Source organism: Bos taurus, chromosome 13 (genome assembly GCF_002263795.3).
Source record: "Bos taurus isolate L1 Dominette 01449 registration number 42190680 breed Hereford chromosome 13, ARS-UCD2.0, whole genome shotgun sequence".
Taxonomy (NCBI): domain Eukaryota; kingdom Metazoa; phylum Chordata; class Mammalia; order Artiodactyla; family Bovidae; genus Bos; species Bos taurus.
The window spans coordinates 17,504,844-17,632,926 of NC_037340.1; the positions used below are offsets into that span (position 1 = coordinate 17,504,844).

General features: G+C 46.8%; 2 protein-coding genes, 1 long non-coding RNA gene and 1 other non-coding gene across 10 annotated transcripts; 2 read left to right on the forward strand and 2 right to left on the reverse strand.

Moving 5' to 3' along the window:
• The first annotated feature begins 13,534 nt into the window (after nt 1-13,534).
• Nucleotides 13,535-62,153, forward strand: IL15RA (interleukin 15 receptor subunit alpha). Of its 6 annotated transcripts, none has more exons than XM_005214144.5 (7): nt 13,535-13,789; nt 33,504-33,698; nt 35,457-35,549; nt 38,368-38,559; nt 39,128-39,160; nt 47,235-47,307; nt 49,407-52,563. In XM_005214144.5, exons 1-7 carry the CDS (start codon nt 13,696-13,698, stop codon nt 49,588-49,590), a joined length of 864 nt encoding a protein of 287 aa, XP_005214201.1. In that variant the 5' UTR covers nt 13,535-13,695; the 3' UTR covers nt 49,591-52,563. The 6 variants fall into 6 exon arrangements, with proteins under 6 accessions (XP_005214201.1, XP_002692113.2, XP_024856685.1 ...); XM_002692067.6 differs by having other exon boundaries at nt 47,238-47,307; XM_025000917.2 differs by lacking the exons at nt 47,235-47,307; nt 49,407-52,563 and adding an exon at nt 55,853-62,153.
• On the reverse strand, nt 28,113-28,185 carry TRNAG-CCC (transfer RNA glycine (anticodon CCC)). Its single transcript has one exon. It is a non-coding gene; the product is annotated as a tRNA-Gly (tRNA).
• On the reverse strand, nt 60,380-99,649 carry FBH1 (F-box DNA helicase 1). 2 transcript variants are annotated; one of them, XM_010811096.4, is made up of 22 exons: nt 99,506-99,649; nt 96,458-96,558; nt 89,550-89,702; nt 88,638-89,239; nt 85,225-85,355; nt 84,983-85,118; nt 82,765-82,955; nt 82,237-82,329; nt 81,426-81,520; nt 80,502-80,670; nt 79,643-79,865; nt 78,898-78,985; nt 78,729-78,815; nt 77,793-77,929; nt 70,856-70,955; nt 70,646-70,767; nt 70,150-70,225; nt 69,363-69,560; nt 68,754-68,879; nt 66,498-66,604; nt 63,205-63,336; nt 62,259-62,721 (listed from the first exon to the last, which is right to left on the reverse strand). In XM_010811096.4, exons 2-22 carry the CDS (start codon nt 96,522-96,524, stop codon nt 62,551-62,553), a joined length of 3,204 nt encoding a protein of 1,067 aa, XP_010809398.1. In that variant the 5' UTR covers nt 96,525-96,558; nt 99,506-99,649; the 3' UTR covers nt 62,259-62,550.
• Nucleotides 99,650-109,710: 10,061 nt separating this feature from the next.
• Nucleotides 109,711-111,162, forward strand: LOC112449257 (uncharacterized). The gene is made up of 2 exons (XR_003037725.2): nt 109,711-109,786; nt 110,920-111,162. It is a non-coding gene; the product is annotated as an uncharacterized lncRNA (long non-coding RNA).
• The last annotated feature ends 16,921 nt before the right edge of the window (nt 111,163-128,083 follow it).

The window sequence follows — 128,083 nt, forward strand, 5'->3', positions numbered from 1 at the left end:
GCTAGGTGGCCTTCGGGAAGTCCAAGGAAGAGTTTGGAAGGCCGATGAAGAAAGAGAAGCCATAATCCTTCCTTTCAGCTTCTTGTGGCCTCTCCGTCAGTGAGGGGTGGCTGTGGGCTCCAACAGCCTTTGGCAGCCCCGGTACAGTCAGCAGTGGTTGACTGCCATTACAGGCTCCAAAACAGTTCTGCAATTACAGCAGCACTTATTTCAACCGCAGCAACAGTTTCCGTCAGAATCAGCCGAAAGTCTGCTTATGTAATCCCACCTCTTCCCTGTGTTCCTGATGGCTTCCCTGGAGTGGCTCAGACCTTGAATCTGCCTGCAATGTGGGAGACCTGGGTTCAATACCTGGGTCAGGAAGATCCCCTGGAGAAGGGAATGGCAACCCACCCCAGTATTCTTGCCTGGAGAATTCCATGAAAGAGGAACCTGGTGGGCTACAGTCCACGGGGTCGCAAAGAGTCAGACATGACGGACTAAGTGACTAACATTTTGCTTCCTGAAATAAAAACCTCTCCTACTTTGCTCCTTTAGTTTATTTAATGCAACCAGATCCTTGTATTAAATAAGCTCTGCTTAGGTTTCCATTTCAGGCTAAGATGGGGAAATAGGAACTGAATTTACCCTCATGCCTGAAACAACCAAAAATGGGAGACAACAAAATGAGATAACAAGATTTTTTAAAGACTTTTTAAAAAAAATGTGGACCATTTAAAAGTGTTTATTGAATTTGTTATGATACCGCATCTCTTGTTTATCTTTTTTGTCCCTGAGGCATGTGGGATCTTAGCTTCCCAACCAGGGACCGAACCTACACCCACTTCTCTGGAAGGCAAAGTCTTAACCACTGGACCACCAGGGAAGCCCAACAATGGTTTTCAAGACGTCGGATGTGCTGCAGTGAAGGATACCGATCCCTGAGGGGTGAGAAACAGACAGGAGAGCCTACGCTGGCCCAGCTTACGAGTTACATTTCAGGCCAGGCATGGGGAGGAGATGCAGCTGAGTGTCCAGAGAGAGCCCAGGCCTCATGGTTCACAGGGAAGAGGACCCAGGAGAGAGCAGCACTGAGAGGACTCGGAGACCAGCAGGTTCTGGAGAGACTGCGCCACGGCCCTTCCTCTCACGGGAGTGCCAGCCATCGGCTGTGTGTGAGGGACTGCTCAGGCCAGGAAAAGGGCCCCCTGAGGAAGTGGGGCGGCAACACTCAGCACACGAGAGGTCACGGACAGTGCCCGCTCCCACCAGCCTGAGACCCGGGAGGTCGTGGACAGTGCCCGGTCCCACCAGTTGGAGACCTGGGAGGTCGTGGACAGTGCCCGGTCCCACCAGTTGGAGACCTGGGAGGTCGTGGACAATGCCCGGTCCCACCAGCCTGGAGACCTGGGAGGTCATGGACAATGCCCGCTCCCACTAGCCAGCCTAAAGCTCTCTGGATTCCGTAACTCATGAGGCACTGGGTAGAGTGCTCAGAGGGGCCACACCTCAGCATTGGGGAATAACAACCTCCAGGCTACAAGCTGTGTAAATCCTTCCTGACACACCTTAAAAGCGAGATCCAAAAGGATCAAAGCGTATCCATGCATTTCACTGCACTCTGGAACTAAGCTCGAGATTGTTTACAGGAATGCAGAAAAACATCCAGCAGCCAACTAGATAAAATCCACAAACCAGTCAGGATGTACGGGCCATGCAAGCAAGCAGGAGTACATGACTCACAATGAGTAAAGGTCAATCGATCAAAACCAAAGCCGGTGACCCATTAGAACGTTAACAGTAACTGCATTCCATCTGTTTAAAAAAGAAAAAGGAGGACTTCCCTGGTGGTCCACTGGCTAGGAATCTGCCTGCCAATGCAGGGGACACGGGTTCGATCCCTGATCCGGGAAGATTCCACATGGCGTGGAGCAAATAAAGCCTGTGTGCCTGGAGCCTGCACTTGGCAACAGGAGAAGCCGCTGCAATGAGAAGCCCGCGCACCCAACTAGAGTAGCTCCCTCTCGCTGCACGCAACTAGAGAAAAGCCCAACCACAGCAGCAAACACCCAGCACAGTCAAAATTAATTAACTAATTTTAAAAGATTTTTTTAAAAGCTAGAGGAAAGATTATATATGTTAAGTGGAGACATGGAAGATGGGCAGGGAGGGGCAGAGTAAGGGTTAAAAGGGCTTTTGTGTGACTGTGGGTTTACAGGTGCGGACATATCAAAACCTATCCAACCGTATGCTTCAAATATTAACCCCCTCCAATAACATGCTTTCTGAAAAATTCACCTCTGTTTGAAGTTCCTGGTGGGGTGGCAGGGTTTGGGAGGTTCGAGGGGAGACTGGCGTCTGAATGAAATGTCTTCTGGCCTCACCAGCCTGCAGGTTCAGATGAAGCCAGGCTACTGGGGATAAACCATAATGCCTTGTTCTTGCTCCATCTGCTAGAGCTGGACTTCAACCCCGCACACACCCACGGCATATGCGCACACACACGCTGACACGCACACACCGTTTCCCTCAGACACCTTTGGGGATCCCCAGGATCTGGCTGTCAGGACTGCATTTACACTAAAACAAGTTCTGTGCACCCTGGAATCTCACCTGGAGTCTCTGTGAACCCCAAGTTCTCAGCTCACACCTAAATAGCTTTTCAGGTTCTCATCCACAGCCAGGGGGCCAGACCACTGGGACAGCCTCAGACAGGCACCAGCCTGTCCTCTCTTCCCCCGTGGGCTTGTCCCCGGGGCCCACTCCTCCAAAACTGCAAATAGACTCCTGCTTACTGTCCCTAGAGGTGCAGCAGGCATGCCCCGAGAGGGGTGGATTTCACTGGTGAACTCAAGGGCACGGGACATCCAGTCTACAGAGATCAGGACCACGGTGCTAAAACCTCTTCTAGGGCCTCTGGAGTTTCAGCTTCCTGTGTATTCATTTTACAAATATGGAGCACCACTCTCTAGGGAAAACCAGACAGACAGCTTCATAGCCGGTATGCAAGGATCCTACATAAAGGAGGACGTTTTGACTGTGTTAGAAATGAAAGGACTAGTCTGTGTTCTGCACCCCTGCAACCACCAACGCTGGGACTCATGAAAACAAAGTCACCAGATGCTAATCTGGTTCAAGGAAACTCCACCAACTGCGTGGGACAAAAAAGGAGGGGGATCTCGGGACAACCGGGAGAGCGTGTTTCCTTCCCTATGCCCATTGCCTCCCCAGCCCGTGGGGAAGAGGAGAGGGCAGGGGAGGGGCGAGCTCAGAGCCCACCGTCCCCTGCTCTGGGGCGGGTGGGAGGTTCTGACACAGGCACTGTTAAACTGAGACTCAGGAGAGACCTGGGCAACTGCGGAGGGACAGGGGACGGCAAAGACCCTGGTGATCTTTTCATGATGCATAACATGTATCAAACATCTTTAGGGTACGTAATTTTTATATGTCAAAGAACATCAACAAAGCTGTTAAAAAAAAAAAAAACAAAAAGAGCCTAGGGGAGTCTGACTGTTTTGGGATGGGCAGCCAGGACACTAATCTTGCGCTCCTAGAAGTGGGAAAGCCGGGGAGCTGTCAGAGATGGCCCAAGTTCTGAGCTCCCCTCGGGGCAAATGAGGCCCGAACAGAATCCAAACGTTCCCAGGTGCCCGGTGCACCGCAGGCAGGGACTGCACACTCTCCAGGCCTCAGCGAGGAAGGAGCCTGGGTGCAGGCAGGGAGCTGAGGCTCAGGATGTCAGCGGATCTCCTGCAGGGCACGCCCGGAACTGCTGGGACTGGAACAGGAAACCCTCCCTCAGCACTTGGAGACACTGGGGCAGAAATCGATGAGAGACATCCCCCGTCCAAGGAAGAGAGGGATGAAACTCAGACCCAGTTAATAATTGACCTGCAAGCTGACTGAAGTGGATGGAGGGACAGCGTGGAGTGGGTGAGGTGGAATGGAATGTACCTGGCAGGTCAGAGGTTTAGTCAGAAATTATTGTCACACATTTCAGAATGGATGGAGCCTCAGTGAAGAGAAATACAGTGTGTTTTTTCTTTCATAATGTCTGTGTTCCTAAAATAATATTTCATTTTGATACTTAAATTGTATATGCAAGATGTTAAAAAAGAAATTATTGTCACAACTCTAGAATGCTTCTGCCACCTAGGTCCTGTGAGGGCAGATGTCTGCTCACTTAGTAGGAAATCAGATGGCATTTCTGCTCCCCAACACTACACCTGCAGGGTTGGCAGGCTTTTCCTTCCCTCTTCTCCCATGGTTCCTCTCCCTAGAGATGTCTCAGTCATATTATAGTGACAAACCATGTGCTTGGATCCTTAGAGACAAGGATATTGGAGAATAAATAAACTGCAAGTCCAGTTTTGTTTTTTCTGTTTGTTTGTTTGTTTTTCCTGCCACACTGAATGTCTTGTAACACCTTACTTCCCCAAACAGGGATTGAACCTGTGCCCCTGCGATGGGAGTGTGGAGCTCTAACCAGCGGACCACGAGCTACGTCCTTTCTTTCTGCTTCTTAGCCATGTCCCTCCATCCTCTTCTGGTTCACACAGTACCTGGTGTGAAGTCTTCAGAATGCAGTATATTCCTTATGGATCATTTCATTATTTCATTCTGGATGACTTTAAGGTTTTCCCTATATCACTGATTTTAAGCAGTTTGACAATGACATGCTATTTGTTTTTACTGGTATTTATCTTGATCGGGGTGCTTTCAGCTTCCTATTCTGGAGTTTGTTGTTTTTCATGCACTTTGGGAAAATTTCAGCTTTTATCTCTTCTTCCATCTTCCTCTCTTTCATCCTTCAAGGGCTCAGTAACATGCATGTAAGACTATCTTGTACTGTCCTGTGGCTCCAGGATGTTGTTATTTCTTGTCCTTCCTTTTCACACCCTATGTTTCAGTGTGGATCATTTCTATTGACCTTTCCTCAAGCTCATGGTTCTTTCCTCTGCTAATAAGCCTATTGAGGAATTCTTCATATCTCACATCATGGTTTCATTAGTCTGCTAAGGCAGGCCTTATCTCCAAATGCAGTCACCTTGGGGGGTTAGGGCTACAACAGATGAATCTGGGGGGAATTTAATCCGTAAAAATGATGTTCATTTTCAGAATTTTGATTTAACCGTTTTCTAATGTTCACTTTTCCAACTACGCCCTTTTAATACATTAGTCACAGTTATTTTTAAAGTTTTTGATAGTTCCCACATCTGCATCACCTCTGTGTCTGGTTCTGTTGACTGTTTTATCTCATGTTATCTTGTTTTTTGGGTGGGGGATAGCTTGTTATTTGGATTGAATGTTAAATTTTCTGTGTACAAGAATAGTAGAGACTGAAGCAAAGAATATTTACACCCATAAATGGGCATGGATGTTCTTCTATCAGGCAATTACAGCAACGTATTGCACTTGTCTTTACCTCTTTAAATAATTTTATTGAGGTATAATTTACATACCAAAAAATCCACTCAATTTTAAAGTACAATTAAATGACTTTAGTAAATTTACTGAGTCGTTGCACTTCATTTTTATTGTGTTTTGCAGATAAACATCTTTCACAAACTGAAGGTTTGTGGCTACCCTACATAATCTGAGATTGGTCACAGACATAAGATTTTAAAATGTGTGAACTGAACTTATTCCAATAAAGTAATATTTCTAATTTTTAGCATGGTGGAGGAAGCTGAGTGGTTGAATAAAAAGATTACTATATATTAGATGTTGCAAAGCCTATAAATGGATTTTCTTGGGCTTGCATGGTGTCTTGATTTTTTTATAAAACAATAATCACTGTTAGCAAGCCAGGAGTTATCACACAAGGACCCAAATGTTGGACACACACAAAGCCTGCAAGGGCTTTCAGCTCACTTCCTCTCATGCCCCGAGCCCTGCTGTCTGGCCATTGTGGGCATTTATTTGGGTTTGAGATCCTGGGGTAAGTCATGAGTTTGCATTTTTAAAACCCTAAGGTTCTGTCGCTTTCTTCCTTGGTTTTATCCTGAGTTATTCAGGAATGAACCAAAAAACAATGGAGAGAGCAGGAGGCTCATGAAGCTGGTCCTCGTCTTCAAGCCTCCTCACTGGGAGATGAGACAAGGGAGGAAGAGGAGACAGGATGAGGGGCAGAGAGGAGGGGCAGGTGTATTTCTGAAGATTAAGGAAGAAGCCTCAGGGCAACTGGCCACGTTGGGCCCTTGGGTGGATGAAGGATAGGAGGGGATTCTCATGGTGTAACTGAAAATGAAACACAAAGGCAGTTCAGCTCGGGCTGGTTTGCTTCACGAGTTCGGCATCTTAGTTGGCTGTAATCTTGCTGTAGGAGGTGATGGCGGAAGCAGGAAGATTGGTCCCAGCTGTTGGGACTTCACCCAGGGTGGGGTTTCTATTCTCACCATCTGTTCATGGGGCCTCACTGTCCATCTTCTTGAGACTTTGGTGTGATGAGAGGGAAAAAAAAAAAAAAAAACTTTTGAGAAAAACAACTTTGTCTTTCTTTCTGAGTTGCTGCTGAGACATTGTATGCTGTGATAATCCTTCTCACACCCAGAGTCTGGACATCTGGATAAAGACTCAAATGGAGGATACCACTCCAAGTTCCCTCTTCAGTATTCTCGGGGCAGCTTTTAAAGTTACTGCTTACAGGGAAGCCTGTGAAAAATTAGTGACCTCCGCCCAAGGACTTCATGAGTAATAGATGTTTGCTCCCCTCCTCTCTACCTCTGGCTCACTGTGGCCTGGGATGGAGAATTGTCTTTCCTGGAGTCAGCTGGAGTCAGTTGTGCCCCACTCCTTGCTTTTGGGATCTGTAAGTGATGATAAATCCTTGCCTCTGCCTCCTTTGTGTGGATACATTGAGACTTTGCCTTCAATCAAGAGGACCCCATGGGTTTTACTTCCCCAAAGCTGGAGCTGGGATGCTGAGAAAGCTCCCCGCCGACACCACGAGGGTGGCGGGTGCTGCCTCCTTCAGCAGATCACTGCCTGCCTGTTCTTCTTCTGTTACACCCTCTGGGCTCCTCCGGCCATCTGGCCCCCACCTCGGCAGATGGCTCGACTTAGTGTCATAGATAATATTTCTCCCAACCCCTTTCCCACCCCTAACTTGTACTTAACATTTCTAGCTGATAACTTTCTTTACAATCATCTAGGGAAAAGGTCAGTTTTCATTCCAATCCCAAAGAAAGGCAATGCCAAAGAATGCTCAAACTACCACACAATTGCACTCATCTCACATGCTAGTAAAGTAATGCTCAAAATTCTCCAACCCAGGCTTCAGCAATACATGAACTGTGAACTTCCAGATGTTCAAGCTGGTTTTAGAAAAGGCAGAGGAACCGGAGATCAAATTGCCAACATCTGATGGATCATGGAAAAAGCAAGAGAGTTCCAGAAAAACATCTACTTCTGCTTTATTGACTATGCCAAAGCCTTTGACTGTATGGATCACAATAAACTGTGGAAAATTCTGAAAGAGGGGAATAGCAGACCACCTGACCTTCCTCTTGAGAAACCTATATGCAGGCCAGGAAGCAACAGTTAGAACTGGACATGGAACAACAGACTGGTTCCAAATAGGAAAAGGAATACGTCAAGGCTGTATATTGTCACCCTGCTTATTTAACTTATATGCAGAGTACATCATGAGAAATGCTGGGCTGGAAGAAGCACAAGCTGGAATCAAGATTGCCGGGAGAAGTATCAATAACCTCAGATATGCAGATAACACCACCCTTATGGCAGAAAGTGAAGAGGAACTAAAAAGCCTCTTGATGAAAGTGAAAGGGAAGAGTGAAAAAGCTGGCTTAAAGCTCAACATTCAGAAGATGAAGATCATGGCATCTGGTCCCATCACTTCATGGGAAATAGATGGGGAAACAGTGGAAACAGTATCCGACTTTATTGTTTTGGGCTCCAAAATCACTGCAGATGGTGACTGCAGCCATGGAATTAAAAGATGCTTACTCCTTGGAAGAAAAGTTATGACCAATCTAGATAGCATATTGAAAAGCAGAGACATTACTTTGCCAACAAAGGTCCATCTAGTCAAGGCTATGGTTTTTCCAGTGGTCATGTGTGGATGTGAGAGTTGGACTGTGAAGAAAGCTGAGTGCCGAAGAATTGATGGTTTTGAACTGTGGTGCTGGAGAAGACTCCTGAGAGTCCCTTGGACTGCAAGGAGATCCAACCAGTCCATTCTGAAGGAGATCAGCCCTGGGTGTTCTTTGGAGGGAATGATGCTAAAGCTGAAGCTCCAGTACTTTGGCCACCTCATGCGAAGAGTTGACTCATTGGAAAAGACTCTGATGCTGGGAGGGATTGGGGGCAGGAGGAGAGGGGACGACAGAGGATGAGATGGCTGGATGGCATCACTGACTCGATGGACGTGAGTCTGAGTGAACTCCAGGAGTTGGTGATGGACAGGGAGGCCTGGCGTGCTGCGATTCATGGGGTCGCAAAGAGTCGGACACGATTGAGCGACTGAACTGAACTGAACTGAGGGTAGTTTACAAAGGACAATGCATCACATATTACACATTATATGTCATATATGTAACACTTATCGAGTATTTGTTATATGTGGGGCACACAAAATGGTTTTATTAATTCATCTGATTTTCACGGCCACCCTATGGTGTGGATCTTATTATTACCACATGTGCAGAACTGGAGAGAATGTGGTTCAAAGTCAGTTAAAAAGCAAAAGTTCCAAGACAAATCAAACAAAAATGAACACACAGATACAGAGAACAGAATAGGGGTTACCAGAGGGGAAGGGGCAGTGGAGGGTAAAATGGATACAGGGGATCAGCTGTATGGTGATGGAGGGAAAGTAAATTTTTGGTGGTGAGCACTCTGCAGGGTAGACAGAAGTAAAAATAAAACATTTTACAAATGAAACTTGCTATAAGTCTTGTCACCTCAGTATAAAGATCCAAAACAATGTTGAGTCAAAAGAAAAAAAAATGAAACTGCAAAGAGTTGTTAAACACACTCTCCTCTGACACATTTAAATCTTTAAAATTCAGAGTCCATCACTCCATCTTTCAACTACAAAAGTGATTCGAGTATGGCTATGAGACTACAAATGAATATAATTGTGATATCAAGAAATGGATTGGGGGACTTCTCTAGCAGTCCAGTGGTTAAGAATCTGACCTCCAATGCAGGAGGCTTAGGTTTGATCCCTGGTCCAGGAACTAAAATCCCACACTCCAGGGGCAACTAAGCCCCAGCATCGCCACTGGAGAGGAGCCTGTGTGCCGCAGCGAGGATTCTGTGAGCTGCAGCAGCGATCTGATGCAGCCAAAACGAAAATGAAGCAAGTAGATGAAAGGAATGGGTTGGTCACTTGGAGATTTCTGCTACTGAAGACTCATCACAGGGAAGAAACTGAGGGGTGATTTTCCCTGAGGGTGAATAGGCTTTTGTGTTCCAGAATCCAGGCTCTCCCAGGGATGCAGTTTACAGACTGTGTGATGTTTACTTGTCTGATTGATGGCTGGGTACCAGGGAGGTGGACCCACATAGGACTCTTCTGGATAAGGACCTCAGCTAATTGAGAGCATCTGCTGAGACTGCCCGTGAGGCTGTGCAAAACGGTGTATCGAGGGGAATGGAGGTGGAATCCCTAGAAGGGGTCAGAGAGGCCTGCTGAAACCAGAGGCTGGAGCCTGGGTCTGGACAACAACTATCCAGAAATAATCAAGAAGTCAGAGGTGGCAGGCCTCCTCTCTAGTTTTCCTGAAAAAAACCCATGGGAAGGGAAGAGAGCCATTGCTTTGGGAAGGGTGCGGGGGTGGGGGAGGCGGGAGTCGTATCGGATTTTTGTTGATCTTGGCAAATGGAAGCTTGGGGCCAGATATGAAGACTTACAAAAATAGAAAATGTGGTGTTTTTTATATTCTGAAGATTGAGAAGCAGTTCCTTCCTCGCACAGCCAGCACTCGTCTGTCTGCTCTTCAGCAAGGCTCCTCTGGGCGTGGACTTGTTTTCTCTTGGTCCCTGTATCGCAGTTTGCTGCCTTGGTTTCCCTGGGCTGTCTACTGCTACATGCCCGTACACTGATCCCTACAGATTTCCCTCGCCTTAGCTCCTGAGTCAGCATCTCCCAAAGTCAAGGATGCTATCCCTTGGTGAGCAGTGGAATGATCACCCCCAGTCTGGGGACCAGTTGTGCCTGGTCCTTAAATGGCCCCCACGTCTTTGTGCTGTCCTTCAAGAATCTGAGTGTGTCCACGTGACCCAACAATTCTGCTCCTAGGCACACACCCAAGGGGACTGAAGACATAGATTCACCCAAAGGCTTGTACATGAATGTTCTCAGCAGCATTGTTCCTAACAGCCAAAAGGTAGAAACAGCTCAAATATCCATGTGCTGGCTTATGAATAAACAAAATGTGGAATATCTAGTTAATGGAATATTATGTAGCCAAAAAAATGAATAAAGTACTGATACACCCTACAACACGGATGAACCTTGAAAAAATTATGCTGAGTGAAAGATACCAGACACAGAAGGACATACTGTATGATTCCATTTATGTGAAAGATTCAGAACAGGCATATCCGTAGGAAAAGAAAGATGTGAGGTTAGCAGGGACTAAGGAGAGGGGGAACTAGGAGTAACTCCGATAAGCACTGGGTTTCTTTCTGGGATGATGGAAGTGTTCCGGAATTCACTATTGGTGATGGTTATACAATGTCATGGAGAAGGCAATGGCAACCCACTCCAGTACTCTTGCCTGGAGAATCCCATAGACAGAGGAGCCTGGTGGGCTACAGTCCACAGGGTCACACAGACTCAGACACACCTGGAATGTCTTAGCACGCATGCATACAATGTCATGAATAAAAACAAATGAATTATACACAATAAAGTGGTGAATTTACTGTTATGTGAATTACAGTTTACTTTAAAAGTTTAACATTCTTGGGACTTTCCTGGTGGTCCAGTGGCTAAAACTCTGAGCTCCCAATGCAGGGGCTCCAGGTTCAACCCCTGGTCAGGGAACTATTAATAGATCCCACATGTCACAATAAAGGTCGAAGATCCTGCATACTGCAACTAAGACCTGGTGCAGCCAAATAAACAATTTTTTTAAATTAAGATTCTAAAGCAAGAAGGAGGCAGAGGAGGAGGAGGGTGGGAAATAATCCATTAGCCTTGATCCACGGCCTCCTCCTCTGGGTGACCCAATGTGACCCATTACCCTTCTGTCCTGAGGGTCCACTGTCTACTCCTCCAGAGGAAGGGCTATGGCTGAAGACCCTGCTACCAGGAATCACCTTTCCTGTTCCCACAGCTGTGTCCTCAACCCTAGCTGCGCTCTGGGTGGCGGCTGATAACCGAGTTCCCCAGCCCTGTAAAGGCCTCTGATTTGAAGGCCCTGGGACAAACTCCTACATGAGTCACCCTCAAGGTGTGGATACCGCAGGGACCCAGCTGCTCACTCCCTTTGGCCTGAAAAATAGGTCTTGGACTTTGTTCTCAGAAGTAAAGATACCATAGGGGCTTCCCTGCTGATTCAGTGGGTAAGAATCCACCTGCCAACGCAGGGACACCGGTTCAATCACACGCCCCATGTGAGCCGCATGGGAGCCACAACTACTGAGCCCTAGATCTGGAGCCTGGGGGCAGAAAATATGAAGCCCCCACAATGAGAAGCCTGCACGCTGGAACTAAAGAGACGCCCCCGCTCACCATCCCTAGAGAAAGCCCATTCAGCAGTGAAGACTTGGTGCAGCCAAACATTAAATAAATACATAAAACAAATTGAAAAAATAAAAAAACACCCTCTTGTTTAGGTGGAAATGTGTCATCCTAGAAACATATGCTGAAGTCCTAACTCCCAGTGACTCAGCATGTCACCACTTTGGAAACAGGATCTCTAAGAGGTCATCAAGAGAAAACGAGGTCATTAGGATTAGGGTGCTTCCTAATCCATTACATCTGGTGTCTATAGAAGAGGGAGAAATTTGAACAGAGACAGGCATAGAGGGAAGGCAAGTTAGTAACTGGGAGTAACTGCAGTGATGCACTGACAAACCCAGGAACTCCAGAAGCTAGAAGACGTGGGTAGGACGGTCCCCCAGCGTCTTCCCAGAGAGCTGGGCCCCCAGGAACACTTGGATCTGAGACTCCTGACCTCCAGAACATCAGAGAATCACTTTCTGCTGTAATCAAGCACCTAGTTCTTGAAACTTTGTTAAGGCAGCCCTAGCAAACTAACACAGACCCAAAAGCACAGGGCGTCTGGGTGTGGATGGCGGAGCCTCACACGTTTTAAAAAAGAAACCGTCAGTATTGCTCACTAAAAGTGACAAAGTACTGACACACAGCAACTTGAATGGATCTCAAGGGACAAGAGTGGACCTCTAGTGGTTACAAACTGTACGATTCCACTTATATACCATCCTTCAAATGACAAGGTCACAAAGATGGAGGACAACTCGACGATGGCCAGGGCTCCATGAGAGGGTGCTGGGGACGAGTGCTCTCCGTCTTGACAGTGGGGGGCACAGACATCTTCACACATGACAAGACTGCCTAGAACTGAGCACACACCCTCCCCTGAGTCATGGAAAACGGACCAAACCTGAGCAAGGGCTGCGGTTGGCATTCGTGACAGTTTGCTGTGTGCCGAGTTATTCGGGATCTTAACACTTGGAGAATGGAGGGAGGCCCAGGCCAAAGATGCCGCGTCGGCCTCATTTCACTTCCCAAACTGGGGGTTTTCGATTGTGCATCGGGAGCTTTCTCATAGCGCACCTGCTTCTCAGGACTGTCCAGCTTACCTGGAGATCCCAGGAAAGCAAGCTGCCTGCCCAGCAGCAGGATGGTAGGCGAGGCGAATTCCTCTAACGGAGGAATAAGGCACAGAGGGGAACCACGGTTGGTCCTCTCTCCCGAGCCCCCTTTAAATAGCTGAAATGTTCTTGGGGAAGAAAGATGCAGCAAGACTAAGAAGCGCCAGTGCCAGTGCCAGGAGTCGGGGAACGTTGGGTCAGGCAGCTCCGGGTGCGCGCCAGGTCTGGGCCTGGACGCACAGGGCAGGTGACCAAGCCAGCCACGCCGGGCGACAGCCCAGTTGTCACCCAGCGTCACAGGCCCGGACTGGCAGGGCGTGGGGCCGCTCGTTCGCAGGCAGCCCAAGGTCCAGGCCTTCTAAGTCAGAGCAACAGACGCACACAAGCCAGGGGAGGTGACCGAGTGGAGTGGAAGCCAGGTGTGACGCCCACCGGCCGTGTTTACGGGAACGAGTCGGTTTCTCCCATTCCCTCTGCGCGGGGACACGCGACGGAATAAACCGCTGGGGACACCAGGGGCTGGAGGGCACAGCCGGCGAGGACTCCGGGCCTCCGCGGGGCACAGTCCGGGCCTCCGCGGGGCACATTCCGGGTTCCCGTCCGGGCGCGGCCGGAGGCGCTGCGGGGACTCGGCGGCGGCGCGGGGGTCACGGCGCCGCCGGGTTTTTTCCAGGGGAGGGGGCGGGGATGCTGAGTCACGGAACTGTCACCGCTTCTCACCTCTCTCCTGCCCTCGGGGGCTAAAGCAAAAGCGAAAGCGAATGCGGCTCGCGGGGCGGCCGGTCTGGAGCTGCGGCCCGCCGCCTCCCCCAGGCCGTGGGCATCTGAGCGCGCCGGCGGCGGGGCGTCCCGGCCGGGGCGAGCCCGGGAGGCGGCCGGCGGGGGCGCGGCCGAAGTCTGGCCATGTCCGGGCGGCTCCGGGGCCGCGGGGCCGGCGCCCTCCCCGCGCTGGGGCTGCTGCTGCTACTACTGCTGCTCGGATCTTCGGCCACGCCGGGTAGGGCGCGCGCGCCTGGCGGGCGGGCAGGGAGGCGGGCGGCCGGGCGCGGGGCGGCCCCCAGCACGAGGTGCGCCCCGCGCGCCGGGGACACGTGGAGGGACGCGGGGACCACGGGCTGCGGGCCCCACTCGCCTGGCCACTCAAGGCAGGCAGCGAGTCGCCGGGCTTTTCATTCTACGTTTTCCCCAATTTCCGAGGCAAAGGGAAGAAGCCGGGGTGTGCTGCACGAGCTACAGTTGGGAGCTTTACAGCGATTTCGAGAAATGGGTGAGCCCCGCGAGGAAAGCAGGGAGAGCGTTCAACAGCCGGCAGTCCTCGCGGGGGTCCCTCCCCTCGACCAAAGCAGGTTATACGGGTGGGCGGCGGTACGACGGGGTACGGACCGCGTGCGTCCCAGAGGAGAGCAAACGTGTCAGGCAGGTTGCACACCCGGGGGGCCTGGCAATAGCTGGGAAGTCTCAGCGTTAGGAAACCCTGAGGGCGCGCGGAGGTAGGGGCCGCAGTCCGGACGGCGCGCTCCCAGACAAACCGGGAAAAATGAAGTGGAAGGATGGCTGGGTGTGTGTGTTCAGGAGGAATTTTAGACACACAGCTGTCAACTCACTGGGCAGACTCAAATGAGTGTCGTTCTGGTGGGTTTTCGTCCCAGGAGCTAGACAAGAGGGAGGAGAAAGTAGGGATGTATCCGCGTTTATCCGCGTTGGCACGCCTTAATCATTTCGCAGTCACGGAGCTGCGAGGGTCTGATGAAAGCTACAAACCCTCTCCTCTGAAAAACACACGAATGCACGACTTAACAAAACCTGCATATAGTTTTGGGGTTAAGGGGCCCCCAAAGGCCATCCATGGACTCTCCAGAGGAGAGTAATCCCGCGATCTGTCTGTGCACGTGTGTGTGTTTAAGGCAACACTTCTCATAACATATCCAGTCGGGTCAGTCGGCCGTTCCTCTACTGGAGGATCCATCCGCATTGGCCGCCGGCTGGCCTGCTGAGAATCCCCTAGCTCTTCTGGCTTTCCTGAGGTTTTTTTTTTTCCCTGAGACGATGTTTGGATTTCCCCCCATATCTGAGAATCCGAGTTATGAGGGTGATGTCAATTCCTCCCACCTGCCTAGCCAATGTCCCGCATGACCCAGGGGAGAACAATGTGGGGCAAGTCTACTGGACGATATGAAAGTGAAATGCAGCCTTAGTCAGAACCCAGCAAAACCGAGAGCAGTGTACCTCCCAGGGCAGAGCAGGCTGCAGGCAAACTCCCTGAAGCTCTTCAGCTCCAGCAGCTCTTTGACTTCACAGAGGCACGGCTTCCATCTCTTAGCTCCAGATGGTTCTTAGTTTTTCCTAAACAGCTCTCTTGGGGGGCGGTTGACAGATAATAAACAGTGCACATATAAATTAAACAATTTGATAAGTTTAGAGGTAAACGTAAAGTCAGGAAACCATCACCACCACCACGAAAGTAAATATAATCATCACTCTCAGAAACTTCCCCATGTCCTGTGTTCCTTTCATGTATAATAATTATCCTGAGAATTCTCCAGCTTGTAACTTGTATCAAGCAGTCCATTCTTCTTTATTACTGAGAATTGTTCTAATGCACGGATGTTGTAGTTTTTTTATCCATCCACTTTGTTGCTGAACGTTTTGGGAGTTTCTGGTTTTGACTATTAAATATAAAACTATTATGAACATTTCCATATAGGTTTTTGTGTGGACAGAGGTTTTCATTTCACTTGGGTAGAGAAAATGGCTGGGAGTGAATGGCTGGATAACATGACATGTGTATGCTTACTGTTTAAAGTAACAGCCAATCTGTTTTCTAAAGTAATTGTACTCATTTACATTCCCACCAGCAGTGGGCAAGAGTTCCACTTCCTCTCCATCCTTGTTGGCACTTGGTATGGCCAGTCTTTTTTTGTTAACTTTTAATTTTTTTCCAGTTTTATTGAGGTATATGTAATTGATATATAATATTGTGCAAGTTTAAGCTGTACAAAGGGCTTCCCAGATGGCACAGTGATAAACAACCCACCTGCCAATGCAGGAGATGCCAGAAACACAGGTTTGATCGCTGGGTCAGAAAGATCCCCTGGAGGAGGGCATGGCTACCCATGTTCTCCAACGTTCTTGCCTGGAGAATCCCATGGACAGAGGAGCCTGGTAGGCTACAGTGCATGAGGTCACAGAATCAGAACAACTGAGCAACTGACCGCACACACAAGGTGTACAAAGTGATGATTTGATATGTGTATATATTGTGAAATGCTTGCCGCAATAAGATTAACACATTCATCATCAGCTCCCATAGTTATCAAAAGAAAACAATTATGTGTGTGTGATCAGTCTTTCTCTTTAATCATCCCCATTCTAGTAGATGTGTAGTTGTCTTTCATAGTTTTAATTTGCATTTTCCTAATAATTAATAATATTGAGCATCTCTTCTTGTGCTTCCTTGCCATCAATCTGTCTTCTTTTGGTAAAGTGTCTAATTAAGCATTCTGCCCTTTAAAAAATTGAGTTATTGAATTATTATTGAGTTTTGAGAGTTCTTTATATTTTCTGGGTATAAGTCCTTAATTGGATATATGATTTGCAAAAAAAAATTTTCAGAGTCTGGGACTTCTCTTTTCATTTTCATAACAGTGTTTGATGAAGAGAAGACATTTTTAATTTTGATGAAGTTCAGCTCATTAATTTGTTCTTTTGTATTGTGCTTTTAGTGTCATATCTAAGAAATATTTGCTTAAGTCAAGGTTACAAAGGTTTTCTTCTATGTTTACTTCTAGAAGTTTTATAGTTTAACTTTTATTGATGTCTGTGATTCATTTTGAATTAATTTTTCATATAATATGAAATATGGGTTGAAAATTTTGTATTTGTTTGGTTTTCCAAGCAAATGTGGCTATCCAATTTTTCCAGCACCATTTGTTGAAAAGATGATCTCTGCTGAATTGCTCTTACACCTGTATTCAGCATCAGCTGTTTGTATATATTGGTTGCTATAGACAAAACATCACTACATGAAAATCAATTATATTTCTATACATTAGCAATGAGTAATTGGAAACTGAATTTTTTAAATAACAATATCATTTGCAATAGCATCAGAAAGTTAGGGATAACTCTGACCAAAAAAAAAAAAAAAAATGAGAAAGACTGTACACTAAAACCCACAAAGCACTGCTGAGAGAAATTAAAGAAGATCTAAACAAATGGAGGTGTGTCATGTTCACGGACTGGACAAATTAATGCTGCTAAAGTATCAGTTCTCCAGATAAAATTTTTATCAGATAAAAATTCCAGCAGGCTTTCTTATAGAAAATGATAGACTGGTTGCAAAATTGAGACAGGAAATGCAAAAGACCTAGCACAATCAAACAGCTTTGAAAGACAACTGAGCTGGGGGATCAGCACTTCTGACTTTAAGACTTACAAAGTTGCAGTAATCAGGACAGCGTGCATGCTAAGTGCTTCATTTGTGTTCGACTCTTTGTGACTCCTTGGAATGAAGCACGCCAGCCTCCTCTGTCCATGGGATTTTCCAGGCAAGAATACTGGAGTGGACGGCCATGCCCTCCTCCAGGGATCAAACCCAGGTCTGCATTGGCGGGCGGGTTCTTTACCACTAATGCCACCTGGGTAGCCTCCAGGACATGTTCTCCTGGTGTAAAAATGGATGAATAGCTAAGAGAACAAAGGGTACCTGATGTTTTTAAGTGAACTGAGAAGGGAAGTGGACACAGATGATTAGATTTGCTACTTGGCAGTGTGATCCTGGTTGGGAGTTATACAGAGCAGCTCCTTCCTTACAACTAGCTGGGTAAATGATAGTTTCAGATCTGTTCCCGCTAGTTTTCAGTGCTAATAGACAAAGCGAGTTGCTGTCATCTGTTCTGATTCAGGAGGCCTGATCTGGAGGGGAACGCATCATCTTGGCCAGGCAGCTTCTTAAAGACCCTTGTAACCCGTGAGGCTTCAGGTGATTTGCCCAAAGCAGCTGGAGACAATGATGATTTGTTTGAAGCTGAATATCCCTGCTCACCAGCTTGGGTTTTGTTATGCAGGGTGCTGGTGTGCCTAAGGGTGGTTGTACAGCTTGTGTCTTTAAACATTTTTTAAATTAATAAGCCATTTTTCAGACATCTGGGGAGTTTTGCTAAAACTTTTGTCAAATCATTTTTATCTCATTTTTGCTTTGTGCTGCTACTGATGGCAAAAAAGTGATACAAACTTAAATGTACAAAATATGGGATTTGTTGAAATCAACCTGAATGCCCCACAGTGGAGGACTGCATAAATATAATGGGGTTGCTTTCAAACAGTACGCACTGTATGATTCAGCCTTTACTAGAGATCTAGAGTCGAGAGATGATAGATTGTGTGTGTATGCGTCTGTGTCTGTGTAGTTTTCTGCCTTTTCTTGTCTTTCCAATGTAATTTGCATTGCTTTTGTAATAAAAGGAAAAAATAAAACTACAAAAGAAGTAACACAAAAAAGAGCTAGAATTTTGGAGTTTTTTCTAATTCATCTTTAGTTAATTATAACCAATCTTGTTTGGCAATGTTTTGGTGGCTTTGTAAATTTTGCAGATTGCTCAAAATCGGGCTCTATAAAGTCACTGCATATAACTGCATTATATACATATATTTTACAATCCTTTATGACTTGTTTAAATAATTCCTTATTGTTAGAGTTGTTGGTAGGCTTCTGTTACCTGCCAAAGGATGGATATTCAGGTTGTTTCAAAATCTCTGATATTCTAAACAGCATAGAATAAAATAAGTTGGATGAAAATTAGCTATATAGAACAAATAAGGCAAGGGGAAAGCCCTCGAAGTCTTTTTTAAATGGCATAAACATTTGAGGATATTCTTTTGCAATAAAATCATCACTCTAGCTAACTTGTATTGGGCTAGATCACTTCTACCAAACTGATTTTACCCAATAGCACATAACTAAGTAAATACATGTATAAAGTCCCCTAGTACATTCTCTTGGAGTCATATCCATGTTACTTATTAAACATGATTGATGTTATTTGAATGTTTCTACTTGGAAAGATGATTTTCTCCTGCACAGTGGGAAGGTAATTAAGGGCTGGGTCCAGGGGGATATTACTGGAGCTGTATGGTGGAAGAGTTGGACCTCTCTAGTGGCTCAGATGGTAGAGAATCCACCTGCAGTGTGGGAGACCCAGATGTGATCCTTGGGTCAGGAAGATCCCCTGGAAGAGAATATAGCAACCCAATCCAGCATTCTTGCCTGGGAAATCCCATGGAGAGAGGAGCCTGGCAGGCTACAGTCCACAGGGTCACAAAGAGTTGGGCAAAACTAAAGTGACTTAGCATGCATGCACGTGGTGTACGGGTTACTCTTGTCAAGAGTGTGGAGAATAAACTGTAGGCAAGAGAGTCTGGAGGCAGGAAGCTAAGCTGGAGACTTTTGCAATAGTTCCAGTAAGTGGTGATGAAACCCTGAACCAAGGCGGTGTTGGTAAGGTGGAAGGTGGGGGGGCAGATTTCCTCCTGAGTCCTTCGAGTATAGAATGTATTTCATTCTTTTGTTCGTCCTTCAACCTACAGCCACTCAAGTCTCCCAAGCTTTCAGAAGTCATAATTTAAGGATTTGAATGATGATGAGTCTACCTACCACACAAAAGGTAGACTGGGAGGCTTAGTTAACGAGCCTGAGAGAGCTGATGAGTTAAAGGCATGACCTGGGTGTAGCGGGTACTTACACTGAGTGCCAAGAGGAAAATGTGTGTTGGCTTGGCTGGTGCTTCAGCCAGAATAAAGAGGGAGAATGGATTACTGAAAACACAGAAAGGCTTTTATGCATTGGCTACATCAGTGTCACAATGAGCACAAGGGCAGCGATCATATCCTATATGTCTTGGTATCCCACCAGTCAGCGTGCTATAGGCGTTTCAACAGCAGAATATGAGGCAGGAAATGCTGAAATGGATTCTGACTTTTCTTACAGAATGGGAGGAGCCTGCTACTCTTGAGCTCTGGATTCGAGAGTAGGCCAGGATTACTTACTCATGTTAGAAAAAAGTCTGATTCACAGGTTCTGGGAAGTAGAAAGAGGTGTGGCCCTACACAAATATTTTGGTGACTTCATTTAAACAATCGTTAGGACTTGTTATGTATATTTTTTGCCTACTTAAGAATTTTGAAAATCCAAGAATCTTACATTTTCTCCCATTTCCATTACTTCATCCATTCCATCTATAGATTAGTAAGCTGAAAACTAACTTCAGAAAACACCCATCACATACTGGGCTTAGCTCCTGTAATAAGAGTACCTGAGAACTATATTCAGAAGCTTTCAGTGTTGTAAACAAGGTGAGATTTGCTTCACTAACTATCTAGAGGACAATGTTATGAGAAGAGAAATTATAATTGAAGTATCAAAAGGTGTGACTAAGGCCTCTGAGATGAAGATTATTGACACAATCCAATGTGTTACCTCCATTGCACTTGTGAAAGTCTAGCTTCGTAAAGTGAGTTACTGACCAATATGTGGTTGATTGGCTGCGCAGGTGGCTCAGTGGTAAAGAATCTGCCTGCAATGTAGGAGACACAGGTTCCATCCCTGGGTTGGGAAGATCCCCTGGAGATGGGAATGGCAACCTACTCCAGTATTCTTGCCTGGGAAATCCCATGGACACAGGAGCTTGGCGGGCTATAGTCCATGGGGTTGCAAAGCGTTTGACACAACTGAGAGGCTAAGCATGCACACACACACACACACACACATACACACACACACACAGTTCACAGTGGAAAGTAGACTTCCTTTTTCAGTAAAATGACAGAGTAGACATTCTGAAAAATTCTGCTGGAAACAAAACACCCAGAAATGATGAATAATAGATAGAAAACATCTATTAAAATCCATAGCCAATAAAATATGTAATCAGCTGTTTAAAGTAAAAATAATAATAATGTATTGTGGTATTTATAAGTAGAAGCAAAACATTTGAGAGAATAGCAAAAGGCTGGATGGAGAGAAATGAAAGTATATTGTTCAAGGTTCTTATACTACACATGTGAAGTAGTATGATTTCACCTGTGGGTGAGCTGTGATGAGGCAAAGACATATACTACAGATCTGAAAGCAAACACTGCAATAACACAACAGAGTGTTACATTTAGTAAGACAACACAGTAAATGAAATGGAATCATGAAATTTCTATGGAACCACCTGCATAGAAAATCCCATGGAATCTACAAAAATGCTAATGGAATGAGTGAGCAAAGTTGCAGAGCACACAATCAATTTACAAACATCAATATACAAAATACTAGCAACAATTAAAAACTGAAATAAACATAATGTCATTTGGGTTGTAGTAAAAATATGAAGTACTTAGGGATATATTGACAAAAGATGTACAAAATTGATACACTGAAAACTAGAAAAAATTTCTGAGATAAATTACTGAAGACTTAAATAAATCAAGAAAGACTGTGTTTATGGGTATTGAGAAGACTCAGTACTATTAAGATGTCAGTTCTTCACCAACTTGATCTATAAATTTAATGCAATTCCAATCAAACTTTCAGCAGGCTTATTTTTTTCCAGTTAGAAATTGATATACTGATTGAATAACCCAGTAAAGGACCAAAGTCAGCTTTGAAAATGATTAACAAAGTCAGAGGATTTACACTACCTGACTTCAACAATAAAGCTACAATAATCAAGACAGCAAGGTATTGCATGTCTAGATGAACAAATAGACAAATATATCATTGGAACAGAATGTCAAGTCCCTAAATAACCCCACGTATACTTGGTCCTGGGTACAGATCCTATACCAACACCACTGGAGGCCCACCACTGCTGCTGCTGGAGACGCTTTTACATGCACAAACCCGTTAAAGATAACGAGGGAGCGTTTGGCTGCCACGAAAGGAAAAGGCAAGATGACTGAAAGCTGCAAGCCTGAGCGCCAGGCACAGCGGGCCTGCCTAAGACTGAGGCTGGACCAGGACAAGAGTCAGCTTCCCCTGGCCCCACCCCATCCAGGCAAGCAAATGCCAAGTCACAAGCGCAGCCATCAACTGCCCAGGGTGGGGTGGGCAGGAGTGTGGAGAGATAACCCCTGTGGTTTAGATAAACAGAAGAGGACTCAAGATGAGGGTGGAGCAGGAACACTGAGAAAAACCCCCGCCACTCCAGCCCCCACTCGAAGCACTTGTTGCTCAGTCACTATGTGGTGTCTGACTGCAGCGCCATGGATTGCAGCACACCAGGATCCTCCGCCCTCCGTTATCTCCCAGAGTTTACTCAAATTCACCCTAAGCACAAGAAAAGACTAAAAGAGGGCTTCCCTGGTGGCACAATGGTAAAGAATTCACCTGCCAATGCAGAGGACACAGGTTTGATCCCTGCGCAGGAATATCCCACATGCCACAGAGCAACTAAGTGTGTGTGCCACAACTACTGAGCCTGTGCTCTCGAGCCTGGGAGCAGCAGCTACTGAAACCTGTGTGTGCCCTGCAGCCATGCTCTGCAACAAGAGACGCCACTGCAGTGAGAAGCCCGCACACAGCAACTAGAGAGGAGACCCTGCTCACTGCAGTGAAGACCCAACACAGCCCCCGCCCTGCCCCATCCCCTGCTAAAACAAACAAACAAACAAAAAAAACTGGGGGAATTTGAAGCCAATGCTAGTCTGAAGTTAACCATAGCAACAACAAAATCTAAATCCAATTCAACAACTGACTTGACTGACTGGACCTTTCCCACATCATCAGTTTAGCATTAGAAGTGTTCACACTTTCAGGTATAAATACTGTTTATCTCAGTTCTACAAATATGGTTAAGCATTCAATCAAAAATTGAGCCATGCAAAAAAATATGTCTCAACATACTGTATGTCTATGTCACAACAACAGAAAAGTCCCACTATGAAGTGAAAGTGAAGTCGCTCAGTCTTGTCCGACTCTCTGGGACCCCATGGACTATGGCCTACCAGGTTCCTCCGTCCATGGGATTTTCCAGGCAAGAGTACTGGAGTGGGTTGCCATTTCCTCCTCCAGGGGATCTTCCCGACCCAGGGATCAAAAGCAATAAACAAGACTCACCGATGACCCAGAAATTGAAACTATCAGTTCAGTTCAGTTCAGTTCAGTCACTCAGTCGTGTCCGACTCTTTGCACTGGAAGTTAAAGGAACTGTTGGGTTGGCCAAAAAGGTCCTTCAGTTTTTTAGGTAAAAATAAAAGACACATTTTTCATTTTCACCAAGAACTTTCTTTTCTTTTTTTTTTTTACCGAGAACTTTATTCAACAATGTATTCCCTGTTTTGTTCCACTACCTTCTGCCATTTTTTTCAGGCAACTTCATAAATTCATCTTCCCAAAACTTTGTATCTTTTTGAGCAAACAACTGTTCCAAGTGCCTTATACAGTCTTCCAGGGAATTGAAAGTTTTTCCATTAATTTGTAAAGACTGAAATAAATGGACACCTAAAGGTGCAGTGTCTGGTGTATATGGCAGATGAATCAGAACTTTCCAGTCAAACTGCAACAGTTTTTGCTTGGTGTCAAAGAAACACGCGATCTTGCATTATCTTAATGTACATGTGTTTTCTGTTGACTAATTTTGGACGCTTTTCGCTGAGTGCTGCTTTCAGTTGGTCTAATTGGGAGCAGTATTTGTTGGAATTAATCGTTTGGTTTTCCAGAAGGAGTTCATAATAGAGGACTCCCTTCCAATCCCACCATATACACAACATCACTTTCTTTGGATGAAGATCGGCCTTTGGTATGGTTGGTGGTGGTTCATTTCACCTGGCCCACTATCTTTTCCATTCTGCATTATTGTACAGTGTCTACTTTTCATGACCTGTCACAATTTGTTTTAAAAATGGAAGATATTACATTTAAGTGGAGAGTCACATGTAGAAATACAGTCAAGGTTTTTTTTGTTTTTGTTTTTGTTTTGCTTAACTTTGTGGAACCCAAACATCAAAGCGATGGATATAAGCAACCTGGTGCACAGGATCTTCAACCCTCGGTTTGGATACTTTGAGTATGTCAGCAATTGCCTGCATGATATAACAATTAATTGACTGTTCTCAATTAATGTCTCAATTTGACTACTATCAACTTCAACTGGTCTACTCAACCATGGAATGTCATCCAGTGAGAAATCTCCAGCATGAAACTTTGCAAACCACCTTTGACATGTTCGATTAGTCACAGCATCATCTCCATACACTGTACAAATATCTTTCTGCATTGCAGTTGTGTTTTTACCTTTCCTGAAATAATAATGCACAATATGCCAAAAATGTTGCTTTTTTCTTCCATCTTCAATATTTAAAATGGCTACATACAAATTCCCCAATTTTGATAAGCTTTTAAAAATGTATGCTGATATGATAGTTGTCACAATACAATCTAACAAAATTGTTTCCAGTGAAGTTAAAGACAACTAAGCTCTATGAGAGCCATCTTATGGAAAAAACCAAAGGAACCTTTTGGCTAGCTCAATATCATTAACATGTTAAAGGCTCAGATGAAAAAGATAGACAGCATTCATGAGTAAAGGGGGGAATTTCAGCTGAGAAATGGAAATCATGAGAAAGTCTCAAATGGTAATATTAGAAAAAACTTAACAACAATAGAGATGAAGCAAGCCTTTGACAAGCTTATCACAGCGCTTGACATAGCCAAGAAAAGAATCAGTAAACTTGAAGACAGGTCAGTACGCATTAACAGCAACACAAAGAGCAAACAAGAGAGGGAAAACAGACCAGAGCAGAGCATCCAAGAGCTGACAAAGAGCAAACAAGAGAGGGAAAACAGACCAGGGCAGAGCATCCAAGAGCTGTGGTAGGAAGTGGTTTCATACATGTGTAATCAGAGCTCCACAAACAGAAGAGAATGGAGCAGAAGAAATAGTTGAAGAGATAATAGTTGGGAATTTCTCCAAGTTTATAAAAGCTATTCAATTACAGATGCAGGAAGCTAAGAGAACACCAAGCAGGATAAATGCCAGCCCCTTGAAATAATCTCATGCTAGACACATCATACTCAGACTGCTGAAAAATGAGGAGAGGGAGAAAATCATGACCCAAAGAATAAAGATACATTATATACAGAGGAACAAAGATAAGAAAGTAGGGTCTTAAAGAGAGATTTGTGCACCTATGATCATAGCAGCATTATTCACAGTAAGCAAATCGTAGAAGCAGCACAAGTGTCCATCAGCAGATGAATGACAATCAAAATGTGGTTGATACAGAGTGCAATATTTAGCCTTAAAAAGGAAGGCGGTTTTGAAATATGCTACAATATTGATTATGCTAAATGAAATAGTGTGTTAGTCACTCAGTCATGTTCACTCTTTGCGACCCCATGGACTGTAGCCCACCAGGCTCCTCTGTCCATGGAATTCTCCAGGCAAGAATACTGGAGTGGGTTGCCATGCCCTCCTCCAAGGGATCTTCGCCATCTAGGGATCAAACCTAGGTCTCCTGCAGTGTAGGCAGATTCTTTACCATCTGAGCCACCAGGGAAGCCCTTTAAGTGAAATAAGCTGGTCACAAAAAAGACAGGTACAGCTTTGAGCATGTTGCCTTTGCAATTCTGAGGAAATGGACTGGTCCTGAGCATCACTGTGTGTGTGGTGTTTGGGGTGAGGCGGGGGTTCTGAGTCTCCTCCCTTCTAAGGTTTCAGAACAACCTCTGGCAGAGAGGCTCAACACTCGACTCTGACATTACAGACTCTCCCAAGGCCAAGACAATGATGGTGTCAGCTCCAGAGACCAGACTTGGAATAAGGAAGGAAACCAGCTAAATCCACTCTTGCCAACTAAATCCCGTCTTTGCCGAGCCCTCTCCCATCTGCTGTATTCTCTGGAGTTACTCCTCTGTGACTGGAGAGACCGTCCAGCCATCAGTAATGTACCCTGAGAGGTCCAAAAGTCCAAGGTCCATTCAGGCTCCCACAGAAGGAAGGAACACTTTATCATAGAACAGAGTCTAGTGTTTTTATGGGACTATCCATGCTGGTCATGGTCAAATGCTTCCAGGGTTGAGTTTTACGGTCATTCCTCTCCACTTCACCTACCCGTCCACTTCTAAATACTTCCCCAGCTCTGTTCACGTATAGCAAAGCCCCACAGGTGCAGACTTAGGATTTTGGTAGCAAAAATCTGAGATTTAATTTAAGATTTTGTGGTGTGGTACTGTCAAGCTAGACACACACAAACACACCCACAGAACATTTTTGAGCTGGAGGTGGGGGAGAATTAGATTCAATGAAAAAATATTATAAATTCAGAGGAGCACACCAGGAAGAACTGTGAAAGAAATCCTCACTGATGGAACCAAGACCATGACCTGAAAAAGAATGAACAAGCAGTTTTCATGCTGAAAAGTAACTTGCTGTGATGCCAGGGCGCTTCTACGCCTGTAAATAGCAGAGGGCATGGTCCCTGGGCCGGCAGCATCGTCATCACCTGGAGCTTGTTAGGGCTGGGGTTAGGAAGTGAGATGCTTGGCTCCTGCCCGGGACCTGCTGACTCGGGAGTTCCAAGAAGAGGGTGCAGTACTCTGTGTTGTCACAGGCCCTCCAGACGGTTCTGGTGCACATCTGAGAAGCACTGACAAGGAGGGTAGAAGAGGAGGGTAAAGGCAGCAAAGAGCAGAGTTGACGAGGCAGAGCAAGGCCTCCAGTGTGGCCCTGATGGAGACGAACACTCCCATCAGGGACAATGCAGAACTCTTGGCTGCAGCCTGCGAGCGGCAACTAAAAGACCCCACACACTGCAGCTAAGACCCGGAGCAGGGCTCCCCTGGTGGCTCGGTGGCAAAGAATCTGCCTGCCAGTGCCAGAGACTTGGTTTCGAGCCCTGATCCGGGAAGATCCCATATGCTGCAGAGCAACTAAGCCTGTGCGCCACAACCATTGACCTTGTGCTCTAGAGCCACAACTACTGAAGCTCTCGGACCCCAGAGCAACAAGAGAGGCCATGAGCGCCGCACCTGGAGTAGCCCCCGATCACCACAACTAGAGAAAAGCCCACGCAGCGACAAAGACCCAGCACAGCCAAAAATAAAGAAATAGCATAATCTAATTTTTTAGAAGACCCAGAGCAGTGAAATAAACATTAAAAAAAAAAAAGACGACCAAGTGTAGAAAGAGTGGAAGCACCACTACTGGCCCCCGGGGAAGTGAGGAAGAAACTCTAAAAGGTGTGAAGAGAGGACAGGTAATGAGGGGCAGTCAGCACCATGAAAATCACGAGGGAAATAATCAAAGATTTTCCTGACCCAAAGGTAATTGTTGTCTGAGCTGTAGAGGGCTCGTAGAGTTTGCTTCAAGAGGAAATCTCAAGGAAAGGGCCCCAGGCACCACTCAGCTAATGTTGATTTGCATGCTTACTTATTTTTTACTTTTATTTATTCCGATACAACCTCAAACTCACCAGGAAGTTGTAAAGACAGGACAAAGGCCTTCTGAATACCTTTTACCCATCTTTGCCAACTGTTTACATCTGGCCCCATTTTATTTTTTTCAAATGTATTTATGTGCTTTGTCGGGTCTTAGTTGCGTCATGCGAGATTGTGGCGCACAGACTCTCTAGTTGTGGCACATGGACTTAGATGCTCCATGGCATGTGGGATCTTAGTTCCCCAACCAGGGATCAAACCCATGTCCCCTGCACTGCAAAGCAGATTCCTGACCACTGGACCACCGTTTTATTTACTGTTTCCCCCTCTCTCTAAGTATAAGTACATTTGCATATTTATATTACATGTACATCTTCTTCTGAAGCATCTAAACTGTTTGCCACATTATGCTTGAAATATTTATGCCTAAATATCTCAATGTATATTTCCCAGGAACACATTTTATTACATACCTTCCTAAAACACAACACTCTTACCAGATCACAGTATGACTGTCAAAATTAGGACATTTAATCTCGGCATAATAATATTATCTAATACAAGGTCCATTTTTTCAAATTCCGTCAGTTGTCCAATTAATGTCCTTTTAGCTGTTTTCTTCCTAATTCTGGATCTAATCTAGGACCACGTGTAACATTTAGTTATCATATCTCTTTAGCCTCTTTCAGTCTGGAACATTCTGTATGTTTCCTCATGGTTAGATTCAGGTTATGAATTTAGGGGAGGGAGACCACAGATGTGGTCCTGTGTCCTTGGCAGTGAATCAGATCAGGAGGCATATGACAGCTGTGTATCTCCATGTTGGTGATCTTACTTTTATTTAATATTTAATTTATTTATTTGACCACACCGAGTCTTAGTTGCAGCATGCAGGATGTAGTTCCCTGACCAGGGATCGAACCTAGGCCCCCTGCATTGGGGATACAGTGTCATAGCCACTAGACCACCAGGGGGAAGTTCCTGTGATGTTATGTCTGATCACTTGGTTCAGGTGGGCAGCTTTCTTCAAGGTAGTTACCATTTTCCCTGTTGTAACTAGTAACCAACTGTGGGAAGCAACATAGTTACCATTTTCTCACTGTAACTAGTAAGCAACTGTGGGAGATACTTTGAGACTGTATCCATCAGGATTGTGGTCCTAAGGATCTAAGAGGAGCAGAACCACCTTGTGCTGCTGTGGGAGCCAGTTACTGTCTAGGTGAGCTGTCCTTTCTGCATCTGAAGCCGGAGCCTCCAGGTCATGGTCTGGTGGGAAGATGGATGTAAACCGGGGGGAAGCAAGAGCCCCCTGGGAGCCGAGAGGCAGAGCTGGAACCCATGTGGGTCCTTCATCTTCCCTCTGAGACTCCAGCTTCCACAAGGGGCGCTCCTCATCCTGGAGCTGGACACACCTGGCCCAAAGGTGGGAGAAGCTGCAGCAAAGGGTCACAGGGCTGGAGGAGCTGCTCGGCCGCCCGTGGGGGCTGCAGATGAGTGACAGCAGGAGCTGCAAGGGCAGCCATCTCCCAAGTGCAAAGGAACAGGAGCGCTTCTTCCATCCTGCCAGGGTGCTCACACCCATCTTTACCGTGTCGCAGGTTAACTATGCATCTAAGGTGGAGTCAGGCCACCATGGAGAAGACTGCCTATTTACTTAAGTCTGCCCCAAACTTAGAATTATTACATATGCCATAAACTTAGGTACTTATACATGCAATAAACTGTCCCACCCACATAGCAGGCAGCTCTGCAGAATGACACATTAGCACGGCGTCCTTACACTGTGGCAGTGATTCTTGTGGCTCTTACTGACACGGTTGCCATGGCCTCAACTTTTTAAATCCCCTCGAGTGACAGGGCAAATGTTTTATTTCAGAATGCCACAAACACTCAAAGTTGAAATTCATTGCCCTAAATGGAGGAAAGGATTTCCAGATTTAGAAGATGTAGGACAATTTGCTGACACATGATCTCAAACCTGAAGACAACATAGAAAACAGTGAGGACCAAAAAAAAAAAAAAAAAGGTGACCAAGGAAAGATCAATAGATTCAAAACATGATTCGAAATTGGAATCCGTGGATGAAGCTGAACTTGAGGACTACAAGGCGAATAAGAATGTTTGGGAAGGGATTCAGGTGAGCAAGATGCAACCCAGACATCGGATGGAGAGAGTGGAGGAGGAGGGGAGTACACCTAAACAGCCAGATTGCTTATCCCGTGATCTCTGTTCACACAAGTTAATAGGGAAAAAAAATTTTTTTAGAAAACTACTACATTAAAATATAATGGTTATCTTATGATCTCATTGAAAAGGGAATGAAAATGCTGTGTCCACTATAGAATCACTGTAAGTGGAGAGAGCATTGCCAGCGTCAGGATGGAGTGATAAAGGACAGCAAGCTGGATATTATAGTTTTAAAAATGTAACATTAGGGACCTCTCTTGTGGTCCAGTGGCTAAGGCTTCATGCTCCTTGACTGGGGAACTAGATGCTATATGTGGCAACTGAGACCCAGTGCACCCTAAATAAGTAAATAAATATTTTAAAAATCTAATATTAGATGTCGATGGGGTTTTAAAAGAAGAGTCAGTGTTGGATTAAGAATGAAAATCAAACAATGTATTTTCCCTTCTGAGACTAGGAAGACCAAAGTAAAGCCCAGAGTGACTGACCCACTGGACTCGGGTGTGCTCAGGTGTGCTCAGGTGTGAGGATGCTGACGCCTCACCAATACACCCTGAAGTGGGAGGTGGGGGTCTGACAGCTGGCCCTGTGGTGGCTGGCCTGTCTGTAGACTGCTGAGCACTTGGCAGTAACTGTTCCAACCACACTCTGAATGTGGCTCCCTCTGATTTGATGTCTAAAGAGGCCCTCCTAGCCAGCAGGATGTGGCAGAAGGGGTTCAGGAGGTGGTGACCCTGAGAGGTGAGTACGTGTCCCACTCATTCTGGCAGTGATTCTCTGACATCTGTACCTAGGCTAGCAGCTGGGGAGTGTGGAAACCCAGAGGGCGCTTTCTGGAGGAGAAGATGGGTAAGCCCTGGGCAGAGGGTCAGGCAGGAAAGCAGAAAGCTAGGGCTCCACGCAGAGATGGCATGGTGTTACAGTAAAAGCAATGAGCACGCTCTGCGTGGTTTAGTTCTCCTTTGTCCTATGATTTCTGACTTCCTGTGGTAGGGTATTTTTAAATCCCATCCCCCACTTTTTTATTATGAAGTATTTCATATATTTAAAAAAGTATATAGTATATATATACATGACTGATATTCTGCCAGTTCTCATCCTTGGTGTGGCTTTTGATCTGTGGCCAGTGGTCACCCCATCGGGTCCTGGTTAATGCCAGCAGCTATTCTGATTGTTTGCTGTCTGAATCAGGCCACTGTTTGGCTGCTAGCTATTTTGATTGTTATCCCAGCATATATCATGGGGGAAAGAAAAAAAAAAGAACCTGTGTACACATCAGCAGAAGAAACAGCATTACAAAATATTTCAAAAGCATTTTTAATAAAAATTCAGAAAGCATGAAAAGGCAGCAATCTTATCCCTCAGCTGCCTCACCTCCAGTGTGAATAGTTTCTTGTGTATGCTTTTGGAGATTTTATGTATAAACAAAAAACTGGATATATGTATTGCTTCATCTCTCACTGAGGGTAGTGTATAAAACACAGTGCTCTGTCCCTTTGCTTCTAAACCTAACAGTTTATCCTGGAAATCTCTCCACTTCAGTGCATAAATAAATTCTTTCTTTTTTTTTCTAATCTCTATTGTAAAGAGCTGGGTAGGACTTCATGGTACAGTGGCGCTATAATCTCTATTATAATTTATTTATTCTCCTACTGACGACATACAGGGTAATTTACTGGCTATTTTAATGGATAATGTTGTACACACTCACTTCATAAATACACCAGTAAGGCAAATCCTAGAGGTGGAACTGCTGAGTTCAAGGGTATATGCATAAGTGTTGTAACAGTGTTTCACAGGAATGCAGATATAGCTGTAAAATAAAATCCCTGGGAGCAGAATTGCAGGGTCAAAATGCATGGGTATTTAGATTACAAGTATGTCTCACTTGGGGCTGTATGAGCCACATGCCAGTAATGGTGTAGTAACCAACTTCTGGCTCTATTCCAACTTGGGAGCTGAAAGCACTGTCTTAGGTAGTTTTATTTTACATTTCCTTCATTATGACTGAGGTTGAGCATTTTTAAAATGTATTTAACAGCATTTGTATTTCCTTTTCTGTCAAGTTCCGGTTTATACTCTTTTCCTATTTTTCTGTGGGATTGGCAGTCTTTTGATTGACTTTCAGGAGCTCTTGACATGAGAGAAGTTAACACTATGTGATAGAAAATGCAGTTTTTTTTTGTCATTTTGGTCATTTGTCTTCTGACTTACACTGAGTTTTGCCACGTGGGGCAGTTTTTCTTTTTATGCGGGGCAATGTTACTTTTGTCAACCTCAGTTACTCCGAGGACGGCGCTAGTTCTCTGCTGACTCACTCAGCTGGTCTTAGTAACAAGGGCAGTGGTTTGTTTCAAGGCTACACAGCCTGGGGCAGGCTGTTCCTGAAAAGGGGCCAGGAAGTAAATAATTTAGATCTCTGTTTTAACAATTCAGTCCTGCTGTTGCAGAGTGGAAGCATCTATCTTCATGAACAAATGAGCAAGGCTGTGTGCCAATAAAACTTTATTGGCAAAAGTAGATGGCAGGCTGGATTTGGCCCTTGAGCCCTAGTTTGGACCCCTGGCACAGGGGCAGTTAGGGCGCCTTCCTCCTCCAGACTGTGAATCCAACTGGCGCTACATTCAGTCTTCCCCTCAGAGTCCCTCGCTGGCAGAAAGATTACTTCACTCACTCCTCTTGCCAGAGTCCTAACCCTCACGATGCTCCAGCTGCTCAGCAGAGACTTACTCATTTCCCAACCTGGAACCCGGAAGTCAGCTCTGCAGGCAGCTGTGGGCAGCCAGGCACCCAACCAACGAGCCACTCAGCACAGACACACCCTTTAGTAACTGAGAAAGGAGCCTTCAGGATGATGGCAAATGCTATTGAGGAATTTCCCTGTGGGACTTTGCCTCCAGCACAGCCCACTCTCAGCTGCCTCGACCGCCCCACATATGCGAGGCTTGCCCTCAGAAACTAGTTCTCCCATCTCTTCCACGTACAAGAAAACCTAATAATGTACTGAATTGATAGGGGAAAGAGCATTAAGAAATCATACAGTTATTTCAAGTGGCTACAGGAAAATCTTGCTTTGAAACTTTAACTGCAATAAACTCTTCCTGGCTTTGGATGGGACTCAGTCTTAAAGGAGGCCGCTTTGGAGGAAAGGTGGTAACCTGGCTGGGTCCTCACCTTGTAAGAACTGAGGACCCTTGTGAGGGAGGGCTTTCCTGAGGAAGTAACATTGAACTAAGCTAGGAAGGGTGGGATGGGGGGAGGCAGGGGGCATGGTGAAGGCATGGGGGGTGGTGATGGGCCAAAGGCCAGTGTGGCCAGAGACAAGAGTAGCTGGAGAGGCAGACGGGGCCAGCAGAGCCTTCTTGAAGGCTCCGTGTCTTAAATACAGCTGTGGATGGAACCCACTGTAGAGGAAAAGGACACAGAACTCTGGGACTCAGGTGACTGCAGGGGTGAGGGAGGGCTTTCCTAAGAAAGTGACATTAAACTCAGCTTAGGAAAGATGGCAGTGGGCAACCAGGAAAAAGTGAAGTCACCAAATATGCATTTATAACGATGCTGCTGGGGACTCCCCTGATGGTCTAGTGGTTAAGACTCCACATTCCCAGTGCAGGGGTCCCGGGTTCCATCACTGGTGGGGGAACTAGATCCCACAGACTGCAACTAAAGATCTCACATGCCACAGCCAAAGAAATAAATACATAAACTATTTAAAAAATGAAGATGATGCCAGCTGCCTTGTGGAAATGGAAGGTTTGTTAAAGGTAGCAATCTGGAGCCTTTTGCTGTTGTTCAGGGTAGGAGAGAGACAGAGGTGGATATGTTTGAAAGATACGGAGGCTGGAGACATGGGGGTAGAGGACAGGGAGAGGGGTCTCCACTGATGACCCCCAGGCTCTAGTGATGCTCAGTGGCTGGCTCTTAAAGAAAGATCCTGGACCACTTCTAGATGGTGGGTGCCCTTACTCGACATCTTCCACATGCTTGAATCTGGGGGGTGGATCCCCAGGGTCCCTTGGGTTTAAAGTTACTGACTTCCACCCAAGCATCCTGCAGAGCAAGCTGCAATCTGCTCACATTTTCTCTCTCTTCTACGCTTCTGTAGGCATCACCTGCCCGACTCCCACATCCGTGGAGCATGCAGACATCCAGGTCAAGAGTTACAGCATCAACTCCAGGGAGCGGTATGTTTGTAATTCTGGCTTCAAGCGTAAAGCTGGGACCTCCAGCTTGACCCAGTGTGTGTTTAACGAGACCGCGAAAGTCGCCCACTGGACCACTCCCAACCTCAAGTGCATCAGTAAGTGGCTGTCCCAGTACTGTCCCTCCACCCCTTTTGCCACGGCCACGCAGAGAGCAGACCGCAGTATGGGCAGCTGATGAGGGAGCCTACATGTCTGGGTTGAGGACTGAGGCTAAATAAACCAATGGGCCTCTAAACACAGCTCAAAGAGGGGGAACTACATGGGCTTTGGGGGCCACACAGTTCTGGATTCAAATCCTGGCTCTGCCACATAACCACCCATGAGACTTCGATCTTTTGATTCCTCATCAAGAAAATGGGCCTGATTCATCAGGTCCTTTTCAACATTGTGGGTTGTAGGAGGAGTAAGCAAACTCTGGTAAATATTAACTATTATTACCATCAGTGCTTTAGATCACAGAAGCAAGAACTGGGCTACAGACAGAGGTGTTTGCTCATAGCACCCTGCTCCCTGGAGGGCTGCCCAATTCCTCCCCAGGGGACAGCCCACAGGGAAATCACGGCCCTTCCTCCCCTGTTGATACCTGCCCTGAGAGAAGTGGGGAGACCCATGGAGCAGAGACCTCCTGGCCCAGACATTGTCTGGGATCCAGCCAGAGCTCCAGACCAAGAATGAAGAGAGATCTATGGGATTCCCCCACCTTTAAAAAAAAAAAAAATCCACAGCTGGATAACCATGCCAGGAGAAGTCAAAGAATCTTAGAGTGGAAGCCAGCAGTGTTATTTTCAGCAAGACTAAGCCCTGTACTCTAGAGAAGGAAAGAGCAACCCATAGTCTTCCAAGAGAAGGATGTGCTGAATAGTTACTGCACACATGGTGTGTGTCCAGGTGGGACATGTTCTCACGTAACATTTGCGGACATTCTCAGCTCCTTTCCGGGGAAAGCAGACAAACGGGGTTGTTCAAGAGCAGATTCATGGCTGGGGGACTCCTTGAAAAGCGTCTCCTATTGAATCTGTAGTGTTGAGATCACCCTGAGCCCCTGCCCTCCCACCGCGTGGCCGCCGTGCAGGGCTCAGAGGCCAGGCAGGCGTTCTGCTTGTAGCAGAAGCATCGCTGGGCTGGGAACAGGGTGCCCACCTCATGGACCGTTGGGCCCATGGGAATGGGCTGGGCGAGGCCAGGTCTGAGCAGTAACTTTGGGGAGAGCACGGCTGTTTTCCTTGGTCTAGCCCAGGGACCCACTGGAACTGTAGTCCAGGGGCAAAAATCAGGGCTTCCTACTGTAGAGAAAGTGGGCATTTCCTCAACGTTCCAATTCCTCTGGGTGAATGAATCAAGGATGTTGAACTGAACAGGGTGGGTTGCAGGGTGGGGTTGGGGGAATGAAAGATGGGGTAAGCCTAGAATCATAGATGTTTAGAACCAAAGACTAGGGGAACCTTTAGGTCTTAGCCCCCAAAGCCCCACCTTTTACTACTAACCACTCCCTCCATGATTTCCCCAACAACTTGTGCCCAGAACAATCCATTGAGTAATCATCTGTTTTGTCATGGAAAAGCCAGCGTTAAAAAGCTGAGTTGATGTCATTGCTATCATTCTAGCCAAAGATAAGACACTTGCCTCTGAACTTTTGCACTCTGTTTGCACTGGGAACTGCAGATAAACAGCTGTTTATCTCCTGTGTGTCTGGCCAGGCCTGGGTGGCCAGATGTGTCCACTTTAAATTATAAATGTATTATTTATTTAAAGTATACATTTATTATTATTATTCTTTTATCTACATGCAGTTCTGAAGCCACCCCAGGTTCCACCCTGGGATCATAAATGCCGTGTGGTTATCCTCTCTCTAGGAGACCCCTCCCTGAGTCACCAAAGGCCACCCTCCACAGCAGCGCCGACAGGGTTGACCCCAGAGCCAGAGAGCCCCACCCCCTCCGGAAAAGGTAGGAATGCCGCAGACTCTCTCAGGACTCCCATCCTCGGCTGCCCTCAGGTCCACAGAGAGCCTGCAGATCTGTGGACCGCTGCGGGGATTCCACCGCAAACACCCCTTATTCACGTCAAGGATAAGAACTGACATTAGCTTCATTTTCTCTTTTAAGCCAAAGTTGCTGGACAACCAGGCTTCATGGGTGCACACTTCATAGTGGTTTAAAAGCCACTCTTACTAGGCCAGATCACACTTCGTGGTAGATGCGTAGCTTCGAGAATGGGGGGGTGGGGGCTGAGATTCTGCCCACCTTGCGTATCAGCCTTCCTGGGCCTCATGGGCACTGGCAGAAAACCCAATCCTCCTAGATCAGAGACGGAGGACTCTCTTGCCTGGCACTGCAGGCAGTAGGGCCACTGGCAGGTTTCATCAAGTCCCTCGTCCACACGTGCCTTAAACAGGCCTAAGCAGGTGCCCGTGTGGGTGGCGGACATCCCTGGAGAGGAGGGAGCCTGAGCAGGAACCTGATGTTTTAATGTTGGTGTGAACACATCTGCCCTGTGCTCCGAGGGAGGTACTATTTCCACCTGCCAAGGCCATCTAAGCATCCTTGAAAAGATGGACCTCCACTGGCGAGACGTGCAGAACTGGGAGAGACCCAAGCACACCATCTCCCAACAACCCTACCCGTGATTGTTTCGGTACACACGCTTGCACAAAGCTGCCAGGATTCTGCATTTTGACCGAGTCTTAGGAAACTCTACCCTAGTTTCCTCTGCACTGTTGAGAAAATCTGAACTCTTGGATGCAAAATATCCTGGGAAGACTTGCCCTGTGTCTTCTGACACCCTCTCTTGACTCCTGATTCTCTGTGGCCCATTACCCAGTGTGAGGTTTTCATTAATTTTTTATTTATTTTGGCTGTGCTGGGTCTTTGTTGATGCTTAGGCTTTTCTCTAGCTGCGGTGAGCAAGGGCTATGGTCACGTTCCGGTGCATGGGTTTCTCATTGCTATGGCTTCTCTTGCTGTGGAAGCACAGGCTCTAGGCGCCCAGGCTTCAGAAGCTGCAGCTCGTGGATCAGGAGTTGTGGCTCGAGGGCTCTAGTGCGCTGGCTCACTAGTTGTGGAGTCTAGGTTTAGTTTCCCTGTGGCATGTGGGAGCTTCCTGGGCCGGGGATCAAACCTGCGTCTCCTGCGTCGGCAGGTGGCTTCTTTACCACTGAGCCATCAGGGAAGCCCCAGTGCCAGGCTTCTCCTGGCCCCGTCTCCTCCTTTCCCTCCAGGCGCAGCCATCCCACAGTGGTTGACAGCGCTTCTCGGGCTGCCTCCCCAGAGAGCCAGTTCTTAACTGAGGATGCTCTCTGAGATCTGGAACTCTGGGTGGATGGGGAGCACCTGGTTACTGGAGTTCCAGAAGCTCTCCTGTGACCCTCAGGGGGCCAGGGCTGAGCACCATCACTGAAGGGAAGGTGGAGGGGTGGAGCAAGGGTTTCCTTCCAGTTACTGAGCCAATGACAAACAGGAAGAAGAGGCTGGGGTGCCCACAACCCCTTTGACCCGAGTCACACCTGGCTCGAGGGACCTCCCTCAGCCTGGCCTTCATGCCCCAAGCACTTGGCAGATTGCAGCCATGCAGGGAAATCTCAGGTGTGAGTGTAACCTCCAGGGTGGGTGCTGTGGCCAGGGCACCTCATGGGCCTGCTCCAAGTCAGGGGAAGCATGGTCTGCAGAGCGCCTAGGCCCTACGAGGTGCCGACAGAGGGTGAAAGGGCACAGTGACTCCTCCGGCGCACGTGGCTGGGAGAGCGTGGGGCAGAGGCCCTAACCAGGGGCCGGATAACCCAGAATGTGTGGTCACAGCTTCCCCTCCAGGGCTGGGCTCATCAGGACTGTATTATCACCCTGGAAGACCCACTCACCACGGAAACAGAACAGCAGGGTTGTGCACTGCAGCCTACAGGTTGCGGCAGCTGCTGGCCGGTGAGGGACAGGAGGTCAAGGACCTCAACGCAAGGCAGGTGGCTCAGCCGCCTCCCAGAGATGGGCGCCGAGCCAGGACGCATCCCTCAGGTCCACTCACGAAAGGTCAGATGGGCTGAATCCCAGGTTCCCCTTATTTCAAAAGTTTCGTGCAAGTATGTACAAAGTAAACTAAAATTAGCATCCTGATGTCTTTGGCAAGTACAGTTCCTCTTTTCTTAACTATTTTTATTCATTCATTTTTTGGGTGCACTGGTTCTTCACCGCTGTGTGAGGGCTCTATCTAGCTGTGGTGGGCGGGGGTTACTCTAGTTGTAGGGCTCAGGCTTCTCACTGCCGTGGCTTCTCTTGTTGCAGAGCATGGACTCAGTAGTTGAGGCTGGTGGGCTCTAGAGCACAGGCTCAGCAGTTGTGGTGCACTGGCTTCGTTGCTCCACAGCATGAGGGATCTTTCCAGACCAGGGGTTGAACCCCCTGTTCGCTGCATTGGCAGGTGGATACTTATCCAATGGACAACCAGGGAAATCTCCAGTTCCATTTGTCTGAGCTGGGTCTCCTGGTAACCACTTCTCCAGTGCCTGATTCTACTCAAACCTTTGAGATTGTTAGCTTATGTGGCCCATGATAAATAGTCATAAATCCACTAGTGTCCACAAAAGCCTCTTGGCCATTCGGAACTGACGAAGATGTTGCCCACTCAAGGGATCTTCTCCCAGAGCTGTGGCGGAGTTTGCTGGGAGAGGGCTGGCCGGGGTGGGTTCACGGGAGGTGCTGGTCCACTCTCTTCTGAAGCTGAGAAAAGACACTGTTCTCAATGTTTTCATTATCCATGTCTTGCACTCCCCTGCAGAGCCAGATCTTACTTCCAAGTCAGACACCAAAGTGGCCACAAGGCCAGCTACTGGACCAGGCTCCAGGCTGCCATCCACAGCTCCTCCTGTGGGAACCACAGGGGTAGTCAGTAAGGAGACCACCTACGTCCCAGCTCAGACAGCAGCCAAGGCTCCGGAACACACATACCCGGCCTTGCAGGACACGCCCGGTTAGTGCTGGCTTTGCCTGCTGGAGGACAGCGCAGCTCCCGGGGGCTGTTTCTGAGACGCGGGTGCAGATCCAGAGTAGGCCGATCACATCACACCATCCAATCCAAAATCAGGATGACTGCGTGACCCTCTGCCTCCTGCTCTCTGCCACAGCCTTCTCGCTCTGGCCTGTGCTCTATGCTCCACCCTGCTTCAGAGGGGAGAGAACTGTCTTGCCCCACATTAAGTTGCATGGCAGAGCCTTTGCTGAGAATCTGATTAAGATCTGCCTCCTCCTGACATGGGAGGACAGAGGAAGCTTTCTGCCATCTGGAATCACGGTGTGAGGGATGGGGGCATGCTCTCTGGGTAATCTGCATGTTCTGTAAATGTGCCTCTGATTCCTAAGCATGGCTCAGCATGGAAACAAGTGATCCTGGTTCTGTGCTAAAGTTAGTCTGATTTTGCCGGCTGTGAATCTCTCAAGGCTTTAATATGAGAGCCAAACTGTCCTGGAGTTCTCCTGCTTAGAGAAATTAGTGCCTTCAGGACCATGGCAATAACTGAGCTGTAATCTCTTCCCTGCAGGTGCATATCAGAACAATCCCAGAGTTGTGACCGGTGAGTATTTTCCTTGGTCCTTTGTAGTTATATTTTATCTGCATCAACTGGTGGTGTCTATGTTCAGGGGACCTCAGTGCCAGGGTGCTGGAAGGTCCTGACTTACGCCTGCTCTTCCAGTGTGGTCACCAACAGCTGCCCCTTTCACTCTCAGAAGTGTTTCCGTGTAGATGAGTTACATGATTGTGCTGTTTACAGTGTGTGCAGAATTCTAGGTTGGCTATTTATCTTAATGTTGGTAGGTTCTCACTGTCAGGCGATCGGTACAGAAGCCAGCGTCGGTGCACCACAGGGCCCCCTCGTGCAGCTGTTCAGGCCTACTAACTGGGGGCTAGACTCATTCAGGACCCACTGGAAAACCAGTTAACATGATTAAATGATATTCTGCCATGAGACGCACTTATCTTTCACAGGGAGTTAGCACTATACACTCAACAGCGAGAAGTTCTCGTCCTTGGTCTAAAAGGCATCTTTACAGAAGACACATGACTTTAAGGCTGGGAGAGACAGAAAGTCCCAGAGAGTATAAGGAGGAAAATGGAAAAGTGCTTGCAAGAATGAAAGACAAAGAGGAAGGGAAGAGAGAGAGAAAAAAGGAGAGGGGAGGAAACAGAAGCAGGGAGAAATGCAAGGAAACAGAAGCAGGGAGAAATGCAAGAATGCAAGGAAACAGAAGCAGGGAGAAATGCAAGTTTTCAGTGATTAAAAAAACTATAATTTCAATGCAGGCAAAAATTAATTTCTAATTTCTATTCACAAGTTTCCTGGCTAGAGAATGATTCAAGTTTTTGTAGTTATATTTTATCTGCATCAAGTGTGTTCTGGGAAAAAAACCAAGTGGCTTTGGTCGTTTTTGCATTTAGTTGATTAGAATGGTTTTAAGAATGATCAAAACATATGCCAATGCAAGATATTTTTAAAAGGCTCTCTGGAGAGTGTTTTCATGGAAAAACTGTGGCATTTAATGACAATGATGTTGAAACAAAAGTATGTTTATCATTTAAGAGGTGGCCAATAAGTCAGAGAGCTGACCAAATTTTTCTCCTTATGTCACATATTACATTAATCTTTCTACAGACTTTTACATTTTTTTAGTCATTTTCTTGAACTGTTAATATTTGCCCAGGGCTTAACAATTAAAAGTTATAAAAGGCTGTACGGTAAAAAGCCCATCTCTGACTGAAAGTCCCCCTGCAGGCAGGCAGGAATTCCTGCTACTAGATTTCAGGGTATCCTTCAGAGAGAGTCAATCTGTAAATAGCATGTAGAAGATACACGATACAGGTAGGTGTATTATTTTCACTGTTCTGCATCTTGTCTTTACCTAATGGTATGTCTTGGAAATTTTTTCATATCAATAGACGAAAAAACCACCTCATTCTTTCCAACAGCTCAGGATATTCTAATATATGGATTTGCCAAAATTTATCTAGCCAAAACCCCTACTGGGCCTTGGGGTTGCTTACATTCTTGGGCTACGTAACAAAGGAGGACTAACTGGAAAACCTTATATCGCTTCACACACGTGCAAGGATGGTGGTGGCGCTGGTTTAGTCCCTAAGTCATGTGTGACTCTTGTGACTCCATGCCAGGCTCCTCTGTCCATGAGATTTCCCAGGCAAGAATACTGGAGTGGGTTGCCATTTCCTTCTCCAGGGGATCTTCCCGACCCAGGGATTGAACCCCCCAGTCTCTTGCATCTCCTGCAGTGGCAAGTGGATTCTTTACCACTGAGCCAGCTGGGAAGCCCATGTACAAGTATATCTGAAAGAAAAAAAATCCTACAAAATTTGAGGGCCATTTTTTTCCAAAGTGGATTTCCAAACTATTTTATTATGAGATCTAATCTGTATTTCTTTCCAGTTCATGACTTTCACTGGATTAAAATATCAAAAATTCTCTCCCTTATTCTAAAATGCCAGATAATAAACATTAACTGAATACCTACAATAGGCAAAGATAGCTCTGCTCAAGGAACTGTGGAAATACAGAGATTAAAAAAAAAAAAAAAAAACTTTAAATCTTTTATGTGGCATGAATAAGATTTCTTTTCTTCCAGACTGCTTAATGTAGACACTAACTATAAGACAGGCCTAGTCAGCAAAGACATGAAAATGAGATCCATTTAAGTTTTATCGGCTAAGAAGATAGGAATTAAAACTAAAACCCTGCTGCTGCTGCTGCTGCTGCTGCTGCTAAGTCGCTTCAGTCGTGTCCGACTCTGTGCGACCCCATAGACGGCAGCCCATCAGGCTCCCCCGTCCCTGGGATTCTCCAGGCAAGAACACTGGAGTGGGTAGGTGTCTAGAAACACTTAGTGATGAACAGTTTCTCCAAAGTATGTCTGTCACACACAGTCCCAGCCACCTGGGCCCTAGGAGTGTGCCCCGCCGGTTACAAGAGGCAGGGACACTCATGGCACCTTGGGCGTCGGTAGGGGCTCCTATTTCTGCAGCAATAAGCCACTGATTGATCATCTTTGGAAGATGATATAAATAATGCTTTACCATAGCAGTTGCTCAGTAGATATTAATGTTTTAATCAGTCCACTGGTATTACCAATATCAGTTCTTAAAAAATGAATCATGTAAATGATTATCATGACTTTTATGTATTTAAAGATATTTTTTGATGTGGACCATTTTAAAGTCTTTATTGAATTTGTTACAATATTGCTTCTGTTTTATGTTTTGGGTTTTTGGCCCTGAGGGATGTGGGGTCTTAGCTCCCCGACCAGTGACTGAACCTGGACTGCCAGGGAAGTCCCTTTCACAACTTTTAAAAGTGGCTCTTTTCGTGCAACAAAATGGTAAATAGTAAATGTTCCATAAGTGAGGGAGCAAATACTCATTGGAGTTTGAGGGCTCTAACATTTTAATACATGTTGAGGGAAATGGTCCTCATTTCACTATCTTCTATATCTATGCACTCACTTGGCAGCCTTGTTTTGTAATCAATAACCTTATTCGATGATTCCAATGTCTGCCTCTGCTCCTTACCTAGGCTATTTTTGAAGATTCCTGGTTGTGAAATGAAAGGATAGAATGTCAGCTACGACGGCGTTTACACTGCCATATCCATTTAGTGCACCCGAGGGGAAGGGTTCGTCTTTCAGACTGTATTATACCTCCATCTCTCAGAGCAGAAGTACATCTGCTGCAGTTTACATGCTCAGCCTTTAAAGGGAGCTACTTCTATATCATATCATTTGTCTGTTCAAATGATACAAATTGAGCTCCCATCTTGTGCCAGACATGGTCCTAAGCTGCAACAACATGCAGATTTCTCATTAAAAAGCAAATGGCACTTTACACGTCCTTCAGCTGCAGTTCAGTTCAGTCTCTCAGTTGTGTCCAACTTTTTGTGACCCCATGGACTGCAGCATGCCAAGCTTCCCTATCCTTCACTATCTCCCAGAAATTGCTCAAATTCATGTCCCTTGAGTCAGTGATGCCATCCAACCATCTCATCCTCTGTCATTCCCTTCTCCTCCCACCTTCAACCTTTCCCAGCATCAGGGTCTTTTCCAATGAGTCGACTCTTCTCATCAGGTGGCCAAAGTACTGGAGCTTCAGCTTCAGCATCAATTCTTCCAATGAATATTCAGGGTTGATTTCCTTTAGGGTTGAATGGTTTGATCTCCTGGCAGTCCAAGAGACTCTCAAGAGTCTTCTCTAACACTACGGTTCAAAAGCATCAATTCTTCAGCACTCAGCTCTCTTTGTGGTCTAATTCTCACATCCATACATGACCACTGGAAAAACCATAGCTTTGACTAGATGGACCTTTGTTGGCAAAGTGATGGCTCTGCTTTTCAATATGCTGTCTAGGTTGGTCACAGCTTTTCTTCCAAGGAGCAGTGCTTTTTAATTTCATAGCTGCAGTCACCATCCACAATAATTTTCAGGCCCAAGAAAATAAAGTCTGTCACTATTTACATTGTTTCCCCATCTATTTGCCATGAAGTGATGGGACCAGATGCCATGATCTTAGTTTTTTGAATGTTGAGTTTTAAGCCAGATTTTTCACTCTCCTCTTTCACTTTCATCAAGAGGCTCTTTAGTTCCTCTTCACTTTCTGCCATAAGGGTGGTGCCATCTGCATATCTGAGGTTATTGATATTTCTCCCGGCAATCTTGATTCCAGCTTGTGCTTCATCCAGCCCAGCATTTCACATGATGTACTCTGCATATAAGTTAAATAAGCAGGGTGACAATATACAGCCTTGACGTACTCCTTTACCTATTTGGAACCAGTCTGTTGTTCCATGTCTGGTTCTAACTGTTGCTTCTTGACCTGCATACAGATTTCTCAGGAGACAGGTAAGGTGGTCTGGTATTTCCATCTCTTTAAGAATTTTTCACAGTTTGTTGTGATCCACACGGTCAAAGGCTTTAGCGTAGTCAATAAAGCAGATGTTCTGGAATTCTCTTGCTTTTTCTATGATCCAACGGATGTTGGCAATTTGATCTCTGGTTCCTCTGCCTTTTCTAAATCCAGCTTGTACATCTGGAAGTTCTCGATTCAGGTACTGTTGAAGCCTAGCTTGCAGGATTTTGAGCATTACCTTGCTAGCATGTGAAATGAGTGCAGTTGTACTGTAGTTTGATCATTCCTTGGCATTGCCCTTTTTTGGGATTGGAATGAAAACTGATCTTTTCCAGTTCTTTAGCTTGCAGAAGTTTAATGGTTTAATTCCATCAATTAATCATTTATTGATTACCCACTCTGAACCCAGCACTTCCTATGTGCTCAGTATAGGAAGACACAAAAGAGAAACCATTGGCAGGGACTAAGGTGTTGACATTCTCATTTCATAACTGCTTTCAGCGAATGCAGGCACACAGCATGTCAGAGACCCTACTGTCTGCCTGAGCTAGTTTGAAGGTACTGCCAAGAAATGATGATTCCCTGGATATGCACAGAGAACACTTTTTAAAAACTGAAGTATAATTGATTTACAATATGTTAGTTTCAGGTGTGCAGCATTTTTGTAGATTACACTCCATCCATTCATGGCATTGAAACACGTATAATATCATATGAGAAACGAGTCGCCAGTCCAGGTTCGATGCACGATACTGGATGCTTGGGGCTGGTGCACTGGGATGACCCAGAGGGATGGTACGGGGAGGGAGGAGGGAGGAGGGTTCAGGATGGGGAACACGTGTATACCTGTGGCGGATTCATGTTGATATATGACAAAACCAATACAATATTGTAAAGTTAAAAAAAAAAAAAGAATAGCCAGCTACCAATAGATGATAAAAAAAAAATAAAAAAAAAAACAAACAAAAACTGAAGTATAGTTGATTTACAACAATATGTTAGTTTCAGGTGTGCAGCATTTTTGTAGATTATACTCCCTCCATTCATGTTATTACAAGATAATTGTCTGTAAGCCCTTCTGCTGCACAGTATATCTTTATTGCTCATCTATTTTGTGTATGGTGGTTTATATCTGCTAATTCCCTATCTCTGATTTGCCCCCCTCTCTTCCCTCTTTCCTTTGGTAACCACAAGTTTGTTTTCTCTGTGTCTGTTCCCGTTTTACATATACATTCATTTGTGTTACTTGTTAGATTCCACATATAAGTGATATCATACAGTATTTCTCTTTCTCTGACCTATTTCACTAAGCATAATATACTCTAGGCCCATCCACACTGCTGCAAATGATAGAATTTCATTCTTTTTTATGGCTGAGCAATGTTACACTGTACATAAATACCACCTCTTTATCCATGCAGCTGTTTGCGGACATTTGGGTTGTTTCCATGTCTTGACTTGGAAAACAGTGCTGCTATGAACACTGGGGGCACGAATTAGTATTCTCTGTCGACTTGTTGATGGTGGCCATTCTGACTGGCATGAGGTGGTACCTCACTGTGGTTACAGAGGACTCCTTCACCCACACTGAACATGGTCCACTGGCCACCTCGGCTGTCTTCTCCACTGCAGACCCAACATCACCGTAGGCTGAAGGCCAGGCAGGGGCTCCTGCCTTCTGGCCTGTGCAATAACCATCTTCTGCTTCCTCTCTCAAGCTAATCCTCCTCCCTTCTCTGTCTCATCAGATCTCTTTTCCTCTTTCTCCAACCCACGCAGCCTGCTAGGAAACATAAAAGGTTGGAAAACATGACAGTTGATTTATTAATCCACTGTTTTGGCGATTCTGGTTTCAATCTCTTTACTAAATTTGGTGATTCTTGTTTCAATTTCTTTACTACATTTGCCTGGAAATAACTGGGGAAGGAACCAACTGTCTGAGTTCCAGGGGCTGAATTCAGATTGCTTTGTCATATCATTGGCTCAGGACCCCTCTTTGTACTTGAGTCTGAGTCCGCAGCTTCTATTCTCAGTTAGAAACAGGAAGCAGCACTGTGAAAGTGGAACTAGAGTTAACACTAGCTCGCCTTTTCCAATAAATCTCTCCGTGGACAGTAAATGCATGCCAACCTGATTAGTCAACGTGAAGGAATAGTTTACTGGAGGGTAAGACATCTCTGCTAAGAAATTTGTCTTTTAGTCATAATGATGATTAATGTTAAATTTAGAAGCTCAGAACAACGTTCACTAATTTCTCATGTTTTCTCTTATTCTTTTGGAATAGCTTTTCTAAGTTTTATTTACTTAGGTAAATAAAAGTAGTCTTGTTTTTGTAACTTTAGTGTCTCTTCTGATTGGAGCGTCATTGCAAAAAGATCGGGGGTGGGGGAAAATGCAAACTTTTTAAAAAAGAAAATAAAGTTATCTACAAGCCCAAAGAATTACTTAATACTTGGCATATATTCTTCAAGACTATTTTGTGTATATGGACACATACGTGGCTTACTGGAAATTCTTTTATTTATTTTTATCTCAACCAGCTTTTTCACTTAAGACTTTGTAGACATCTTTCTGTGTTAACAAATGTAGATTTCAAAGTTTTGGAAAGCTGAATAATACTCCATTGTATGGGTATGCCACATTTCATTTAACTGTCTACTGATAAGAGATTTAGATTAATATTTAAAAACAATTATTTTAAACAATGCTTTAGTGACTACTCCTGTGTATGCATTTCCCCTTTTCTTAGAATACATTTCTAGAAGTGAAATTAGAGTCAAAAGGAATGGTCTTCTCTGAAGCTTCCGTTACACATCACCCGTTTCCTCTTCTAGCCTGTAGAAATCTGGGTATGTTCCCTCATCCTATCTCTAGCTGTTTTTGAGGACAGTTCTAGTTGAAGGCCAAGTCCTTGCACACACAGCTGTGGCTGTCTGTCTAGGCACAGGTCTGAAAAGCTCAAGGCTCCAGGTGATCAATATGCCTCCTGGGCCACAGTGAGACTCCTGGGTCCACAGTTGTTCAGGTTGTCACCTTAAATTTTTTAAAATTTAGTTTATTTTTGGCTGTGATGGGTCTTCACTGCTGTGTGCACTTTCTCTAGTTGCAGTGCTCAGGCTTCTCGTTGCAGTGGCTTTCCTCCTCATGGAGTACGGGCTCTAGGGCCTGCATGGGCTTCAGTAGTTGTGGCTCCCGGACTCTAGAGCACAGGCTCAGTAGTTGGGGTACTTGGGCCCAGGTGCTCCACAGCAAGTGGGATGTTCCCAGACCAAGGATCAAACCCATGTCTCCTGCATTGGCAAGTGAATTCTTTACCACTGAGTCACCAGGGAAGCCCCAGATTGTCATCTTAGACGCAGGGCACGTTGGTGATTTTTGCAGGGAGATTTCACAATATTAAAGCAAAATGGCCAAATCTGCTGGGAGCTTCTGATGGATACAAGTGTTTTAAAAAGAGCATTGTTTCACCTGCTCCTGGGCCCAGCCCTCTTGCATCCACGTGAAGGTCCCACCCTCCCTAACAACTCCCAAACAACCACTGTGGCTGTGCTGCCGGGAAAGGAGTGTCCTCTCTGCCCTGATGTAGAAAGACAGAACAGCGTGGATCTCAGGATCTGTTAGTAACTGTGAGCTGGTTGGGAAGGCATCTGGATCTCCCTGCAGAAGCGTAAACTGTACAGAATTTTCAGGCTCAGGAACGCTGGGACTTTGAGCAGGGTGCCGACTCATTCTGCTCTCTTTCCAGCAGCCGTCTCAACTGTCACTGTGCTCTTTGTAGTATGCCTGGTGTTTCTTCTGGGACGTTGCCTGTGGTCAAGGTGAGTAGCACAGGAGACCCATGCTGGACAAGAGGCTTCCTCCCCCAAGAGCAGGGTTGCATCTGACGGCCTGGCTCTGCCCTTGCCAAGGAAGACCCTTTCCTGGCTGGAGGTGTGAGTGCTCCCACCCACTCTGTGCTGGGCAAAAGGGGTGTCCGGGCCAAGTGGTCACTGAGTCAGGCCTGTTCCCTTCACTGTCCAAAGGCAGCCTGCAGGTCACTGGTCAGAATCTGGGCAGCCAGAAATGAATGGACGGCATGGGGCCAATTCACCAAAAGCCAATTCAGAGGGAAAGAATGTGCCAAGTAACCGATGTGATGGACGTGCAATTTGTATGATATATTTACGGACTGTTCTTCTTGAATGTACTTGTTAAATACGGGCACACGTCCCCATAAATAGGCTTATACGTGTTGGCCTTGGCATTTCTAATACTAGAAATTCTATATTTCAGCAAGACTGTTTCTGCCACTTGCTGAAATTTCAGCTTTTATTTTTCTAATCTTTAGGCATTTTTACCATTTCTTCATAAAAGCCTTAAATAGCATATTAGCCTTAATTCTGTACTTCCATCAGCTGGTGACCAGTATTTTACCATTCCATAGTGATATGGCTGTTCCAGACATATCAGGTGTGTTGAAACTAAACTTTCAATCACTAGTCACAAAAATTTCTTCCTAAATATTATATCAATATAAAGATTATACCACTCTTCGAGCCTAACTTTGACAAAATGAATATTCCACGAAATGGCACTGCAAAGCCAAAATATAAAACAGCCATCAAAATATTCACACACATCTTCAAAAGCTATTAATATCACCCTATGCAAAAAGAAATACCACAAACTTCATAGTCTAGAAATCAAGAAAAGAAAGCTGATATTTTACTTAAAAATTCATCAAAAAATCCCCCTAAATGCTAAAATATTTGCAAAATAGAAAATTACTTTTAAAAGGATTTTAAGAATATCATTACGGTTAAATAATTTCTACATAAAATGTATATAGAATTATTCTTAGGAGATAGAATATATTCATTGATTATATTAAAAAAGAATAAATATACAATCTTTTTAAAGAAGACATTAAAAATATATTCTTAAAAAGAATTTGTAAATTTGATAAATATGGCCAATAAATATGCTCCTAAAAGGAATACAGCAATATTCACTGGCTGTATTTATGGTACGAGTCATGAATGGATCTTTAAGAATTGGTAAACATGCTAAACATTGCTACTTGGGCATGTGGTGAGCTGATTCTTTCCATAAGCTGATTAATTTGCAAATGGGTTATTAGGTAGATTAGTGATTCGACAAATTGGGTTTTAGAAAATTGGTTTTATAAACTGGCCTAGAGTTCTGATTTATAGTTTAGGCCTCACTCCAAGGAGCTTGAGTGTTGACTCTACGATGTCCTGAAACTTGCTTCTTCTCAGGAGGCAGACTGTAATCCACAGGTCCGCATACTCAGGACCTAAAACACACTTCCAGTGACAGGTGGGGAGGCGTGGGATGAAGATTCTCTGCATCCCCTACTCCTGGCTTCTCAAGAACTGATTATTATATTTGTTTATTTAACATTTACTAAATAAATGTCAGGGCTTACCTGGTGGCTCAGATGGTAAAGTCTCTGTGTACAATGCGGGAGACCTGGGTCCTATCCCTGGGTTGGGAAGATCCCCTGGAGAAGGAAATGGCAACTCATTCCAGTACCGTTGCCTGGAAAATCCAATGGACAGCGCAGCCCCGTAGGCTACAGCCCATGGGGTTGCAGAGAGTCGGACATGACTGAGTGAGCTTTATAACCACTACATCACTTTTATCAGGACTGCCAATGCTGGCTTGGCCAGGCTCCTCGTCACTCACTCCTCCCATGGCACCTGGCACTGGAACCACTGCCTTTTGGCAGGGGGTTGGCAAGGCGGGGGGAGCTGCCCCCACAGTGCTGGTAAAACTTGGTGGACAAAGGGGTGAAATGCAAAATAAGACCTAAAGACCGCCTGTGAGTGGAGGCAGTCTAGGTGCTCTCCATCAGAGTGTCCAAAAGGAACTGTTTGTTGACACAATCTTCTCTGTCAATTATCCTGCTTTCCAGGCGAGCCCACCAGACACCCGGTGTTGAGATGGAGAGCATGGAGAGTGTGCCAATGACCACGGGGGCCGATGCCAGAGGGGAGGACACAGAAATCCACCCGCATGGCCTAGGAGGCTCCGGGGACGCTGAGGCCAGCAGCGGCCGCAGTGAAGGCCCAGCTCTTCCCCAGTCAGAGAGGACCTAGGGAAGACTTGGGGCGCTGGCCCCAGGGGAAAGACCCCCAGGGTGAGGAAACATCCGGCCTTCATCTTACCGACGGCCCAGGTCCAGCATCGCCCTTACCGGTGGGTTCTCTGGGCTCAGGACAGATGCCCGCCGTCCGCCTGCCTTGCCTGCCCGCCCTGGGCGTAAGGCCCAGTTCCCAAAGTCCCAGCCGTCAACAGTTACCCGGGAGGGAGTGAAGGCCTCAGGGCTTCCTATCAGGGCTTTTATTTCATCATGACATTTATTCAGGACAGCTTGTCCACTCGATTCAATCCCATTCCTCAGCCTGACCAGCAGATTACAAAGAGAAGAAACACACCCGAGGCTCCAAGTGAGCTACAAGACTCCTCCTGGATTGGGAGGTGTTAACAAGGATGACACCAGCATTTCAACTCGTAAAACCTTCTCTCGGCCAGGTGCTGTGCATGCATGGAAAGGGAGCAGAGAGACTGTGCCTAGTGGCTCCTCTAGATTTAAGGATTCAGAAAGAAGAAAACTTGGTGACGTTTTTCTATAGATGTGCATTTATATTTATATTCTTGTCTTTTATATCTATGTATTGTAAGATTTGTATTTTGAAATTTGTTCCTTGTACAAACAATATGTCTATTTTCAATTAAAAAAAAAAAAGATTGCACTGAAAGAATCACTGACGAGAAATGTACCAGAAAGAAAAAAAGGAGATCAGGAATGCAGAGTCCCGCATGACTGAGGTCAGCTTTTCTGAAAGAAGGAAAAAGTCTTGCCTGCAGCCGAGTCAGACTGTGGCTTTGGAGAATTTCCGGTAGCATTTCTACGTGAGAAGCACGTGCGTGTCTGCTGCACACGCTGTTCCTGTGTTCTTTCCTCCTTTGGTGTTTATGTTTGTTTATAAAATCATGGGCCTTGTCCCAGCTCTTCATTTTACAGATGGGAAAACTGAGACCTAGAGAAGTGACTTGCCCATTTACTCATGCAGAGTCTGCACAGAGTCGGATGGGGGCAGGTACAGGGGCGGGACTGTAAACCAGGTGTCAGCCGCCCCATCACATGGCCAGGGTAGCCGGGACGGGGAGGTGGACTGGAGGCAGAGCAACCAGTCCACCCGCTGCTGGGGCTCTCAGTGTTCCTTCTTGTGAATTTCTTCAGGTCATGAATTTAGATGCCTTCATCAGGGCTGGTGAACTGGGATGACCCTGAGAGATGGGATGGGGAGGGAGGTGGGAGGGGGGGTTTCAGGATGGGGAACACATGTATACCCAAGGCTGATTCAGGTCAATGTATGGCAAAAACCACTACAATATTGTAATTAGCCTCCAATTAAAATAAATTAATTAATTTTAAAAAAAGAGTGAAGGAAGAAAGGGTGGGAATGCTAAATAGCTGGTGTTGGGGATTTCAGAGATGTACCATATTCACTGTCTCTTTCAATGAGCAGGGAACACTGCTAACACTCGAGCTGAGCCTTACATACACTTGGTTATCTGGTTATCCTTACATAGCAGCAGCAGCTGGTGGATCAGAAGTTAAAGTGTCTGCCTGCAATGCGGGAGACCTGGGTTCAATCCCTGGGTCGGGAAGATCCCCTGGAAAAGGAAATGGCAACCCACTCCAATATCCTTGCCTGGAGAATCCCATGGACAGAGGAGCCTGGTGGACTACAGTTCACAGAGTCACAAAGAGTCGGACACGACTGAGTGACTTCACTTTTACTTTCTTTTATCCTTACATACACTGGTTACCTACACTTTTTTGTTTCTCTCTACAGCTGTTTGTCCCTAAGTTTCTAGAGTTATTAATGCTTGGACCCAGTTTGTTCTTTACAAGAATTTTTAAGTGCACGACCCTTGTTATTTTTAAAACTTATTTAACAGGAACAACATCAACAAAAAGGCACAGGTTCAGTGGAGCCAGGGATTCGAAAGGTTTCTATAAGAGTCGGAGACGACTGAGTGACTTCACTTTCATGCATTGGAGAAGGAAATGGCAACCCACTCCAGCGTTCTTGCCTGGAGAATCCCAGGGACAGGGGAGCCTGGTGGGCTTCAGTCCATGGGGTCGCTAGGAGTCGGACACGACTGAGCAACTTCACTTTCACTTTTCACTTTCCTACATTGGAGAAAGAAATGGCAACTCACTCCAGTGTTCTTGCCTGGAGAATCCCAGGGACGGGGGAGCCTGGTGGGCTGCCTTCTCTGGGGTCACACAGAGTCGAGCACGACAGAAGCGACTTAGCAGCAGCAGCAGCATGGGATGGAAGAAGGCTGGGTCACAGGGCTAGCTCATGGATTTATGCACATCCTCCTGGGGAGAGTGAGTGATGTGATGCTGTGGAATCACCTGACTCATGTCCAGCACGAAGTCTGCTGTCCACCAAGCACCAACCAAGTTCAAGCTGGGTGAATTATATGTCAAAAGTTAGATCTAGACATAGCAGCGAGCAGGGCTGGGTGGAGCTGCGGTCTAAAAGGGCCAAGAGGGCTTGGGTAGGGACAGATCAATCACTCATTCAATGAGGGCTTTTTTAATTTTTCCAGTCCAAGGGATAAAATGAATTCTTTTACCAGCTGGTGCAGTCCTTCTAGGGGAAGGTTTAAACAACCTCTATAATGCCAAAACATACCAAGGCCCCAGAATGCATCCATCACGCAGTGAACATCTTGGAAAGAACTATGTGTTCATCTTTGAATTCTCTCAGAGACTGACACACTGCCCTGAAGGTCATTAACAGATGCTAGATCAACAAACTAAAAGATTCCATTGGAGAAGGAAATGGCAACCCACTCCAGTATTCCTGCCTAGGAGATCCCATGGACAGACGAGCCTGGCGGGCTACAGTCCATGGGGTCACAAAGAGTCGGACACGACTGAATGAACGATCACACAATGTATCTCAGGCTAAGACCCTATGGGTGCCTATGATTTCTGTAGCCCATTTTAAATCATCCCTTTAATAAATTCTCAAAGTCCATAATTCTTCACAATCTATATAAAAGAAAAAAATAGGTTAATTAAAATATTCCAAATAATAAAATCAAAATAAGGTCAAATGTTCTGAGAGCTGGTTCTCAGGCAGAGTTAAAAAGAGGTAACCTGGGGACACTCAGCACCCAGCTGCCTATCCTTCTCCGACGTCTCCGAGCACCTCGAGTTCTACATGTCCCCCGTTTCTACATGCAGACAGCAACTGATCCCAGAGGGCTGACCTGGGCGGACACCAGGTGCCCAGAAGTGAGGCGTCATCACGGAGACCACAGCAACCTACCCGGGAGGGCAAAGGAGTGCACGTGGGGTCTCCGGTGCCCTTCTTCTGTTGCATCAGGACTCGTTCCCATCCCCTCACACCTGTGCCCATGCACAGGCCAACTGTGAGTTCTCCAAAACCACCACTTCCCATCCGACCTGGAAGCCTCGACTCAGCCAACCGGGAGGGTCCTGCAGGTGGACCCGATGTGATGCCGCCTCCTTCGACCTGTCACCACGTGTCGGGCCTCCCCAGAAGCAGCTCCAGACCACTACTGCTTGCTGCCCTTGGGGGCTGACTGGGCTCAGCCAGGCAGGTCTGCTCTGCACGTCGTCAACTTGTCTGCATTCCGTTAGTCGCTGGGCTGAGCTAGAAGACCTGAGAAGACCTCCCTTGTGTGGGGCCCTAGCGCTCCGTTGCATGAATGCTCCATGTGGCTAGCTTGGGCTTCTTCACAGATGGTGGCCTTGGGACAGCCAGACCACTTCCAGGTGAAAGAAGAAACTGCCAGGCCCCTTAAGGGTGGGGACTGCCACATCTTATGGGCACATCTGTTTCATTTCATTGGTCAAAGCAAGTCGCTGGGCCGCCCAGACTCTCGGAGATGTGGTGGGCTGACAAAAGAGGAGGGAAGGAATCAGGGGAACCATCTGGGGAGATTCTACCTTGGTACTGCCCAGGGCCAGCATTTGTCTTTCCATCCTTGGTAGTCCGTAAATGCCAAGGAGTGTTGGATGGATGAGTGAGGAGAATGATAGGAGTCAGCACCTGCCAGGCACTGGGAAGAGTCCATCTTTTTATTTTTAGTGGAGAAAGCACACAGGACTCAAAAGGATGTGAGCTCTACAGGTGTTAGAGGTCTTGAGCCCAGATGACACTGTCAGTTGGCTATGAACCTACATAATTCATATTTTTCCCTGCTCTCATTTCCTGTCCTACACAACATTTGTCACAAAGAAAACTGCCTATCATCTTTTTTACCTTGACTTGATCAGTAAATAAGACTTTCGTCTTTATAAACTCTCTTCTAGATGTTAGGAAGTAAGAGAACAGGGACCAAAGGGGCACATTTAAGGGTGGTTACATGTTTCCAACTGACTGATCTGCTTCAATTCTGGCCTCAGAATTTCAAGAACCTAGCTGAGAATCTTGGGTTTACTTGTTGGTTTTCCCATAAGTCTTGAAGGCAAAGAAACCAGCTCAATTCAAATCAAAGCATCCCCAACACCTCACACTGTCAGGAACAAATCAGGAACTCAACATGTGACATTTTCACAGAATTTATAAATATACGGTGTTACAAGTATAAAGGAGTCATGGTTCACTTTTCTCCCCTAGGGTCCTGTCTATGAACCCACCCATTCTACTTCTCTGGACCTGAGTAACCTGGGGTGTGACGCTCTGTCTTCTCCAATTTGTCGTTGTTGCTCAGTGGCTGTTGCGTCCAACTCTTTGCAAAACCAAGGACTGCAGCAGGCCAGGCTTCCCTGTCATTCACCGTCTCTCAGTTTGCTCAAATTCATGTCCATTGAGTCAGTGATGCCATCCAACATCTCATCCTCTGTTGTCCCCTCCTCCTGCCCTCAATCTTTCCCAGCATCAGGGTCTTTTCCAATGAGTCAGCTCTTCTCATCAGGTGGCCAAAGTACTGGAGCTTCAGCAACAGTCCTTCCAATGAATAATCAGGGTTGATTTCCTTTAGGATGGACTGGTTGGATTTCCTTGCAATCCAAGGGACTCTCAGGAGTCTTCTCCAACACCACACTTTGAAAGCATCAATTCTTTAGGGCTCAGCCTTCTTTATGGTTTGACTCTCACATCTGCATGTGACTACTGGAAAAAGCTTTGATTAAACACACCACTGTTGGCAAAGTGATCTGCAATCATGTTGGAGACCTCTCGCCCACACGCAGAGAGGCTGATATCCCCTTCTCCGGCTCCCACCAGGGTGCAGATCCAGACCCACGTGAGGCCCATCGGATGCCCTCACCTGGTGAGAAGCACTGAGTATGGAATGAGGAAACACAGCAGAACTGATGGAGCGGCAGCCGGCAGTGCTTTGGAGGCACCAAGTGGTTGTCATGCTGCCGTTGTCTTAGCTCTCCAGGCTGCCTCAATTCCTCCCAGCTTTCCTAACCTAATCCTCCAACTTCCTGTGATCCTCCGAGCCCCCAACATTCTTCCATTGCATCTTCTTTCCTTATTACAGACTGTTTCCATCACTTGTCACCAAAGCATTCCCACCAGAATGATTTGGTAGTAGAAGCAAGTATTGCTAATCACAGAGAAGTAGGGAAGGAGGAATAACTCTGAATCGTGATCTGCCTTACAGATGACAGAAAAACAGCATAAGTTCTGCTAACAGCCTGAGATGGAGCAGGAGTGGCCTGGAATGGCACACTCACCAACTGTGCAGCTTTGTGGTTCTCCTACAACCCCCTCCCCTGCTCCAGGGGTTGCTGTGACCCTAGGTGGTTCCAGGACTGCTCAGTGACTATTATATAAACAAACTGAAACAAAAGCAGCCTTGAAGACTGAAGGTTGTGCAGGGACTGGTTGCAATCAGCAGAATCTTTGGGTCCTGCTCAAGTCCCAGGCACTACCCAGGGGGCCCTTTCTCATGGACTCCATCACCATGAACTTGGTTATCTGTACAGGACTGTTTCGTCACATATCTGGGCAGAGAGCCAAAGGCACTAATTACAAAACTCGCATGGAATCTTCAGAATACCCTCTGAGAAAACCGACATCAGGAGGGCACCAGAGTTGCTCTAACTCCAAGAGGTCCAGCGCCCCCTGCGCTACATGAGGCTGCAGTGTCTCTGGTCTTCCAGAAACCTCTAAGGTTTCCCAGAACCCTTAGAGGCTGCTCAGCTTGGGAGCTTCCCAGGGGAGAGCTTAGAAGGAATTCTAGCTGCTACTCTGAGTATGGCAGCTGTATTTATTGTGAGTAAAATTTGGTTTGAAGAATGCCATGGCTGAGAACATCTGAAAGCCTTCTATGCTTTGTTTCCGACAGATCTGGGTTTTCGGAAGAGCTCCAGTGCCAACCGTCGACGTGCCGGTGGTGGAAACACCATGGGTTTGGAGATCACACTGGTTTCAACCTGAGCACTATGCTACGTGCTACTGATCAACCACCCTAGAGCCTGGCTCACCACCTGCTCCCCCAGGCTTTTCAGGAGAGCTGAATAAGGTGACACTTGGTGTCCCAAGTGTGTCTACCAGGCTCATAAACATTGAAGTTGCTTCCTGGATAAGGTCAATGTAAATACTGGACAACCAGGCCCCAGTGGCTGCCTGCTCCCTCCCTCCTTCTCAAATGAGTTCCCACTTTGGGGTATTAATTCCCTTCCACACTGTCGTGTGCATCAAAGGAAGTGGACCTCACCTAGACTCCAGGAAAGCAAATCTGGATTACTCTATGCATCACCAACTCCAGCCCACATTCTGCCCTCTACGGAAATATTCTGCCCAGGACTCCCCTGTCCTGGGTCAGGCTTGCTGTTTGCTAGGGAAGGTCCTCCTCATCCTGACTGGCCCTTTACCGTGCTGGGATTCAGCCTTCCTGCAGCTTCCTAAGGAAGGCAGCGTGGTGGATGACATTTTTACATGTAAAAGCGTCTTTATTTTACTGGCCCTTTGGTTGGGTTTGGGATGCTAGGCTGGAAATCGCTTTCCCTGGGTTCTGAGGTGCAGCTCCTCGGTGTGGAGTTGCATAACCTGAAGATGTTTCCACTCCTGGACCTTTGCACACAGGTAATGCTCTTCCTGTAGGATCTCCATCTCTGGCTCGCTGGAGGTCTATCTTCATATATTTTGCTGATCATTTCAACCTGCAAACTCATAATTCAGTTCTGGGTGATTTTTCATATTAAAAATGAAAGTTGCCAGCTTGTTTTCTTTTTGCCAAACTCCTTTGGCATTGAGATGCTCAACCTCTTAAGGCGGTTCTGATCACGTGTCTCCTTTCAATCTTTTGTTCAACTTCCTATATTATTTTTTCAACTTCTTTCAACTATTCTATTGGTTTTTCATTTTATACTTTTGTCTCCAAATACACACACACACACACACACACACACACAACTGATCCTGTTATCTCATGCATACACTGTCTTCTCTTATTCTTTGAATACATTTAAGAGATTTAGATTTTTCTTTTCCTTGTACAGACCGTTTCTTTCAAGTTGATTCTTTTCTGTTTTGATATCCCACTTTCATCTTGGAGGCTCTTTTCAGATGGCTGGAGATCCACATTTGGTTGGTCTGCGGCTCCTATTTAAGGGTCGAGCACTAAAAACTTATTTGAAACCCTGGGCACTTGGGTAGTCTGATGCCGATACGGGTTCCAGGGGGCCAGTCACCCAAGGAATCTACATCACTGTGGGTGTTTCACTGAAGTTGGGTCTACTCCCTACAGAAGTTGCTGGTCTCCCATCTAGCATGTGCATGCATATGTATAAAACTAGGATGTTGATTCCTAACCACACCCCCACCAAGGGGACGGTGTCAGGAGATGGGGCCTTTGGGGGTGATGAGGTCACGGGGTGAAGCCCTCGGGATGGGATCAGCGTCTTGGGAACAGACCCGAGAGCTCCCTGCTCCTTCCTCAGGTGAAGACACAGTGAGAAGATGCTCTCTGTGAACCAGGAAGCAGGTGCTCAACAGCCAGGTGCCAGTGCCTTCCCCTCACACTCCCAGCTTCCAGAGCTGGGAGGAGTTGGAGTCTGAAGGTTACAAGCCTTCTGCTGCAGCCGCCTGAGCTCGAGACGATGACGGCCTGTGTCCACCGTGGCCCTGGCCCTCAGCTGTGCCTGGTCTCTTTCAGGAGAGCCTCCTGTTTCATCCTTCCTAGAGACCAAAGCTCTGGATTCCGCCAGGGTTGAGGACGAGACGTTGCCCAGTTTCACAGGACAGCAAGGAGGATGTAACTGGCTTTTATTCAAACTCTCGGCCACTGTTCCTGCTCCACCTTTACTCCTAATTCCCGGGGTCCCAGCACCATTAAGTCCCGCCCCTTGTCAGAGTTCTTGGGCCTGGGGAGCTGTCAGTCATCACTCACTTATCTGCTTCCCAACCTCCAGACTCTTGTGGCTGTCACTTTCTCCCTGTTGTCTTTGTCCGAACAGGTTTATGCCTTTAAAAAAGGATCCTATTTGCTGTCCCTGAAGTATGGCTTCAGGAAGCAACCAAAGTACACATGTATGACTGGTCTATGATCATGTTCGGTTACCTAAAGGCCCCATCTACGTTAGCCCCCGCAGTCCAGCTCCTGGCCTCACTGAACTGACCACGCTAACACCGCCTCTGGCTTTGCAACTTTATTCCCCACCCGTGCTGGTCTGGGCAGTGCTGGACGCTGAAGCCACTTCCACTTAAACCCCTTCCTCTCCTGAATTCAGCAGCAACTCCATCTTTGGGAACTGGCTGTTGCCTCTTCAGAGAATGCTCTTCCTTTCTCAGCTCAAGCCTGGTGTTCCTCTGTGCTTTCTTTTCTGGACACTATGGTGGAGTGGACTCGTCAAAACCCTCATGCTGGTCTTCCTCACCCGCCACTTACACACGACAACTCTAAACTGCTTCCAGTCCATGCCAGTCTGCTGACCTATAGACCTGTGTCCCCACCAGCAAACCTACTTGGGTTTCTTATAAGCACCCAAACTTGGACAAGTCAAAACCAAATCCATCAGTGTTTTTACACAAACCTACTACATCCCATGTTTTCTGTCCCAATGAAGGGTACCCTCACCCACACTGCAAATGAGCCCGAAACCCAGGGGTCTTGTCAGGATTCCTACCACCGACTTATTACCCCCAATGAAGCCCTAAGTCCTACTGATTTGACCTCTTTAATCCCAAAAGCAGAAGTTCTCAGAACTCAGTGCACATCAGAATCACTTGTAGGGCTCGTTAAACATCAACATCAACCACATGTCCCTCAACAGATGAATGGATAAAGAAGATGTGGTACATATATATACAATGGAGTATTATTCAGCCACAAAAAGGAACAAAACTATGCCATTTGCAGAGATGTGGATGGACCTAGAGGCTGTCATAAAGAATGAAATAAGTCAGAAAGAGTAAAACCAATATCACTCATATGTGGAATCTAGAAAAATGGTACAGATGAATTTATTTGCAAAGTAGAAATGAAGAGACAGGTGCAGAGAACAAACGTATGGATACAAAATGGGGAGCGGAATGGGATGAAGTGGGAGACAGGGACAGACGTATACACAGTGCTATGTGCAAAACTGATCGCCAAGCACAGGGAACTGTACTCAATACTCTACGATGATGTAAATGGGAAGGAAATCCCGAAGAGAGGGGATGCGTGTATATGTACTATAACTGATTCACACTGCTGTACAGCAGAAACTAACAGCATTGTAAAGCAAAGACATTCTAATAAAAAGTAATAATAAGAAGAAGAATACTAACTGCTGGCCTCAGTCTCATGAGTTTTGACCCAGCAGATGTGGGTGAGGAACAGAATGTGCATTTGTATCAAGGTCCCAGGGGATGTGACACTGGCACCTGGGGGCCACACTCTGAGGACCACTCACTAGAGGACAAGCCCATCTCACTGGACCACTTCGCCTGTGCTGGTCCGGCCCAGCAGATGTCATTTCTAGCTGAGATCAGGACTCTGAGCCTCTTAACTGAGCTGACCTTCCCAAAACATCCTCCCATCTACAACTGGAATGCTCTTCCTGAAAAGGAAATCTAATGTCTTACAATTTCTCACTGACTTCTCATAATTTTTGAGCACACCACCCACACTCCTTCGTGTCCAGCGCCCTTGGTGACCTGGCCCTCCCTAGCCTGCTCCTACTGCACACATGCCCCAGCCAAACACATCTCATCTCTCCAAACATTTCCTACAGGTCATACCTTTAGTGACTGCAATTTCAGTTGCTGATATTCTGTGATATTTTAAAATTTCTCTGTACCAATACTTTAGGTTCATCAAATGCTATCACCTAGTTTTTAAAAAAAAATCTAAAATCTGAAATATGCCTTGAGAATAATTTATATGAAAGGAAAAAGTAATGCATAATCTACAATGCACTATGATATTTTAACACTATTTCAAGAATAATTTTTATTTCCAATAACTTCTAAAAACGGATTACATGACATAACAGAATTTGTTTTTATATCGCTAATTCTGCATCAGAACCTCTATATACATGATAAAATCAAAGAAGATGGAGACAAATCAGAAATCCTAACTTTGAAATAAAATACTAGAACTTGCTATTAAGACTGAACATTCTTAAACAGCTGAAAAAAGATCTCATTTAAGCTATCAATGAGAAGGGGTTACTTAAAAATGAATGAACCAAAGAAAAATATCTGGAACTAGCTTATAATTATTTTCCTTATTCTCCCAATTTATGTGGTGTAAAAACAAAACAAATCTCTACAGAAAATGTGCACAAAAACACATTCACAACTAAATGAAATCAGGGAAGCCCCATGTTTTAAAGACTAACCTTTATAAAGGAGCTAAAAGATTTTCATTTCCATGCAGTGCTTAGTTTATATTTTTGAATAACACTTTTATTTTTTTCATCTAATCACTCATTAAAATAATGGATATTTAACACTTATATACACGGGTATGGGATTAGAAGATGCAAACTATTATGTATAAAGTAAATAAGCAACAAAGATATATTGTACAGCACAGGGAAATATAACCATTTTTAATAACTTTAAATGGAGTGTAATCTATAAAAATATTAATTATGTTGTACGCCTGAAACTAACATAATATTGTAAATCAACTACACTTCAATAAAAAAATCTGTAATAAAAATAAATAGAATATAATTAACTTTATAAGTATATTTAACAAAACTATAAATTCTATATAGGACTTTCTATCTTAATAAACTGATTACTGATTTCCTTAAGAAACTAAAATAAATAACATTTCTATTTTTACTGTGTATTTAAAAATTATTTTTCTATTTGAAACACACCAACTATTTGATTTTACTGACATTTTAGAAATCCTTATATGACACTTAAAAAATAAAGTACCAGTATCAATTCCTGGATCCTATTATTTTTTAAATAAGTACCAAAATCCTAACACTGGTGTTTACTGTGGCACCATGACCACAAACACGCTTGCCCTTCACGTTGCTCCTTCTTTCCAGAAGCTTCTCCCCTTCTTTAGTGGGCAGCTAGCCATTCACTCCAACATTAAACACAGCTCCAGCACCACCCATTCTGGTGGTCCCCCACCCTCCACTCTGATGGGCGCCTCTTTGGCCCCAGGGCAGCAGTGCGGCTCCAGCTCTGGACGCCCACCTCTAAACCCCCACACGGCATCACAGTCCTGACTGCCCTCTCTGTGTCAGGACTGCATGTGATTCCAGACACCCATGGTCGGGCCTGCCCAAGAGGTGCTCAGTGGAGGCCTAGGATATACTCCTCCAACAATCGCAAGCACACTCCTCTCCAGTGAGCAGAACAGACTTCCAGAAAACGTGTTCGTGGGGCCCTCTCTAGCCATCCCCTCCACAAACCCTTCTACTGAAAGACTCTGAACATTGTGCCCTGAAAATCCAAACCACTCCCTCCCACTCGCTGCTTTGTTCCGAGTGATCCAGGAGCACCAAGCGAGGCTGGGCCAGGAGCACGACAGAGGGGTGAGGAAGCCCGCCCCAGCCGTGCTCAGGGCCCACCGCGTGAATGCTCCTCCCTGTGCAGATGTTAACGCAGCCCTCACCCTCTTCACACAGCCGCCCCGTCCGCCAGCACCCTTGCTTTCCTCACCGGCCTGCTCGCTCGCCAAGCTCCACCAGAGGCCCGATGTGGGCGAGACGAGGGGAGCCGCATGAGGCGGGAAGCCTGCTCCCCACTTAGCGGCCTGGGCTCAGACACCAGAGCCGGGGAGCTCCGGCAGTGCCCCACCTGCCGTCTGCATCCCTGATGTGCTGCGTGGCGAAAACGTGCAAACACCGGGTCCACGTGTGGCTAAGCCACACCTCTGTGAGAACAGCTGCATTACTGACTCCCCCAGCACCCAACCAGGAACCAGCTGCCTGTGTCCCCGCGTGGTGGCTGGCCGGCCTCGCCCCGCTCTCGGGCTCTGGCCTTCTGCTCTGCCTGCAGGGACACGAGACGTCTAGCTACAGTCGCTGTGCATTTGTGTGTCATGTGCCTCCCCGTTCAGGCTGTGAGCCCCACGATGAAAGGGCGCACCCTGGGTCTCACATGTGCACGCCTCCCCAGAGCATGAAAAATCTCCTTTCTGATGTGTCAGCTGCCCCTGGACATAAAGCCTCCTACTCTGTTCAGTGTGTGATATGAACAGTCACAGACCTTTGACAACAGTAAGTGGAGAAACGGAGAAAGTCCAGAAACAGCGGGGGTGAAGGCAGGGGCCTCACACAGTGGAATGCCAGTGCTACAATGCCTGTTTAATTGAGACCTTGTAATAAAAGTTTAAATACATAAAATGTTTTGTTTTGTTTTTTTTTTTATCAAAAGACCATCCCCCGCGTTCCTGGCCCACTGACGTGGAGGAGGGGCGGCAGGGTCTGGCTACCTCCAGGGGTGAAGACAAAGCAGGTCCAACTTTGGCCGCCGTCATCATCCTTGGAAAATGCTCTGTGAGCGACTCTGGCCTCAGGGAGGGAGCCCCCCACGCCGCTGTCTGCAGGGGCAGGAGCCCCCCGGGCATCCCAGCGCTCAGAAGACGAGGAAGAGCAGGGCCTCATGCCGGGGCAGTACGACATTCTCCACCGTGCGGACCATGGCGCGCACCTGCTCGGGGGAGGCGGTCAGGAAGGCCAGCGGCCCGATGCGCTGCTCCACACATGAGTGACACAGGTACCCACCCTTGTTCTCCTTCCTGTTGCTCTGCAGGGCGGGGTAAGGAAAGGAGGGGAGGGGGACAGTTGGAGGACAAACGTTTTCCACCACCAAGTGTGACCCCCCCCATCAGACTCCGATGCTTTCAGACCTGCCGTGTGGCCCTGAGGTCACACCTCCCCCAGCAAAGCATCCAGGGTGGACTCTGCTTTATCAAGTTCCCAGGGCGTAATAAGGCACGAGATGAAAAAGCCAGGAAAAAGCTAGCTGGGCCCCCAGGAAACAGTCCTCACCTGAGCGTCTGCACCAGCCTGCCTCCCAGACTGCCACCTGGCCTGGGCCCACGGGGTCCAGCGTCTGTGACGCTGAGGTCCACAGGGCACCTCCAGACCTCCTCATGGAAGGATCAGACAAGCTTCCCCTTCACCTCCCTCACCCATGGCCCGGACAGGCTCAGGGCTGCCTGGCAATAAAGCTCGGATGACTGAGCTAAACGCTGGGAAGGGCAGCAGCAGCGGCCGAGACACGTACGTAGGTGATGGGCAGCTTGCGCATGGTGAGCGCGGCGTCCACAGGGATGGCGTTGCTGCACTGGCCCACGCAGCAGCGCACCACGCCTGTCTTCAGCACGTTACTCGTCAGCTCCGCCTGCAAGAAGTATTCCTGGGAAGGAGAGAACAAGGGTGTTGCTGCAGCGCCTCTGCAATTTTCTACCTGGACGTCCAACACTCTAGGACATCATATGAGTCCCAAGATAAGAAAAGCACGGACCACAGCGGCTTCCGTTGTTTCTCTGCCTTTTCCCTGCACGTAACACCAATTCCAAAAGAACACGCACAGCGGGACCCAGTCCAGCTGCATTCTTACTAAAATGACTGGTTTAAAAAAAAACGTTTAATGGACAAACATGTGACACTATCGGCTGTAATATTTTAGGACTACTTCTGGATTTTATCTGAGGCTGACCTGCCTCTGTGACATTAAACATGATCTGCATGTTCTCTTCACAGCCCAGTGAGCTTCAAACACCTGTGCATGCCCATTTCCCCGAGCCCCTGGCTGTTCCTGTGAGCGAGCTCTGAGCTCTGCTGCTCTACCTGCAAAAGGCACAGACCCAGCACCCAGGTCAGCTGGCTGTTGGATAAGATGCACGATAGTGTGTGCCAGGCGCGCATCGTCTGCACGCAGTGGACGCTGCATCAAATGCCAGCGCCCTCCCAGATGGGAGACGCCCGAGAACAGGCACCAGGATCTGGTCTGCCGCCGCGGCAGAGGGCAACCTGGGCTGGCACACCAGAAAGACCTCCAACGCTTGCCGACAAAACAAGGATGATTTCATGGGTTTTTCTGAATTACAACTAGCTATTTATCCAATTTTTTTTTTTTTCAAAATCCAGGTCTACGGTTCTGATTTATGTGGTTTTTCTGTCTTTCAGGGTCTGCCTACCTGCTACAGGAAAGAACAGAAAATATACAAATGCTCATGTTCCTGCCAGTGTGTACGAACAACTAACTACTGACCAGGGTGGACCTCACCACGTCTGAAACAGGATGTTCCCAGATGGAGTCATAAGCCACAACAGAGAAAAAGCAGAAGTCCTCCCCTCATGCAAGGCCCTTCAGACTAAGAATCATCTGGTCACACAAATGGGCCGTGCTAGCCGCTGGACCAACAGGTGTCTCCTAACCAGCCTTAGTGAGAAGGAAGCACTTCTGCAGAGTCTGTGTTCTTTTCTCCTTGGAGAAAGCTCATTTCTCCCACAAAATGTGTGCATGAGCAACTGACATACTTCCAGTTAGCTTTAAAAAGTCTGTGAGACTCTAACACAAAACTTGTGGGACTCCAAGACATACAATTCCCGTGATGAATATGGCAAAACCTAGAAAAGTGATACATTCATTATCCTTTACCCAGAAAGTATGACTGTAGAATTGTATCCCCAAGATGCATTAACTAAAACAGAAAATGACTTGTGCCTAAGATCATGCATGGTGGCAAAAGTATTAAATGCAAAAGACTGGAAAAAAGCCAATATCCATGGGTGAGGAACTATATAAGTCATGTCCGATGGATGCAGTGAATACTACTCAGCTATAAAAAGGAGGAGAAAAAGCTTTAGAAACTGATAAAAAGTGAGGTATAGAATATTATAGAATGCTACCTTTCATGGAAAAGGAAAATAGAAAAATACATCTATACATATTTGTCAATATCTGCAAAAAAAATATCAAAAACTAATTTTTAAAAACTAGCTATCAATGATGGAAGGAGAGAAAGTCTACAGGAGATAGGGAGGGAACAAGACTTCTCAAAGGACACCTGTTACAAAGTTCTGATTTCAGAAACATAAGCTTTATACATTCAAAAAAGATAATGAAGAAGGACAGCAATCCTTGTAGGGGCTGCAGATAAACAAATATGTCTACCTGTGCTTAAACTGATGATCAAGTCACACAGAGGGGAAAAGACTCATTTCAAGCATGGTACTTCAAAACACTGTACTCTGACTACACATCTTCAGTGGAATATTAACAGACAGACCTGTTAGGAGATCTTTAATTCCACACAGTATTCTGTCAACAGTAATATTGGTACTACTTGAAAAATTTGACACCCAGAATAATATAAATAAGCAATTAATAAATACGGTTCTGAACCAAGAGTTTCAGTGTAAGAGAAAAGATTCAAATGTAAAAGAAAGTAAACTGTGTAATGTGTAAAGACGTAAAAATCCTTAAAGGACTGGGCTGGAGAACCACAAGTGACGAGGGTTGTAAGCGTAGCTGGCCACCCGCTCCCGACGGTGCAGACAGAGGGCAGCCCACCTCTGTCCGTTGCACCTGCGTGTCTACTTTATATATCTGTGCTGCATTCAACAAGAAGCTTAAATTAAAGACTGGGGTTGAAATGATCAGTGTCAAAAATATGGATTTCCTAGCTCTGTCTGCTAAAGAGGTGAACAGCCTGAGCATCACTAAGAGGGAGAGAATCTGAAACCGCTGCCTCCTGACGGGACACAGCACAGAGTGAAGCCTGCTGCCCCCGCACCGTGGAGGGTTCCTGCCAGAACAATTAGACCCCAGCCCAGTCACGCCCCTCAGGTGACTTCCTGTGACGGCAACCCAGGGCAGGCAACTGCAGGACAAACGGAAAAGAGGGGACGCTCTGGGGAACAACTGATGCAGTTTCCACAAACAGTCAGAAGTGTCAGGGATGGGGGAGGGGTCCTGGGCTGCTCTAAATAAAGAAATTTAAGAGACCTAATAACCAAACGTCTGTCTGGGTCCTGATCTGAACAAATCAACTATAAAAAGACATTTCCGAGATAATCATAAAAGTATGATTATGGATCGGGTGGTAGAGGCCATGTGGAATCACCATAAATTTTATGAGACAATAACGGGGGCTGTGGATATGAAAGAAAAGTCCCTGGTGTTTCAGAGACATGGACTCCAAACATACGCAGATGTAGGACTGCAATATATCATTGTCTCAACATTAAAATGTCTCAGATTTCCTCATATAACCCATGTTGTGAAATGGTATCACTACTCTACAAGCTATCTGTTATCAACTGCCAATGTGATAATTTGCTTCTGTTACAGATCTAACCACTACCGTAACGCAGGTTCTACAAGAAAATGACGCTGCAGGTTCTAAGAATACATAAGATCAAAGTTCATGCAGAAACTCACACAACAGGTAGAGAATTTGTACATAAGATTTACTCTCCTACTTCACTCTCTGGGGTACTGGTTTAGAGACTAAGAAAAGCCAGGCTTATCTATAAACCAGGAGTCAGCAAACAACTGTCTGTGCTTACCCCAGCCAAAGTCAAAATGTTCTCCAGAGATCTGGTCATGATGAGCCGCTTTTTGGCACGAGTTACTGCTACATACAGTAAATTCCACTCATCCTCAGAAAACGACTCTAAAGAAAGAAAAGGGAAAAAAAAAAATATCAACACACAAGCCTGCTTACAAAAATTTATGTCCTGATCTAAACATTTACTACTCCCCACCCACCCCGCAAAAATCCCTAAAGATCTGCTGGCTTCATAAATGAAGCTTTCCTACCAACACCAACTCCAGGAACAAACAACCCTTACAAGACAAGGGACACAGGACCTTGAGCTCTCGTTTGTGCTGCCTCTGGCAAGTCCTGGGGGCTTGTTCACTGGTCACCCAGCACCTGGTGCATGGTCAGCAGTGACGTGCCTGGAGCATCATCCTGGCAACCAGGAGGCTGGCAGAAATCAGGCTGATGGAGGTGAAGTCCCTGGACAGACAGACCTCAGCCACAGCCACACAAGGGACCCAGGGCGCCTGAGGCTCCTGTCTCGGGGGCTATGCTCTTCCCTCCAAACGCCCTCCCTCTCCCTCAGCCAGTCTGGATGGGCTTGCACGGTTTCTGCCCTGTCAGTGCCTGCACACAGGAGCCCTCCACAAGGCGTCGGGGGTCTGGGAACACAGGAGGAGCTGTGCCATCCGCCCTAGAAGGGTGGGCACAGGATGAGGCCAAACACCACAACACTGAACTTTGGAGCAGAGAAGAGTTTAATGCAGGGTTTGCAAGGAATTGGATGGCTTGTGCCCTAAACAGCCCAAGCTCCCCGAGAGCTCTCAGCAAAGCCCTTTTCTAGGGAAGGGGAGGGAGGAATGAGCGAGTTGTTGCAAACATCTTGGTGGCAGAGCCTGTGTTCCTGAGATCAGGTCACGGTCAGGGAACCATGCTCCTATAAACCTCCACCAAGTGAATATTATGCTCTGTTCTGACAAGAAAGGACACAGTCCCCAGGCACAACCGTCACTCACTGAGTTCGGGTTCTGGCTGAGGGGAGGCAGATCTCATCTGGTGGCTCCCTCAGGGCCAGGCCTCCAGACCCCGTGCGGCTGTCATCACTGAGGGAGCCGGGCACCCAGGCCCTAACGGCCCTCAGGCTCTGCAGGCTGCCAGTATGGTGGGGGCAGGCCCCACAGACGGTGACACATGCAGACAGCCGCTGCCGTGAGGTCTCAGAGGCGGGGATCAGGGACCGGGTCACCACCTCAAGGCATGCGCCCAGCCACGGTGCAGTCCTGGTGAAGGCTCTGGAGCCCTGCAGGACAAGGCCCCCAGCCTGTTCCCTGGGTCCCTGGCTCACGTGCTGGCCCAGGGATGGGTGAGCTGAAGGGCCCCAGGGAGAAAGCCAGGCTCCGCCTCTTACCTCACTCTCCTGATGACCACCACTCCACTGACAGCTGGCTGAATGGACCGCTAAAAGTCGCTCCCTGACAGCCGGCTGCCTGTGGGAGGGGCCCCTTTGGCACCAACCAATGAGAGAGCAGGACTGCTAACAGTCTGGCCGTAATCCTAACGCACAGTGACAGTCTTGTGCTAAGGGCTGCATGTGGCCACACTCTATTACATTATTCAATAAACTTCACTTCCTCAAGACAGAGCAGCTGGTATCTCTCTGTGGCTACTGCGTCTCCCTGCTCCACAGCAACATATGTTCAACACTATGTCTTCCTCTTGTTTTAGGAATATATTTGTCAGAGATAAGGAATTTTTAGTATTTCTATTTGGGGCTTGCCCATGCAGGCTATGACCCAAATTTTGACTCCATGACTAAGAGAGACATTTTGTCTGTTTATAGGAAGACTTCAAATGGTTTCATTCTAAGACTTAAACCCCAAACAAACAGCACCAATGCTTAGAGTTTAACAGGTAGCCTCAAGTATAAACTGATACAAAAGAAGCCAATGATAGTGTACACTGATGCCTTTTAAGATTCTCAGGCCTCTTTAATAAAAAAAAAAAAAAAAAAAAATTACAGGAAGAACACCCTGGTAGGTAGGTAAACGATGATTTAGAGCTTCTGTCTGATGGGGAAATACCAAGACGCGATAAGCCCACCTGCCCCTGGAGAAGCCTGACGGAAGTAGACCCTGGAAGCTCAGTTTTTCTAAAAACCACAGTCTAAGAATAATAAATTGAGGACCAGGAGGCCCTTTCTGTTCTAGGAGGATCCTTCCAAGAGGCCACACCATCCTGGAAAAAGCAAGGCAGCCCCACAATGAGGACTCCGTGTGCTCACCGACTCTGAAGTGGGGCAGCTGTGCGAGGTTGTGCCTGGCACAGGGCACTTTCACAAAATCGTCCAGGACGTGCACGGTGTCAAACTCCAGGCCCTTGGCCTTGTGCACGGTGCCCAAGATGTACTCTGCAGCAGAAACACAGCCGACCGTCAGCCAGGGCAGGCAGGGGGAGACAGGGGAGGGGAGAAAAGTGTATGCTGCCCTAACTGCGTTTTCTTGCCTGGGTGCAGCTCTGCAGAAAAGGGAACCTCAGCTTGAAAAAAAAAAAGGGAGGGAGGGAGACAGTAAACAGGTGAGGGGGATGAGAAGCCCACTGCAGGGGCTGAGTACACGGCAGAGTCTGGCCCAGAGCTCACGGCTGCCACCTGCCACCCACTGCCTGCACACGAGGGGACACAGGCCCAGGGGAGGGCGGGAGCTTGCCCAGGCTCACGCGGTGGCTGGCAGAGCTGGGGCTCAGGAGCCCCTTCTTCCCGCTGGAAGTAGAGCAGAAAGAGAGGAGGGGCGGGAGGAAGGCAGCCCAGCTCCCCTCGCTGGTGTGGTTGCCCCAGAAAGTGAAGTCCACGCTGGCAAGAGCCCCAGAGGCCGCCCCTGCCCCATGTCCTCACCTGCAAAGTCCAAGTCCTCTATGTGGCACCGCTCTATCCTCGCCACCAGCTCTGGAATGCGGATGTTGTACTTCTCCACGACCGCGATCTTGGCTTCCAGCTCCTTGTCCTCAGCTGCGGTCACGTACCGCTTGAAGCCACTGAAACCCTCTTTGTGCGCCCACCTCCTGATGAACTTGTCCTTAATGATGAGGTTTCCTAGAGGGAACATGCGTGTGGGTCAGGGGGACACAGCTGCACCCATGCTCGGTGGTGGCAGTTCCACATTCCTAACAGACCATGAGACAAATGAATGGTCTCAGAGCTGGAGACCTGGTTCCAGGCCCGACGGCACCAACGACCTGCCCTGGGCCTCGGGGTGAGTTAGCACAGTGGCCTGTGCATCAAGTTTGGGGTCAAGAGCTCTGCCCTTGAGATCCCTGCTCGTCGGGGATTTGAAACAATGCGGTAATGAAAAAGCAAGTGTGCTATGGAAGTGTTAGAAACGATTGCACAGGGCCCAGGTAGAAGTCACCACGTGTGAGGTCCTCAGGCAGACGGAACAGAAAGAGGGTGAGGATGATGGCCGCGGGGCCAGTGTGTGAGAGAGAGATCTAGACTCCTGAGAACAGGGCCTGGAAAGAGCTGTCACCGCCTCTGAGAACAGGTGGCCTCAGGAACTGTGCCGCTGCCAGAAGCAGCATATCGGCTCCTCCAGGGCAGACAACAAGCGACTCAACACGCCCGTCCACCTCCCGCCCGACACCAGGGTGCCTGTGGCTGCCCCACATGGCCAAGCAGTACTCACGTTTCTTCCGTTCTTCCTCTGGCTGGAGAAGTGTCCAAATATCAATGATTCTGTCCAATCCAAACGATTTAATCCCCTGAAAAAGTTTGCTGGTGAAACTTTGGGCTTCTTTTCGTTTTTTGTTTTCATTACTGTTGTTAACAAGACAATGTAAAGAGGATGTACAGGTGGGATTTTGAAATGAGCTGGCTTTTTGGAACAGACTCTCAAACTGCACCCAGAGCATAAATGCGGTGAGCTTTTGTGTATGCACACAGGCAAGAAGGGCATGGAGTTTTTTCTAGAGAGCAGGGGAAAAGGTCCGCGGTCCTTGCTGGGCCTTACTTTACAGGACTCGCTGGAGCAGAACAGCTGGAGGGAGTGTCTCCCAGCGCAGACGCAGGACAGTTACCCCAACTCCTGTGTGCAGGATGAGTCTGAGCGAGGGGCACTTTCATCGGCTCTGTGTGTGGGTGAGGTTTCCGAGTGAGAGCAGAGGACAGACATGCACTCCTACCCCAATCAAGTGAATCCGGGCAGGCACCTCTCCCTCTGTGACCCGGACAGCCTCGTCAAACACATTGGCGTTGGTGCGGGACAGAAGAGCCACCTGCCCCTTTGAGTCACCCCGGATGCCACCTTGAGGGAGAGAGCACAAACTCTGGGGCCGATCCAGGCAACGAGGGAAGGTAATCTGTGTAACAAATACGAGGAACTGCAGCCTTACTCTGATGGTTGCCTCCAACCAATGTCTTCCTTCTCACTCGCTTGCAGACATCCAAGATGGTAGCTCCTACATAGGCTATCTCTACACCGAACCGGAAACTCTGGGAGAAGAACAGAACAGATGGCGTCAGCACCCACCAAAGAATGAGAACACACTGCCGTCACCACTGAGGCCTGGCCTCTGCAAACCGTGCTGCGCGTCCCTTGCTTGTCCAACCTTGAGAGGGTCCTTGGAAATTCCCTACTGCACAGCCACTCACATGGAACAGGAGCCTCAGTGGCAGACATCACTATTCTAAGTTTTCAAAACAGAATTTTCTATCTTGAAACCTGAGACTGACCTATCTGTCTTTATCTCTTGCCCCTGAATCCAAACTGACAATCTTTCCACCACATTTTTTACACTCTCTTATTGCTGCTCCCAGCATAGCTCAGAAACCCCCACCTCATGTCTCACCTGCTTGGCCTCCAACCCTTCTCCCCTGCCCCTTCTCTCTGCCAGATGAATCCTCTGCCACACACTTTCATAAAGCCCTGTGCCTCGCCGCAAACAGGAAGAACAACCCACGAAGAAAAAGGTGGGGTATGGACTTTCAGGACCCTCTCAGCTCCTTTGTTTCCTGAGACCAGCAGCAGACTTTCCTTTTAAGCAAATCCCTCATTCTTTCCAAACACCATCTGAAGAAGAAGCATAAATTACATAAATTACACACAGAAGACCAAGGGGAGAGGGTGCAACTCCCTGCCCCCTGAGGCTCCTTCAACACCAATGTAAAGCCACTGCCCCACTGAGGAAGGCACTGCTTCTGCAATGCTTGGCCACAGATGAGATGAGAGTGGACATTACAACACACAGCATTACCCACAGCTATTCCTTACTGTACTGAGCACAATGTTTATCGGGAAAAAATAAATAAATAAAACCACTGCTCTACTTAACAAGCCGTGAGAAAGATCACAAAGTCCTGAGCATTTCCTGCCCCCTCCCCATCCCCGCCCACTGCATGTGGCAAAATAATTTCCTACCCTCAAAGCAGCGCCCAACGCACTAATTCCTTGACCTCTGCAGCTGGAAAGTCAGTGCTTTTGCCCAAACTCATGGTGTTTACTGCCTTTTCCCACCTATTTATAATTTGAGGTAAAGAAGTACTATATATTTGGGTGACCAGCAAGAACACAGTTGAAGGAGAGGGAGATTTTCAACAAGTAGTACTTTGCTGCTACAGAACTATTCTAAGTGGTGCTGTTCAGAGTTGATCAGTCGTGTCCGACTCTTTGCGACCCCATGGAATGCATACACCAGGCCTCCCTGTCCTTCACCGTCTCCCGGAGTTTGCTCAAACTCATGTCCATTAAGTTGGTGATGCCTTCTAACCATCTCATCCTCTGTTGTCTCCTTCCCCTCCCGTCTTCAATCTTTCCCAGCATCAGGGTCTTTTCCAGTGAGTCAGCTCTTCCCACCAGGTAGCCAAAGTATTGGAGTTTCAGCTTCAGCATCAGTCCTTCCAATGAATATTCAGGACTGATTTCCTCTAGGATGGACTGGTTTGATCTCCTTGCAGTTCAAGGGACTCTCAAGAGTCTTCTCCAACACCATGGTTCAAAAGCATCAATTCTTTGGCGTTCACCTTTCTTCATAGTCAAACTCTCACATCCATACATGACTACTGGAAAAACCATAGCTTTGACTAGATAGACCTTTGGCAGCAAAGTAATGTTTCTGCTTTTTAACATGCTGTCTAGGTTGGTCATAGCTTTTCTTCAAAGGAGCAAGTGTCTTTTAATTTCATGGTTGCAGTCACTATTTGCAGTGATCCTGGAGCCCAAGATAATAAAGTCTGTCATTGTTTCCCCATCTAGCTGCCATGAAGTGATGGGATCGGATGCCACGATCTTTGTTTTTTGAATGTTGAGTTTTAAGCCAGGTTTTTCACTCTCCTCTTTCATTTTCATCAAAGGACTCTTTAGTTCTTCGCTTTCTGCCATAATGGTGGTGTCATCTGCATATCTGAGGTTATTGATATTTCTCCCAGCAATCTTAGCTTGTGTTTCATCCAGCTCAGCATTTTTCATAATGTACTCAGCACGTAAGTTAAATAAGCAGGGTGACAATATACAGCCTTGATGTACTCCTTTCCTGATTTGGAACCAGTCTGTTGTTCCATGTCTGGTTCTAACCGTTGCTTCTTGACTTGCATACAGGTTTCACAGGAGGCGGGTAAGGTGGTCTGATATTCCCACTGTTTAATGAATTTTCCACACAAATTTATTGTGATTCACACAGTCAAAGGCTTTAGCATAGTCAATGACGCAGAAGCAGATGTTTTTCTGTAATTCTCTTGCTTTTTCTATGATCCAACAATCATAGGATGTTGGCAATTTGATCTCTGGTTCCTCTGCCTTTTCTAAATCCAGCTTAAACATCTGGAAGTTCTCAGTTCACATACCGTTGAAGCCTAACTTGCAGGACTTTGAACATTCCTTTGCTAGCATATGAGATGAGTGCAATTGTGCAGCAGTTTAAACATTCTTTGGCATTGGCTTTCTTTGGGATTGGAATGAAAACTTGATTTTTTCCAGTCCTGTGGCCACTGCTGAATTTTCCAAATTTGCTGGCATACTGAGTGCAGCACTTTCACAGCATTATCTTTTAGGATTTGAAATAGCTCAGCTGGAATTCCATCACCTCCACTAGCTTTGTTTGTAGTGATGTTTCCTAAGGCCCACTTGACTTCGCACTCCAGGATGTCTGGCTCTAGGTGAGTGATCACATCACCATGGTTACCTGGGTCATTAAGATCTTTCTTGTATAGTTCTGTATATTCTTGCTCTTCTTAATCTCTTCTGCTTCTGTTAGGTCCATACCATTTCTGTCCTTTATCGAGCCCATCTTTGCATGAAATGTTCCCTTGGCATCTCTAATTTTCTTGAAAAGATCTCCAGTCTTTCCCATTCCCACTGTTTTCCTCTATTTCTTTACACTGTTCACTTAGGCTTTCTTGTCCCTCCTTGCTGTTCTTCAGAACTCTGCATTCAGATGGATATATCGTTCCTTTTTTCCTTTGCCTTTTGCTTCTCTTCTTTTCTCAGCTATGTGTAAGGCCTCCTTAGACAACCATTTTGCCTTTTTGCATTTCTCTTTCTTAGGGATGGTTTTGATCACCGCCTCCTGTACAATGCAATGAACCTCCATCCATAGTTTTATCAGATTCAATCCCTTGAATCTATTTGTCACTTCCACTGTATAATTGTAAAGGATTTTATTTAGGTCATACCTGAATGCTGCTGCTAAATCACTTCAGTTGTGTCTCTGTGCGACCCCATAGACAGCAGCCCACCAGGCTCTGCCATCCTTGGGACTCTCCAGGCAAGAACACTGGCATGGGTTGCCATTTCCTTCTCCAATGCATGAAAGTGAAAAGCGAAAGTGAAGTCACTCAGTCATGTCTAACTCGTAGCGACCCCATGGACTGCAGCCCACCAGGCTCCTCCATCCATGGGACTGCCCAGGCAAGAGTACTCGAGTGGGTTGCCATTGCCTTCTCCACATACCTGAATGGCCTAGTGGTTTTCCCTACTTTGTTTAAGTCTGAATTTTGCAATAGGAGTTGATGATCTGAGCCACAGTCAGCTCCCAGTCTTATTTTTGCTGAGAGCTTCTCCATCTATATAGAACTTCTCTTCTATATAGAGCATCTATAGAGCTTCTCCATCTTTGCCTGCAAAGAACACAACCTGATTTTGGTATTGACCATCTGGTCATGTCCATGTGTAGAGTTGTCTCTTGCGCTGTTGGAAGAGGGTGTTTGCTAGGGTGCATTCTCTTGGCAAAACTCTGTTTGCCTTTGACCTGCTTCATTTTGTACTCAAGGCAAACTTTCCGTTTACTCCACGTATCTTTTGATTTCCTACCTTTGCATTACAGTCCCCAATGATGAGGCTTCCCTGAAAGCTCAGTTGGTAAAGAATCTGTCTGCAATGCACGTGAACCGGTTTGATTCCTGAGTCAGGAAGATCCGCTGGAGAAGAGATAGCCCACGCTGGTATTTTTGGGCTTCCCTAGTGGCTCAACTGGTAAAGAATCTGCCTGCAATGTGGGAGAGCTGGATTAGATCCCTGGGTTGGGAAGATCCCTTGGAGAACGGAAAGGCTACCCACTCCAGTATTCTGGCCTGAAGAATTCCATGGACTGTATATTCCATGGGGTTGCAAAGTCGCACATGACTGAGTGAATTTTACTCACCCCTATGATAAAAAGGACATCTTTTTTTAGTGTGTTCTAGAAGGTTTTCATAGAACCGGTCAACTTTAGCTTCTTTGGCATTAGTGGTTGGAGCAGAGACTTGGATTACTATGATACTGAATGGTTTGCCTTGGTAATGAACAGAGATCATTCTGTCGTTTTTGAAATTGTACCCAAGTACTGCATTTCAGACTCTTTTATTGACCAAGAGGGCTACTCCCATTCTTCTAAGGGATTCTTGTCCACAGCAGTAGATACAGTGGTCATCTGAATTAAATCTGCCCATTCCAGTCCATTTTAGTTCACTGATTCCTAAAATGTCAATGTTTTCTCTTGCCATCTCCTGTTTAACCACTTCCAATTTACCTTGATTCATGGACCTAACATTCCAGGTTCCTATGCAGTATTGTTCTTTACAGCATAGGAATTTACTTTCACCAACAGATACATCCAAAATTGGGTGCTGTTTCCACTTCGGCTCAGTTTCTTCAATCCTTCTGGAGCTATTTCTCCACTCTTCTCCAGCAGCATATTGGGCACCTACTGATCTGGGGAGTTCATCTTTCGGTGTCATATCTTTTTACCATTTCATACTGTTCATGGCGTTCTCTACTCCATCATCCTTGATGTTTCCTATTCTAAGTGAGCCATCCCCACATTATCAAGATCCACAAGTCCATGCTGATACAAATAAATAAATGAATAAATAAATAAACTGAAGAGAAGACAAAGTATCTCCTTCACAGAAGAATTCCAAACAATCTATGTGGATATTCCAACTCTTGTTCTTAACTGAGGGCTGTGAGCCATGATTTCCTTTCAGGGCACACAGTGTGGAAAGGGGAGATAGAGGTGAGGGTGGGTGGGGGGGTCACGTCACAGTAGAATCACTTGCCACACCCCAGCTCAGCCAGGGCACCAAGACAACATCATCAATTGTGAATCATGTTGATGGTATGGACCCAAATATCAGTGTAACCACCAGACAAATGCCATCAGAGGGGCATGTGACAAGACACCTAAATGGTGCCCTTCAAGGTCACCAGGACCAAGGCAAGCTGGAGAAACCACAGAGCATAGTCAACAGGAGCCTAGAAGACTTGACAACTAAATGCAGTGGGGTCATCTGAATAAAAGTCTGGAACAGGAAAAGGACATTTGGTAAGAACCAGGGAATCTGAATAAACTGCGGACTTTAGTTGATAATAACGTGCCCACACTGACACATTAATTGTGGCAAACTCATCACCTGAATACTGGAGGACGCTGAGTGCAGCATGTTTAAGAACTGTCCGTACTGTCTTCTTGACTTTTTTCTAAATCTGAAACCAAAAACGTCCATTAAAAAAAATTCCTCTGCGCTGATGTCGTCCTAGATCGCTAAAATCTGAAACTAAAAACATCCATTAAAAAAAATTCCTCTGCGCTGACGTCGTCCTAGATCGCTAGAGCAAACGGTAAGAGAAAGCCTGGGGAACAGCGTCACAGACTGGGGCCCAGGGCTCCCTGGAGCAGAATGCACGGTGCGGATGACGTCCGTGTGTGCCGGCACCGCGCACGCTCCCTAACTGGGAGCTCCCTAAAACCAGTGGTTCCCACAGATTTCCGTCTCAGGACTTCCTCATGCTTCAGAAAACTAGTGAGGACCCAAGGAAGCTTGTATTTATGTGAGTTTTATCTATCTACAATTACCACGTTAGCAATTTTAGTTAATTTAACAATAATCTCATTACATGAAAACACAAAGAACACATTTCTCAAAAACTGTAGTCTCCTCCCCTCCAAAAAAATATTTTAGAGACAAGAGTGGCACTGCTTTTACATTTTTGCAAATGTCTTTAGTTCTCAGCTTAGGAGAGCCGATTTCTTGGGGCTCTGTGGGTGTCCAGCTTGGTGTGACGGCTTCACACAGATGGTTGCAGAAAACAGTGGAGTATTTAAGAGCCTTTCCGGGCAATCAAGGCTCCAAGGGTTGCTGTGCTCGTGCTGGAAACCAATTTTTCAAAATCTGGATTTCACTTGAAAGCAAGACTTTTTTGGCAATGAACATTTGTTAGCTGTTCCCCTTGAAGACGCGGCTTATCGCATTCATTCTTGAGAAAATGCCAAATCCCCAAGTCTGAACAACCAGAGTTGGTCTGTCGACTGTTCATTCAAGTACAAAAGGAAGCAGCACCCGGTGGAGCTCACAGCACAGTCACAGAAGTGCCCCAGGTGAGAGAGCGGCCGGCACACTGCAGGGGCAGGAGGGTGTCCCTCTCCTTCCCATTCTGCACACGGACTGCTGGAAAGATGGGCTCAGGGTCTGCAGGACAGAGACTTTCTTCCCTCTGCTATCAGGGATGCTCTTAGTGAGCGCCTTGCATTGAAGAATACAGAGACTACAAGGGCGGGCTGGCACTGAGGCCACGGCTCACTACAGGCTCTGCATCGTCAGTGCAAATGTCAACAAGGCGCAAAAGGCAAGTGACTATTTTGAAAACCGTTCTGACTCTGCAGACCCCCGAGAACCACGGAGAGCCCCTACTTAAGAGGCGTGGATTTGCTGCATGCGGTGAGCTCAGGTAAAACCTTGCACAGGGCCCGGCACACAGGCAGCACTGGAAAACCGGGGTGGGGAGCCCCACACAGGCTTGTGTATGTGTTGTGTGTGTGTACATGCGTCTGGGGGCTGGGAAGCAAAGAAGAGTCTTACCTGTGTGAGATAGAAGACGTGTGTGTGAGGGACCGTGAACAGAGCATTCACGGCGCCGCGGAAGGTGTAGATCTGCTGGTGGGGGTCTCCCACGAAGATCTTCCCACAGGGCTGAGACAGAACGATGTTCATGATGGCTGCAATCCAGAAGGGGCAAGTAAGCGCTCTGATGCAAGGCCCACCCACACAGCAAAAAGAAACCAAACGGAAGACAGCAGAGGGCGAGAACACTTGCACACTGGGTGGCAAGGCATCCTTCCCTGCAGGGCACATGCACTCAGTCCAAGGAAACAATTTTCATTCATGTATTTATTTCTGGACATGCTGCGAGGCATGTGAGATCTCAGTTCCTGACCAGGAATTGAACCCGCGTCCCCTGCAGTGTCCTAACCACGAACCATCCAGAAGTCCTGAAGAAACAAGCTTATAACAGACAGTTTCTAATCCTATGAATGCAGATTATTTTTACTCCTGAACATGCGACTGTGTCTAAGAAATCACAGAGGCAAATATAAAATGATGCAAATTATCCTCTTTAATATAATAACTTGGGGCCTAAGGATAACCTACCAAGTCACATTATTTTCTATCAGCCACTAGAAAAAAAAAAAACCTTGTTCATTCTGAATTGACTACCTTTTCCCTTCGGCGTGAGTCTTTGTCCTAATAATGTGATGACTTAGGCTCAGCCAATATTTTAAGAATAACCCAAGCAAAATATTTAGAGAAAAATAAGTCTCCTTTGGGTGGAGGTGAGGGCAGAGACTGTTGAAATCTGGAATCAAAGAGTAAAGGATTTCAGAGTGACTAAGCATCAGACACCCCTTCTCCTACTACAGATAAGAACCACGGACTCACTGCATATATGTCCTCTGACACATGCGTGATGCAGTTTCTATGTGTTTGAAACTACTGGTGTCCCAAATGCTTTATCACCTGGGGTGCAGTCCTGGGCCTCATCCACAAAGATGGCATCAAAAGAGGCCAGCAGGGGCTTGCTGAGCTGCCAGAGTTTCAAGTAGCCTAGGAGAAGGGGCAGAAGGGTCAGAACACGGGGTGAGGTGGGTCCACGTGGGGTCAGGGGTCAGGACAGGCCCATGCGTACCATCGTGCGTCATATGGTAAGCCTCCTCCCTGCACTCGCCCAACTTTCGCATGTTGTCCCAAAGCCGGCTCGCTTCGAGGACTCCGTTCTAGAAAGCAAGTGACACGGTGACGCCAAGGTCAGGGCCCAGAAATATGGGGTTCACGTGTGAGCAGGGGTCAGAGAGAAGGCTCCAGCACATGGTGAGTGGCGGCCCCTCCCTGACCTCCCCTGGCTGCATGAGGGCCTCGTGACACCATCAGGCACCCAGCCAGCAAGCAGCCAGGGCTGGACCACACCCAGCGGCAGAGCATCTCTCAGGGAGCACAGCATCCAACGAACCAGGAGGGGCTGGATGATTCCTCTAGATTTATGACCCATGGTGATTATAATTCATAAGGAGAGTGACCAGGGACTTCCCTAGCAGTCTGGAGATGAGGGCTCTGTGCTTCCACTCCACGGAGCACATGCTAGATCCCCAGTCAGGGAATTAGGATCCCACATGCTGTGCAGTGGGAGTGAGGGAAAAAAAACAGTGATCAATGACTGAGCCCTGTTGATGCAGTGCAGGCCAGGCTGAGGACCACGGGAGAGGACCACACTTCACAGAAGACCGTGGACACCCTGCTGCCACACCCGCCTGTGGCCTGCCTCTGCCTCTGCCTCCCGCCAGCAGTTCTGAAGACACCAAAGGCTGGGACAACTCGACCCCAGGTCACGCCCTCAACCTCCCAAGCCTTAACTCCAGGGAGACTGAGCCGCTCACCAGCTTTTCGCTCTGTTCCACCATGACTCGTTGCCCCTGGGTGTTTTTGCACCAGATGGGCACATGGTCGATTGTCAGCTCCTCGTCAGCCGAGGCGAAGAAGTTTTCCAGAGTCTTGCACACGAGCTTGGCCCTGATGAAGCCACCCTTCCCTTCAGTGAGGACGGAGTTGACCATGAAGGGGGTTAACTTGAAGAGATTCAGCTTCTTCTTCAACTGGTACCTGCAACGCACGTCCCGAGGGCACAGGGTCGGCCTTCCTGGCCACACAGGACTTGTGCGCCCCCAGGCCTCCCTACCTTCTCTCCAAATGACACCATCAGGTTGCTGGCAGTGGTTCCTCCAGGTAAGGAAACCAGCGAGGGGCTGAATGAGGCCCCTGCAGGACCAGAAAGGGCTCCTCTAGGCTTTCCAGAATTCAGATCTAATAACTCAGGAGACAAAGGGGCTCACAGCAGACACCGCTGTTTCATGGTGTGGCCCCAACTCCAGGAGGCCCCGGGAGGACCTTGAACCTCCCTGCAGCCTTCTCATCCCATGGGGCGCGGCTCAGAGGCCCTGGAGCCTGGGTCTAGCGCCCCTCATCCTCTCCCCTCCCACTTCCAAGTAGAACCTGAACTGATCAACCAGGCTGGTGGCACCTGGGACTTCAGACATTGTTGTCTGACGTCTGACCTGTGCCTCAACTCCAGAGACACGAGCATGCCTCCCTCAGTTGACAATGTATCTCTCTGGGGTAAAAGTATAAATCACTAAATCTTTCCTTATATTCCCTGCCTGTAAACAGAGATAAGGCACTACGTTTTCCCATCACTGCGGTGCGCTGACTGTAATCTGAAAGCGGCACCGTGATGCTCACTTGCGCCCGATGTGACCATAGGCCATGGAGTGGAAGGTCTTGCAGATGACGTTGCTGGGGAAGACGCGCTCCGCCTGCTTGGCAATACTCTTGTTGAAGGTCACGTATAGAAACCTGCTCTGAGACCACTTCTCAGCATACTTGACCAGCGTGGAGGTCTTCCCGGTGCCTGGAGATGCCAAGAGGAAGGGAGGTCACTCTCTGACCAGGAAGAACTGCTCCAATGGGACTCTAATTAGGATCTCCCCATGCTTATCTTGCCACCGGCCTGGGACCCAAGAGTGGCAAGTTCTCCACTCCACAGATAAGAACTAAAAGCCAAGCAGTGAAGGGAGCAGCAGAGTTGAGACAGAGCCACCTAGGTTGGGGTCGCAGCCCCAGCTGCTCTAGCGAGGGGCCATTGATTTCCTTGAACTTTAGTCTGCTCCTCAACCGTGTGCATGTAACACACAGGGAGAAAAAGCACTGTGAGCAAAGGTCAGACAAAGAGTGACCAAGTACTTTGGGAGCCAGCTAGGACAATTAGCTGGTCGAGGCAAAACACTAGACCACACCTCTGGGGATGCAGGTTAGAATTAGAAGGTAGAAGCCCTTCTAGGTTTCACCCTACAGAAAGCCAGGAGCTCCTGACGTTGTCTGAATAAGACAGTCACATGACCTGCTGCCCCACAGCCACCCGTGTGTGAACAGACACGATGACACGTGACAGGCTGGGTCAATCCCACAAACTGTGGACCATCTGCCCCCAGGAACTCCAGGGTGGATGCTCGCTGGAGTGGTAAGAAAACGCAATTATTCCTTGACAACTGCTTTTTAGATGATTTAATTGCAGCAGGGGAATAGCAGGTGATGGTAAGATACTCCAGCAGGTAGAGGGAAGGGGGAGGCAACGACGAGAGGCCTTCAGGAGCGGCAGCCCCTTACCTGCAAATGCCATTATTTTCACCACCTGGAGAGGCTCCATCTTATGGCTTAGGATCAGCTGTTGTTCATGTGTCAGCTGGATGGTTGTTTTCTTTCTAATCATTACAGAAGAGAAATTAGGAAAAGAGCAAGGAATTGAAAAGATCAGGGGATAGACTACCAAAAACCCAATAGGAAATCAAATGGAATGAATAAAATTTAACGAGGAAAAAAAAAGAAGGGACTTTCCTGGTGGCGCAGTGGATAAGAATCCACCTGCCAATGCAGGAGAGACAAGTACACTCTCCGGTCCTGGAAGATCCCACATGCCATGGAGCAACCAAGCCTATCAGCCACAACTGTCAAGCCTGCGCTCTAGAGCCTGCAAGTCACAACTACTAAGTGCCTAGAGCCCGTGGTTCCACAAGAGAAGGCACCACAGTGAGAAGCCTGCACATCGTAACTAAGGAGTAGATCCTGCTCACTGCAGCTAGAGAAAAGCCTGTGCAGCAGTGAAGACCCAACAGAGCCAAAAATTTAAAAAATAAAATTATTTTTAAAAAAGAACGCTCTCTTCTTTAAGGAAAAGAGAAAAAGGAGAGGGTGGTCCTTTAGAGTGGTAAAAACGTTCTAAAACTAGATTATGATGTTAGCTGAACATTCAGTAAATCTACTAAAAATTACTGAATTTAACAATTAAAATGGGTGATTTTTATGTAATGTAAACTATAACTCAATAAAGTGCTTAATACAAAACTCTTTTTCTCCTTAAGTGTGACAGTCACGAATCAAAGGGGCCAACACACTACAACACATCTACAGACGGACATACCCCGGCCAGACCGACGGTTCCTCTTTGTCTCCTGAGGCCTGAGCACAGGAATTCTCCTGAAGATACAGGCAATAGAAAATGTTGTAGTGAATCCTAACAGGAAGAAAGGAGATTAGAGATTTTCATATTCAGTCACAACCTGTATATTATTTTTCCTCAGACTCCTGTTGCTAAAAAAGAAAATATGTACCATTATTTTACAAAAAAAAAAAAAGAGAGAGAAGCAAAGGGCTTAAATATACCAAGAGCTGTGGTGTCTTTAGCTGCAATGTTGATGGTAAGCAGCAGTGCAGGTCAATATCTGGAGAGCATGTTCTGGGAGAGAGGCCTGGCTGCAGGGGCCAGAGAGACTGGCACATGCTCTCTGGGGAACAGGACGCAGCCGTGAGCGCGCACACGGCCCCAGGACGCTGCGTGACTGAACAGCGCCTCCTGTCCCTGGAGTGTGCTCGCTTGCTGGCACCGTCGCACTCTGGTCTCTCCGAGAACCCGGGGCGCGGTGGGTGGGGGCTCACCCGGGGCCCGTACCGGTTGCTGATGCTGATCCCCTTCTCCCGCATGGCGTAGAGCAACACGGCGATGCAGTACAGGGTCTCGGTGACGTCTGGCACGGTCACAGTGGAGCTGGGTCGCCGCAGGCAGAAGAGCAGCTGCTGGATGTCGCTGACGCTGCTGGACAGGAGGACGATGGCCGCCACCAAGGCCCACACATTGACGCCCTGAGGAGGGAGGCAGGGGGGTGAGAGAGCAGACCCGAAACAGTTGGTGAGAAGCACACGGGACGACAACGAGGAAAGTCAGGCTCAGGGTTCACGTGTCTCCTACAGACCCTCTGAAAGGAGGCCAACTTCCCAAATGACACTTGGGAAACGACAGGAACGTCTCCTCTTACCCTGGATTCCTTTCTTCTCATCACTTTTGGATCTGACTTCCCAGTTTCCGTTGACTGAATGATATTTATAAAGTCCCTAATATATAAGACCCTGCACAGAGGTAATCCACACTCTCCCCACCCAGGTCAGTGTGAGCTCTCAGGTCCAGACACTCAAGTCCAACAAGCTTACTAATAAATGTGCCAAAAAGGCACGTAAAAAGAAAACAGCAGTCTTTACAGAGAAATCAAGGCTGACAATTCAATGGCATGAAGATGTTAATTTACTATTGCCCTTCCCTGGTGGCTCAGTGGGAAGGAATCCACTTGCCAATGCAGGAGACACGGGTCTGATCCCTGATCCAGAAAGATCCCACATGCCGCAGAGCAGCTAAGCCTGTGTGCCACAACTGCTGAGCCTCTACCCTGCAGCCTGTGAGCAGCAACTATTTAAGCCCACTCGCCCACGAGCCTGTGAGCCACAAGAGAAGCCACTGCAATGAGAGGCCTGAGCATCACAACGGGAGAGCAGCCCCTGCTTGCTGCAAATAAAGAAAAGCCCGTGCAGCAGTGCAGACCCAGCACAGCCTAAAAAACAAATTTTTAAAAAGAAATGCTAATCTACTACTTACTTTACATTACGATTATTTAATAACTTATTAATGGAACTTCCCTGGTGGTCCAGTGGCTAAGACTCCGCACTCCCAATGGCAGGGGCCCGGGGTTGGTCCCTGATCAGGAACCAGATCCCCATGACACAGCTAAGAGTTCACATACCACAACTAAAAGATCCCACATACTGCAACTAAGACCCCATGCAGGCAAATAAATTTTAAAAACTTTTTAAAAAAAAAGAAAAGATGGGTAGAATTTTTAAAAATATTTATTAAATATTAAGTTTAATAAATAGTAAATAAATTATTCAAAGTGTATGATTATGGACACAGTATGCTCCATTTATTAATGTCTGAGAAAACATTCACTAACATGGATATATCAAAAATAGATACTACTATTCCTAACTCCTTGCAAGCCTCCCTGTTAAAAACATATCCACGAAAGGAAAGTTCTGCACATTTCTCACTACAACCGTCCTGTGAAACAAACCTCACTCCACCATCGACAGCCACTTCACTAAAGGCAGAGAAATGCACAGGGCTAGATTTCCAACCTTCCACTGGTTGCAGAATAAGGTTGGGGTTGCACGCGGTTTCCAAGAGAACATTTAAGAAGAACCCTTGATCTAGATGACAATTCCAGAAGATGGAGTCAGGACACTGAGGACTATTTCCAGCATCTCAGTAACTCACCATGTGTCAGTACAAAGCCTGTCATTTCTCTGGGCTTCCCTTGCGGCTCAGCTGGTAAAGGATCCAACTGCAATGCGTGAGACCTGGCTTCAATCCATGGGTTGGGAAGACGACCTGGGGAAGGGAAAGGCTACCCACTCCAATATTCTGGCCTAGAGAATTCCATGGACTGTATAATCCATGGGGTCGCAAAGAGTTGGACGTGACTGAGCGACTATCACTTTCAGAAAACCCAAGTTGTCACCAATACAATGGGCTGCCTTGTAAAGAAACTCTTAAAATCAAAGTGTTTGGAGGCTTAGGTGACCATCCTTTGTTGAAACTGCTCAATAGGATAGAAAACTGGATGAAATGCTTTTTAAAATTCCTTCCAAATTAAAGAATCTGTGGCCATTTATTTCTCTATGGGACCAATGACAAAGCTTAAGGCTTCAAAGCAGAGATTTAAGGAAGATTTTTTAAATAAATCTAAAACAACCTTCAGCCACACCTGACCACCAAGACATTCTCTTGCAAAGAGAAAAGGCGCCGCCTCCCCAGCCCTCCCCACAGCCTCTTCACGTACGGCAGGGGCAGCACAGAGGTCAGGGAGGTGTTGGCGCACGCAGGCCTCTGCCTCGGGGAGGAGGAGGTGATCCCTCAGACTCCACAACGCCTGTCCAGGGTCCACACTCGGGGAGCACTTCGTGGTGGCTGTGTAGCTGTTAAGACATTCACAGCAGTGTCCGTGGGGAAATGATCCATTAAGTGCTGATCTCTCAGAAGGGACTTCAGAAACCCACTTCCTCCCACAGGACGGTGACTTACCGGATGAGGTTCAGCACACACAGGTCTGACTCCTTCTCTATGCCGTAGCTCGACAGGATGCCATCCACCTTGCTGACGGCTTGCTCTTCATTCATCAGGTATCGGTGGTACAGCTTTTTCCAAGGAATGAACTAGATAGTTTAAGAAATCCAAAACGACATGCAGGCAATGGCTATTAGAGACCAGGCTACATATATAGACAGCTGTTTAGAAAACAACTACAGCTCACAACTCAACAGCTGGACAAAAGGGCAGAAACATCACACAGATTCTAGTCGAAAACGAGAAGGTGGGTATCAGTTTCTTGGTTCCAACACCAATTTGTTACAGAATCTGGGGAGAGCTAGAGCTTCAGCTTTCCTGTCTGAAACAGTCTGGTGCCTGTTAAGATACTAATGACTCAGGGTTTCAACTTGGATTAAACAACATGAGAGCTGCAGCTATACTAATAGTAAACAAAACAGACTGTGAGTCAAAAATTTTAGGAGAGACAAAGAAGAAGAGTATATAAGGATAAAAGGGTCAGTTCACCAAGGAGCTTTAACAATTATAAATACACATGTACCAAATATCAACGTCCTAAATCTAAGAAGCACATACGGGCAGAACTGAAGAGAGAAACAGACAACAAGAGACTCTGATGCTCCACTTTCAAGAACAGATAGCACAAACAACACTAGACCAATTGAACCCAACTGACATATAAAGAACACTCTACCCAAGCACAGCATACAATCTTCTCAAGTACGCATAGAACGCTGTCCAGGATAGATCATGTATGTGGCCATGAAATAAGTTTTAATCCATTTTACAAGACTGAAATTATAGAAAGTATGTTTTTCAATCACTACAGAATGAAACTGGAAATTAGCAGCAGAAAGAAAACTGGAAAACCCACAAATATAAGAAAATTAAACAACACATTTTCAAAGCAACCAATGGGTCCAAAGGGAAATCACAAAGAAATTAGAAAACACCTTGAGACAAATAAAAACAGAGGTACTAAAATGCATGGGATGAAATGCAAGCAATGCTAAGAGTTAAGTTTATAGCTACAAAAATTACATTAAAAAAGATCACAAATCAACAACCTAAATTTACACCTAAAGGAACTAGAAAAAGAACAAACTAAACCCAAAACTAGCAGAAGGAAGGAAATAAAAGAGACTATAGAGGAGAAATAAATGGAATAAAGAATAGAAAAATAGGGGAAAAATCAATAAAACTAATAAGAGTTTTTTTAAAAAGATCAACAAAATTGACAACGATTAGATACATTATGAAAAAAAGGGAAGATTTAAATAACCAAAATCAGAAATGAAAGAGCAATGGTACAACTGATGTCACAGAAATAAGAAGGGCTATGAGAATACTTCAAATAATTGCAGGTCAACCAACCAGACACTCTAAAGGAAGTGAATAAATCCCTAGGAACACACAACCTACCAAGACCAAATCATGGAGAAACAAAATCTGAACAGATCAATAATGAGCCCGCCAGGCTCCTCCATCCATGGGATTTTCCAGGCAAGACTACTGGAGTGGGTTGCCATTTCCTGGTCCAGGGGAATCTTCCCCACCCAGGGATCAAACCTGGGTCAACTTCATTGCAGATGGGCTCTTTACCATCTGAGCCACCAGGGAAGCCCAATGAGTAAGGAGACTGGATTAATAATCAAGTCTCCCAAAAAGGAAGCACCCACGACTAGATTGCTTCATTGAAAAATTCTACTGAACATTTAAAGAAGTAGTATCAATCCCCCTCAAATTCTTCAAAATAACTGAAGAGGAGGGAGCACCCCAGACTTATTCTGAGGCCAGCATAACCTTATACCAAAGGCAGACAAAGATACCACAAGAAATAAAAAGAAAATGAGAGCTGTGAGAAGGTCACTCAAAGTAACACCATCATGTCATTGCTGGTGATGATAAAAAGGGCATTGTTCTAACATTTTAAGATGTAAGAATAAGCTGTGATATCGTCCCAAAATCTTCGCAAGCAGAACAGCAGGAACCCTCACTTATCCCCATTTCCCACCAGAGACCTTAATACTGACCCAAAATAAAGTTCACAACTAAAAACAGAAAGATATTTGTCTGAAGGTAGGAGACAAGACCCCCAAGCAAAATATGGAGCAAGAGCGATGAGAAATTTCCTCCAAAATCCTTTGGGCTTGGAAGAGAAATGTATTAACTCTTAACATATCCACCTTGCCCTCCATCCCCAAGGTTTTCAACTTCTCACTCGGTAAAGAATCTGCCTGCAATGTGGGAGACTTGGGTTCGATCCCTAGGTTGGGCAGATCCCCTGGAGGAGGGCATGGCAACCCACTCCAGTATCCTTGCCTGGAGAATCCCATGGACAGAGGAGCCCGGTGGGTTACATCCGTGGGGTCACAAAGAGTTGGACGAAACTGAGTGACTAAACACACACATTTGAAGAATGGATTAAACTCTGCTGCTGCTGCTAAGTCACTTCAGTCATGTCTGACTCTGCACGACCCCACAGACGGCAGCCCACCAGGCTCTACCGTCCCTGGGATCTTCCAGGCAAAAACACTGGAGTGGTTGCCACTGCCTTCTCCGGGTTAAACTCTACCTCTGGCTTATTCCCAATGGCTGGTCTAAGGGACACACTAGCTAAGCAGAACATTCTCCTAGCCCTCCTGGAGACCTGAACCTGAGAAGTATAATGACACAACAAACGGAAGCATGGGCTGTGGGCTAACAGTACCAGGAAATCCTTTCTGAGAGTGTGGGTTGCCCCTGTGTTATTCTCAGAAGGTACTCCTGTGACTACATGCAACACTCATTTAGCAATCACCTCCTATTAATACGTGTAAACTATTGTGAGACACAGTGGAACACACAGTGGAGAATACACAAACAGGACAGCCAGCCCTCCAGCAGTGCTCTAATGTTAAATGAAGGAGGAAGGCTCTCTAAGGTCATAGCAGAACATCGTAGGCTTGAACAGAGGTATAAATCACTATAATAGCGTAAGGAAGAGAGAGGGTGCCTTCCGTGGGAAGAGGAGTTACTTGGAGTGCAGCCTGGAAGAGGTGAGATGTCAACAGAGATATGAGGGCTCTTTGGACTGGTCAGCTGTGGGGTGCAGATTAGATCCACATAAGGGCAGTACCACACAGTCCCCAGCTGAGAGGCAGCACATCGTGTGCTGTGGACAGAATACCAGAGTGGACTGGAGAGAAGTCAGCAGTGAGCCTGGAATAAATAATAAGGTGGGACACACACGGAAGGTCTCAGGTGCCTCCAGGGGTTGGGATTTGATTCTAGAGGACAACGGACACTAACATTTCTGAAGAAATGCCATCGTCAGGAGGACGCGTTAAGTGAGGCGAATCCGTGAAGATTTAGAGCAAACATCAGAGAACGAAGAGCACGTTCCATACCAGCGGATCACTGATGACCTCCCTCCAGAGGCGGCACACCAAGCTCAGGTTCCAATAGAGGTCTTCCACGGGCAGGAAAGCAAAGATGTGCCTCAGGACCTCGCTGGGCAGGCTGCAGATGTGGCTCGGGGGCTCCTGGCAGGGCAAGGTCCCAAGGAGCCCGTAGTGAGAGTCAGGAACAGGGTCTGGACCAAGGTCCTCCACCTCCTGGCTGGGTTCTCCAGGCTGCACGGTGAGCTGCCCCACCCCGACCTCTGCTTCTGGCCTGGCTTCCCTGGGCCGTGTGCATGATGGGGACGAGTGATGCCATGGGGTCTTCTTAGACACCCCATCCCACGGACTGGTCCCTGGGGCCGGATTCCTCTCATCGTCTAAGGACCGAGACCGCTTCCTTGCAGGCAAAGCGGACCCTGAAGAGTGCAGCCTGGCTTCTCCGTCTCCCCCTGGAGGCAGGGCACAGGGGCTCCCTGCCACGAAGATCATTTCATCCTCTGAGTCCTTAGAGCTGTCCTGGCCCACAGAATTGCTTTTGGCCATGTCATTGGTGCACGGCTGCTGGCCAGCAAGGAAGAAGTCAAGGCTGTATCTCAGGCATCCTTGACCTAAACAGAGAACCCACAAAGAACACATGAGAAACGAGGAATGACTGACGACCCTTCGCTGACCTGAATGAGACAAACTAATTTTCAATTATCTATTTTAATACGGGAAAGAGACAAGGATATATTTATTGGTCTAGTGATTACATATAAAGCTTAATACAAAAAATATTTATATCAGGCTCTATCATATGGTCAGACTATTGCAACAGGACTGTAAGATCACAGTAACAACATTTACAAATAATGAGATACTCAAAGGCCACACACACTATAGATTCTGAAACACAGGGTATTTGGGGGAAAGACATACCCCTGGCCCCTCTTTTGGTTCTGGGTCTAGGATAGAGACCGTGGTTCGGGTCTCTGCTTGTCCATCTTTGAAAGGACTGGGACGCAGCCAAGTGACTCCGAGCGAGATGTTGGCACTCAATGGCTGTAAGATGCTTCCGCTTAAACCGTCTCACTGTTTTGTACCAAAGGGCAGAAGAAATGGGACTCGTTAGTTATCACAAATTCTACAAGCTAGTCAGCAAATTAAACTTAATTTTTAGGAATCTGGTGACTGTGGACCACCCGAGCCAGCCCTTTCCATCTTCTCTACTTTCCCATCGATTTTCAGTATCTCATAGTTTCTTAATATCTCCTCCTCAGGATTTTAGAATCCTAAAATAACCTTCTTTTCCGCCTATCATGCCTTCTAGAAGCCCTGATCATGAAACGCTCATTTGAAAAGTTGCCACTATTGCCCAAACGGAGATCTGTCATCTTTTGCTGACTTAACCCAGGCCCTGTATATTCCCATATTAACCATAAATATTTTAAGAGCTGGCTGTAGCTTTTTAAAAATAAACTCGGACATTGTCCCCTGAATACACCAGCTTCCCCAAATGGCAGAAGCAGAAGGCACTAAGGGGACAGTCCCTGCGGGCTCCCCAAGGGGCAGCTCACCCCTGTGCGCCTCCGCCCGCCCCCAGGTGCACCCCCGACCCCCCAAGGGCTCCAACGTTCAGCACTGGTGTGAGAGGATGGCAGCAAGGCCCCCGAGAGGAAAAGAATCGAGACCACTCTTCCGCATCTTCATGGGACGAGGTTTCATATTCCCCCTCAGCAACACAACAGCATCTGTGCCCAGAGTTCTGTCTTGAGAGTACTGACATATTTATGTTTATGTCAGGCATTTTCTGCCAGGTAAATATTTTCCATATTTAGCTGATGCTCTTCCTGTTTCTGCATATCATCGCATTTATGATCTAACCCCTCCGATATCACTAAATACAATAGTTAACACTACTGTAAAAAAGAATAGTTACATTTTAAAAAAACAGTAAGAGAGGAGAACAATACATGCAAGAGAATTAAAGTGACCCTTTACAGATGGCCCACAGAAACCACTTCCTGCCAGCACCATACTGCCAGAGGTCCTAAAAACATTCTAGAGTAAACTGCAACATCCCATGTTAGAATCCACTCAACATTTCCTGTAACCCTGAAAACATCTAAAACCAAGACACTAATACGTGTATCTGGTATAATTTATATTAATCAATAACCCACCCCCCTCAGCCCATAGCTTCTTCAGAAATGATGCTTCAAAATTTCAATTCATTTTTTGAAGGTTTAACAGAAGTGTATGGATGTGAGAGTTGGACTGTGAAGAAGGCTGAGTGCCGAAGAATTGATGCTTTTGAACTGTGGTGTTGGAGAAGACTCTTGAGAGTCCCTTGGACTGCAAGGAGATCCAACCAGTCCATTCTGAAGGAGATCAGCCCTGGGATTTCTTTGGAAGGAATGATGCTAAAGCTGCAACTCCAGTACTTTGGCCACCTCATGCGAAGAGTTGACTCATTGGAAAAGACTCTGATGCTGGCAGGGATTGGGGGCAGGAGGAGAAGGGGACGACAGAGGATGAGATGGCTGGATGGCATCACTGACTCGATGGACATGAGTCTGAGTGAACTCTGGGAGTTGGTGATAGACAGGGAGGCCTGGTGTGGGGTCACAGAGTCGGACACGACTGAGAGACTGAACTGAACAGAAGTTTTAAAAAAAACTTCGTGGATATTTCAAGACTTATAGAAAATTATTTCTCCACACAAAAATAGCTCTATAAGGCCCTCTGAAAGTATGCTAGAGAGACCTTTTAACTACCTGAATTCAGAGTTAAAATGCCGCAGGAGGACCCCAGTCACTTAGCTTCTTGAAGGTTCAGGGGTGCTATAATGATTAAATGAGAAAACACACCCCCAAAGACTTGTCAAACTATAAAACCCGACACAAATTCACCCCTGCTTATTCTCTTGAACAAAGCTTAGATGTGATTGCATAAAACGTTGACTTGGTGTCAATTTCAGGTGACCCTGGAATGGTTAGGGTGGGCATGACCTCAGTAACAAGCAGATCCAAACACACAGTGACCTCAGGACTCCAGCTCGTTTCTCTGTCCTGTAGCAGTCTCAGGTGACTGTGTGGGAGCCGGGGCCCCTGCCACCGTCTCGGGGTTAGCAAGGCGGCTGAGGCTGTGTGATGCACTCAGATGTGGAGCGGGGAGGCTTCCTCTATGCGATCACTCACAGTCCAGTCACAACGAGGACCCTGAGAAGTTGACACACGGAGTTCACACCACAGTCACACGGTTCCAACCACCACGAGTTCACACCACAGTCACACGGTTCCAACCACCACAGTCACACGGTTCCAACCAGACAGACGGAAGCACCTAGCGACACCCACAGGAAGGCTGACACAGCCCATCAGCTCAGAATCACACGTGGACCATGCCATGATGAGCCTCTTAAAAGATGCTATGTTCTAACAGCATCAGTGTTCTTGTGAAATTATTTAAAATTACTATAGTAAAATTCCAACCAGCTTCTAGCCTTGTTAATATATTTTAAAATCAGCAGCTTAAACCTAACTTTACCAGAATAAGGATGCTCAAATGCTACCCCTTCCTTCCCTGAGTCCCCAGACCTCGTGAGGTCCCCTCCTCCAAACAGCAGGTGTTCTCTGCATGGCACTTCAAGCGCACTTATTAGAAGATGTTCGTGATTCTTCAGGAAGCAGCTAAAGTGCACTGTGATGAAAGTGTACCATTAAGAGGGATGGAGAGACATGACACTTGCTGGTGGGCTTTCCAAACTACGCGAGGCCCCAGAAGGGTCCAGCAGAATCGTCTCCAGGCGGCAGTGGGCACCAGTGCCTCTAGAGCTGACCACAGTGTCATATCCCTTATGTCACGACAGGAAAACACTGGGAAGGCAGGAAAACCATTTGTCAAACAAGATTTTGCCCATCCCATGCTGCTATTCCTGTGATGGCTCTCTTATAGCGAGACGTCTCATAGGTCCTCCACTGCTAGGCCCCCGTTTCTAGAGTCGCCCCACCACCACCCCACTCTGCTTGGCAGACCACTGGCACTGCAAGTGTGGGTCCCAGTCCTTGTGTCTGACTCCCAAGTGGTGAGTACCTGGAGCCCTCTGCCAATCACTGTACTCTTCACCCTGATGACCGTCATCACCCCACTGCACCCCCAGGTCAAGCGCACAGCCAAAGACTAGATTCTCCTCAGCCCCCTGGAACAATCATTACTATACTGATCATCAATAAACATGCACGAGACACCCCCAGCCCTGAGAAGGCAGGGAACACGTCCCCTCGACTTTTTCCTCAAAGCATTCAGCATGACACTCCGTAAATCACAGCTACTCCAGTGCTGACTGAATGAGAAGTACATGCTGCTGCTGCTGCTGCTAAGTTGCTTCAGTCGTGTCCGACTCTGTGCAACCCCATAGACGGCAGCCCACTAGGCTCCCTCATCCCTGGGATTCTCCAGGCAAGAACACTGGAGTGGGTTGCCATTTCCTTCTCCAATGCATGAAAGTGAAAAGTGAAAGTGAAGTCGCTCAGTTGTGTCCAACTCTCAGTGACCCCATGGACTACAGCCTACCAGGCTCCTCCATCCATGGGATTTTCCAGGCAAGAGTACTGGAGTGGGGTGCCATTGCCTTCTCCACAAGTACACGCTAGGAAGCCTCAATTCTGCTGGAATCCGCCTGGCTTCATTTTCTCATCCTCCCGATTGCAAGACGTTTTATAAGACAAGTAGCGGAACAGGGTGCTCCTGGTTTCGTGGTGAAGTCAGCCCGTCCCCTCCCTCCTCAGCACACGGCTGGTCCATGCCTCCCTGTGGTGCTGGGAGTTGGGGCCCCAGGGAACACGTGGAGGAGTGTGCACCTCTCCCAGGCCTGGCCCGTAAAGCCTCTCCTGCCCCTTCCTCTGCACTCTAGTCCCGTCCAGGGAACAGGAAGGTGACCCCAGGGAAACCTGGAGGCCACACGTTCAAAAAGGAAGACCCTCCAACAGCCTGGGTCCTTGGATTACTGCTTTAAAGAGCACCAGTGCTTCCTTCCGTGGTGGCTCAGCTGGTAAAGAATCTGCCTACAATGCAGAAGACCTGAGCTCGATCCCTGGGTTGGGAAGATTCCCTGGAGAAGGAAATGGCAACCCATTCCAGTACTCTTGCCTGGGAAATCCCACAGACAGAGGAGCCTCGTGGACTACAGACCATGGGGTTGCAAAGAGTCAGACATGACTTAGTGCCTAAACCACCAGAGTTCACCCCCACAACACACACACACACACACACCTGAAACTGCTAGCTGGAGTCCTGAGGTCACTGTGTGTTTGGATCTGCTTGTTACTGAGGTCATGCCCACCCTAACCATTCCAGGGTCACCTGAAATTGACACCAAGTCACTTTTTTGCATTCCTAACCTTCGTTAATCAGAATTTATACCAAACAGGCCTCCAAGATGTGCAGGTTACAGACCAATACAGAAGATAATAAGTGCCTACAATTAGTGCCTGGAGAGAAAGATTATTAAATAAAAATGTGAAAAAGGAAAATCAAGGTAACTCTCCGGCACAGGGGCCTGACGAGAGCAACAGCTCCTAACAAGAGGTGCACTGGGAGGTTTCACCAATTAAGAGGAACCCAACCTCATCCCATTCGCTCCCACAAGCCTCTTGCCCTTCTCAGAGAGGCTCCGTGCAGGTCGAGCGACACCCTCCTGTTTCTGGCGAGACAGTGGAGGTGCGCTGCGGCAGGCCTGTTGTTACCAGGAGTTGGGTACTTCACAGGTCAAATGTGCCCTGGGAGATCTAAGAACCCAATCTCAGCAGCGTGCATGGTGGTGGTCCCCAACCTCAGTGAGACAGAAAGTATTCATTCAACCCAGGCAGGGCTGTGCAGCAATGAAACCACCCTGTATGTGTCTGAGACATATGCAACAATTACTTGTACAACTATGTACTTAACACGAGTTGTTCACATACAGACTGGTGTTATTACTATTATATGTTTTATTAACACATTCCCTGATAGCTCAGTTGGTAAAGAATCCACCAACAATGCAGGAGACCCCAGTTCATTCCTGGGTCAGGAGGAACTTCTTGGGCTTCCCTTGTGGCTTAGGGGTGAAGAATACACCCGCGATGTGGGAGACCTGGGTTCAGTCCCTGGGTTGGAAAGATCCCCTGGAGAAGGGAAAGGCTACCCACTTCAGTATTCTGGCCTGGAGAATCCCATGGACTGTATAGTCCATAGGGTCGCAAAGAGTCGGACACAACTGAGCGACTTTCACTTTCAAACCACTGTTTAGGTGTGTATCAACATGTCTTCTGCCCCCAGATGAAAGCTTTACAGTTGGGTGGGAGGGAGGAGAAAGGCACCCAACACCCACTGCTCCATAAATATTAATGAAACGAATGAATGAATGAAATGAACAAATGTACCAACTACGGCACTGCCCTCTGGAGAAGCTGAGGTTGTCTTCTTCGGTTTTGATATCCTACACTATCTCAGTGTGCCAACGAGCTTCATAGGTTTTGATGTTCTTTCACAAATTCATCTGACTTCTGCACAACCCTGTGATTGTGCCACGATGAAATTGGGGCTCAGGGAAAACTTGCCTGAAATCACAACAGTTGTAGGTGATACAACTTAGGCCTTCTGACTCCTCAAGTCCAGAGTTCTCTCTATGGAAGGTAATATTCTCAGGACTTCCCTGGTGGCCCAGTGGTTAAGACTCCATGCTTGCTTCCACTACAGGGGATGCAGGTTTGATCCCTGGTCAGGGAACTAAGATCCCACACGCTGTGTGGCCAAAAAAAAAAAAAGAAAGATAATATTCTCCCTTCCAAATCCAACAGAAAGATTCAAAGCAGCTTCTAAAACCCTCAGGTTTAAACTCTCTGTCCCTTTTTTAGAAACCACTGTGGAACATCATAACCAAAGCTCCAACTTCCAGTACTTAGAAAACGTAAGTGTAAGGAGAGCGGAAGTGTTAATCCTTCAGTCGTGTCTGACTCATTGCCACCCCAAGGACTGGAGCCCACCAGGCTCTTCTGTCCGTGGAATTCTTCAAGCAAAAATACTGGAGTGTGTAGCCATGCCCTCCTTCCAGGGGATCCTCCTGACCCAGGGATCGAACCTGCGTCTCCTGCAATACAGGCAGATTCTTGACTGTCTGAGCCACCAGGGATGCCCATCAGGAAAGTGTAAACATGACATCACTAAATACTATACACTCAAAATGGAAAAAGCTCTAAATATTTTTGAATTCATTGGAAGTTTGAGCTGTACGAGAAGCAAACGTGCTAGCTCCTCCAAGGACTTGCTCTCAATGTAGAGCCAAGTCCCTCTTTCCCTACAAACCCAAAGGCCTACTCTCATAGGTCCCCAATTAGGTTCTCTGATGCCTACAAATACCTGCTTCTCTCATGGAACAGCAACCACTTAGTATAGCAAGCAAGGATGGAGAGAGCTTTTTTCCCTATGTGTGTTTCAGGAATGGAGAAAGAAAGGAAAAACAAGAAAATGTATGGACTAGACTGTATTTCTAAAGATTTGAAAGGCTTTTTCTATTGTCAATTCCATCCCACAACCATGTGTAAATACCTATGATGCCCCAGGTTCATGAAAAACATCTCGAGGGCTTCCTCTCTTGGCATCTCTGGGGTCACATGCTACTTGAGACACCGCAGATTTAAAAATGAATGATTTCACCTGTCCACAAGGTAGCTCTCAAAACACACACAAGTTACTATACATAAGGCATGACAGGTACTACACAAACGCACTTATGAAATGCTATGGGAGTAAAGACAAGTGACCAGTTAGGAATGATGAAAAAGGCTTTATGAAGAGATCAGCCTCACAAGGTGAGCAGGATCCAGGAACACAAAAGAAACGCATGGCAGTGGAGTGGTGGAAGTCGGGTTTCATCACACGGAGAGGCTCAGGAGGATGAAAAGGGAATCTGCAAAACACAGAGTACAAAGGCCCTCAAGTATAATGCTAATGAACTGGGACTTTATCTTAGAGGGATTCAGAGAATTATCTCACTTTTCTAAGCAGGGTCAATGCCTGGTCAAATTTACACCTTAGAATGGGAACTCTGGAGGCAGGCAGAGGATGAGTAAACACACAGACTGTCATGGAAACAAAGCAGAAAGTCACTCTACTAACAGACGCAAGAGTTGGTCAAGGACTGAGGGCAGTGGTGGCAAACAAAGGGAGAAGGGAAAGTGAAGACCAACACTGGAGAGATCAGAAGAGAAAAAACAACAAAGGCAACTGACATTGCTAGCCGGATCTCAGTGATAACAGCATTAACCACACTGAGGAGTAAAGAAGTAATCGTGCCTGCATTTTAATCACTTCTTCCAGGAGTCAAGGGAGAATGAAAGTTTTCAGTTTTGAAAATGCTTGCTTGTTTTGTTTTCAAATTATCTGTCGAGTGACAAGTTAAGCTCCAGGAGGTATTTTGAAATAGGAACTGCTAACTGCTAAGTCACTTCAGTCGTGTCCGACTCTGTGCGACCCCACAGATGGCAGCCCAACAGGCTCCCCCGTCCCTGGGATTCTCCAGGCAAGAATACTGGAGTGGGTTGCCATTTCCTTCTCCAATGCATGAAAGTGAAAAGTGAAAGTGAAGTTGCTCAGTCGTGTCTGACTCTTAGCGACCCCATGGACTGCAGCCCACCAGGCTCCTCCATCCATGGGATTTTCCAGGCAAGAGTACTGGGTGCCATTGCTAGGAAACTAGCCCTCAAAACATCTGTAAATGATAGCTGGAGACAGAAGATTGGAGGTGCTTTTGTGAGATGCTCTAAGAGCAGATGATTCCACAGACCGATGAAAACAGAACTCACAATCTTTAAGTACAATCAGCTTAGGAAGGACAGAGGGGGACAATAAGCAGAGAGAGAGGATGACAACAAATCTGAAATCAGAGCTCTAAGTCTATGAACAAGAGTCTAGTGTTCGCACACTCAGAGGCCACAAAACATGTCAACCCATCAGGACACCCTCTGATGACAACTGCGGAATGCAACAGAACCACGAAAAAAGAAGAGAGGAAAAGGAAAGAGGATAGCCAAGTAGCAGTGATGCCAAGGCAAGCCACAGGAGAAACGAATTACTACAGGGCACACCACAATCTCCACACACCTGCACAACAGGGCCAAGCAGACAAATGGGGAAACCAGTAAGACCCCAGAACATCTACTTCCGCAAGCATATTGTCAAGACCTGTCCCCTGAACAGCAAGCTTTTGCTCTAGACAATCTCAGGTGCTGTGAATAGATCCACATACACTGTCCTCTGGTTGCTGAAAGGGGGATACAGGCCAAAATAAGTTCCTAAAGAAGACAGAAGCGGGGCTTCTCTGGTGGTCCTGTGGCTGAGACACCACACTCCCAATGCAGAGGTCGGGTTCGATCCCTGGTCAGGGCACTAGATCCTGCATGCCACAACGAAGACCTGGTGCAGCCAAATTAGTAAATAAAATACTCTTTTTTAAAAAAAAAGAAGAATACAGGAGGAGAACTGCCTGTTAAGACACCAGTTAAATAACCAATCATCTGAATTTAAAATATTCTGTTCTATACTGCAAATACGTGTTTTGATTTTAAAAGCAAGGAAACTGAAGGCTTAACCCAAGAAAAGGTGGAAACTGCAAGTGAAGTGAAAGTTGCTCAGCCATGTCCGGCTCTTTGCGACCTCATGGACTATACAGTCCATGGAATTCTCCAGGCCAGAATACTGAATCATGGAATTCTCCAGGCCAGAATATTGGAGTGGGTAGCCTTTCCCTTCTCCAGGGAGTCAACTGGTAATAAGGATGGAGCGGGTGGTGGCAGGGGAAGGTTAGCAGTAAAAAGTGTGTGGAGCTACCAGATATCGCAACTTCAAGCACTTGCACCAATACCAACGGCTGCAGTAAGAACAACCCCTGGCATTTCCTAAAACTTAGTGAACTTAAAGAACTTTCATGCCTTCCTCTTTTTTTAATTGAAGTGGTGAGACAGAAGGGAACAATAACTTTGGTAAAGCTGATACCGGACCTGATTCTGTCTCCAAGGGCTATTCTTTCTACTCAGTTAATCAAATTCAATCCGCTCATGAGCAAAATGAGCTTGCTTTCATGTCAGAGATCTTTCTCCATTTTATCTTCCTTATTTGAGCAGATACCAGGCACGAGAGCAGGCCCCCACTGGCAGCTACCATCCTTCCTTCCAGAGATCTTTATCCTCCCATGGGAAAATCTCTAACTTCTTCAGGCCTCAATTTCCCCACCTGCCATGAGTGGGTTACCATGAGGCCTTACAGGCTTGTTTGCGGATGAGGTAACTAACGTAAAGTATTTTGTAAACCACAGTGCGATACAAGATGCAAAGTATAACGATTCCAGGCCTGAAAAGCAGAGCTGCTCCCACTTTCCCTCGGAAGGAACAGAAAACACCAGGAGGGTTAAACGACGAGCACCTCGGAAGATCAGGTAGAGAAGTCAACACCGACCCTCACGTCCGCCACCACCCCGCACAGCTTGCTCGGAACTCACAGACTCTCCACCAGCTCCAGCCCCCCTTACATTACCCCAGTTTTCCCAATATTGAGGTTAGGGGGAGGGCAACTGCAAATGCAAAAGGCAAAAGGATGCCACAAAATGACTCGCCCAAGGTCAAAACAGCTGAGCAGCAGGAAATGTTGGCTGCCCACGGTCGAGGCCACGTTCCGGCGACGCCCACATCACCGACAGCGCCCCGGCCTGCCGCTCTCTCATCCGCCCTGGCCCCAGCCCGCGCTCCAACACCCCGGAGGACCATACCTCGCAGAGACCAGACCCGCTAAAGACCCCAGAGACTCAACGTCCACGCGACCGGGCCCGTCCGCGCCCCCACCACGCCGGCGGCCTCACTCACTATGGCGATCCGCATCGGGGCTCCCGCCGCCGCCGCCTCAGGTCCCGGGCCACCCGGGCTCCGGGTCGTGGCTTCCCAGGGGCAGTGGGAGCCCCTGCAGGCCGTGGACTTCCTCCACCAGCTCCGCCGCCGCCGCAGGGCCGCGAAGAGCCCGCCGCCGACGCTGACGGAATGCATCCCCGACCAATTGAAGCACGCAAGAGGAAGGGTGCACTTGACGGACTGCTGCGGCGGCCAATCGGGACGCTCAACCGCGCTACAGCTAGCAGGCCCCGCCCCCTCTGCGCTTCCGCCAGGGTGGAAGGGGCGAGCAATAACTTTCCCAGAGTTCCTCCGAGCTTAGGGACTCACGGAGGGGGCCGCGGCCGGCGCGATGGGCGGGGCCAAGAGTATGGGCGGGACCGGCCGCGGAGGGCGGGGCCACAGGCGGGGCCGCACGGGCCCCACCCCGTCCTCGCGTGCTCGCGCCGCCTGAGGTGGTGGTACCTGGGGTTCACCTAATGTTTCTCCTCAAAGTGAAACCAGTGCGGGCGGTAGTCTCCGCGCGTGCGTTCGCTGCGGCCCGCGGGTCGCGTGGTCAGCTCGGAACCTGAGGGTGTGGGGGAAGGTCGGGGCGTCTGGGGAAGGGTCCTGACAGGCAGGGTGGAGGAGGATCGCGGGGCGGGCCCAGGGGAGGGTCGCCAAGCGTTCCCGCAGGACCCGAGCCCGTGGCCATGACCGCTCTCCGGGTTCCGCGGCGGCTGTGCTGGTTGGTGCTGCATGAGAGGAGCTGCACGCGGCTGGGCGCGCGGGCTGCGCGGGGTCTGCCGGAGATACCCTCCTGCACACTTTACGCGCCACAGCCGCTGGGACATCTTGGCCTATCTGGGACCTGGACATCGAAGCCGTCCACCAGGACTACAAGCGGGCTCTCTCTGCACGAGGCTGCCTCCATGGGACACCCGGACTGCGTGCGGTACCTGCTGGCCCGGGGGGCCGCCGTCGACTGCTTGGAAGGCCGACTGGTAAGTGGTGGGCCCTGCAGAGAGACCCCCACCCTTTCCTGCCGATTTTAGATTCCCACGCTTGGTCGGCTTCCACACCATAGCCTCTCAGGCTTCCCCTACAGAACATCATTGCTGTCCTTGTGGGGTTAACTGCTCCAGCCTTCTGTTTCAGACTGCCTCCCATGATAGAGCAGAGAGCTGTAACGAACATGTTCAGATGCCCTGGAGAAGGAAATGGCAACCCACTTCAGTATTCTTGCCTGGAGAATTCCATGGACAGAGGAGCCTGGCAGGCTGCAGTCCATGGGGTCTCAGATTTGGACACTACTGAGCGACTATCACTCATTCACTTACTGCCTGTAGCAAGGGTCCCAGGTGTCATGTTTTTCTGGAAACATCTCACTAAATGATTATTGCACAGATGACATTGTTCTAATTTTCTGTTTTGAAATTCCTAGTTATAGCTTATCAGAAATTTGCAAAGACAGCCGGGAAGTCCCATGCACCTTTTCCCTGTCTTGCCCCAAAGTTAATGTCTTACAACTAGAGTACAGTCACAAGAAGAAACTGACACTGCTATGACATTGCTACTCTCAGGGCCCTTACTCCCATTTCACAGGTACATAGATGAGCACAGGTGTGTGGGGTCCTCTGTGTAGTTTTATCACATGACCTCCACAGTCACCATGCTCACCTGTAACCATTATACAAAGCAATTGCATTCTGTTATTAATAGATGCACACAATCTTCAGTACTGACTGTCCACCTCCGTAGACATTTGAACACCTGAAGATTCATACCATGATAAAGTTCCTGAATGAATCCACAAGGGATTCCTGATCTTACATAAACAAGAAGAACATCAGAAAGATACAGCTAAGTAAAGTGCATCTTGCCCACTGGCATGGGGGAATACGCCTGCTTACGTTTTGAGTTTGGGCTTTGGCTGTGACTGAGCCCAAGACATTTTCTTCTGCTGGTCCAAAGATAGTGGAGGCGTATTACCTTTTTAAAAACAGTTCTGTGGATAAAGAAACAGCCTCCCCAAACAACCATCAGAAGGCCAAGTCTCATTTGACTGTGTGCTTAGGAAGTGCCGTTACAGCAAGACATTTTGCCCGTTCTCACCCCTTGTTTTTCCCCTTTTTTTTTTCTCCCTTTACGGCCCCCAGCCCCCATAGCACCATATGCACGTCTGCCGTCTTCACTGCCCGTACGCTCAAGAGTCCGCCCTGTCGAACCTCCCGTCCCACTGACCCCCCCTCTGCTGGCCGGACTCTGCTCTTGACCTGGCTGCCTATCCGTCCCCGGTTATCGCTGCTTGCTGCATCAATTAACTTTACCACATTTCGACGCCACACTCTTGCCCCCGTATCCTGTCCCTGTTATTCTTTATCTGCTTCGCTATCTCACTCCTTCTCCTTGTTTTAACCTGGACCTGAGTTAATCTGTTTCTGGTTAAGCCCACCACACCTCTCTGTTAGGGCGAATGCAACTATCTAATGCTTTTTGAGGGGGCTCCGACAAACCACCTTTAGAGAAAAAATAATTTCTGAAGAAAAGGTCTAAAATGTTAACAGCCCCGGCCAGAAATATGCAAATAACCTAAGGCTTTGCAGATGATTAAGTTTGCAGGAAGAAAGCCTGGTTTGCTGCAAGACTCGACCCCTCCCCCATGATCCGCATGCATAACTTAAGGTATAAAAACTACTTGAAAAAATAAAGTCCGGCCTTGGTTCACCGAAAACTGCTCACCTGTCGTTCTTTCTCTACCTTCTGCTGAATTATTCAGCCTCTTTTCTCCACTGAATTTCCTCACGAGCTATCCCTCATTCTATACTTCTTTATATCCTGAATAACATTAATTAAGCAGTGTTCCTGATCTTCGCCTAAGCCGTCTCTCCTTCGAATACCTGATCAACCGGGCTGGTCCCCGCAACCCTACCATAGCGCGAGCACGCAATGAGCGTCGCCCTCGCCACTCGCAGAGACCCGCACTCCCCTGCGCCCCACGAAGGGGCTCACTGACCTCGCCGTCGTAACCTCGGAGAAAGCGCACACTGGGCCGCCGCTTCAGAGAACAACCCAAGACTCCCCCGTCATCGCGAGATGAGGGCCTTCGTCTCCTGCTATGCCTAGAAGACCAATCTCGCAAACCTCTCTCCAAACGACCTCAGAGCTGGACTCCCTTTAGTCCAACCCAGGTGCTCCAAAGAGATACCCGTCGCCGAACTCGAGAGCCAGACGCGAGGTTCTTGCTCCACTCGAGATAGATGCCTGTCTCCACGGTGTCTGGAATGCAACCGAAGACCCCTTCGCCCCTGCGAAGGAACACTGGCTTCTGGACACAAGCCTAGATGAGTCCTATTAGGCCCTGCAGTCACTCGAGAGCAATCCCCCCAGCTTTCCTTCGCAACCGAATGGAAGATTGACTTCCCTGGGGACCAAACACAAAGAGGCATCCTGAATTCCCCGTCGTTAAATTCGAGAAATCCTGCTACACACCTCGAGACAACCGCGTGTTCCCCCGTTCATCCAAATGAGGCCCTGTGCCGCTACAGCATCTCAGAGAAGTCCCACTTTAGAAGGAGTTCGGAAACCGGTACTGTACCCTTGGATCGACCCACAAAGTTGCCCCGACATCCCGGTCTCCCTCAAGAGGAACACCGAGGGTTTTCACCCGCCACCACTTCCTCTGAGCCCTTCTACCCTCCTGACTGACAGGAGGGTCGACTCCCCTGCTTTCTGGAAGGGTCCCACCTTCCCGGTTCGCACCTCAGGATGAGAGCCGGCTCCACGACATTCCAGGATCGTTGCCTCGCTGGGTGGTTCCACATTCCGAAAGGACCCCGATTCCGTCCCCTCTTGATAAGGGAACCGAGGCCCGGACAACCTCTTCGAACTTCCACCCTGTGAATAAGTTCAACACAAGCAAGTGACTCGCCCGTGCATCGTCGGGGAAAAGACCCCAGTTTCCCAAATAACCCGCTCGAAAAACAAAGTGGGGCCTGTCTCCCCCCGGGAACACCTCGAAGACGCAACGGATTCCCATGCCTCAACCCAAGACGAGCCTGACTCTCCTGTCCCAAGTCTGCAGGAAACTGCGATCGGAAGTCTAAAGTCAGAGGAACCCTGAGGTTCCTTGCCTCACTGGAGATGCAGGCCCACTCTTCCAATGCACCAAAAACCCAGTGGAAGTGCGAGCAGCCCCTCCCACCTCCAGGTCCCCGACTCTCAGATCCACCAATGAGAAGCCCCCTGCAGCGTCACCTGCACAAGCGAGGGACCCAGGTGTCCTGCCTCAACCCAAGAAAGACCTCGTAGGAGACCTTCTCAACACGTCCAGGCCGATTTCCCCTACTGCCGTGAGCCGGCATTATTGCATATTGCAGTGGGCATATTTGCATATTGCATATGAGTGCAGCACTTTCCACAGCATCATTCTTTCCAGATCTGGAGTAGCTCCACTGGAATCTAAAGCACTGCTGGGAGCCAGTTTGAGAACTCCGCCATACAAAGTCATGAGTAAGGGGCCGGCATACCGCAAAGCGCGGATCGAGCTTCAGGAGTCCCCTGGAAATTCTCGAGCATATACCCCCAAAACCAGAGTCTGCCACTTTTGCTTGTGCTTTCACCTAAACCTCTGACTTACGGGCTCTCCCCGCACTACCTCTCTCTAAAACGAGTAGAGCTTACAGTTCAGTTATCTTCCGGGTGTGACAGTGTTTAACCTACAACTCCTTGGGAAATCTCTCTAAGCGCCTGAATAGGTTTTCCGCCCACATGGTTGTCAGAGCCTCCCAAACTGGGAGAGCAGGAGATTTCTAAACTGTCTAAACACAGATTCTTTTGAGGAGTTACAAGATGATTAGAAATTTAGTGTGAAGGTTTTCACTTGTGGGCCACTTGTTGGCTGCTAAGTTTCCATATCCTTACCTGCGTGTCCTGGGCAGGTTATGCATTTTTAAATATAAATTGGTGTGATAGTAGTAAGCTTTAAGTTTGTAACCTGGACCCTTGAGTTAATGCTTTTTCTGGTTATAGCCCACCACACCTTGCTCTGTAGGAATGCAACGTATCTAAGCTTTTTGGAGGGGGCTCTACTGACCAACCACCTTAGAGAAAAATAAGTTTTCTGTGAAGAAAAAGGTCTTAAATTTAACAGGCTGGCTCGGCCAGATAGATGAGCAAATCACCTAAGCTTTTGCATTATGATAAGTTTGCAGGAAGAAAAGCCTGGTTTGCTGCAAGACTCGACCCCTCCCCCATTCTCCTCTAAGCATAACTTAAGGTATAAAAACTACTTTGAAAAATAAAGTGGCGGCCTTGTTCACCGAACTTGGTCTCACCATGTCGTTCTTTCTCTTTACCTTCTGGCTGAATTATTCAGCCTCTTATTCTCCACTGAATTCCTCACTGAGCTATCCTCATTCTATTACTCTTTATATCCTTAATTAAACATTTAATTAAGCAGTGTTTCCTGATCTTCGCCTACGCCGTCTCTCTTCGAAAGACCCTGGATCAGCCGGGCTGGTCCCCGCACCCTACCATGCTCGAGAGCAATGAGGCGCTCCCCTCGCCACTCGCATGGAGACCCGACTTTCCCCTGGCGCCCCACGAGAGCTCACTGCCTCGCCGCGTACTCGAGTGAGAAAGCGCAACAAATGGGCCGCCCGCTCAGAACAACCCCAAGACGCCCCCTCAGTCCGCAGATGCAGGGCCTCGTCGCGCCAGCCGAAGACCAGCCGCGAACCTCTCTCCAAACGCCGTTCAGAGCTACGTCCCCTGAGGCCACCCAGTGAGCTTCCAAAGAGAGACCCGGCGCGACGCGCGAGAGCAGAGCGGGGTCTGGCTGCCACTCGAGATGAATGCCTGGGGGCCCCGGTCCCCCGGGTGGGCTGGAAGGCAACCCCGAGATCCCGGCCCCGGAGAGGAACACGGGCGTCGGGACACCAAGCGAGATTGGGTCTGAGGCCGCAGTCACGCGAGAGCAAGCCCCAGCTTTCCGGCGCAACGCGAAGGGAGAGGGGACTCACTGCGGCCCAAACACAAGAACAGGCCTGAATGCCCCGGCGGAAAGTTCACTGAAAGATGAACTCCCCAGGTTGATAGGTGCTCAATATGCTACTAGAGATCAGTGGAGAAATAACTCCAGAAAGAATGAAGAGATGGAGCCAAAACAAAAACAATGCCCAGTTTTGGATGTGACTGGTGATGGAAATAGACTCTGAAGCTGTAAAGATTTTTTATTATTATTATGAAAAACAGGTGCCTATGTAGGCCCTTCGTAGAAGTGAAGTAACATAAAATGAATTTTGGAAAAGCAGGGGATGCTTGAAATTGTTCCTGGAGCTGTTTTAGCCCTTTTCAGTCTCACCCAATGACTTTCTCATCCTACCTCGAGATTGTGGCTCTAGGTGATTCCTCAGAGCCAAATGCATAATTTTCTGAGGTCACGAGTGAAACATTTATACTAGGTGGTGAAAGCAATATTGAACGTGGCTTTGAGGGATGGGGTGTTTCTTCATCCCTGAACTCTTCCCTGGAGGCAGGTGTGTCCCAGAGGGCAGCAGATATCACTGTGAGGCCACCTCCCTTTCTCTCTGACGCCCTTTCTCTCCTCTCCCAACTGTGACTTGTTAGTTGAGGAGCCCCAGACACATGTGTACTTCTTTAGAACATGTTTACAACTATCATTGATTACAGGAGGTCTGCTCTGTGCTTTCAGTGTTCAGTTTAGTGGGACATTTCCATTTACTATATGGCAACTTAAAAAATGCAAACATTTAGGGAATCGTGCTGTAAAGAAGCAATATTGCACAGGAACCTGGAATGTTAGGTCAATGAATCAAGGCAAATTGGAAGTGGTCAAACAGGAGATGGCAAGAGTGAACATCGACTTCTAGGAATCAGCGAAACTGAAATGGACTGGAATGGGTGAATTTAACTCAGATGACCACTATATCTACTACTGCGGGCAGGAATCCCTTAGAAGAAATGGAGTGGCCATCATGGTCAACTAAAGAGTCCGAAATGCAGTACTTGGAGGCAATCTCAAAAACAACAGAATGATCTCTGTTCGTTTCCAAGGCAAACCATTCAATATCACAGTAATCCAAATCTATGCCCCAACCAGTAATGCTGAAGAAGCTGAACGGTTCTATGAAGACCTACAAGACCTTTTAGAACTAACACCCAAAAAAGATGTCCTTTTCATTATAGGGGACTGGAATGCAAAAGAAGGAAGTTAAGAAACACCTGGAGTAACAGGCAAATTTGGCCTTGGAATACGGAAGGAAGCAGGGCAAAGACTAATAAGAGTTTTGCCAAGAGAATGCACTGGTCATAACACCCTCTTCCAACAACACAAGAGAAGACTCTACACATGGACATCACCAGATGGTCAACACCGAAATCAGATTGATTATATTCTTTGCAGCCAAAGATGGAAAAGCTCTGTACAGTCAGCAAAAACAAGACCGGGAGCTGACTGTAGCTCAGACCATAAACTCCTTATTGCCAAATTCAGACTTAAATTGAAGAAAGTAGGGAAAACCACTAGACCATTCAGGTATGACCTAAATCAAATCCTTTATCATTATACAGTGGAAGTGAGAAATAGATTTAAGGGATTAGATCTGATGGACAGAATGCCTGATGAACTATGGACGGAGGTTCGTGACACTGTACAGGAGACAGGGATCAAGACCATCCCCATGGAAAAGAATTGCAAAAAAGCAAAATGGCTGCCTGGGGAGGCCTTACAAATAGCTGTGAAAAGAGAAGCGAAAAGCAAAGGAGAAAAGGAAAGATATAAGCATCTGAATGCAGAGTTCCAAAGAATAGCAAGAAGAGATAAGAAAGCCTTCCTCAGCGATCAATGCAAAGAAATAGAGGAAAACAACAGAATGGGAACGACTAGAGATCTCTTCAAGAAAATCAGAGATACCAAGGGAACATTTCATGCAAAGATAGTCACAACAAAGGACAGACACGTATGGACCTAACAGAAGCAGAAGATATTAAGAAGAGGTGGCAAGAATACACAGAAGAACTGTACAAAAAAGATCTTCACGACCAAGATAATCACGATAGTGTGATCACTCACCTAGAGCCAGACATCCTGGAATGTGAAGTCAAGTGGGCCTTAGAAAGCATCACTACGAACAAAGCTAGTGGAGGTGATGGAATTCCAATTGAGCTCTTTCAAATCCTGAAAGATGATGCTGTGAAAGTGCTGCAGTCAATATACCAGCAAATTTGGAAAACTCAGTAGTGGCCACAGGACTGAAAAGATCAGTTTTCATTCCAATCCCAAAGAAAGGCAATGCAAAGAATGCTCAAACTACCACACAATTGCACTCATCTCGCACGCTAGTAAAGTAATGCTCAAAATTCTCCAAGCCAGGCTCCAGCAATATGTGAACCGTGAACTTCCAGATGTTCAAGCTGGTTTTAGAAAAGGCAGAGGAACCAGAGGTCAAATTGCCAACATATGCTGGATCATGGAAAAAGGAAGAGAGTTCCAAAAAAACTATCTGCTTTATTGACTATGCCAAAGCCTTTGACTGTGTGGATCACAATAAACTGTGGAAAATTCTGAAAGGATTTAGAATAGGATGGGAATACCAGACCACCTGACCTGCCTCTTGAGAAACCTGTATGCAGGTCAGGAAGCAACAGTTAGAACTGGACATGGAACAATAGACTGGTTCCAAATAGGAAAAGGAGTACGTCAAGGCTGTATATTGTTGAGATAGAGACAAAAGTGAGCTTCATTTAAAATTTTTTCATGTTTGCTTGAACTACAAATTTAGAAACATTCTACAATTGCTCAGAAAAATATTTTTTGTAAATCTCCTTGCTTCTCATGAGGAGGGTAGGAGTGTAAACCTCCCCTTGAAACTTCAGGCTGAGGAAATGAAGTTCATCTGTAATTTCTGACCAGATTTATAGTTGAGATTACACTCATACTTTTTGTATATAGCAATTAACGATGAGAGCTCGGATAGAAGTAGGCTAAATAGTAAAGAGAGATCTTATTTGTGTTTTAAATTTTGTCCTAAATAACTCAAAATGTGGATAATTCATTGTGCTGACTCATTTTAATAAACCAGGTTTTATCAGGAGGAAACGAACATCCTTTTAAAACTAATCTCTTCAGTTTTGGCCTGCTTGATTCAACTAAAGATTTTCAAGTTTCCTGTCCTGTGTTTAAAAAATATCTATGCTTTAAAAATTAACTATATCGACTGCTACAAATAGGAGTTTGATATTGATTTATTTTTGTTCACACATTTAAGACATATAATTTAAAACATTAAAATGCCACAAGCATTACTGAACTATGTAACAAGGTTTTACATATTCATTTTCTCTATGTTATAGTTAAAAATCTATATGTGTTTTCTTAATCTGAGGAAGTAGCTGGCATAGGACCCTAGACTCTTTTGTAGAATTGTAACTTTGACTACATCAATGACTCTCATACCTTAAAAACAACCTTTCTTTTTAAAAAAAACCTTCCGCACAGAACCATATTACATAAAAGAGACAAGTATAGAGTCATTTAGCTAAAGGAGTGGCCAGAGACCGTGCAGCTGTGACTTCTCTGTTCCTCAACCCTTCAGTGACCCCCATGGGACCTTCCCCTTCTATGGGACATAGTTCAGAAACTAACACTTGTGAGAGAATCCTTCTCGCTAAACACCTTTAGAATTAAAACTTGCCGGTACATTGTTTTCTTGTGTATAATTTTCTCACCTTTCTATGTCTCGCTAAATGGAAAAGTTTAAAGAAAACTGCAGATGTGTTCTTCTTATTAATATTTGACTTCAAACTACTTCATTTGAACATGATCCTCACCTAGAAATCAAAATAAAGGTCTTGGAAGTACATATTTAGGGCAGGAGCTGTTAAGGGAGAAGATGGTGATCTTGTGCATCATTACCAGGATTATGGGTCATTCCCTAATTCTCTGAAATTATGTGTACTCAATAGACTGATATTTATTATACTTTTTATCAGATTAATCTAAATAGCATCCCATATATATGTTCTCTGTTATCTAAAAGCAGAATAAGTAGGAATTCATTTTCTTTTATTTATGTGATTATTTTTCTACCTAAGTAATCTTCAAGTTAGGTCTAGTCTCAAAGTATTATTTAAATGTCACATGTAGGAAATTATACGTCATTCCTATGATAATATCTCTTGTTTAACTTAAACATAATATTTGACTTATTTCAGATGCAGCAGGAGTTGGACAAGATATAACTAGAGAACTAGAAGAAGGTATGTTGCAAAAACGTATGACAAAATCATTAGACATTGATTTCTGAAATACATGGTAAACAGTCAGTGGCATCTCTTTCCATTGTTTGGATAGCAGTTGCTATCTTAAATATTTTTTCTTACATATAGCTAATAAAAAATGTGAGAGCATGAGCAGTCATAGTGAAAAATTCCTTCTTCCTCATCTATTCACCATGTTCCATTGCTTGAAAAACAAGCCCAAAAGGTCTAGGTATTTCTTTTATTTCTGGCTATTTCCTCCTTCTACTGACTCCATCCCTGTGGAACTATCCGCCTACACCCTGACACTATTCTCAGAATACGTGGAGTTCATCAACGTCTCAAGTGTCTGATAGTGGTTACGGTTAGGAAACCAGACTGAAGCAGTCATGTTTGTGTAGCTGTCACTTGGTGGGTGACTTTAAAATTTCTCTGTCGTTGACTTTGTCACCAGTTTATCTTTCACCCTCAGGAAAAGCTCCAAACACCCACCTCAATTTGGGTCCTGCCAAAGTAGTTGACCTTATCTCTTTACCACCCTCCTCTGCCCCTCAACTCTGCATCTAACCAGCCAGACTGTGTAGGATCCCACAGGTGTGCTTCCTCACCTCTGGTCTTTGTACATATTTCTCCCCTCTACCTCTTGTACTTTCTCCTGTCCTTCAGATAGCTACTTACATATCACCTCCGTCAAAAAGCTGGCAGTACTGACACAAAGCTGGCTGTCCCTTTTGAGTGTTCCTTGTGCCATCTTTTATATCTGTCTTAGTATTTATGACTCTGGATGGAAATCTGCTGTTCATGTATTTTTCCAGCTTAGGGCATATCATTTTTCAGGGTGGACTGGGTCACCTTCATCTTGTAATTCCAGTGCTTGTCACAGCACCTTTGCACGTAGTTATCGAGTAAATGAATGAAGAATGAGAAAACCAGAAGCCCTGATACTCAGCCACACGTGCGACCATGAGCGGATTATATAACTGTAATCTTGTTTTTTGTGTTGTGTCATCTATAGATATAATTCATTCTTCGGAACACTTGGAAAGGTCTCAATTTTGTTTTGTTTTTTTCTTAACTAACAGTTAACTCAGGTATTTTAGGTAAAGAATATAATTCTTTCCTTTTCCTTCCAGTTGATGCTGAATTTGCATCTAATTCCTTTAGAGTGACTCCTTGAGGATCTACAGATGGGTCAAATGTATATGAGGACCTACTATGGAAAACATCACAAGAATATGTACAGACTTTGAAGAAAAAAGATGATTTGAATGATGAATAGTAAAAGTTTCCCTACAGGACTGTTTACATGAAGTTTTCATTGTTTCCCATTAAACCTGATGAGAAATTCTTTATTAAAGGAAAATATTTTCATATTATGTGTGTATGATAACAATGTATATGGTATTTTAAGCGATGTTTCTCTGCCTCTAACTTAGCAGACTTAAAAGCCAGCACTGTTGAGTTTTCCATATTCAAAGTGATACTGTTAGTCACTCAGCCATGTCGACTCTTTGTGATCCCATGGACGAGCCCGCCAGGCTCCTCTGTCCATGGAATTCTCCAGGCAAGAATACTGGAGCAGGGAGCCATTCCCTTCTCCAGGGGATCTTCCAGAACCAGGGATCAAACCCAGGTCACCTGAATTGCAGGTGGATTCTTTACCATTTGAGCGGCCCTTTATGAACTCAAACCCTAGTATCAGCTGTTTAAACAGCATCCAAACAACCAGACTTGTCATTAATATTTAGTGGTGTTGATTGATAGCTTTTTTGTATTTTCCAGTTTTTATCACTATATATAGGTCTAAAGATTTAGATACTTATGGCTACCATCAATGTTATGGCTACCATCAATGTTTTGATGTACTACAACTTAACAGTGGCATAAAACTTACTATATGTAACTGTAAACATGGATTCATAGGTCTTCCTCATGAAGAAATAAGTTTTGCCTGAGTTTTTGCCTTTGCAATGAATTAACTTTTTTTAAAAAATTTATTTTTAATTAGAGGATAATTACTTTACAATATTGTGATGGTTTCTGCCATACATTGACTTGAATCGGCCATAGGTATGCATATGTCCCCTCCCTCTTGAACCTCCCTCTCACCTTCCTCCCCATTCCACCCTTCTAGGTTGTCACAAAGCACCAACTTTGGGTTCCCTGCATCATACAGCAAATTCCAAAAAGACACATGTACCCCAGTGTTCACTGTAGCACTATTTACAATAGCTAGGACATGGAAGTAACCTAGATGTCCATCAACAGATGAATGGATAAAGAAGCTGTATATTATTCAGCTACAAAAAGAAATGCATTTGAGTTGGTTTTAATTGATTTACTTTTGGAAACCGTGTTTAATTGATTTACTTTTGGAAACCGTGTTAAAATGAGAGAAAAGTTCCAAGCACCAGACAGACATTTTTGCAAAACTTCCCCATCTCCCCTATCTCCTCCTAAGGTACCATTTATATTTCCTAAATGTTTTTTGTTATAAGTGCCCCTCCTTCCCCAAGTCACCTGTTTTTCAGAAGATGCCTTTATCTCCTACTCCCTGGCATTTACTAAGTAGTATATCAACTCCCGGTTGTAATCACCCCTCAAGTCACATTTCTTTGTGAACCTCTGCACGTGGTTGTTATTGTTGTCGCTCAGTCACGTCCATCTCTTTGCGACCCCATGGACTGCAACATGCCAGGCTTCCCTGTCCTTCACCATTGAGTTTGCTCAAACTCAATGTCCATTTAGTCGAAGATGCCATCTAACTAGCTCATCCTCTGTCACCCCCTTCTCCTCCGGCCACAATCTTTCACAGCATCAGGGCCTTTTCTAGTAAGTCGGCTCTTCCCATCAAATGGCCAAAGTATTGGAGCTTCAGCATCAGTCCTTCCAATGAATATTCAGGGTTGATCTCCTTTAGGATTGACTGGTTTGTTCTTGCTGTCCAAGGGACTCTCAAGTCTTCTCCAGCACCACAGTTTGAAAACATCAATTCTTCAACACTCAGCCTTTACGGTCCAACTCTCAGATGTGTACATCATTCCTGGAAAGCTATTTAAATGTTTTTTTTCTCATGGTTATCTGCTTTTGTCAATTTAATTGGCAGATTCCCAATAACCTAAAGGGTGGAGGAAGTGTTTTCCTCACCAACAGTTCCAAGAGCTGACATGTTACTAATGCTCACTTAATCCTTCATCCCCTTGTCTTTCTGTCCTCTCAGTGATCTGACTTGGCAGAGCTCCAGTTTCATATGAGACTGATGATCCTTCTCCCCCACCACCCTCTCCAAGGGTCTCAGTGCTGCACTGCCCAGTGATCCTGCTACTTTTATTAATTTGTATCTTCTGATAAGGATTTCAGATCTCTTCTCTACGAACTTCTCACCATGCTTCTCCCCTCTCACTTGTACCAGACAATCTGAGGTCCCACAACAAACTTCTTGAAAGGTTCACCTGTATCCCTAGCAGTTCTAGACTGTCTTCCCTTTCTTTCCTCAAAACTACTCCCAAGTCACTGATGACTACCACATCGCTGAATCAAAGCCACACCTTTCCTGCCCTTGTCTATCTGAATTCCTCCTCTTGGCGTTCACTCTAACTGACCTTTTGGAGACACTCCCTCCTTTTGGCTAGGCTTTCAGTATTCATTCCTTTTATCCTGAAGGCACGGACAGGTCATTGTGATCAGAGACACAGTTCTTATTAAGTATCTCACAGTAAAAATACAGGCGTTGCCCCCTCGCCCAGGACTGCACCTGGGGCCGTGTGTTGAGAGCAGGTCAATTGTTCCACAACAGCAGGTGCAGAACGGAAGAAAACCTTGTCCCTCCTGCTGAGAAGGGCCTTCTCCTCTCCTGGGAAGGATGTCCTCCTTACTCTGGCCTTTGGTACGTAAGTAAAGGTGTCACCCACCCCAAAAAGGGTCCTTCTGCCCAGTGTTTCTCCGCCAATGGAATGAGTTGTGTTGAGAAGCAAAGGAACTGAGAAGTGGGAGCACCCACTGTACAGTCCACACTCTCCAACAGGCCATGGGCGGGGCTGCTCCGTAGGGCTTTCATCAGCGGGGGAGTGGGTGGAGTTGGCGGGGTTCTGGGGAGCAGAGATAGGCACAGCTGCTCCCGGTAGTGGGGCTCACAAGGCTCATTGCCACCTTACATTAAGGTGGGTGCAGCGTCTCCGCACACGGCACCCCCAGCCCAAGCAAGAGCATCGGCCAAGCTGGTTCACACCAGGAACTGGGGTTTGAAGAGCCGGAAGCAAGGCCTCTGCAGGAAACACCCAGCAAGCAAGAGAAGCCAGACTACGCACAAGGGAAAGGAGGTTAGTATTTTTATTCCTAATATTGTTTGTTTGTTTGTTTAACCTGGTAACCGTTTATGGGCTTTGCTGATAACAAAATCTCTCCAGGAGCCTGACCTGGAGTCTCCAAGGTTCTGGGCCTCATCCCTTCTTGAAATATAGATTCTTAAGGAGATGGAGCACCTTGGGGGGACCTACTCTGGGCTGTAGGTCTCTCCTGCTCCTTGGGGAGATGAGACTATGAATTCTTTCAGATCGGAGCTATTAATTAGATGAACGGTTGCAGATGTCTGCGCTGAAGAGTCTCAGAAGATCTGGGCTTTTTACAAAACCACTGAGAAATCCCAGGGAAGTTTATTTCCCCACAATTTCCCTCCTTGTTCCTAGAAGAGTTTTAGGCTGCAATTCAGCCACTGTAACCAGTCCAAGGAAACTTGAAGTTGATGGGCACCAAATCCTTTTGGCTTGTCTTGGGCAACATTTAATCAGCAAGACCCTTACTGAGCAAAAGAAATTGGTCTCAGCCAAAGTCCCCCAAGTCTTAGATTCAGGAATCTAAGCCAAGTCCCCCAGAATTTCAGGGACTATTTTGGGAAGCAAGGTGGCTTCCTCCTTGTGTTTCTGTATTAACCTTTTCTACCTGATCCAGGGCATTGTAGGGAAGCAAAATTTGTCACTCCAAAATGTGTCTCTTTGGCAAGAGAATGATTTTAGGCAGAATATTTTTAAGAAACAAAAGACTCAAAGCCTTTCTTTTGACCGCCTCCTTAAATGTTGAATCGTTTAGATAAAGGGGCTGGCCCAGGAAGACAGCTACTATGAGAGATACTGAGAAAAAATGTGTGCCAGGTGTGGTCAGGGGAACTGCAAATATTTACAGAGAGTTCCAAACACTTGCTTTTCCATCTCCATGTGAATCACCTTCTTCCACATTCTAGTCCCAAACCACTACCCACAGCATCCTCCTCTGTCTCTAGCTGAAGATGGCATTTAAGGTGAGGGTTTCAACCATTCTGGTGAGTTACTCACATTTTCTGGTTCTCACCCATGTATACAGAAGTATACATGTTGTTAACCTTTTGTTTGCTTTTCTCCTGTTAATCTGTCTCATGTTAAGTCGCTTCTTAACCAGCCAGATGAACCTAGAAGGATAGTTTTTGTCCTCCCCCACAGGACACACCTGAGTACAGGGAGCTATGCTCATTTACAACTGGCAGAGACTTTGCCTCGTCTGCAAAGAAGAGATCTCTGGTAAACTGTTACGTATACAGCAGCACCAGCCAGTGAGCTGACGCTCACTTGAAGGCCTTAGACATAAGTAGCACCATCCTGTTACCAAGTCCTGTTGCTTCCTACAGGATGGGCCGATAAATCAAGAGATGAATTACTGGGGCAAGGAATAGCAACTTTGTTTGGAAAGCTGGTAGATCAAGATAATGGTGGACTCATGTCCCATAAGAACCATCTTGCCTGAGTTAGAATTCAGGCTTGGTTTACACTAAAAGGAGAAAGAGTAAAGTCAAACCTTTCCTGGTTCCCATCAGCCTCTGAAGGGAATGTGTTAATTCCCTTCCTGCAGTCATTGACAGGCGGGCTTGGTCAGGTTGTTTCCTGGGAGGTAAACACAGGTGTTTAAGCTTAATCCTTATTATGCGGGAGGCAAGGCTCCCAGCGACGAGCAACTATGTACAATATAAGCATAAAGGCAACATCCCTTTAGTGCTGAACTTGTAATAGAATACAAAAGGGTCTTCCCTGTTACAGTTGTTCACTTCAGCAGAAGTCAGGGACAGATTTCATACTGCCTTTTGTGAAAGAAAAACCATGGAGTCGGTAACGTTCCCTAATTTGAACAAACTCCATGAGATAGTGAAGGATAGGAAAGCCTGGCGTGCTGCAGTCCATTGGGTCACAGAGTTGAACATGACTTAGCCACTCAACAACAATAATGCTTCCTAAAGAGCTCTCTGAAACAGAGCCAGGAGGCCATTAACGAGTGTGACACAGGCATGTCTCAGCCTGGATGGAATCTGACCTTCCGATCATTTGTTGTCCTAATGAAGTCCTCCAGGATATCTGCCAAAAACTCAAGCTACTTCTTGGACCATCCCTCCCCTAAATAACTTGTGATTCCGTAAGGACAAATATTTCCTGGCTTGTATCAGAGTCGCTCACAGTTCTCATCAGGCAATTTTTGACAACCTGTGGCCTTTTGTCTTCATAAACCCCTGACTCCTTTTTGGAACACTCAGTTTAACCTGAATCTCTGTTTCCCGAATTGCAATTTTTTCCCTTCCAGTTTTATTGAGATGTAATTAACATGCAGCAGTGTATAAGTTTAAGGTGTAGAGCATAATGATTTGACTTACAAGATGACTACCACAATGTATTTTACTATAATAATAAACATAACTATATTCCTGCTGCCTGGATATAGTGAAACATAACTAGAGCCACACTGCTAGAATACAGTAGAATTTTTAAGGTTCTCCAGAGGGGGAATAAAGACAGTAGGGGATTCGCTATTTATCTATCCGTCTGTCAGGAGACCTGAAATCTGTAGTGAGCCAGCAGACTGGAGATTCAGGGAAGAGTTGATGTTGCAGTCTTGAACCTGAATCCCCAGAACAATAGTCTGGAAACTCAGCCAGGGTTTCTATGCTTCAGACTTGAACTCTTCCACTTTTCGGTTGCTGTTCAGTCACCAAGTTGTGTTCCACTCTTTGCGACCCCATGGACTGCAGTCTTCAGGGCTCCTCTGTCCTCCACTGTCTTTTGGAGTTAGCTCCAATTCATGTCCACTGAGTCGGTGACGCCATCCAAGCATCTTGTCCTGTGCTGCCCCTTTCTCCTCCCGCCTTCAGTCCTTCCCAGCATTAGGGTCTTTTCCGAGCAATCGCTCTTTGCATCAGGTGGCCCAAATACTGGAGCTTCAGTTTCAGTATCAGTCCTTCCAATGAATATTCAGGGTTGATTTCCTTTTGGATTGACTGGTTTGATCTCCTTGCAGTCCAAAGGACTCTCAAGAGTCTTCTCTAGCACAATTTGAAAACATCCTTCCACTGTGAGGAACCTCAATATTTGGGCTTGCAGTCTTCAGCTGATTGGATGAGGCCCATGGACATTATGGGGGGAAATCAGTTTTATTCAAAGTTACTGCTTTAAATACTAATCACATCTAAAATATACCTTCACAAAAACATCTAAACTGACTTTGCAAAAAATGAATGCATTTCTTGGTAAACTAGAAAAAGAAAATATGTGGCTTAGGTTTCCTAAGGACAAAAATAATTTTCTAAAAAAACGTATATTATTGGAGCATAGCCAACGAACAATGTGGTGAGTTTCAGGTGCACAGCAGAGTGACTCAGCCACACATATACATGCATTCATCCTCCCCCACATTCAGGGAAGGGTTCTTAAAGGCACCGTTGGGGGTGAGGGTGTGAGATGCCTGATAGCTGGTGTACATCCTTCTGGATTGGTTGGTGGTGAGCTAAGTGGGTGGTTTTAGGAGTCAGTATCATCCACCATCAGGTTTCAACTGGTCTGGGGTCTACATAGGTATAGTCAGCATGCGGTTAACTTCTTCCACCTGGTGGGGGTTTCAGTATCTGCAGAACTCCAGGATATGGCTCAGAATGTTATCTACAGCCCTTGAGGAGGAGCTGACTTTGATGTTTTAACTATAGTTAATTTGTCTTAGACTGTTTTCATTTATTTCAGCATTTTCGCACTTCTCTGATTACGTTTGCTCTTTGGGACTTGGGCAAAGCCTCAGAGGCTAAAGCTTTTCTACCAACAAGAGGCAGGTGCCATGGGGAGGTCTTCACAGTGTTCTGCTCCATGTCCATTAGTTTTTCTTTTTAGTGTGTCCTCCTTTATTTTAAATAGATTCAAGAGGTGGGGGGAATGTTCCTAGTTAGGAGGTTTTCATTCGTTACCCACCTAGTCTGAAAAGTCTAGAAAAATCTATCTTCTTAAAATAATCTGTGTATCATATTCCCCCACTTCAGCTATTCAGTGAGTATCATGTCCTTCAGAAGCTGCACACCTAAAACCAACCAAGTCCAGAGTCTAGTCTCTGTGCTGGATGCTAGAAATTCGAAAACCAACAAAATGTGGCTTCATCTCTCTCGTGGGTTGTTACTGGTTGTCATTGGGCCCCTCAATGCTCATGACCTATTGGACTGAATAAAGGTACTTCAGGAAACTGCAAATTTAATGGAAGGAAGTCATAGGAATGACCCCTTAGAATCTGAGATACTTATTAGGAGTTGGAGAGATTTGTTCTAAAGAGATATAAAGCCTTGTTCCAGCAGGAAACAATTTTTTGAAAAATTTCATTGAAGTATATTTGACTCACAGTGTTGTGTTAGTTTCAGGTGTCCAGCAAAGTGAATCAGTTCTATATACATACATATCTCCATTCTTTTCAGCTTCTTTTCCCATATAGGTTATTATATAAAACTGAGTAGAGCTCTCTGTGATATACAATAGGTCCTCGTTGGTTATCTGTTTTATGTGTTGTTGTTGTCGTTCAGGGGGTCAGTCTTCTCCAAGTCTTTGTGACCCCATGGACTGCAGCACACCAGGCTTCCCTGTCCTTCACCATCTCCCAGAGCTTGCTCAAACCCATGTCCATTGAGTTGATGATGCCATCCAACCATCTAGTCCTCTGTCATCCCCTTCTCCTCCTGCCTTCAGTCTTTCCCAGCATCAGGGTCTTTTCTATTAAGTTGGCTCTTTGCATTAGGTGGCCAAAATATTGGAGGTTCAGTTTCAGCATCAGTCCTTCCAGTGAATATTCAGGATTGATTTCCTTTAGGATTGACTGGTTAGATCTCCTTGCAGTCCAAGGGACTCTCAAGAGTCTTCACCAGCACCATGGCTCAAAAGCATCAGTTCTCTGGTGCTCAGCCTTCTTTATGGTCCAACTCTCACATCCATACATGACTACTGGAAAATCAGTTCAGTTCAGTCATTCAGTCGTGTCTGACTCTTTGTGACCCTATGGACTGCAGCAAGCCAGGCTTCCCTGTCCATCATTAACTCCTGGAGCTTGCTCAAACTCATGTCCATCGAGTTGGTGATGTCATCCAACCATCTCATTCTGAAGTCCCCTTCTCCTCCTCCCTTCAATCCTTCCCAGCATCAGGGTCTTTTCTAATGAGTCAGTTCTTCACATCAGGTGGCCAAAGTATTGGAGCTTCAGCTTCAGCATCAGTCCTTTCAGGACTGATTTTCAGTCCTAAATATTCAGGACTGATTTCCTTTAAGATTGACTGGTTTGATCTCCTTGCAGTCCAAGGGACTCGCAAGAGTCTTCTCTTTTGAACACCACAGTTCAAAAGCATCAATTCTTCAGCTCTCAGCTTTTCTTTATGGTCCAACTCTCACATCCATACATGACTACTGCAAAAACCATGCCTTTGACTAAACAGGACTGCTTTGGTATTAACTACCAACACTGTTTCATTTTTTTGTTTCTTTAATTTTTTATTTTTTATTGGGGTATAGCCAATTAACAATGTTGTGATAGTTTCAGGTGAACAGTAAAGAGACTCAGCTATAGATATAATACATGTATCCATTCTCCCCCTTGGAGAAGACTCTTGAGAATCTCTTGGACAGTCAGGAGATCAAACCAGTCAATCCTAAAGGAAATCACCCCTTAATATTCATTGGAAGGACTGAGGATGAAGCTCCAATACTCTGGCCACCTGATGTGAAGAGCTGACTCATTGGAAAAGACCCTGATGCAGGGAAAGAATGAAAGCAGGAGGAGAAGGGGATGACAGAAAATGAGATGGTTGCATGGCATCACTGACTCAATGGACATGAGTTTAAGCAAGCTCCGGGAGATGGTCAAGAATAGGGAAGCCTGGCATGCTGCAGTCCATGGCGTCACACAGAGTTGGACACGAATGAGCAACTGAACAACAATTCTCCCCCAAACCCCTCTCTATCCAGGCTGCCACATAACACTGAGCAGACTTCCCTGTGCTATACAGTAGGTCCTTGTTGGGATAGCTAGTGAGTTTGAGACAGTCATGTACACACTGCTGTATTTAAAATGTTTTGCTTTTTTTAGTTTTGGTAATGTAGTAATGAGAGTGAACGAAAAATCAAAAAGGAGAAACCAAGATACATGAAGGCTGGAATCTTGAAGAAGTGCTTTACAGAGGGAACAAATCCAGGGTAGAAGGGACATGAGAAAGCCAGTAAGGTGAGAACGGGCAAAATGTCTTGCTGTAACGGCACTTCCTAAGCACACAGTCAAATGAGACTTGGCCTTCTGATGGTTGTTTGGGGAGGCTGTTTCTTTATCCACAGAACTGTTTTTAAAAAGGTAATACGCCTCCACTATCTTTGGACCAGCAGAAGAAAATGTCTTGGGCTCAGTCACAGCCAAAGCCCAAACTCAAAACGTAAGCAGGCGTATTCCCCCATGCCAGTGGCAAGATGCACTTTACTTAGCTGTATCTTTCTGATGTTCTTCTTGTTTATGTAAGATCAGGAATCCCTTGTGGATTCATTCAGGAACTTTATCATGGTATGAATCTTCAGGTGTTCAAATGTCTACGGAGGTGGACAGTCAGTACTGAAGATTGTGTGCATCTATTAATAACAGAATGCAATTGCTTTGTATAATGGTTACAGGTGAGCATGGTGACTGTGGAGGTCATGTGATAAAACTACACAGAGGACCCCACACACCTGTGCTCATCTATGTACCTGTGAAATGGGAGTAAGGGCCCTGAGAGTAGCAATGTCATAGCAGTGTCAGTTTCTTCTTGTGACTGTACTCTAGTTGTAAGACATTAACTTTGGGGCAAGACAGGGAAAAGGTGCATGGGACTTCCCGGCTGTCTTTGCAAATTTCTGATAAGCTATAACTAGGAATTTCAAAACAGAAAATTAGAACAATGTCATCTGTGCAATAATCATTTAGTGAGATGTTTCCAGAAAAACATGACACCTGGGACCCTTGCTACAGGCAGTAAGTGAATGAGTGATAGTCGCTCAGTAGTGTCCAAATCTGAGACCCCATGGACTGCAGCCTGCCAGGCTCCTCTGTCCATGGAATTCTCCAGGCAAGAATACTGAAGTGGGTTGCCATTTCCTTCTCCAGGGCATCTGAACATGTTCGTTACAGCTCTCTGCTCTATCATGGGAGGCAGTCTGAAACAGAAGGCTGGAGCAGTTAACCCCACAAGGACAGCAATGATGTTCTGTAGGGGAAGCCTGAGAGGCTATGGTGTGGAGGCCGACCAAGCGTGGGAATCTAAAATCGGCAGGAAAGGGTGGGGGTCTCTCTGCAGGGCCCACCACTTACCAGTCGGCCTTCCAAGCAGTCGACGGCGGCCCCCCGGGCCAGCAGGTACCGCACGCAGTCCGGGTGTCCCATGGAGGCAGCCTCGTGCAGAGAGAGCCCGCTTGTAGTCCTGGTGGACGGCTTCGATGTCCAGGTCCCAGATAGGCCAAGATGTCCCAGCGGCTGTGGCGCGTAAAGTGTGCAGGAGGGTATCTCCGGCAGACCCCGCGCAGCCCGCGCGCCCAGCCGCGTGCAGCTCCTCTCATCCAGCACCAACCAGCACAGCCGCCGCGGAACCCGGAGCGCGGTCATGGCCACGGGCTCGAGTCCTGCGGGAACGCTTGGCGACCCTCCCCCGGACCCGCCCCGCGATCCTCCTCCACCCTGCCTGTCAGGACCCTTCCCCAGACGCCCCGACCTTCCCCCACACCCTCAGGTTCCGAGCTGACCACGCGACCCGCGGGCCGCAGCGAACGCACGCGCGGAGACTACCGCCCGCACTGGTTTCACTTTGAGGAGAAACATTAGGTGAACCCCAGGTACCACCACCTCAGGCGGCGCGAGCACGCGAGGACGGGGTGGGGCCCGTGCGGCCCCGCCTGTGGCCCCGCCCTCCGCGGCCGGTCCCGCCCATACTCTTGGCCCCGCCCATCGCGCCGGCCGCGGCCCCCTCCGTGAGTCCCTAAGCTCGGAGGAACTCTGGGAAAGTTATTGCTCGCCCCTTCCACCCTGGCGGAAGCGCAGAGGGGGCGGGGCCTGCTAGCTGTAGCGCGGTTGAGCGTCCCGATTGGCCGCCGCAGCAGTCCGTCAAGTGCACCCTTCCTCTTGCGTGCTTCAATTGGTCGGGGATGCATTCCGTCAGCGTCGGCGGCGGGCTCTTCGCGGCCCTGCGGCGGCGGCGGAGCTGGTGGAGGAAGTCCACGGCCTGCAAGGGCTCCCACTGCCCCTGGGAAGCCGCGACCCGGAGCCCGGGTGGCCCGGGACCTGAGGCGGCGGCGGCGGGAGCCCCGATGCGGATCGCCATAGTGAGTGAGGCCGCCGGCGTGGTAGGGGCGCGGACGGGCCCGGTCGCGTTGACGTTGAGTCTCTGGGGTCTTTAGCGGGTCTGGTCTCTGCGAGGTATGGTCCTCCCAGGGCGGATGAGAGAGCGGCAGGCCGGGGCGCTGTCGGTGATGTGGGCGTCGCCGGAACGTGGCCTCGGCCGTGGGCAGCCAACATTTCCTGCTGCTCAGCTGTTTTGACCTTGGGCGAGTCATTTTGTGGCATCCTTTTGCCTTTTGCATTTGCAGTTGCCCTCCCCCTAACCTCAATATTGGGAAAACTGGGGTAATGTAAGGGGGGCTGGAGCTGGTGGAGAGTCTGTGAGTTCCGAGCAAGCTGTGCGGGGTGGTGGCGGACGTGAGGGTTGGTGTTGACTTCTCTACCTGATCTTCCGAGGTGCTCGTCGTTTAACCCTCCTGGTGTTTTCTGTTCCTTCCGATGGAAAGTGGGAGCAGCTCTGCTTTTCAGGCCTGGAATCGTTATACTTTGCATCTTGTATCGCACTGTGGTTTACAAAATACTTTACGTTAGTTACCTCATCGCAACAAGCCTGTAAGGCCTCATGGTAACCCACTCATGGCAGGTGGGGAAATTGAGGCCTGAAGAAGTTAGAGATTTTCCCATGGGAGGATAAAGATCTCTGGAAGGAAGGATGGTAGCTGCCAGTGGGGGCCTGCTCTCGTGCCTGTATCTGCTCAAATAAGGAAGATAAAAGGAGAAAGATCTCTGACATGAAAGCAAGCTCATTTTGCTCATGAGCGGATTGAATTTGATTAACTGAGTAGTAAGAATAGTCCTTGGAGACAGAATCAGGTCCGGTATCAGCTTTACCAAAGTTATTGTTCCCTTCTGTCTCACCACTTCAATTAAAAAAAGAGGAAGGCATGAAAGTTCTTTAAGTTCACTAAGTTTTAGGAAATGCCAGGGGTTGTTCTTACTGCAGCCGTTTGTATTGGTGCAAGTGCTTGGAAGTTGCGATATCTGGTAGCTCCACACACTTTTTACTGCTAACCTTCCCCCTGCCACACCCGCTCCATCCTTATTACCAGTTGACTCCCTGGAGAAGGGAAAGGCTACCCACTCCAATATTCTGGCCTGGAGAATTCCATGATTCAGTATTCTGGCCTGAAGAATTCCATGGACTGTGTAGTCCATGAGGTCGCAAAGAGCCGGACATGGCTGAGCAACTTTCACTTCACTTGCAGTTTCCACCTTTTCTTGGGTTAAGCCTCCAGTTTCCTTGCTTTTAAAATCAAAACACGTATTTGCAGTATAGAACAGAATATTTTAAATTCAGATGATTGGTTATTTAACTGGTGTCTTACAGGCAGTTCTCCTCCTGTATTCTTCTTTTTTTTTAAAAAAGAGTATTTTATTTACTAATTTGGCTGCACCAGGTCTTCGTTGTGGCATGCAGGATCTAGTGCCCTGACCAGGGATCGAACCCGACCTCTGCATTGGGAGTGTGGTGTCTCAGCCACAGGACCACCAGAGAAGCCCCCCTTCTGTCTTCTTTAGGAACTTATTTTGGCCTGTATCCCCCTTTCAGCAACCAGAGGACAGTGTATGTGGATCTATTCACAGCACCTGAGATTGTCTAGAGCGAAAGCTTGCTGTTCAGGGGACAGGTCTTGACAATATGCTTGCGGAAGTAGATGTTCTGGGGTCTTACTGGTTTCCCCATTTGTCTGCTTGGCCCTTTTGTGCAGGTGTGTGGAGATTGTGGTGTGCCCTGTAGTAATTCGTTTCTCCTGTGGCTTGCCTTGGCATCACTGCTACTTGGCTATCCTCTTTCCTTTTCCTCTCTTCTTTTTTCCTGGTTCTGTTGCATTCCGCAGTTGTCATCAGAGGGTGTCCTGATGGGTTGACATATTTTGTTGGCCTCTGAGTGTGCGAACACTAGACTCTTGTTCATAGACTTAGAGCTCTTGATTTCAGATTTGTTGTCATCCTCTCTCCTCTGCTTATTGTCCCCCTCTGTCCTTCCTAAGCCTGATTGTACTTAAAGATTGTGAGTTCTGTTTTCAATCGGTCTGTGGAATCGTCTGCTCTTAGAGCATCTCACCAAAGCACCTCCAATCTTCTGTCTCCAGCTATCACTTACAGATGTTTTGAGGGCTAGTTTCCTAGCAATGGCACCCAGTACTCTTGCCTGGAAAATCCCATGGATGGAGGAGCCTGGTGGGCTGCAGTCCATGGGGTCGCTAAGAGTCAGACACGACTGAGCAACTTCACTTTCACTTTTCACTTTCATGCATTGGAGAAGGAAATGGCAACCCACTCCAGTATTCTTGCCTGGAGAATCCCAGGGACGGGGGAGCCTGTTGGGCTGCCGTATGTAAAATTCCACTCTTTAATATCATTGGAAGGACTGACGATGAAGCTCAATAATCTGGCCACCTGATGTGAAGAGCTGACCTCATTGGAAAAGACCCTGATGCTGGGAAAGAATGAAAGCAGGAGAAGGGGATAACAGAAAATGAGATGGTTGCATGGCATCACTGACTCAATGGACATGAGTTTAAGCAAGCTCCGGAGATGGTCAAGAATAGGGAAGCCTGGCATGCCTGCAGTCCATGGCGTCACACAGAGTTGGACAGGATGAGCAAACTGAACAACAATTCTCCCCCAAACCCTCTCCTATCCAGGCTGCCACATAACATTGAGCAGACTTCCCTGTGCTATACAGTAGGTCCTTGTTGGGATAGCTAGTGAGTTTGAGACAGTCATGTACACACTGCTGTATTTAAAATGTTTTGCTTTTTTTAGTTTTGGTAATGTAGTAATGAGAGTGAACGAAAAATCAAAAAGGAGAACCAAGATACATGAAGGCTGGAATCTTGAAGAAGTGCTTTACAGAGGGAACAAATCCAGGGTAGAAGGGACATGAGAAAGCCAGTAAGGTGAGAACGGGCAAAATGTCTTGCTGTAACGGCACTTCCTAAGCACAGAGTCAAATGAGACTTGGCCTTCTGATGGTTGTTTGGGGAGGCTGTTTCTTTATCCACAAACTGTTTTAAAAAGGTAATACGCCTCCACTATCTTTGGACCAATTACTAGCAGCAGAAGAAAATGTCTTGGGCTCAGTCACAGCCAAAGCCCAAACCTCAAAACGTAAGCAGGCGTATCCCCCATGCCAGTGGGCAAGATGCACTTTACTTAGCTGTATCTTTCTGATGTTCTTCTTGTTTATGTAAGATCAGGAATCCTTGTGGATTCATTCAGGAACTTTATCATGGTATGAATCTTCAGGTGTTTAAATGTCTACGGAGGTGGACAGTCAGTACTGAAGATTGTGTGCATCTATTTAATACAGAATGCAATTGCTTTGTATAATGGTTACAGGTGAGCATGGTGACTGTGGAAGTCATGTGATAAAACTTCACAGAGGACCCCAACACACCTGTGCTCATCTATGTACCTGTGAAATGGGAGTAAGGGCCCTGAGAGTAGCAATGTCATAGCAGTGTCAGTTTCTTCTGTGGACTGTACTCTAGTTGTAAGACATTAACTTTGGGGCAAGATAGGGAAAAGGTGCATGGGACTTCCCGGCTGTCTTTGCAAATTTCTGATAAGCCATAACTAGGAATTTCAAAACAGAAAAATTAGAACAATGTCATCTGTGCAATAATCATTTAGCGAGAACACGTGGGACCCTTGCTATAGGCAGTGAGTGAATGAGTGATAGTCGCTCAGTAGTGTCCAAATCTGAGGCCCCATGCACTGTAGCCTGCCAGGCTCCTCTGTCCATGGAATTCTCCAGGCAAGAATACTGAAGTGGGTTGCCATTTCCTTCTCCAGGGGATCTGAACATGTTCATTACAGCTCTCTGCTTATCATGGGAGGCAGTTGAAACAGAAGGCTGGAGCAGTTAACCCCACAAGGACAGCAATGACGTTCTGTAGGGGAAGCCTGAGAGGGCTATGGTGTGGAGGCTGACCAAGCGTGGGAATCTGCAATCGGCAGGAAAGGGTGGGGTCTCTCTGCAGGCCCACCACTTACCAGTCGGCCTTCCAAGCAGTCGACGGCGGCCCCCGGGCCAGCATGGTTTGTGGCATCACTGACTCAATGGACATGAGTTTAAGCAAGCTCCGGAGATGGTCAAGATAGGGAAGCCTGGCATGCTTGCAGTCCATGGCGTCACACAGAGGTTGGACACGAATGAGCAAACTGAACAACAATTTCTCCCCCAACCCCTCTCCTATCCAGGCTGCCACTAAACATTGAGCAGACTTCCCTGTGCTATACAGTAGGTCCTTGTTGGGATAGCTAGTGAGTTTGAGACAGTCATGTACACACTGCTGTATTTAAAATGTTTTGCTTTTTTAGTTTTGGTAATGTAGTAATGAGAGTGAACGAAAAATCAAAAAGGAGAACCAAGATACATGAAGGCTGGATCTTGAAAAGTGCTTTACAGAGGGAACAAATCCAGGGTAGAAGGGACATGAGAAGCCAGTAAGGTGAGAACGGGCAAAATGTCTTGCTGTAACGGCACTTCCTAAGCACAGAGTCAAATGAGACTTGGCCTTCTGATGGTTGTTTGGGGAGGCTGTTTTTATCCACAGAACTGTTTTAAAAAGGTAATACGCCTCCACTATCTTTGGACCAACTTACTAGCAGCAGAAGAAAATGTCTTGGGCTCAGTCACAGCCAAAGCCCAAACCTCGTAAGCAGGCGTATTCCCCATGCCAGTGGGCAAGATGCACTTTACTTAGCTGTATCTTTCTGATGTTCTTCTTGTTTATGTAAGATCAGGAATCCTTGTGGATTCATTCAGGAACTTTATCATGGTATGAATCTTCAGGTGTTTAAATGTCTACGGAGGTGGACAGTCAGTACTGAAGATTGTGTGCAATCTATTAAAACAGAATGCAATTGCTTTGTATAATGGTTACAGGTGAGCATGGTGACTGTGGAGGTCATGTGATAAAACTTCACAGAGGACCCCAACACCTGTGCTCATCTATGTACCTGTGAAATGGGAGTAAGGGCCTGAGAGTAGCAATGTCATAGCAGTGTCAGTTTCTTCTTGTGACTGTACTCTAGTTGTAAGACATTAACTTTGGGGCAAGATAGGGAAAAGGTGCATGGGACTTCCCGGCTGTCTTTGCAAATTTCTGATAAGCCATAACTAGGAATTTCAAAACAGAAATTAGAACAATGTCATCTGTGCAATAATCATTTAGCGAGAACACGTGGGACCCTTGCTATAGGCAGTGAGTGAATGAGTGATAGTCGCTCAGTAGTGTCCAATCTGAGGCCCCATGCACTGTAGCTGCCAGGCTCCTCTGTCCATGGAATTCTCCAGGCAAGATACTGAAGTGGGTTGCCATTTCCTTCTCCAGGATCTGAACATGTTCATTACAGCTCTCTGCTCTATCATGGGAGGCAGTCTGAACAGAGGCTGGAGCAGTTAACCCCACAAGGACAGCAATGACGTCTTGTAGGGGAAGCCTGAGAGGCTATGGTGTGGAGGCTGACCAAGCGTGGGAATCTGCATCGGCAGGAAAGGGTGGGGGTCTCTCTGCAGGGCCCACCACTTACCAGTCGGCCTTCCAAGGAGTCGACGGCGGCCCCGGGCCAGTCGCAGCCCACCACTTACCAGTCGGCCTTTCCAACGTCGACGGGCCCATGCAGCAG

Excerpts from the sequence above, each read along its gene's own strand:
- IL15RA (XM_005214144.5), top strand. The coding sequence starts at position 13,696 with ATGTCCGGGCGGCTCCGGGGCCGCGGGGCCGGCGCCCTCCCCGCGCTG. Across the intron at positions 33,699-35,456 it reads TCCCAACCTCAAGTGCATCA|GAGACCCCTCCCTGAGTCAC; the intron begins GTAAGTGGCTGT and ends TCCTCTCTCTAG. Across the intron at positions 35,550-38,367 it reads CCCCACCCCCTCCGGAAAAG|AGCCAGATCTTACTTCCAAG; the intron begins GTAGGAATGCCG and ends ACTCCCCTGCAG.
- FBH1 (XM_010811096.4), bottom strand. The coding sequence starts at position 96,524 with ATGAAACCCGACTTCCACCACTCCACTGCCATGCGTTTCTTTTGTGTT. Across the intron at positions 69,561-70,149 it reads AGAGGAAGAACGGAAGAAAC|GAAACCTCATCATTAAGGAC; the intron begins GTGAGTACTGCT and ends TGTTCCCTCTAG. Across the intron at positions 62,722-63,204 it reads GCAAGCTGCCCATCACCTAC|AGCAACAGGAAGGAGAACAA; the intron begins GTACGTGTCTCG and ends CCCGCCCTGCAG.